The 129346-nt window shown below is 38.2% G+C and overlaps 2 protein-coding genes across 4 annotated transcripts; one reads left to right on the top strand and one right to left on the bottom strand.

Annotated features, from left to right (window-relative positions):
* Window positions 1-45726: 45726 nt before the first annotated feature.
* On the top strand, window positions 45727-71330 carry LOC132267118 (ubiquitin carboxyl-terminal hydrolase 17-like). 3 transcript variants are annotated; one of them, XR_009468871.1, is made up of 12 exons: window positions 45727-46291; window positions 51597-52599; window positions 52692-52780; window positions 54839-54924; window positions 55028-55187; window positions 55304-55418; window positions 55568-55725; window positions 57648-57732; window positions 57814-58026; window positions 58398-58459; window positions 58558-59243; window positions 70853-71330. XR_009468871.1 is itself a non-coding variant. In XM_059768178.1 (12 exons), the coding sequence occupies exons 3-12, from the start codon at window positions 51727-51729 to the stop codon at window positions 58982-58984; spliced, it is 2268 nt and encodes a 755-aa protein (XP_059624161.1). In that variant the 5' UTR covers window positions 46168-46291; window positions 48496-48613; window positions 51597-51726; the 3' UTR covers window positions 58985-59633. The 3 variants fall into 3 exon arrangements, 2 of the variants coding, with proteins under 2 accessions (XP_059624160.1, XP_059624161.1); XM_059768178.1 differs by lacking the exon at window positions 70853-71330 and adding an exon at window positions 48496-48613 and having other exon boundaries at window positions 46168-46291; window positions 58558-59633; XM_059768177.1 differs by lacking the exon at window positions 70853-71330 and having other exon boundaries at window positions 58558-59633.
* Window positions 60320-60670, bottom strand: LOC132316637 (protein PELPK1-like). The gene has a single exon (XM_059815109.1). The coding sequence runs from the start codon at window positions 60668-60670 to the stop codon at window positions 60320-60322; it is 351 nt and encodes a 116-aa protein (XP_059671092.1).
* Window positions 71331-129346: the final 58016 nt, after the last annotated feature.

Genomic DNA, 129346 nt, shown 5'->3' with positions numbered 1-129346 from the left:
TCATGTTCATTGATGATATTTTGGTCTATTCTAAAACAGAGGACGATCATGCTAGACATCTTCGTACAGTGTTGCAGACGCTTTGTGGACACCAGTTATATGCTAAATTCGAGAAGTGTGAATTTTGGCAGCGAGAAGTGAAGTTTATGGGTCATGTAATGTCAGAGAAGAGGATAGTGGTGGATCCGGCCAAGGTTTCAGCAATGGTAGAGTGGGGATAACCTACTTCACCTATAGAGATTCGGAGTTTTCTGGTACTGGCAGGATACTATCGTCGATTCATTCAGGGGTTCTCGAAAATAGCGGGACCACTCACTTATTTGACTAAAAAGGGTGTACGGTTCATATGGGATGAACACTGTCAGAAAGCTTTTGATGAGCTAAAGTATAAGTTGACTTCTGCACTGGTTCTGTCTACTCTATAGAGTAGGATAGAGTATCTTGTCTACACAGATGCTTCTTTGCAAGGTCTCGAGTGTGTTTTGATGCGGGAGGAGCGACCAATTTCGTATGGATCTCGTAAGCTTAAGCCTCATAAGCTTAATTATCCAACTTATGATTTGGAGTTGGTAGCTGTGGTCTTTGCCTTACGTATTTGGAGGCATTATCTGTTGGGAGAATCTTTCAGATTGTTTAGTAATCACAAAAGTCTGTAGTATTTGTTCACTCAGCGGGAGCTGAATATAAGACAGCGCAGATGGTTAGAATTTGTAAAAGACTATCATTTCTCTATACAGTACCATCTAGGGAAAGCGAATATGGTGGCAGATGTACTCAGTCGCCGACCTTCTGGGAGTCTTTCTGCATTATTCGCTACTGAGTGGAATGCTTTGAAGGCTATTGATGAGTTGTCTGATGCTTTTATAGCGTGCATGGTAGTAACACCTTCGGTCATTCAGAAGGTATTGAAGGCACAACTCACAGATCAACAGTGCATTGATAAGGTTGCAGAGATAGCTTCTAGGGATGTTCCATTCTATCAAATTGGGACTGATGGAGGTTGAGGTACAAGGGGAGGTTGGTAGTACCTTATGCTGATGAGTTAAGGAAGGATGTGATGACTGAGACTCACCGTTCTGAGTTTTTTGTTCATCTAGGAGAAGACAAAATGTATCAGGATATGAAGCGGTAGTTTTGGTGTGCAGGTATGAGGAAAGACATTGCTATCTTTGTCTCTACGTGTAGTACTTGTCAGATGGTCAAGATTGATCATCAGAGACCGCCAGGTTCTCTATAACTATAACTTATACCAGAGTGGAAATTGGAAAGAAATTCTATGGATTTTGTTAAGGGATTGCCTAATTCATTTAAGGATCACAATTTCATTTGGGTCATCATTGATAAGTTGACTAAATCAGCTCATTTCTTGCCTATTCGCACTGATTACACTTCAGAATAGTTAGCGAGACTTTACATAACAGAGATTGTGAAGTTGCATGGCATACCGTTATCTATTATATCGGATAGGGATTCGAGCTTTGTATCGGGATTCTGGAAGAGTTTTCAGTAGGCTTTGGGTACCAAATTGCATCTTAGTACTACTTACTATCCTCAGACTGATGGAAAAACCGAAGGTTAATCAGATCATGGAGGATATGCTTCGTTCTTGTGTCCTTGACTTTAAGGGTCATTGGGAGGATTATTTGTCACTTGTGGAGTTTGCATATAACAATAGCTTTCAAAGGACTATTGGTATGGCACCGTTTGAGGCTTTATATGGCCAACCTTGTAGATCTCCTGTTTGTTGGATGGAAGTTGGCGAGAGTATATTTTTAGGTCCTGAGTTCATTAAAGATACCTCTGAAAAGATTGCTCTTATTAGGGATCGCATGCGCACTGCCCAGGGTAGGCAGAAGAGTTATGCAGATCGTCGTACTCATGTATTGGATTTTCAGGTGGGAGATTGGGTTTTACTCAAAGTGTCTCCTATGAAAGGAGTAATGCGCTTTGGGAAAAAAGAGAAGTTGTCACCACGTTTTGTTGGTCCTTTTATGACTACGGATCGACTTGGAGCGGTGGCTTATCACTCAGCACTTCTGGACTATTTAGATCATGTCCACAATGTGTTCCATATTTCCATGTTGCGAAAATTTCTTCGCAATGAAGATAATATGGTGGTTCCATATAGGTTGCATCCGGCTGCAACTCAATCTCACCAACATCAATATGCTGATAAGGTCATTCATTTGGTACGTGTCCAATGGAGTTATCACAATAAAGCTGAATCTACTTGGGAACGGGAGGACGTCATTCACTCAACCTTTCCAGACATAATGGATGAAGGTAAAGGCGAATTCCGAAGACGGAATTCCTTTTGTTAGGGGGGAAGAATGTAATACCCCTAATTTTAAAAGAATAGTCTCGGTATTTTTATTAATTGTTTTAATTGTGTTTTTGATTCTTTAATTGATTTCTTAGCTATTTGTTAATTGTTTATGTGAATTAATTGATTATGTGTTTATTTGAAATACCTGTTTATTGATGTGTATTTATTTACTTAAATGTTAGGTGTTTTCTTTAAAAATAATGTTTAGGAATTAAATGTTTTAAATGGTTATTTTATTTTATTTTATTTTATTTCATTTTATCTTAAGGGTTATGGATAGTAGTCATAGGCCAACCAATTGGGTTCCATGGACTACTTGGATAAGGGGTTTAATAGGTAAAGATAATTACCCATGGATAGTGTGTATGTATATATATATAATTAAATAATATATATATATATATATATATATATATATATATATATATTTAAGGAAAGTCCTTTGGAGATAATCTAATGTATTTATTTTATTTAGTTAAAAATAATTTACATAGATTATACATAACTTATAGTTTTAGTTACTTTTTTTTAGTGTTTTAATTTTATTTTTCTTTATTAATTGAATGTGGATTGGGAAAAGGAAGAGGGTTAATATGTAGCCTATAAACATATAACTATATGGAAAAAGGGGTTAGAAATATATCACGTATATTTTAGAAAGAGAGAGAGAAAGAAGGAGGAAGAAGAAGAAAGAGGTTAGTGTTTTTTTCTATCAAACCCCTAAAGGCAAGTTCTTGTTCTACACTTCTCATTTGATCTGTGGAATTTATATCTCTAGTTTAATCTTAGGATTATTTAAAGATCCATTAAAGCTGGAATTTATAATTTAATTGATCTAGAACGTAGGTTTTATAAATTATATTTTTCATGGTTGTTCTTGGGTATAAATTGTTAAATTCATGATTTGATTTTGATTACTTTATGATTTGTTACATGTTTTACATAATGTATTTTCATATCTGGATATTGATGGAACCTAGAAACATGCCTTAAAATCTTTAAATAATAAATATTTAGGTTCATAGTAGAATTCTGGGTTGAATCGCGTAAACAAGGTTTGAGTCGTCGATACAGTGCTCGAGCCATGGATGAGAAGCTCGAGCTTGTAAAGAAAAGCTCGAGTGTGATGACCTTGTGGGCGAGTATGCCGTGGGCGGGTGCGAGACACTGATAGGCTACCACACTGACGAGTTACGGGTGCACAATCCCACATCGCCTGGGAAAAGGAAAGGTGAAGTGCTTATATGTAGGTGTGTCACTCCAATTGGTATGAGGCTTTTTGGGGTGAACCCTAAGAGCAAAATCGTGGGTGCTCAGGCCCAAAGTAGAGAATATCATACCATATGGTGGAGTGGGTCGTTACAAATGGTATCAGAGCCTGACCTAATCGAAAGTGTGCCGACGGGGACGTCGGGCCTTCAAGGGGGGTGGATTGTGATGACCCTGTGGGCGAGTGTGCCGTGGGCAGGTGCGAGACACTAACAGGCTACCACACTGATGAGTTATGGGTGCATAATCCCACATCGCCTGGGAAAAGGAAAGGTGAAGTGCTTATATGTAGGCGTGTCACTCCAATTGGTATGAGGCCTTTTGGGGTGAAGCCCAAGAGCAAAACCATGCGGGCTTAGGCCCAAAGTGGATATCATACCATATGGTAGAGTGGGTCGTTACATCAAGCAATTGGATGTAAAGCTCGAGCCTAAAAAGGAAAGCTCGAGCAATTAGGTGAAAGGCTCGAGCCTAAAGTAGGATGCTCGAGCCTGAAGCAGGGTGCTCGAGCAATTGGGACAAAAGCTCGAGCTTTACCTGGAGAAGTTTCGGAAACAGCGTTGTATTATTTTTTATTGAATTTGAGGAGTCCTAAACATCAAACAAGGACTAGGAATGAGTTTAAATAAATTTTAAACAAACTTAAATATATTAATGCATGCTATTTAATTCTTTGAGGAATAAATGGATTTAGTCTTTAGTTTGTTCTAACAAATAAGATTAAATATATAGCATGAATGATACATGGAGAATGCTTACATGATTGTATAATAAAATATCAGTCTGTTTAAGATTCAGTATGTGCAGGATGTGTGATGTAGGAAGCTTAAATAATTTTATAAGTCATTCCTATTTTGTGATAACATGATATCATACTATTATATTTATTTTGGATTATTTGATGTACTCTTTTAATTATTAAATCAACTGTTGGATTATGTGGATGTAGTGCACCAGTATGTGATGGTGGCACTCTAGGGATGGATTAACTTATCAGTTAAGTCATACCTATTTTATAAGGGAACGGATTAATTAAAATGTTAAGTTCTACTTATATTTGTGTCAGGTCAACTGAATAAGTTAGATGATACGTAGGGGATTAATTTAGATTAGATGTATATATATAGACATATGCCATGATATGAGCTTGAGTCTCGAGATCATGACTAGGGTGCGTATATTGCCAGGGATGTGTAGTTAGATATAGTGTAGTTGTTCCCTGGTAGGTCTAGGTACTCATGCCCACTATATGTGTGTTTTGCATGTTGCCTACTATTCAGGTTGAGACAACCCTATAGTCTAGTGAGGTTCCTTTAGTGCGTATATATATTATGGATTACTTAGCTATTACATAGGTTAGTTGTAGATATATAGTTTCTCCGGTCTCTGTTTAGGTTGTCATAGAAAGAACTTATTGGTGGGCCTGACCCACTATTATTATTTTTCAGGTGCTCGTTAATTCCAGACATAGAGTTTGTTCATGCTGAGCAGAGACAGTCCACATCATTCTTCTGGTTCTACGTAGGACTCTCTTTATGTTTTGGTTTCGAATTATGTTTATTTTCAGTTGTTTCAGTTGGATTATAATTAGGGGTCCACTAGATGGATTCCCGAGTTGTAAGGATAATTTACGGTTTTGGATAATTCATTTGGAGGAGTTATTATTTAGCTTTCTTTTCTACTATTTTATTTATTCTTAGTTATTTCTTTTGTAATCAAATGCTTGTTTATATACTTAATTATTTAGTATCCCTTGGATCTGTGCTCGGACTTGATCACCCGTGGCTTTAGAATCGAGGGGTATCACAATTACTATGCTATGTAATATTCATAAATAATCTGTCTTATTTTCTAAAAATATGTTTAATTTAAAGGAGTTTGAGTTGTGCACCATGATGGGAATTAATGAGGAATGTTTACAAGAAAGATATTTGGGTATGCCAGTAATAATTGGGTGATCAAAGTGGGATGTCTTTCATATTTTGAAACTGGACGTGAAGTTTTGTTGGTCCCATCTTTGAATTAGGGTTTACCCTTTTAAATGTCAAAAAGTGGTCTCATGTCCATTTCAATGAATTATCATTGTCTCTGGTGTGCTTAGTGCATCACAATGACAAACAGGGGTAGCATGATCATTTTACATTCATGAGATATCATTTAAAATTGCTTGAGGAAGGTACAATGTACTTATAAACCATTTACAGACCACTATGTGATTTATTTATGGTTTAATAAGTGATATTTGGCTACAGATGTCCTTAAGGGCAAATAGTTCTTTTCATAGATATATTAGGTCTTTATACACTTGCTTGGGATACTACATTGTGTTGAAATTCACAAAATTTTAATTTCATCTTACATACACAGTTGCAGCTACAATTTTTTGTATATTGTGACAAGTGTCCTTCAAAAGGGTATTTTAGCCATTGCAAATATTGAGCATCCATGTGGCATGTGTCTTGTGGTCCTAGTGTGAGAAGATAAAGTTTGTTATGCATTGTTTGGTGATTAAGCTTGCTATATATTGTTGATATATATACACATACAAGCTATCAATTAGCTTGCTCACTAGAGGACATGTTTGCAAAGGTGGCGGGGGTATTGTGGTCCATTTACTCCGGGAATGTCTAAACATTCTATGGCTAATGATTGGTGAATTGTGCCAGGTATATTTACTTATTAGGGTAGGTCTACAATCCAATGGACCCTATATATATTGTTATAGAAAGTGAACCTCCTAAGCCTTGTTGAACACCCTTGTGAGCATCCTTGTAAGTTGGATTTGTGACATACACTTGAGACACCAAGAACAATGAACTTTACCTGAGATTTAAGAACAATTTATAAGCTAATTTAATCTCAGAGATCCATATAGTGAGTGTATGTGAAGATGATGTTCAAGGTTACTGTGAGCTGGTTTTCTAGTGCAGAAGGGTGGTTTAGAGGTTCAATCCAGGCTTGAGGCTATTCCAGGGGTTTCCAGAGGTTGAGGCAAGTTTGTTTAGCTATTTTACATCTGTAGAACACATGTTTGTATTTGTTTTATAGATGCAGTAGTTTTTGATGTCTCAAACCTCCATCTGTGCATTCATTTTCTGGTTTAGCATTTTGATATGAGTATATATGATTGATATCTTGATATGAGTTGCATTCCTATCATATGAGCATGTTTATATATCTGATTTGGTCATGTGAACCTTCAAAGCTATGGTTTGAGCTATGTTAAGGTCTTTTAAGTACTTTCATTACTATACCATGCTTGCACCACTGTGATTATTATTTGAGCATGTGTGTATTGAAGATACAAGGTTGTGAGAACCATTTTCTGGTCTGTATTGATACGAATTTCTAGAAATACCCCTTCGTACACAGTTTCAGCAGAATAAAGGTTTTAAGCTGTTGTTTGATACTTTAAGCTGTTCAATCACTCTTATAATGTCTAATAGCTTAAGTATTATTGTTTTATATCTATATATATGTATTTGGTGAGCTGTGAGAGCTCATAGGGTCCAAGAAGGGTTGCTTAAGACAGGGGGAGTGCATATGTGCATTGTTGTCAGCTAAGGTGTGTGCAGAGTGAGAGACAACTGAGTGTGAATCTACTTGCATTATAACTAGTGGAGCTTACATTAGTTATGGCCAAGAACCAAGGTTTTTGATCTGTAGTTGAGAAAGATTTTCCTCGTAAAATTACTGATCACTTGTGGTTGAATGTGTGAGCCTATTTGCATTGAAATTTAACTAAGTGTTTGAAGAAGATTTTGTAAGAAAACTAATTCACCCCCTCTTGGTTCATCAATTTATAATTAAATATGTTTAAGGGCATTACCAACCTATGCCCAAAAAGTTAATGAAATTTTGCAGAGTATTCGTACATTTTGGTGGGGTGAGGTGGGGGGGCGGGGCGGCTAAAGAGAATAAGAACACGATTAATTGGGTAGCATAGACTAATTTATGTGATAAGAAATCAAATGGAGGTATAGGGTTCAAAAGCTTGGAGGAATTTGATGAGCACTGAAAAGTGCGCATTTAAGCCCCTTAAGCTCGAGTATTCTAGGACCTTTATCCATCTTATTTTCCCATTTTAGACTAATTTTATGTTATTGCCCTTTTTAGGCGCTTATTCCCAAAATAAGTCAATTCAACCAAATTAGAGCATAAAATAAGCAATCTCAAGCTGAATGGAAGAAAGGAGCAAAGTGGTGGAAAACAATAAGTTTCGATCGATCAGACATATCCTAGATCGATCTCACAGTGATTGATCCAGCCTCATCAAGATGGATTAAACCCCTTGTCCTTATCCTCAAGAATTTCCATCTTCGATTGATCCAAATTTCCTTCAGATCGATCGAACTTCTTTGATCTTATCCCCACCTATCACTTTTGTCTTTTTCCCAAAATATCCCAAAAATATCTCAGATTTGTCGTGTTCCAAAAAGGAGCCTCCAAGGATTGATCGATCTGGCCAGAGTTTGATCGATCTCATCGGAATTCGATCAATCGAACCTCCTCAAGTCCGAAATAAAACAGAGTCCAGCTCATTAAAAGATAGCTCGTGGTGAAATCATTGAAAGGGCTCTAGTGCATGAGACCTGACCATGGGGTGTGACACTTGAGCAACCTATATAAGGATTTTGAGCCATTTTACACATATGCAATCTTAGACATTTACACAATCTTGGGCAGGAGGCTAGAGATTAGAGAGATACACACCATTTGGGAGTTCTTCCATTCATCTAGGGTTTCTATCAAGAAGAAGATCATTCTTCCCATGGATATGGCCCTTGAGGGTTGGATGACTACATCAATGAGTGGCTAAACATCTTCTTAGGGCTAGAGTTAGCCCTAAGCATGCCTTCTAGATCTTGATGTTTTGTATTTTAAGGGGATTTCTGTTATAATCTTGTCTTGACATTTGATTTATATATGAATCTTGTTTTTACAATGATTTATGTTGTTTAATACTTCCAATTGATCATTTCATTCTATTCATATGTTTATGTATGCTAGAATAGATGTTCATGTGTTTATCTCTTGGTTTTGTGATATTTATGCATGCTATGTGTGTTGATGCTATGAATCTAGAGATTGTCAAGACATAGTGCTTAAATAGAATACTCTTGTGATTTGTTTAATGGTTCATACTCATTTCTTGATGGATTGTACCTCTACACTAGTTTAATTAGTTTAATTTTCATGTCCTTAGCTTAAATGTAGTGTAGTTGCTTTACTTTCGTAGATGTGAGGACAATCCATGCTTGTTGTTTGATGTTCCATGCTTATGAATACAAGTAGTATAATTCTCTAACTTGTTAGTGTGTTGATTGTGAGCTTAAAGGAAGGAATAATGGCTCAGTTTGATATATTGTGCTATTCACTAGGTTGTCTAGACAATGTATACTTAATTAGTCATCCATGCTTGTTGATTCAATCAATCACATCTCTTTGTATTGCAACACATATTTCCCCTCATTCATTACACATTGAGTATCTAGAATGGTGATGTTTAGTAGTGACCTCTAAATCCCAAGATCCCTCTATCTTGTTCTCTACTCTTTATTTACTTAGTTGCTTTGTATTGAATTTATTTATATTGTAGTTTAATTAACCAATCAAACCATCTTTTGATCACTTAACCTACTAATCCAACCTTGTTTCCATTTCAAATATGCAACTAATCCCTTGGGACGATCCCTACTCACCCTAGCTATATTAGTAGTTAGAGGTAGTAGTGGCATTTTATAAATTCAAACTTGGCCACACTTTATTGCAATTTGGTGCATTGGCACAACACACACCCGAATTTAATGATGCTTTAATGGCAAAACACGTGTGGAACTTTCAAATTGAGCGTAAAGGCCTTACTTTTAGATCTTTAAAGCTAAATACTTTCGAAATTGTTCCTTTCTGGAATCTAGAATGGGATCCAACCCATCATAGGCATGGCAAAGTATATGGTCGGTGCAATATTTGATTAATGAGGGCTTGAGATGGGTGGTTGGCAATGGGAAACAAATTGATAGATGGAAAGATAAATGGGTTTCATAAATTTCATTCAAATTGCCAGTTCCTAAAAATTTGGTTAATGGTCCACGAAAGGTAAGGGATCTGATGGATGAAACTGGATAATAGTGGAATATGGAGAAGTTGGAAAACTTGTTTCTGGCTGGTATTGTGGAATATATTTCTTGCTGTTATTTAAGTAGAGCTATTATGGTAGATAAGGTGGCGGTATAGGGCCAGACAGATTGGGTACCTTTACTGTTAAATCTGCGAATAATCTGGCTTATGGAAAGAACAAACAACACTTTAAGGACATTCTAGAAAGCTCAATTTCTAGCATTTTGAGTGATTTTTATAATAGCATTTGGAGTTGTTTAACTAAGAGTAAAATTAGATTTTTCCTTTGGAAGTGTGCCAAGAATGTTGTGCTTAGTAGACAATCATTCAAGTAGAAAGGAGTGCTCATGGATGAGGTATGTCCTATTTGTGGAATAGACAATGAGACATTTGATCACTTTTTGTTAAATTGTTCCAAGGCTAGAGAAGTTTGGAAGTTATCTCTATTACGAATAGAACTAAACAATTTCAGGAAATTATCATTTGTTTCATAGTGGAGAGATGTGGCCCGGCTTTTGGGCCAATTATGGGAATTGTATGAGGCTATTTCACATGTGGAACTGGAGAAGGAGACTAATGGGCTTCAATGGAAATTGCATCCCTGCCAGACTATGGATAAATGGTATTGTAATGTCCTGGATTTTTTTATTTTATTTATTTTTTGTGCCTCATTTTGTGTGCCTAGCAGGCTCCGTGGGCTGTTTTGGTCATTTTCTTGAGCCAAGGATTTTAGAAGTTTATTTTAATCATTTTAATTCAATTAGCGGTGACGGGATTGATTTCAGAATTTTTTGGAAATCGGGACGATTTCCGGGTTTAGGAACTTCTCCTAGCATGGTTTTCTTATTTTAAGTGAGAGGCCTTATTGGCATTTCATATACATATACATATACATGTATCTAATTATTAGGGGAGATATTCATAGGACAAGGATGGTATTGTAGTGGATGAATGAGGGAAAGTTGGTAACTTGAACATAAGTTAGTAATCACTTAGAGATTGACATTTGGTAAAGGAATGACCACACACCAAAAATTAGATTTGCCAAACCATTTCCTCTTCCTCCTCATTCTCGGCAAAAGCTCTCTCTCTCTAACTTTCCTTTTCTCTCTATATATTTATATTTACATATGCTTCAAGCTTCAAGGCCAAATTTGAGGGGTTTAGAGTGAGATTTGAGATAATGACAAGAAGGGAGTTTTGACCTACACAATAAGAGCTTCCATTTGAGACCAACCTTGCTACCATTTGGGGAATTTCAAAAATTGGGTTTGCTTAAGGCTTGTTTGGTTAGCTCCCTTTGAGGTAGGGGTTTTCCTAATATGTTATACTTTGCCTTTTATTAAGAATTTCTACTTTGATCTTCCATAATTTCCAAGTTGAAAGCTATATTGTGAGATTGTTGCGATATGATTTCTAATGATGTGTTTAAGTGTCTAAAACATGGTTATATGGAGTAAGTGTATTATTCTATGTTGAAACTAAGTGCTAGCATGATTGTGTTGAAATTGATTTAATTAAAGAGCATGTTTGTGATTTAATGATAGAGAAATGAAATACTTGCATTTATTTTGTGAAAGAATGCCATGTTGTGATTAATTGATGGAGAAAGTCTTGCTTGTAATCAAATTATAGCAAATGTCATGTTTATGTTCATTGGGTTGAATATGCCATGTTTATGCCACCATTGTTGCATAGATAAATTTGAAGTTAAGTTGATGAAAATGATACATTTGCATGGCATGGTGGGAACGAGAATGAGAAAGGGTTAAAATAAAGTTTTATAAAATTAAACAAGATTTCGCGAGTCCGGTGCTAACTCAACCTAGAGGTAACGCAGTCCGGTGTAGGATGTGAAAAAGTTGTTACTAGGCCCCAAATAATTGTCGGATTTGGAACCAGGGATTACAATCAATCTCGCCTCGGTAAAGTAGGTTAACATTTTTCTTTAAATGTGAGTTTAGGGTCGGTAAAGACCAAGTTTAGGGCCGGAAGATGCCAAGTTTGGGGTCGGTCAGGACCAATGTTGGGACTCACCGAGCATTACATTGCATTCTATATATACTTGTATTGAAAAGCCAAATTACCATTGTTAAGATTGATTTGTAAATTAAATGTTAAGAGATCCCCAAGTATGACCCCAGTTCTTGATGAGCGCTGAAAAGTGCGTATTTAAACCCCTTAAGCATAGGCATTCTAGTACCCTTATCTATCTTACTTTACCGTTTTAGATTGATTTCGTATTATTTCCATTTTCAGGCACTTATCCCGAAAATAAGGTAACTAAGCCAAATAAAAGCTTAATTGAAGCAATTCTGGGATGAATCAAAGAAAGGAACCAAGTGGAAGCAAAAGGAAGAAAAAGGTGAAAATCAACATCTTCTATCGATCTCAGATCAAAGTTCGATCGATCCAACATGATCGATCTCAGCACTTCAAGATGGATCAGAGCCATAATGACATTTTCAGAGATCTCAAAAGTTCGATCGATCCAACATCATTCTTCGATCGATCGAACTGCTTTGTCCTTATCCAAATGATTGATCTTATCTAGTTGCACCACCCTACCAACCACTTTTGTCCTTTTCCCAAAAATATTTTCAAAATATCTCAGATTTTTCTTTATCCAAAAAGTGCCACCAATGAAGATCGATTTATCCTAAGTTCGATGGATCTCAGCAATGTTCGATTGATCCAAGTCCAAGGTTCGATCGATCGAACTTCCTCCAGTGCGAAAAAGTTAAATTTCCAGCTCATTGAAAGTTGTCCTTTATCCAATCATTGAGGAATATTGTGTGCACGACCCCAACTCATTTTTGGGTGTCATTTGACCTACCTATATAAAGATAAGGATTGTTTTTTACAAGGGAGAGCCAATATCATATCATATCATTTCTTGGAGAGCAAGCTTAGAGGAAGATGAGGCTAGAGACACCATTGGAGACTCTTCATCATCCAAGGAACAAATCTCAACCATGGAGTTAGCCCTTGAGGGTTGGAGCAACATCACCATGAGTGGCTCGACATCCTCTTGGGGCTAGAGTTAGCCCCAAGCATGTTTTCTATATCTTAATCTTGTGTATTATTGAGAGATTAGTGTTGTAATTAATGTTTTGACACTTTGATATATATAGATCTTGATTGTTCAATGATTTATGTGGTTAAATGCTTTCAATTGATCATTTCATTCTATCAATATGTCTATGTATGTTAGAATAGATGTTCATGTGCTTGTCTCTAGATTTTGTGTTATTGATGCATGTCTATGTGTATTGATGCTATAAATTTAGAGATTGTCAAAACATAGTGCTTAATGGAATACTCTTGTGATTTTCTTGATGGTTCATACTTATTCCTTCATGAATTGTGCCCCTCCCCTAGTTTATTTTCATGCTAATAGTGTAGATGTAGTGTAGTTGTAGTGTAGTGTTAAATGGGAGGACAATCCATTCTTGTTGTTTGATGATCCATGCTTTTGAATGCAAGTAGCATATATCTTTAACCTTGTGTTGTATTTGGATTGTGAGCTTAATGAAGGGATTAATGACTTGTTTTGATTTATTGTGTCTTTCACATGTTGTTTAGACAATATATGCTTTATTGCTTAGATTAATTGTGCCTTCCACATGATGTTTAGACAATACATGCTTAACTAGTTATCTTTCTTGTTGAATCAACCAAACACACACACACACCAATATTGCAACACACCATTTGCCCTCATTAGTCACTTGTCAATGGTATAGAAATGCATTGCTTGGTGGTGATCTCTAAACCCCAAGACTCTTCTCTCTCTTATTTGCTCTTAGTTGCATTCTTTTGTTATTACTTAGTTTAATTTAGTTGTTATCAAGTCTAATCAACCAACCAACCAATTATTTGATCACTCGACCTACTAGCCCTAATAGCGATTCCACAACCTTGTTCGACCTTCACAATCCCTTGGGATGATACCTACTCGCCCTAGCTATATTTATAGTGAAAGGTAGTAGTGGCTTCTATAAATGTAAAACTTGGCCCTCGCCTTAGTGCACACTCTCTAAGCTTGTGGTGCGGCGACACACCGTAGTTTTTGGCGCCGTTGCTGGGGATCGATTTTATTTGGCAACGTCGGAATTGTGGAATCAATTAGGATCAGTACTCTTTTGATCGTGTCTTTACTTTATTTTTATTTTTCTTTTTAGTTACTTATTGTGTTGTTCTTACTTGACTAGGTGCATTGTTGGAGAGGAAGCAAGCAAAGGAGTAAAACAAAGAAAGTAAAAAGCTAAAAAAAATTTTAAAAAATTTGCTAAGCTAAGCTTTAAATTTGGAGTTGAAGTGCTAAAGGACCTTTGTAAGACTTTCTTTACTCAATCCCTTAGTTAAATCGTCGGCCCGCATGGAGGCTTGTTTTTAATTGTTATTTGCATCATTGTTGTTAAAGCATGCGAGTATGAATTAAGTGTTTGTGGAAGAAGTCTAATTGCATTGTTGTGAAGGCATAGTGTTTGTCATTCTTTGTGCTTGTTGTGTTTTGCATTGTGCATGCATAGACGTCGTTCATTGAGAAAGTTCTAGGGGAAGAGAAAGTTCTAGTTCTACCCGATCCATTACATCAATGGATGACCATAATGATGATCATGTTGAGGACCTTGGTCACATAGACCAACAAGGTATCCTTCATCCAAATGTGCATCATGAAAACATACTAGTACCATTAGGCATGCCTACGCCATACATTCACCAACCACCACAACAATAAGGCCAAGTTCCATATGGAATGCCAAGGCTAATGTATGCTCCACAACCTCCCATCATCAATCAAGGAGTTCAAAACCAAGGTGTTCATGTTGCACCTCAAGTAGCTAATCCACCTCTTGCTTTAAGAGACCATTATGTGCCTAATGAGTATAATGCACCTACATACATCCAATTGCCTCCATTTAGAGCACATCACTATGAAATTAAGCCACAAACCATTCAAATGCTTCCTAACTATCATGGACTTCCAAGTGAAGAACCTTACAAGTATTTGGATGAGTTTCTTGAAGTATGCTCCACCGTAAAATATACGGACATGCCGGAAGAGGTTTTAAGACTCAAACTTTTTACATTCACCTTAAAAGACAAGGCAAAGTATTCGTTTAACAATCTTAGGCCTTTTTTAATCACTTCTTAGGCAAAAATGCAACAAGATTTCTTGAAGAAGTACTATCCGGTTTCAAAAACTAATGCTATGAGAACCTCAATTCGAGAATTTTCACATGGGGATGGAGAAACGTTTCATGAGGCATGGGAACGCTTCAATGAGTTGCTTAGGAAGTGTCCACATCATAACATTCCCAAATGGCAATTAGTTCATTATTTCTTTGAGAGCTTATCAGACAATTGTAAGGGTATGGTTGATGCTTCCATCGGTGGCTCATACATTGATAGCCATGAGGATGACGTGTGGCGTCTTTATGAGAGCATGAGTGAAAATTCTTTGCATAGAACACTATCATCCAAGAATGGTAGAAATTCACAAGGTAGGAAGAGTGTTGGCTTACATCAAGTCGACCATTCAAATGAAATAGCCGCCGAAATGAAGTCTTTATCTCAAAGGTTTGATCAATTTTTGATTAACCAAAACTCGATGAACCAAGTATCTTCCTTCCCTAACCATTCTCATCGTGCATCAAATGAAACATGTATGACTTGTTCTAGTGTTCTTCATTCTACTTCTCATTGTCCTCACGGACAAGTGCAAAATGAACCTAGTGAATAAGTCAATGCAGCTTTAGTGAACCAAGGGAACAATCCTTATGGTATCACGATAATCCAAGTTGGAGGAATTATCCGAATTTCTCTTGGAAAAACCAAGGAGAGGGCTCAAACCCTTCCCAAGGCAGTTTTCAAGGAAAGTACATTCCAACTCCACTCCAAAACCAAGGATCCCAAGGTTATAGACTTTATTAATCACAAGGGAATCAATTTGCTAATTCTCATTTTCCCAACCAATCTTATTCCCAAGGAAATACTAGAAGTCCTGCCTTTGAAGAAAAAGTTTTAAATACTTTGGGCACTTTAGCGGCTAACACACAATTACTCCATTCTCACTCTCAATTTATTGCGAAGCTAAAAACCCAAGTAGGGCAAATAGCAAGCACTCTCAATGCAAGAGAGAAGGGAAAGATGCCTATTAATGCCCCACCTAAGCAACAATGTGTTGTGGAAACCCATTCCTCATCGGAAGGCCACACCATTGAACATGTCAATGCGGTGACTACCTTGCGAAGTGGTAGGGTTGTGGACAATCAAGTAGAAGTGTCCAATGAAGAGAGTGAACCGGCGCAAGCTCAAGTTGTCACCCGTCCCGTTTCACATCCCATTCCTCCTTCATTGCATATATATGATCTTGTGAATGAGAAAGTCTTGAAAAATGTGTTTAAAAAAGATGTTTTGAAAAATGATGTTGAAAAAGTTTTGCTGAAAAATGATTTGAAAACTTCTTGTGTTGAAGAGAGTTCAAAAGAAAATTCTGAAAAAGTTTTTAAAAAAGTTCCATTTTCGGTTGCCTTAAAAGAGTTCATTTTGAAGGAAAAGCAAAAGGCAAAAACCAATGAAATCATGAAAATGTTTAGGCAAGTAAAAGTCAATCTTCCACTTCTGGATGCAATCGAGCAAATTCCGGCTTATGCCAAATTCTTGAAAGACTTGTGCACCCAAAAGTGGAAGAACAAGAGCCCAGCACCAAGAAAAGTGGTTTTGACTGAGCAAGTAAGCTCAATTTTGCAGCATAACACTTTGCCGAAGTTTAAGGACCCCGGTTCACCTACTACTTCATGCATCATTGGTGATCATATCATTAATCAGGCACTTCTTGACTTAGGAGCAAGTGTTAACCTTCTTCCATACTCGGTTTATGTCAAATTGGGCCTAGGTGAATTAAAACCGACGTCGATAGTTTTACAACTTGCCGACCGATCTATCAAGAAGGCTAAGGGTGTCATTGAGGATGTTTTGATAAAGATTGACAAATTCTTCTTTCTCGTTGATTTCGTTGTCATTGACACAGAACCGGTTCCCAATCCTAAGAGCCAAATTCCCATTATCCTTGGCCGTCCTTTCTTGGCAACCGCTAATGCCAACATCAATTGTAGAACGGGGATAATGAGGATCTCATTTGGTCACATGAAGGTGAAGTTGAATATCTTCAATCCCACACCCAATTCATTTGACAAATATGAGTGAGAGGTTAATGTTGTAGATAAATGTCATGATCTTCAATGTCAAGGAAGTGAGCTTTTGTGTAAGACCAAAACTTCCAAAGGATCATCTTCAACCTTGCATTCTAAAAGTCTTGTTTCAAATTCTTGCTTTGAAAGGGCATGGAAGCCCAAAGGTTGTGATTGCATAGACAAAGGATCAAAAGTTTCTTTTGAGCTTAATCTAACAAGTTCTTCAAAGAACCATTTGTTGGGTGGAGTTCAAAGCATCTATCACCCCAACAAGGAGGGGATGCATTATAAGATCTTTGATCTGAGCTAAAAGAGCCCAATGTCTTGCTAGAGACGTTAAAGACTAGCAAAAACATTTCATAGGGTATCAAAACCCTATTCCTCCTTCATTTCTATCTTAAATTTCATTTCTTGCGAAGTTTAGATACTTGTTTTTGGTTCATATGCATTGATAGGAACAGTGATTAGGATTGCATGAAATTTTGTGTTGTGATTGAGGATTTTGCATAAGTTCGATCGATCTCAAATGAGAGTTCAATCGATCGAACTTCCACCTGCATCCAACACTAGAAATTTTTTTGACCTGCATCCACCTACATCCAATTCACCCTCTATCCCATCGTTCGAACTTATTCTTAGATCGATCAGGAGACCTTCGATCGATCCAACTTCAAAGTTTAATCAATCTCATGATCAAACACTTAGAAAAATTTTGAGCCTGCATCAACCTGCATTTTCACCTCTCTGTCTCATCGATCGAAAACATTCCAAGATCGATCTGAACTTTTTCGATCGATCCAACTTCAACGTTTGATCGATCTTCAAGTTCTAACACTTAGCCAAATTTTTGAACCAAAAACCTACATATTTTTGCCCTCTGTCTGATCGATCGAACATTTTGTTCAGATCGATCTCAGTTCTGTACTTCTCTATTTTGACCCTTGTTTGACTTTATTTGACTTTTTAATTTTTAAAAAAAAATCCAGAAATATTTTATTCTATTTTATTTTATTTTATTTTACAATTTTTTTAATTTTAATTCTAATTTTTAATTTTAGTTTTTATTTTTCAAAAATTTTAAAAAATAAAATAAAATAAAATAAATAAATAAAAATACTTTGAGGAGAGTTCATCAAAGTTCGATCGATCTGAAATCTCAGTTCGATTGATCGAACTAATAGGGAAATGTTTTTAAAAATAAAACCGAGAGTTGTGAGATCGATTACAAAGATCGATCCAACAACTCCCTACCCTAACCCTTGCTTCCCTCATTGTTGCCGTGAACCCCAATCGCCCTTTCCATTTTCGGCGAGCCTCGGGCGAGTTCCAACCTTTGATTTTCTCTCTCTCCTCTCGGATTTGCATCACCATCTTCATCTCCTCTTCTCTCACGACTAAAGGTGAGATCCGAATCACACTTTGTCATTTCAAGCTTTAATTTGATAATATATGTTGCCTACATGCTAGATCTAGGATGAATGATGATGAAATCCACCATTGACGAGCTTGAAGCATGTTTGTATATATGTATATATATGTTTTTATATTTTTTATTTTTGAATTGATTATGGGAGTATGGGCTTTGTAATGTGGCTAAAATTGATTGATGTGTTGTGCTGATGGGCCCACGACCTGGTTCGTGTGGCACCCATGCTTCCAAAGTCACAGATCTGTGACTTTTGAGTTTTCACCTTCGCATAGTTCGATCGATCGAACTTCAATCTTAGATCGATCTTGAGAGATCAATCGAACTCATACTTCAGATCGATCGAAGTTTTGAGATCGATCTCAAACCTTTTTATGATCGATCAAACTTCACAGATCTCATACACACACTTCATTCATCATGCATTATGTTCATGCTATCTCATATATGCCCAATGCCTGTGACATTCCATATTGGATGCATTTCATACTTACATTGTTTGGCATGTTTCATATCCTATCACTTGCATAGATTCATGTCATCTATATGATTTGTCAATCTTATTTGACATGCATGTTTCTATTTTGTGCTTTCAATTCTTAATTCTGGTACTAACTCCACTTACAAGTTTTTAAATTATTTTTCAGGCTACGACTAAGCGCAAGACTGTTGCCAAGAGGCAACACGGGCCTCAGAGACATATCAGACCACGGATAGAGGAGCCAGCAGAGCCCTCTCATGCACAGGAGGAGCCAGGACAGCCTACTCCACCTCAATCACCTACTCATGAGGCTGAGGATGATCATATTCCATCCACCTCTATAGCTCAGCCTGTATTTACACCATCACCATCTCCACCACATGCTGGAGCTAAGCATTCACTAGTATCATCTCCACCACGCCAGCTAGCTCAAGAGCGTGATAGGCCCGCGCCTAGATATACGCATATGGCAATAGACCATGAATCGGTGTTCGACACAGCCTTTTTCTCTAGATCGGTGCTGACTCGATTAGCTTACCACGACATTATTCAAAGGGGCCTTGCAGCTATTCTTGCCCCAGTTACAGAGCCAGTCTACCCGCGACTGGTACAGTTGTTCTTCCAGAACCTGCGACCATCCCCGCGTACCACAGCAAAGCTGGTCACTACTATAGATGGCCATCAGATCACTATCACTGTGGACTCGCTAGCCCGCTCTTGCCATTGTCCACACAGATGCCCTCCGGAGCTACAAGAGCTATATCCGAGGCTATACAGGCCTTCTTATGCCGACATGGCGGTATTTCTTACAAGTCACCATGCCGATGGCGAGACTTTCGCCACCCGCACATTCCTTCCAGATGACCTATGGTTCTTCGATTCCGTTCTCTTTTAAAATATATATATGGCTAGGCACAAGATCCAGCGAAGAGGAGACTATCTAATAGCCCTCTACGCATTCTACACAGGCCACTGGGTATCTATTCCCGTGCTCATCTGGAGCGTGATGAGGAAGCTATTTGACGAGTATATCAGCAAGGAGAAGCCCGGACGGGCTAAGTCTCTCCCTTTTGGCCACCTCATCACCCAGATTCTGATCGACCAGCGCTACCCTATTTATCCTCGGGAACACCCTGAGAAAGGTTCCTGTCACTTCTTGAAGAAGGACTGGGATAAGAGCTACAATGCCATCATTACTAAATTGCAGGACCACGCAGCAGTGGCTGTAGAGGAGCTAGAGGCTAAGGAGGCAGAGGCAGCAGCTCAGGCAGCAGCAGCAGATCCCGCAGCGGACGATGTACCAGTAGGTCCAGCTACCGAGCATATAGACATTGAGTTGGAGCAACCTGTAGATGATGTGGAGCAGCACTCTCCAGCCAGGTCGCAAGTATATGAGGAGGAGCAGACTCAGGATCTTTCTTCTGACTCTTCTATACCTGAGGCTCCAGATCGGACCCCCGTCTTTGGAGTACGGCTGCAGACTCTTAAGGATGCTGTTGTTACTATACGAGCTGATCTTATGGCCCACACAGCTGATTTTGCTACCTTCCGTACGGATGTCGCGACTATGTTCCGAGATCTATCCAGAGATATCCACGGGCCTGACCTGCCCGTCCTGCCTCATCTTCCTGAGATTCCAGTTCTTCTATCTTTTTATGATCCTTCTCTACTATTAATACTTTACTTTTGTCACTGTATAGTACTATTATTTTTACAGCCGGTCTGTCAACTTAGATCTTTTTATGTTCCAGTACTTTATTTTCTATTTATGCATGCTTTTATTATGGATATCATATATTGTATTCTCATATCTATATGTTTGACTCCATCAGGTGCATCACAGTGACTTCAGTGAGAGAGTGCTACCCGATTTTCAAGACCACCCTTATACCTCTCTCATCTGTTTATCTATTTATCCCATTTACACTTGCATGTCCACTGTGCATTAATTATCCCATTTTGTTATCTAATGAGTTTATCCAAGTGCCAATTTTCAGGACCACAGTTCATCCCAAGTTTGGGGGGGGCATGCCACCCACTTTGGATACTTCAGTCCCGATCATTCTATGCCTTAGTTGCACTGGTATACTCTTTCCTTAGTTCTCTTGCACATTGAGGACATTGTGCCATTTAAGTTTGGGGGGAATGGTGCTTTGCAGTGTTAGCTTTAAATTTCAAAAATTTGAGCATAACTTGTGTATTTGGGGGATATTTCTATGATTGGTCCATATCTAGTTATGATTTTGATCTTTTGAGGACTATATTGCTTAAAATTTAAAAATTACTTAACTTGAGAGTCCAATACTCTTTGTATGCCTTATGGATGCCATTTAAGAGTAAATTTTTTGAAAGATTGATATATTTCTTGCACTTGTGGTCCACATCATCTTGGTTTTGTGATTGTTTTGAGATTCACTCTAGTATTCTACACTAGCACAGGTGCACGCTAACATTCATTTGTGGGGTACATGCTTTGTTGATTATTGAATTGGTTATATCCCAATTGAGCTAGTAGTGCATTGAAAGCTTTCATTTTTGATAAAGGTGGATAACAACCCCTTTTTACTAAGTAGCCGGGATTCTAACCTCATCAAGCATTGAACTTCTCGTGCCGAAAGGTGGAGGGCCCAAACTCTAGGTTAATAATTGATTGTTCAAAAAAAAAAAAAAAAAAAAGTTGCAAAAGCAATAAAAAAAAGTGAGGACTTCTCCCAAAAGGTGAGAAGTGGGAAATGATTAGATGGTTGTTGTCTTGACTTGTAGCCTAGTTGATTTGAGCTTGTAAGTCCGTAGGGGTATTTGAATGCCTAATGCCCTAAAGCCGTCTGGTTTGGGAGTCATTGACCTAACGCTCGATCTCATGAACACTAGAAAGCTTAATAGATCAACACATTGCACCATGCTTCCATCTTTGATCCTAAAAAAATAAAAAAATAAAAATAAAAAATAAAAAATAAAAAATAAAATCGAGTGAAAAGAATAAACGCACCTAGAACAATAAAACTTTAATAAAAGGTCCACTTTTTGTCTTGATGATCGGTACTAGATTTGTGTTCTAGTTTAAGGGTAAGGATGTGATTAATTCTTTAGTTGGTTAAGATAGCAACACATTTGATGCCGGTCCACTTAAAAGGATTCTAGAGTTGTTTTGATTTGCATGATCATTTTCTTGATGTATGGAGGACCATATTTGTTTGCTTGATGTTGAGATTTTAGGAGATTGATTAAAAATGTTTGAAAAATTGCATACTTGAGGTAGTTTTCTCCCAATGCTTGTTTGCAATATTGGTACCTCTTTTGAAAAGAATGAGCTTAATGTTTGTGGGTACCATTTCTGGAAACCCTCACGAGACTTTACTTGTCCACTAGGGGTAACCTAAGGGTTTAAAAGGCTTGTTGCATGTGCTAAGTGCAATCGTGTTCCCTATGAAAGTGGCGTTATCAATTTATTGTTTTCTAGTTCATACTTGTATAGTTGTTTATTTCATTCCTTTACTTTATACTTCATTGCTAAGGACTAGCAATATTTAAGTTTGGGGGTGTGATGAGCGCTGAAAAGTGCGTATTTAAATCCCTTAAGCATAGGCATTCTAGTACCCTTATCTATCTTACTTTACCGTTTTAGATTGATTTCGTATTATTTCCATTTTCAGGCACTTATCTCAAAAATAAGGTAACTAAGCCAAATAAGAGCTTAATTGAAGCAATTCTGGGATGAATCAAAGAAAGGAACCAAGTGGAAGCAAAAGGAAGAAAAATGTGGAAATCAACATCTTCTATCGATCTCAGATCAAAGTTCGATCGATCCAACATGATCAATCTCAGCACTTCAAGATGGATCAGAGCCATAATGACATTTTCAGAGATTTCAAAAGTTCGATCGATCCAACATCATTCTTCGATCGATCAAACTGCTTTGTCCTTATCCAAATGATTGATCTTATCTAGTTGCACCACCCTACCAACCACTTTTGTCTTTTTCCCAGAAATATCTTCAAAATATCTCAGATTTGTCTTTATCCAAAAAGTGCCACCAATAAAGATCGATCTCTAAGTTCGATGGATCTTAGCAATGTTCGATCGATCCAAGTCCAAGGTTCGATCGATCGAACTTCCTCCAGAGCGAAAAAGTTAAATTTCCAGCTCATTGAAAGTTGTCCTTTATCCAATCATTAGGGAATATTGTGTGCATGACCCCAGCTCATTTTTAGGTGTCATTTGACCTACCTATATAAGGATAAGGATTGCTTTTTATAAGGGAGAGCCAATATCATATCATATCATCTCTTAGAGAGCAAGCTTAGAGGAGGAGGAGGCTAGAGACACCATTGGAGACTCTTCATCATCCAAGGAGCAAATCTCAACCATGGAGTTAGCCCTTGAGAGTTGGAGCAACATCACCATGAGTGGCTAGACATCCTCTTGGGGCTAGAGTTAGCCCCAAGCATACTTTTTATATCTTAATCTTATATATTATTGAGGGATTAGTGTTGTAATTAATGTTTTGACACTTTGATATATATAGATCTTGATTGTTCAATGATTTATGCGGTTAAATGCTTTCAATTGATCATTTCATTCTATCCATATGTCTATGTATGTTAGAATAGATGTTCATGTGCTTGTCTCTAGATTTTGTGTTATTGATACATGTCTATGTGTATTGATGCTATAGATTTAAAGATTGTCAAAATATAGTGCTTAATGGAATGCTCTTGTGATTTTCTTAATGGTTCATACTTATTCCTTGATGGATTGTGCCTCTCCCTTAGTTTATTTTCATACTAGTAGTGTAGATGTAGTGTAGTTGTTGTGTAGTGTTAAATGTGGGAGGACAATTCATGCTTGTTGTTTGATGATCCATGCTTTTGAATGCAAGTAACATATGTCTCTAACCTTGTGTTGTATTTGGATTGTGAGCTTAATGAAGGGATTAATGACTTGTTTTGATCTATTGTGCCTTTCACATGTTGTTTAGACAATATATGCTTCATTGCTTAGATATATTGTGCCTTTCACATGATGTTTAGACAATACATGCTTAACTAGTCATCCTTGGTTGTTGAATCAACCAAACACACACACACACCAATATTGCAACATACCATTTGCCCTCATTAGTCACTTGTCAATGGTATATAAATGCATTGCTTGGTGGTGATCTCTAAACCCCAAGACTCTTCTATCTCTTATTTGCTCGTAGTTGCATTCTTTTGTTATCACTTAGTTTTATTTAGTTGTTCTCTAGTCTAATCAACCAACCAACCAATTGTTTGATCACTCGACCTATTAGCCCTAATAGCGATTCCACAACCTTGTTCGACCCTCACAATCCCTTGGGACGATCCCTACTCGCCCTAGCTATATTTATAGTGAAAGGTAGTAGTGGCTTCTATAAATGTAAAACTTGGCCCTCGCCTTAGTGCACATTATCTAAGCTTGTGGTGCGGCGACACACTAGTTCTCTCTTGTCCCATTATGTGTTGTGTGGCTCAAGGGAGTTCAAAGTTGACGCCTTAGGCAACTTCTACTGAACCTCCGTGCTCACCCCTTCCTTTAACATTTTTTAGGTCACGGTAAGAACGTGGTTGATAACGGACCTTCACAAGTGTAGTCAATGTCGTTAGAATCACCTTTTGTAAACTTTTACAACTAATGTTTTATTTGTAAAGTTTTTAGGTATAAACATGTATATTTTTGTACTTCTTTTCATGAGGATGTAAATTTCATAGTCTTGTCTATGTAATCTAATAACTTATGATTATTTTGAGCATGCATGATGACGGTTGCCTTTAAAAGATTTTTTTTTCAAGAAAGATTACTATTTGGTTGATAATGGAATTTCAATTAAAAAGGGGCGTTTTTAACAAATAATCCATATTTTCAAGTATGCGATGTTTTTATCATTTCATATAAGTTTTAGAACCAGTTTAAAGTTATTTTAATGTTACAAGCGAGCCAAAAGGATGCCGAGTGCTATATGCACTTAAAAGGAACCAGAATCACATGTTTGGGCAAAATCGGATGATGTGTAGGAATTTCATGTCGATCGATTTCCATGAACCGGTCGACGTGTAATCTGCACGTCGACCGATTCCTGTTGTTCCTTTATTTTCTTTTTATTTCCCATTTTGTCCAATGCTGGCCAACGTGCATTATAAAGACTAGTATGATGTATTAATTACATTTGGATCACGAGAATGACTTTAGTGCCCTTGGATGACCTCGAGTTCGAGTAAGCACCCGCTTAATGATTCAGACCCCCGGGTTTAGGTCATTATGGGTATCCATCAGAGAGATGGCATCATTAAATGTAATGTGGATGCTTGCTTTGACACAAGGACACAAATTGGAGGTGGATGAGTGGTTTTTAAAAATTCTGAGGGGTTTATGGTAAGATGTGTGGTGTTAGGAAGGTTTAAGGCTAGTTCTCCAGACAAAGCGAAAGTTGTGTGTGTGACGAAAGCTCTTGATTGGGCATTGGTATTCCACATTAAGGATATATGTGTTGGAGTTGCTCTGCACAATCAACCGGATCCTCTGATACTTGTTGTTGTGGTGGAAATGCAAAATAAACAACGATGTTCGACGAATAAACAAGCAATCATGAAGAATAAAAAATAATCACACATAATAACACAAGATATTCCTGGTTCACCCAAATCTTAGGGCTATGTCCATGGAGCGCACCGAAAAAATTCACTATGAAAAGATGAAGAATTACAATAGAGAATTTTCTCTCAATTTCTTTCAATTGCTCTCTCTTGTATTGGCACAAATTAATCAATCATACAACATGTATGATGATCCTCTCCTTTTTCTTCTAACTTTTCTTCATACCCTAAAATCTTATTAGAGTTCATATATATAGAATCCCAAACTTGTCCTATAAGAACTTGCCTTTTATAAAGTTCAAAACCAATAAGGAAGTTAAAACAAATCATGAAACTAAAGTTACAAAATAACAGACTCCACAAAACCATAACAATCTCCCACTTGGAGGCTGGAGCACTCGTAAACCCATTCCATCTTCTTGTCATGTATGTCCCATGCATTTCGGTGCAATTATCTCTGTCTTCAAGCTAGAAGATGGATTGAAGCTGCACACAGCTTCAGTTTCTCCATGGTCATAATCTTGGTCAACATGTTAGCCGGATTCTTGGTGCCAAGTATTTTTTCAAGTGTCAACACCCCATCTTCTAACAAAGATCTGATGAAGTGATACCAAAGTCCTATATGATTGGTTCTTGAATGAAATGCCAAATTCTTTGCCAAATGTATCGCACTCTGACTATCACTGTGTAAAACATTCTTCACCTATTCGAATCCCAACTCTATCAATAAACCTTGTAACAAAACCATCTCTTTGTTGGCCTCTGTTATCACCACATACTTTACCTCTATAGTAGATAGATAACGCTACAATCCTTTGTATTTGCAAAACCCAACAAACTGCAATTGTACCTACTGTGAACATATACCCGATAGTATTTCTTCTGTGGTCCACCTCACTTGAAAAATCTGAATCTACATAACTATGTAGCTTCACCTTGCCCCTTCTTAAACATAGGCATCTATTTATAGTACCCCGTAGATATCTCAATATCCACTTCACTGCTTCCCAGTGTAGCTTGCCTGGATCCTTCATAAACCTGCTTGCTGCTCCTATTGCATATGCAATGTCTAGTCTTGTGCACACTATGGCATACATCAAACTTCCAATGGCTGAGGCATATATAATTTCAGCCATGAAGTTTTCCTCATCCTTTGTCTTCGGACACTGATCTTGAGATAATCGGAAGTGACTAGCTAAGGGAGTACTCACCGCCTAAGCATTATTTATGTTGAACCTCTTCAGAACCCGTTTAACGTACTTAGCCTCAAACAATTGCAAAATACCTTTCTGCTTGTCTTTACTAACCCTTTATCCCAAGAATTTGCTTCGCTGCACCAAGATTCTTCATCTCGAATTCACTAGACAACTGCTTCTTCAATTTGCTGATTTCTTCAAAATTAGAACCTGCCACTAACATGTCATCAACATAAAGTATAATGATAATAAAATTGGACTTAAACCTCTTAAAGTAGCAATAATGGTTAGCATTGCACTTATTGTAGCCATATCGCTTCATTAAACCATCAAACTTTTTATACCACTGCCTTGGGGCTTGCTTCAAACCATACAAGTTTTTCTTCAACTTGCACACTAGTTTTTCTTTCCCTTTGACTAAGAAACCTCCAGTTGTTGTATGTAAATCTCCTCCTCTAGGTCACTATAGAGGAAAACAATTTTGACATCTAACTGCTCAAGGTGAAACCCCTCTGTTGCAACAATGCTAAGAACTGAGTAAATGGTACTCAGCTTCACAATCGGGGAAAAAATGTCAGTGTAGTCGATTCCCCGCCGATTCGGTACATGAGGACGCTTGGACTTTTTGGGTGCAGGCATAGGAGTTGGAATCCACGGTGAACTATGTTCTGTGAGTTCTAGCAAAAAAACCCTTATCTGTCTGCTCCATAACAATACTCTCTGGCTTATCATCCAACTCAACAAACTTAGGCTTACTCTGTACAAGACTAATTGACTGTGCTGCATCTCTATCATTGTATATCACCTTCTCGTTGAAAACCACATCTCTACTTCTAATGATTTTCTTGTTCTGATTATCCTATAGTCGATAACCAAACTCATCTCCACCATACCCAATGAAGATGCATTTTATTGAGTCAGGGTTGAGCTTTCCTCTACCATAGTCACTAATATACGCATATGCAATACAACAAAAAACTTTTAACCATGAAAGATTTACCTTTTTTTCAGTCCATACCTCTTCCGATATTCGATGTTCCAAAGGCATCGATGGTCCACGATTAATTAGGTACATTGTTGTATTAACTATTTTTGCCCAAAACTGTTTGGCTAGACCCGAATGTATGCGTATTCTTTTGGCTCTCTCTGTCAATGTTCGGCTCATCCATTTTGCCACCCTATTCTGCTGTGGGGTTCCTTGTACAGTCCCCTCTAATCTGATCCCATTATCAAAACAAAACTTCTTGAACCCGGTGTCTTTATACTCACCACCATTGTCTGACCTCAACAGCTTGATCTTCAAACCTGTCTCATTCTCTACCATGGCCTTCCACTTCTTGAACACATCAAATATCTCAGATTTGTGCTTTAAACAATAACCCCATACCTTCCTCATGTGATCATCGATAAAAGTCATAAAGTAGGATTTTCCACCAATGGATGAGATAATGGCTGACCCCAGACATTTGTATGAATTAGATTAAGTTTCTCCTTTTGAGATCTCTGCCACTCTTCTTGAAACTGACCCTCTTCTGCATGCCCATCACGCAACTCTCACAGAAGTCAATATCAATTACCTGTATGCCTGGTAGTTTCCCCTCTGAGTGCATAATCTTGAGCCCCCTTTCATTCATGTGACCTAGTCTCTGGTGCCAAAGGTTGTGATCTTCTCTGTTTTCTGTAATTGTTATAGACTTACAAGCATTGGTAGTTGTGTAGAAAGTGCCAGATTTCCTACCACGTGCAATGGTCATAGCACCTCTAAAAACTTTCCACGAGTCTCCATTGAAGGTTATAACAAAACTTTTATCTAACAATTGTCCCACTAAAATCAGATTCTTCCTTAAGTCAGGGATATGTCTTACATCCTCCAACTTCCAAGCTGACCCATTCAACTCGATTTGCACTTCACATTTGCCAACGACGTTGTAAGTCTAATCATCACAAAGACACACCTTACCAAGGTTACCCGATTCATAATTATTAAATAGCTCTTTGTTTGAGGTGCCATGAAACGATGCACCAGAATCTAAAACCCATGACTTCACCTTGCTCTCCAAAGAGCATATCAATGCATCATCTGATTTTTCTAAGACAACGTTTGCTTCAGTTTTTCTTTCAGTTCCCTTCTTTGGAAGTCTGTAATCAACACGTAAATGTCCCTTCTTTCCACATTCTAACACTTAACGTCACTAAAATCTATGGAATTCCTGAAATTTTGAGACTGTGTCCTTCCATTCTTTGACTTGGATCTGCCTCTGTATTTATTACCGTTGCCCTTCTTTTTGTTTGAACCCTTGTCTCTGCTTCAACATTCAATACTGAACCACTGGTGGAATTTCCTATTGTTTGCCTTCTTATTTCTTCAATCAGAATCATGATCACAACTTCATCAAACTTCAACTTGGTCTTCCCTGTAGAGCTACTAATCGTTGTAACTGTGCTACTCTAACTCTCGGGTAATTACCCTAGAATTAGTAGTGCTAGGACCTTATCTTTGAAGTCGATATCTACAGACTCTAATTGCCCAACTATATCATTAAATGTATTTAGATGTTCGTTGAACTTACCACCTTCGACCATCTTCATGTTGAATAACTTCTTGATCAAGTGCACCTTGTTCACTGCAGAAGGCTGTTCATATATACTAGAAAATGGCTGCCATAAGAGACATCGTCATCTTCTCGTTCTTAATGTTAAAGGTGACTAACTTTGACAACGTCAATCTGACGGTGCCAAGAGCCTTCCTATCAAGTAATTCCCATTCTGCATCCATTGTATCGTCTGGCTTCTCTCCCAAAGGGTGGTATAGATTTTTTTGAAATAAGAGGTCTTCTATTTGCATCTTCCAAAAACTGAAGTTTGTACCATCGAACATTTCGATCACAGATGTGGATATTTTATCTTCTGATGCTATTACTCCTACTCGAACAGACAAATTTGATCGAAAGACTTTTGGAATTTCATCAAACATCAGTGTCCTAGGTTCTCAACTAAAGGCTCTAATACTGATGTGTGTCAATTATAATTAACCCTTGCAATAGCACAAATTATTGTAAAATAGGGCTATCATAGGGGTAAGTCGAACCACAAGGACTACAAGTTTATGGCAACCAAGGTCTTTAAAAATCACTTAGTTTGATAAAAGAGATGTAAGGTTTTGTTTGGTTTGTCACTTGGTACTTGAAATTAAAATGTGCATAAACAATAAATGCAAGGAATTTAAAGGAGAAAGAATTATGTAAAGAGGGCTAGGGAAGTGAATCCACTACCTACCATATAAACATGATAGATTGTGATTAACTTGGGGAAACAACATATATAAGTGGCCATGATATGTAACAACACAAAACTGCTACATTATCTTCAAGAAATTCATGAAATCAATAGGCAAGAATAATTTATCAAAGTTTTACATACTTGAACTACCTAAACTAGAGTGTAGCCTTAGACATGCTCACTAAGCTAGAGATTATCAAACCCTCAATCAAATGATAAAAGCACGTGAAGTTAAAAATCAAGAATAGTCCATCAAAGGAAGGCCCTAAGCTATGGACTATCAAATTTCTTAAACAACATGCCATTAAAACTATTTCACAATCTCATTTCCATTGTCACTATGAAAATGCAAGCCATATGATCATGAGAGAAAACAATCTAAGACAATATAATAAACTCAAAATGATCATTTATAAACATTAATATCCATTACAACATGTGTATAGCTCTAAATTATGAACTTGGCCCATACATATATTTCATTCCCCAAAATAAACCAAAACTAAGGCATGCTTACAAGGAAAGGCTTCATCACCTCCCTAGAAAGGGAGTTACTTACCCATAGAAGTAAAGGAGGAAGGCGAAGAGGTGATCTTACCCTCCATTTTCGCACCTAGAAGCCACAATACACACACACCCTCAAGAACTCAATATTTCTCTCTTTAGAACCCCTTACAATAGGAGATATATTTAATACATGGTTCAAGCCTTCTATTTAGCAACCTTAGCCTTCCAACCACCTTAAATTCGTGGCCCAAAATCCCTAGAGAAGTGCAGAGCAATCCCCTCAATAAAGGGGATAACATTAGGTGAAATAAAGAGGGCCATGCTCTATTGCCTGCAGAATGGTGGGTGCCCGCATGGTGTCATGGCGGCTTGGTGGCAGCACACGATGGGGGTCCGCAATGCTTGGTGGGGCCCCGCATTTTTTGAAAGTTTCTGGGAGTTTTGACGGGCGCCCGCAGGTGCAGCAGCCTTAGTCACCACTTTGCTTCATGAACTGATCTTTGCTCAGCCCGATGACGCAATCATCCTCCTTAGCGCTTTTTGCAGGGATAACCATGAGTTCAATGGATCACTAGCTTGGCTAAATTGAAGGTTCCCGACAACGGCATGCTTTGATTCTTCAAAAACTCATCAAGGCCTCACTTTTAACTATCTTTGGGGAACCAACCTGAAAGTAAACAAAAACATGCAAATGAAGCTAATGTATACAATATGATCAACTAATGGACTTAACTAATGCAAATAAGGGCGCATGAATATGCAATATTCGGCGCTTATCACACCCCCAAACTTACATTTTGCTAGTCCCATAGCAAAACCAAAAATGAAGAACATAACAAAATGACAACATTTGAAATGTTATCAACATACATCAACCATGGTGCAAGAAAATACACACACAGCTCATTTGTAACTTAGAACAGACAAAATATTGGAGACGGAATCATTTTGCAGACTACCTTGTCTATATGAAGCCTTGATATAACACAATGGCTAAACACATTTCAATTCTCATGCATCAACATCATAGTCTATATAAATACTTCAATTGCCATCCCTTAAATAGAAATCAACTCTAACTTCAATGAAAGTGAACCGGATTCCCAATATGCAATTTTTACCTTCTTTTTCCAATTTCAAAACACAAGTCTTCAAATCATTGAATTTCCCTTTTAAATGAGGTCTCTAAGGCATGAATTTATTCAAAATACAACTTTTGTTACTTTTTTTTTTATATTTTTTATATACATATTATGGTCGTGCAATGCCAAAGTCCCTTAAGCTTTCTGACTGACCCATATAGCAAGTGTTAGGCCAACAACTCCCAAACCGGATGGCTTTAGGGTGCTAAGTGTAAAGACACTCCAAGGGCTTAATAACTCGAGTTGGCAAGGTTACGAACTCCAACGAACCATATTTATTTATTTTTTTATTTTTGTGAATGACCATGCAATGCCTAACTCCTTTAAGCTTTCTAACTAACCCATGTAGCAAGTGTTAGGCCAGCAACTCCCAAATCGGATGGCTTTAGGGTGCTAAGTGTAAGGACATTCCAAGGGTTTAATAACTCGAGTTAGTAAGGCTACAAACTTAAACTAGTCATCATCCTTATTCAATTTTTTTTTTTTAAAAAAAAAAAAAAAAGATTCAATGCCAAAGATATCCATTCATTAGGGTCATTAATTCAAATCAACTGAGTTATGGTCAAGGTAAATCAAGTTACATGCCTCACAATTAAGTTTCCGATGTGCATCTGTGAAGTGTGAAGCATAGAAGAGTATGAAATCCGACGAAAATCTAATTGAAGCATTTATACAAACCGATTTGAATCAACATGATCATTTTAGATTTTTCGTTATTTTCAAAACTAAATCAACTGCCTCTATACACAAAGTATTAAACACATGCTTCAATCTCCAATAAGTTCCAAGATTACAGAATCCTTGCTTTCCTAAAACATTATTATTTTTCAATTCACATGAACAATTTAGTATATGCAAACAAAAATGCATACAAAAAATAGACCCCCAAACTTGAATGTCACATTGTCCTCAATGTGAAAAGACAAAGAATGACTAATGAAAAATAGAGAGGGTAATAAGAACAATATTACCAAGTAGAGGAGGAAAATCCATGGTGGTGTGACAATATGCCACCATGTGAATTCCAAAAACCACGCCCCCAAACTTGAATCTAAAAAGAATATGTCAAGAACACATCTATGCACAACAAGCTTCATAAAAAAATAAAAAAAAACTAGACAGAGATAAGACTAAACAACTGCAATTTATTTAACCAAAAAGCGAGTATCCATGCAAAATAGCAAAAAGGATTGCAGTTATAAGTTCAAAATAGGAACTAAAAGTAATGCCAAACGCGGCCCAACATAAAGCAAAAGAGTACTACTGAAAATGAAAATAGAAACTGAAAACAGGAAATCACTCCATCATCGCTGTAGAGGATGAACCACCGGCGCCGCCTGGAGTTTGATCAATCAAAGATTACAGCATGGCCTGTAATACCTGATGTCCCTCCCTAATCTCCTTATGCAGGTATGTAAGGGTGCCCTCTATGGTCTCAACTCGCAGCTGAATGATATCAAGACGGGTGCTAAGAGAGTCGTAGTCAGCATGGGACATAGCAGGTGGTGGTGGTGGTGCAACAGTTGCGGGAGCAGCCGGTGCAGGAGCAACAGGGACAGTGAGACCTCCCCAATCAAACACACCACCAATGCGGGCTTGACGAGAAGTCTTAAGCTGGACAATGTTTGACTTCCATGCACCAAAGGAATACCACAGTGCTCTTTTCTTCTCTTTGGGGGACCTTGAACTTCTTATTCTTAAGCAGCTCGGTGACCAAGTACGGAAAAGGAAGTGCCCAAGTGAGGGCATTGTCCGACTGCATCACAAAAAGATCATTGTAGACCTTAAAAAGCTGGTCCAAGATGAGCTGCGGGGCACAAAATCAATGTCCCTTCTCAGTGGCATAAAGGGTGTGCAGAAAAACCCCTTTACACTCAGAATGCTTAGGAACAGGAAGGACATTCTTGGCAAGGATGGTGTCCAAGAACCACAGCCGACACGGGAGGAATGGCTTATTCGTGCTTGATTTGCGACTGCCGGTATACATGTTGTGGCATATTTCCTCGACAATTTCAGCTCCTCGGGAGGAGCATCGTTTAGAGGCTGATCCTCGTTATCCAAGGGGGATGCCAATGAACACTCCAAAGCCGTAGCAAAGTCATAAATGGTGAATCAAAAGGAGCGCCATCAATGGTGGTCTTAATGACCTTCGGCTCCACACATGAATAAAACATGTTGGAGTAGAATTGGCGGACTATGCACGGATAGAAAGAGCTAGCGCGTGGTTTGAATAGAGCTTTTAGGCCACGGTCCTTCAATTCTTTGACCGCCCATGCCGTTTCTGGATTTTCTTCGAACCCGTCTTTAATGACAAATTTTGCTTCGGTTTCAATGGACTACTCAGCCCAATTTGGCGTGGGAGGTTCCTCGGATGGTCCTTCAGAGGAGCGAGCGCGCTTGGAGGAGGTTTTGGGTGCCATTTGGAAGAAGAAGTTGGCTTAGGTAATTTATCGAACACCTGGTGTGCAAGAACAAATTGCAAAAGGTAAGAATTGATTAAAATGGTGAAAACCCCAAAATTTTTGACCTACAATGGATACTAAACAACACCAAACAAATGCCATACCTCCCCATAATGAATCCTGTCATTCATCAATGTAAGAATTGAAATAAAGAGAGAGATAGAAACTTAACTAACAACGGAGAACAAAAGCCCCCCCCCCCCCCCCTTTTTGTTCTTAGTGTTTTGTGGTGATGTTGATGAGAGATTGATAGGGATGAAAGAGTGAAAGAAAGGAAGGAGAGGAAGAAGAAAAGATGGAATAGGGAGGTTTGGGGTCGGCTAGAGAGATGAGAAGGGTAATAAGAGATTCGAAATGGGCCTTGGTGGGTGTTTTAATTCAGGGCCCGAAGCATGGTGGGCGACCACATCGGAGGGCGGGCGCCCGCAAATTTAGGCAAAATCTGCCTTGGCAGTTTGGCCGAATGAAGGCCGGGCCGGGGTCAAAAAATTCTCCAATTAGAAACTTAAGCTCTTATGGACCCTAGATACCTTGTATAAGCCTCGGAATGGGATTCGGAGCTCATTTGCAAAAGTGCTAATTTTGGGGTCCGACTTTCCCATGATTTTTTGGATTTTTTAGAAAATTACCGAAATAACCTTGAAAAATTCCGAAAATGGTACCGAGACCTTAAAATGACTAAGTAAGCCTAAAGTGACTTTTGGGATGCCATTCGAGACAGTTCTGAAAAAGTTCACATTTTGGCTACACTTAGCTAATTTCTGGAAAATTTTTGCTAAAGCAACTTGGGAGAGGGAAGCTTGGAAATTGAAAGAATTGCTTCACAGGAGTGCTAAATTTAATGTCGATAGCTAGACGAACCATGATGTTGCATCAGTCCTCGTAAATTGGGTTCTTTAATAGGACTTTCTCTACTTTTTGGATCAGGACTATGCCATCAACATAAGGCTTAAGCCGTTGGCCATTAACCTTAAAGAGAGATCCATCGGTAGGATCTTGAAGTTCAATTGCACCATGAGGAAATACAGATGAGATAATATATGTACCATCCCACCGCGAACGGAGTTTACCGGGAAAAAGTCACAACCTAAAATTGAAAAGCCAAATTTTCTAGTCCAGGGGCAAAAGACTTGCTGATAATGTGCTTGTCATGAAATGCTTTATTCTTTGCCTTATAAATTTTGGCACTTTCATACCCATCATTTCGAATTTCCTCAAGCTCATTGAGCTGCAATTTGTGAGTAAAACCGGTTTACTTAAGGTCAAAGTTGAACAGTTTTATGGCACAAAAAGCGCGGTGTTCTAACTCCACTAGGAGATGACAAGCTTTGCCAAAGACAAGTCGATATGGTGACATGCTGTTGGGCGTCTTATACGCTGTTCGGTAGGCCCAAAGTGCATTGTTTAGTCTTAATGACCAATCTTTACGGTCCGGTCGAACCGTTTTTTCCAGAATATACTTGATCTCATGATTAGATACTTCCACTTGACCACTCATTTGAAGGTGGTAAGGTGTGGCAACCTTATGAGTGACAGAGTACTTGAGAAGGACAGATCTAAGATAATGGTTACATAAATGAGAACCTTCGTCATTGATGATGGCCTTAGGCGTACCAAACTGACTGAAGATGTTCGATTGAATGAACTTGACCACAACTTTATGATCATTGGTTTTGGTAGCCTTTTCCTCAACCCATTTAGACATGTAATCCACCGCTACAAGAATATACTCATAGCCATAAAAAGATGGAAACGGTCCCATGAAGTCAATTCCCCACACATTGAAAATTTCTATGATTAAGATGGGGGTAAGGGGTATCATGTGATCCGAGCTTTTGGCAACGCTCACATGACTTGCAGAAATTGTAAGCATCTCGAAACAAATAGGCCAGTAAAATCCACTTTGAAGGACTTTATCAGCAGTTTTCTTGGCACTGAAATGTCCTCCACATGCAAAAGTATGGCAGAAATTTAGGACACTGGAGAATTCGATTTCGGGAATGCATCGCCGAATGATTTGGTCCGGGCAATACTTGAATAATTCCGGATCTTTCCAAAAGAAATTTTTGACTTGGGAGAAGAACCGGTCTTTCTCTTATTTTGACCATTTGGACGGAATTTTTCCTACCGCAAGGTAGTTGACAATATTCGCAAACCAATGAAGATTTGAATGAGAAATCTGAAACAGTTGCTCATCCGGAAAGGAATCACAAACTGCAGCAAATTCAGAAGATTTCTTAATGAGTAAATAAAAGAGATGGTCAGCGACGACATTGTCTGTCCCTTTTTTGTCCTGAATTTCAATGTTAAACTCTTGGAGTAAGAGTATCCATCGAATTAGGCAAGGTTTGATCTCTTTTTTAGCGAGCAAATGCCTTAGAGCGGCATGGTCTGAAAAGATAATGACCTTGGATCCAAGAAGGTAAGAACGAAATTTATTCAAGGCATACACCACAGCTAGCAACTCATTTTCAGTGGTGGTGTAGTTCAATTGAGCATCAAAGAGAGTTTTGCTAGCGTAATATATAGCATGCGGAAGCTTGTCCACACGCTGGCCCAAAACTGCACCCGATACATAATCGGATGCATCACACATGATCTCAAATGAAAGAGACCAGTTAGGCAGTTTCATGATTGGGGCTGAAAAGAGAAGAGTACGGAGCTTCTTAAAAGCTTCCAAACAGGCTTCATCAAAATTGAAGGGAATATTCTTGGCAAGTAGATTACACAAGGGCCGAGCTATTTTGCTAAAATCTTTGATGAAGTGGCGATAAAAGTCGGCATGACCAAGAAAGGAACGGATTTGTCAAACAGAATTTAGAGGAGGAAGATTGGAAATCAATTCAATTTTTGCCTTGTCAACCTCAATTCCCCTTTTAGAATTAACATGTCCCAAGACAATGCCTTCATGGACCATAAAATGACTCTTTTCCCAACTTAGAATCAAATTTGTCTCCTTACATCTTTGAAGCATAAGGGATAGATTTTGGAGACACATGTCAAAGGAAGATCCAAAGACGGAAAAATCATCCATGAATACCTCCAAGAACTTTTCGACCATATCGGAAAATATGGACATCATGCACCTTTGGAAAGTTATCAGTGCATTGCATAGCCCAAAGGACATACGTCTATAGGCAAATGTTCCAAAGGGACATGTGAATATGGTCTTCTATTAATCTTGAGGATCAATTGCCACTTGGTTATGGCCAGAATAACCATCAAGGAAATAATAGTAGCTTTGGCCAGCAAGCCTCTCTAGGATTTGATTAATAAATGGAAGTGGAAAATGATCCTTCCTAGTGGTAGAGTTGAGTTTCCAGTAGTCAATGCACACACGCCACCCGGTGGTGGTGCATTGTAGCATGAGCTCTCCTGTTAAATTTTCAACAACGGTGAGGCTGAATTTCTTGGGAACAACTTGAGTGGGGCTAACCCACTTGCTATCAGAGATAGGGTAGATGATTCCCGGATCTAGCAGCTTGATCACTTCTTTCATGACCACCTCCTTCATGTTTGGATTCAACCAGTGCTGCACCTCTCTAGAAGGTTTAGCGGCGTCCTCTATGTGAATGCGATGTATACAAATAGAAGGGTCGATTCCTTTCAAATCAGCCATTGCCCAGCCAATAGCTTCTTTATGCTCTTGTAACACTGCTAAGAGGCTATTTTCTTGGTCCTTTAAAAGGTCCGATACAATGATGACTGGAAAAGTTTTATTTGCACCAAGAAACATATACTTGAGGTGGATCAGGAGCAGCTTTAACTCAAATTGTGGTGGAGATTTCAAGGAAGGGACCGGAGGAGTAATGGAAAGTTAAGGAAGTGATACTCTTGGCACTTTCCAAGGAGGAAAGTCCATGATAGCACCAATGTCTAGTAAAAAAATTTACTTCTTGGATAGATTGATTGATATCAAAGTTTGCGAAATCAAAGTGAGACATGCAAGTTTCAAGAGGATCTTTGCTTAGAATAAAGGGGAGAAATTCTTCAACCACTTCATCTACCACATCAATAAGAAAACAATCATCCTCTTCAAAAAGGATGTTGAGTTACATGGAAAATGTGGATTTTGACTTGCATATTTCCAAAGGTGATATCCATCACCCCGGTTTGACAATTTATCGAAGCATTAACCGTAGTTAAGAAAGGCTTACCTAGGATCATGGGAATATGTTTCTTTGGATCATAGACCGGTTCTGTGTCAAGAACCACAAAGTCTACCGGGAAGTAGAATTTGTCCACTTTGATGATGACATCTTCAAGAACGCCCCGTGGGTGCTTGACCGATCTATCGGCAAGCTGCAAGACCACGGAGGTTGGCTTAAGATCTCCCAACCCAAGTTGTAAGTAAACTGAATATGGAATCAAGTTTATACTCGCTCTTAAGTCAAGGAGGGCCCTTTCTATCTTGTTGTCACCAATAACACATGAGATTGTCGAGGCACCCGAATCATTATACTTTAGAGGGGTGCTATGCTGAATTATTGCAGTCACTTGTTCAGTTAGCCTTACCTTCTTCAGTAAATGACTTTTGGAAGTGCGTTTTTGAGTGCACAAATCCTTGAGAAATTTGGTGTAGGGAGGAATTTGTTTGATAGCATCCGAGAGAGGTAGGTTGATCTTTACTTGCTTAAAGACCTCCTACATGTCCTGAATTTTACAACTTTTGTTCCCTAAATGTGTCGACTCTTGGAGACGTTGAGGAAACGGAGCAGGCTCATAAGAGGTCTCCACATTTGGGGTGACAAGCTTGGAATTTTTAGTGCCGAACCTTGGATTTTCAGGAGTGAAATTTGGATTAGATGAGATGGGATTGGGATTTTTGGGAGGAAGAAGTTGTTCATCTTTTCCTCCATCAACCTTGTTGTCCACAATTCGACCACTCCAAAGGATGGTGATTGCTTGAACTTGTTTATGAGTAGGCTCACTCGGAGGAGGGGCTTCGTCAATCACATGAATCCATTTGACCGGGAAGTTTTCCTTTATCTCTTTGAAGAAGTTGGTTCATTGAATTAGCTATTTGCCCCACTTGATTCTCAAGTTTAGCTATTGACTGAGTATGTGAATGAACCATTTGGAGAGTGGGCTACAATGATGTCAACAGTTCCTCATTAGATTCTAACATTTGCTTGTTTAGAGATTCCATCATTTGTTTGTTTGCAGCGAGAATTTCATCAGTTAGAAACATAGGAGGTGGAGTAGAGACATTTGGATTATAGGGTGGATGGTAACTCGAAGAGGCCAGAAATTGCCTATTTTGAATTTGAGAAGAGGGCTGATTTTGATGCCCTTAATTTTGAAATGTCGAATTTTATGGGGCGGGTTGCCTCCATGAGAAATACAGATGATCTCTCCATCCCGGATTGTAGGTATTGGAATAAGGATTATTTCCTGGCCTAGAAAGCATAGCATTTGATTGCTCTTGATTGTTACTAGGAAATTGCTCCGGTGTGGGGCAATCTTCCGAGAGATGGAATAGGCTAGTGCATGATGCACACACCACACTTGCTGAATTTTGAGACAAGGAAGGAAAGAGATGTGGTGTCATTAATTGATAGAATTTGTGAGCTATGGTATCTACTTGAGAAGATTCTTCCCTCATTGTCTTTGGTTGACATTGATTGGTGTTCTTTGCATTGGTTGAGGTTGGAGCCCTACGAGAATTATGTTGCAATGAGTTTTCACTCAAATTCTCGAGTAAGGTCCAAGCCTCATCCGCACTTTTAGACATGAACATCCCTCCACATGATGAGTCAACCATGAATCTATGTGGGTCGGTTAAACCAGTATAGAAAGCTTGCACTAATTGCCATTTTGGAATTAGGTGGTGCGGACATTTCCTAAGGAGGTCTTGAAGTCTTTCCCAAGTCTCATAGAGTTGGTCCCCATCGATTTGTGAAAAGCTAAGAATGGAACGCCTCATTTGGTTGGTTTTACTCACAGGATAATATTTTTAAAAAAAATTCTTGTTGCAATTGTGCCCATGTAGTGATGGAATTTGCAGCAAGGTAGTTCAACCAATATTTTGCCCTATCTTTTAAGGCGAATGGGAAGAGATGTAAATAGAGAGCATTTTAAGGGAAGCCCCTCAGCTTGATGGTATAACAGATTTCAAGGAACTCGTCAAGATGCTTATAGGGGTCTTCATTTCCAAAGCCATGAAAGGATGGAAGCATTTGAATTATGCTAGATTTGATCTCATATTGGGCTGCCTCGATGTTTGGCATCACTATGCAAGAAGGAGAGGCATAAGTTGTAGGGATGAAATGGTCCCTAAGAGTTCTAGGTACAACATTTGGAATTTCGGCCCTATCATTATTGATTCCCTCATTCTTGACATTTCCTTTATTTCTGGCCACTCTATTAAATTCAAGTTCAATTTCTCTTATATTTTCAGATTCCCTAACGTTTCTTCTAAGAGTCCTTTCAAATGAATTAATATCAATTGGGGCTTCAAGAGTAGGTAAAGATAATGACCTACGTCCCAACATCAATAACACAACTCACAACAAACACAACACTTTTTCACCATAACATCCACATACAATATTCCCTTTCTCCTTAATTATTAATAAGACAGAAAATAAATGGCCACGACAAGGACCGATGCTTTGTAAAATAGTAAAACAGGTATAGCCTCGACAAGGGCTTCACAAGTTAAATATCACTAAGTTAAACACATGCAAGATATTCACAATTTTGAACTAGAACTTCAAAAAACTTACCTGGAGTCCTCTAGACTTACGAAATTTTCAGTTTTTCCCTCGGCAAGCCTTGAGTCCCTAGAAACTCATGAGAATACTTAAAACACAATATTACTGAAACCAAACAAGAAAATATCCACAAGACACAATATTCACAATCAAACCAAAGTTAATCCTTGAACCTCGGTTACGAAACCGTTTGCAGTCCCCGGCAACGGTGCCAAAAATTGATGGGTGTTAATTATAATCAACCCTTGCAATAGCACAAATCATTGTAAAATAGGGCTATCATAGGGGTAAGTCAAACCACAAAGACTGCAAGTTTATGGCAACAAATTTCTTTAAAAATCACTTAGTTTGATGAAAGAGGTGTAAGGTTTTGTTTGGTTTGTCACTTGGTACTTGGAATTAAAATGTGCATAAACAATAAATGCAAGGAATTTAAAGGAGAAAGATTTATGTCAAGAGGGCTAGGGAAGTGAATCCATTAACTACCATATAAACATGCTAGAATGTGATTAACTTGGGGAAACAACATATATAAGTGGCCATGATACGTAACAATACAAAATTGATACATTATCTTTAAGAAATTCATGAAATCAATATGCAAGAATAATCTATCAAAGTTTTACATGCTTGAACTACCTAAACTAGGGTGTAGCCTTACACATGCTCACTAAGCTAGAGATTATCAAACCCTCAATCAAATGATAAAAGCACATGAAGTTAAAAACCAAGAATAGTCCATCAAAGGAAAGCCCTAAGCTATGGACTATCAAATTTCTTAAACATGCCATTAAAACTATTTCACAATCTCATTTCCATTGTCATTATGAAAATGCAAGCCATATGATCATGAGAGAAAACAATCTAAGACAAGATAATAAACTCAAAATGATCATTTATAAACATTAATATCCATTACAACATGTGTATAGCTCTAAATGATGAACTTGGCCCATACATATATTTCATTCCCCAAAATAAACCAAAACTAAGGCATGCTTACAAGGAAGGGCTTCATCACCTCCCTAGAAATGGAGTTAGTTACTCATAGAAGCAAAGGAGGAAGGCGAAGAGGTGATCTTACCCTCTATTTTAGCACCTAGAAGCCACAATACACACACACCCTCAAGAACACAATATTTCTCTCTTTAGAACCCCTTACAATATGAGATATATTTATTACATGGTTTAAGCCTTCTATTTAGCAACCTTAGCCTTCCAACCACCTTAAATTTGTGGCCCAAAATCCCTAGAGAAGTGCAGAGTAATCCCCTCAATAAAGGGGATAACATTAGGTGAAATAAAGAGGGCCATGATCTCTTGCCTGCAGAATGGCGGGTGCCCGCATGGTGTCATGGCGGCTTGGTGGCGGCCACGACGAGGGCCCGCAATGCTTGGCGGGACCCCGCATTTTTTGAAAGTTTTTGGGAGTTTTGGCAGGCGCCCGCAGGTGCATGACGGACACCCACAATGCAGCAGCCTTGGTTACCACTTTGCTTCATGAACTGATCTTTGCTTGGCCCAATGATGCGATCATCCTCCTTAGCGCTTTTTGTAGGGATAACCATAAGTTTAATGGATCACTGGCTTGGCCAAAATGAAGGTCCGCGGCAACGGCATGCTTTGATTCTTCAAAAACTCATCAAGGCCTCATTTTTAACTATCTTTGGGGAACCAACCTGAAAGTAAACAAAAACATGCAAATGAAACTAATATATACAATATGATCAACTAATGGACTTAACTAATGCAAATAAGGGCGCTTAAATATGCAATATTCGGCGCTTATCAAATACCAGTTGTCGGAGCGAATCCTCTGATACCTGATACCAGCTACTGTGGCGGAAACACAAAATAAACAACGATGTTCAAGGAATAAACAAGTAATCACGAAGAATAAAAAATAATCACACACAAGAACACAAGATATACATGTTTCACCCAAATCTTAGGGCTACGTTCATAGAGTGCATCGAATAAATTAATCTCTCCCAATTGTTATCTCTTGTGTTGGGACAAATTAATCAATCATACAACACGTATGATGATCCTCTCATTTTTCTTCTCACTTTTCTCCACACCCTAAAATCTGATTAGAGTTCATATATATAAAGTCTTAAACTTGTCCTACAAAAACTTGCCTTTTGTAGAATCCAAAACCAATAAGAAAGTTAAAATAGATCAGGAAACTGAAGTTACCAAATAACAAACTCCACAAAACCACAACGATATGGTTAGAATCAGATTCTCCACTTGTTTGTGCTACAATGGTGAGTGAAAACCAATGTCCAGTGGAACTTCAATCAGGGCTATTTGATATTAAGGATGGGCTTAGGAAGTTTTCCTCGGTTCGTATTAGCCATGTATAGCGACATGGCAAAGAGGTTGCTCACAATGTGGCCAACCTTTCCAAATGCATATCTATCAATGATACTGCTTAGAGCATATTCCAAGCCGTATCTTATGTTGTGCTCTCAAGGATATCTCAGGAGATACATATTGAATTGTAATCTGGTGTGGGTCGTCGCGTGTGTACACCAAAGTTGCAATAAAAGTGTGGCCAAGTTTAAATTTATAAAGTGCCACTACTAACTCTAACTACTAATATAGCTAAGGTGAGTAGGGATCGTCCTAAGGGATTGGGTGCGTGCTTGAAATGGAAACAAGGTCGGATTAGTAGGTCGAATGATCAAAAGAAGGTTTGTTTGGTTAATTAAACTACAATGTAAATAAATTCAATACAAAGCAACTAAAATAAAATAAAGGGTAGAGAACAAGATAGAGAGGTCTTGGGATCTAGAGGTCACCACTAAACATCACCATTCTAGATACTTAATGTGTAATGTATGCAGGGAAATATGTGTTGGAATACAAAGAGGTGTGATTGATTGAATCAACAAGCATGGATTGACTAATTAAGTATATATTGTCTAGACAACCTAGTGAATAGCACAATATAACAAACTAAATCATTATTCCTTCTTTTAAGCTCACAATCAACACACTAACAAGTTAGAGAATTATACTACTTGTATTCATAAGTATGAAACATCAAACAATAAGCATGGATTGTCCTCGCATCTAAGAAAATAAGGCAATTACACTACATCTAAGCTAATGACATGAAAATTAAACTAACTAAACTAAGGAAGAGGCACAATCCATCAAGAAATGAGTATGAACCATTAAACAAATCACAAGAGTATTCTATTTAAGCACTATGCCTTGACAATATCTAGATTCATAGCATCAATACAAATAGGCATGCATCAATATCACAAAACCAAGAGATAAACACATGAATATCTATTCTAGCATACATAGACATATGGATAGAATGAAATGATTAATTGGAAGTATTAATCAACACAAATTATAGTAAAAACAAGATTCATATATAAATCAAATGTCAAAACAAGATTACAATACAAATCCCTTCAAAATACAAAACATCAAGGTTTAGAAGGCATACTTAGGGCTAACTCTAGCCCCAAGAAGATGTTTAGCCACTCATTGATGTAGTCATCCAACCCTCAAGGGCCATCTCCATGGTAGGAATGATCTTCTTCTTGAAGGAAACCCTAGAAGAATGGAAGAACTCCCAAATAGTGTATGTCTCTCTAATTTCTAGCCTCCTCTCCAAGATAGATATGATGATATGATATGAGAATTCTTGAAATATGATGTAAAAATGGCTCAAAATCCTCATATAGGTAGCTCAAGTGTCACACCCAATGGTCAGGTCTCGTGCACTAGGGTCCTCTCAATGATTGCACCACCAGCCATCTTTTAATGAGCTGGACTCTGTATTATTTCGGACTTGAGGAGGTTTGTTCGATCGAATTCAGATGAGATCGATCGAACTCTGGCTAGATCCATTGAAGTAAGGCCAGATCGATCAATCCTTGGCGGTGCCTTTTTAGAATAAGACAAATCTGAGATATTTTGGGAAAAAGACAAAAGTGGTAGGTGGGGATAAGATCAAGGAAGTTCGATCGATCTGAAGAAAGTTCGATCGATCGAAAATGGAAATTCTTGAGGATAAGGACAAGGGGTTTTAATCCATCTTGGCAAGGCTAGATCTATCAATGTGAGATTGATCGAAAATATTCTTGATTAATCGAAACTTGTTGATTTCCACCACTTTGCTCCATTCTTCCATTCAGCTTGAGATTGCTTCTTTTATGCTATAATTTGGCTGAATTGACTTATTTTGGGGATAAACGCCTGAAAAGGGCAATAACACGAAATTACTCTAAAACGAGAAAATAAGATAGGTAAATGTCCTACAATACTCGAACTTAAGAGGTTTAAATGCGCACTTTTCAGTGCTCATCATAATCCCTTGTTGGGTATTGGTTTGTTTGTCAAGAAAAAAATAAAAATAAAAATAATTGTCCAAATTTTAAGTGAAAGTGATTTTTACTTATAATTGAATGTTGAACACTTACAATACAAAAAAGATCAAATAAAATTATTAATTTTAATAAAATTGTAGCACTTAAAATATAGTTCTTAAATTTTCAGTACTTAATTTTCAGTTTATCAAGTAACACTATGCAATTCACTTGCATTACGTTTCGGAGCACCAAATCGACCTTGAATTTGAAATTAAAAAAAATGTAGTTAGCGCTAGGGCTTCAGAAAAATTGATTAATCCCTCTCTTGTTTTTTCCATGTAAATTATAATACTTGAGGACACCGAATTGACCACTTAAAATTTGAAATTAGAAAACATTTAATACAAAATTTGAACTAAAATTTATTTAGTTTCAAATCTATTCCACCAATTGGTGCTCCAAACATAACATAATTAATATTTTTTTGATTTTTTTTTTTTAGTTGAAGACATAATTAAATTTTCTTGTGAGCATGTGATAAAAAACTTGCGGCTAAGTGTTTTTCCAAAGCCAGCCAAACACTGAATAATGGTTGGAAAAGTAAAACCACCATTTTGCGATAAAAAGCTTGTATTTATGCTGATCGCTACAAACAGACAAAGACCAGCAAACAAACACTAGTACTACAGTGATGTCCTAACTCCATTCTCTCTCTTCCCCATTCTCTCTCACACACCAAACACACACATCCATAGCCATTTACTGATCTACGCCACCATCGTTGATCAATCAACAGCCAAATTAGGCAATCAATTGCACATTTTATGCAGAAACACAACCACCACCACCACCACCACCACCAGTGTCACTGACCCTATGCATAGCAAAATAAGGATTCTAGGGTTTCTCTGTTCCGGACTCATCCTCGGCCCCGGTTAGATGCTGTTACCCGGCAGTCTAGGGTTTCCGGGCATCGTATTGGTGTTCGTGTTGAGCATCAGCCTCGTAATCCGCCAGAAGTGGAGGAATGCGGTGGCGAGGAAGGAGGAGATAATGAGGCTTGTGGTTATGGCCTCTGAAGATGCGGAAATGGTCGAGCTCGATTCCGTGGTCGAATACGGCTCGATTCCAGTCGCGAAGCCTTATCAGTGCGCCGTGTGCTATTGCCCTACCACTACCCGGTGCTCGCAGTGCAAGGCTGTTCGATACTGGTGCGTTATTTTGGAATTCTTCTAATTTGAATTGATGCACACACATGCATAATTTTATCTTTTATTATTTTGAAATTACAAATGTTACTGTCAGTTGATGTTCATGTGTGTTAGAGTTTTAGCTGAAATAAGAACAATCTCGATAGTCTGTAGATGATTTCAGACAATAGTGGCGAATGTTTGTTGTGGTTCTTTTTGAAATTTGATGGTTGAAGATTATATTATTTTTAAGAAATGATAGGAAGGAAATGGGATATAAAATTGTTTGTTGCTTGCAGCATGAGTTTCGATCGTCTTCTTGAAAAGATGCATTAGTTTCTATCGTCTTCTTGAGTTTAGATGTGTTATCAAATTTAAATTGTGAAACATAGTCGTGAATGTTCAAGAGTTTTGATGGTATTTTATGGTCCACTGTACATCAATTGGTTCATAATATTATGACTTTTGATGCGGGTCCTTTTTCTATTAGTTCCATATGAATTTCATTTCTACTCGGATTCTAAAGCTCCAAACTTCTTTTGAACAACTTTTGATCCTTCATCCTTGGTTTTTCATTCTTTCATGCCATGTCTTTAATTATGTTTGTGCATCTTTATGATGGTAATAAGCTAAATACTGGGGTTTTAAATACTGGGGTTTTAAATTGTCTCCAACAACGAGTCTGGAGGGAGGGAGTCAGCAAGAATAAGTCTCTTCCAATGGCTCAGCCACAAAGCCCTGAAAGTGATTTTGATCGCACAAATTCAGTTCAAAACCAAAGTATAGTAATCCCAGCCAAATTCATTGCCATAGCTGATAGCTTCGAGAAGAAAGAGCATTCATGGTAACAAAACTACAATACACTGTCCTAACAGTTAAAAGAGTGGCAAAACGATTTTTATTGAAAAGTGGCTCAACCTTTGCATTCTAATTCTTGTTTCTTTAACTTGTTCTACCGTTAAGCAAAGTTTCATCCTTGAAGGCTTAGAGGGCTGTTTTTTTGGCTCTGTGTTGTTCTTTTGGGATGCGTTCCCCTTTTGAGTGCTTTCAATGCATTTCTTACATATCAAAAAAAAAAAAAAAAAAAAAAAAAAACTTGGGTTTTAAATATAATTTTCTCATTTATTTTTCTCTTGGAACGGGTTACAATTGCTTCTTTCAGCAGACTTTAAATTTGTTATTGCCATTTACTTTTTTTTCATTGGCAAGAAGCACAATCACACACCCACTTTTGGCCCTATGGAACTTGAACCCTCATCCTTCTACTTTGGAAGGTGAGGAAGTATCATCAAGCTATAAGGTCCTTGGTTATTGCCATGTACTTAACCTTCTCCTTGTGGAGAAATGGGAGAGAAGATAGAGGGATGGGGTTTCTCTCGCTTTTGGTATAGTGGCCTCTAGTGTGAGGCTCGCATGGAGGTCTATTTGCTTAGTTGTAGAGCGCGCCTCTGATAATGGCTTCATTGTGCCTAAACTGTGAGGATTTAACGCCTCATCCAGTGATGTGGATCATCCAAAGCACATTAGGATGACATACTCCGCCTGTTTGAATGGGGTTTGGAACTAAATTTCTCCTCAATCCACTTCTGCATTTGTCGTATTCGGGAGAGCTTGCTTCGTAGCGGAGCATTTACCAATGCTAGTAGCTTGGTGGGTTGGCTGTAACTAGGGATGGCAACGAGGTGGGTATGGCACCGGTTTGCCTAAACTGATACCCTCCCCCATTTAATTAATGAGAATTCCATACCCGGGAAGGGTTGATTTGTCAAAACCCATACCCACCCTGTTGGAAGATAAGTGAACCCATGCCCACCCCGTTTATGCATTTTTTTATTGTGAGCCTAAGCCCAATAACTATTTGTATAACAAAATAAATAGCAACCCCCAAAAAAATTGGAAGATTGACGTGCAACAAAAAGAAAAAAAAAAAAAAAAAAAAAGTAAAAGCCAATTGGTGAGTAAGTTAGGTTACTTTAGTAAAAACTTAAGATATATATATATATATATATATATATATAATAAAAAATTATAAAAAAGATATATATATATAATAATAAAGAAGTTTTTATTATTCGTTAAGCCTCACAACTGTTAGACTTCCTCAAGAAAACTGCAATTGCAGTTTATCAAACATGTGATGTTGTGGTCCGAATTTGGTTTCGGGTCGTGTTGCGACCTGTTTTCGACTTGACGACCCGTTGATTTTGACTTGTTTTTGGTTACAGGTCGTGGACGCTAATTATTACTCTCTTGTAGCCCGATATATAAGGGAGTTTTGGGTTTGGAGTGGGACATGGAGAGAGATTGAAAATCGCAGAAAAGAGAGTTAGAGCGAGAGCAAAGGTTTGGGGTTGAAATTTGTAATTTCTTGTTTTTTGTCATGGTGAAAGCTTTTGTCGGATCTTCACCGTGGACGTAGGTTTTGCCGAACTACACTAAATCTTTGTGTTCTTTGTTTGTGGTATGCTTATCTTTTCTGTCGCGTTTCTTGGGTTTGCTGCGTTGTCATAACAATCACTCACAAGACCACCAAGATCTTAAACATAGCTCCCAAAGAGGAGTGTTGTTATGCATAAAACTCAGTTGTTCAAATCCGATAACACTTTTCTTTTCAGCATGCCGCTCCGCAAGCAGAGCAAATTAACACCGATCAACATATCAACATAATGAATAAATATATGAGAAGAAGCCATTTGAACCACATTCTACTTGTTGTTCTTTTCCTTTCCTTTGTTGTGACAAGGGGGTGTGCTTATGATTCTCCCTTTTCTACTCTCTGAAGCTGGAATAAGACACTTCTCTTTCCACCCATCGGCATTGCTGCTTCTGCATATGCAATCTTTTTCAAAGAAAGAAAGAAAGATATATTTTATAGATTGTGCAGTCCTCTTTTTCATTTTGTGTTCTGTTTGCATTACTGATTACACTTTGACCCAAAAGAATTCTATTCCTCAAGATAACAAGCTCTTGATGCATTTAAGACAAAATTCATGTTATCTATTTTTAATGAAATGTTTATATCACCCATCAAGAGCTTCTCAAGCTGTTAGTTTCTTGGTTAAAAAACCTTTAGAAGCATAAATTAAATAGGTCCTTGGATTGATGAATGATCGAATGAAAGAACGGCTTATTTACTTTTTCTGGCTAAATGAGGTGCTAATTCTTTTTAATTTTTAATTTTTAATTTTTAATTTTTAATTTTTGATAAGGTTTTTATTTTTATTTTTTTAATTATTATTATTATTTTTTGATAAGTAAAAGTATATTAAAAGTAAATGAGGTGCTAATTCATTAATTCTTTTTCTAGGGTAAATATATTATCCATAGGAGCTTGGTGTCTTATTTCTTTTAGTTGGGTTGGTTTTGGCTTCCTATGTGTGAAGGACTCTTCATCCTTATTATATATAGATGCTTAGTTTCTTTTAGGGATAGTTACACAAACCTACCCTAAGATTAAGCTTAATTACACATGCCTCCCTAAGTTTCAAAAAATTACACCGTCCTCCCTTGAGGTGTTCTCCATCATCACACTTTGCCCCTCTGTTAATGGTCAACCCTGGTCAACCACGAATTTTGATGATGTCAGCAAATTTTCAGTTTGTAGTAGTTGCAAAGACATTTGCACCCTCACTTTTTGATTTAAAATTACTTATATACCCTTAATAGGAAGACAAAAAAGCCTTCCAATGTTACATGTCCTATGTATAGAGATATATATGAACCCTACTTTATCCATCTAACTACTTTCTCTCTCTAAAATAAGGTTTGTTTCTCTCTCTAAAACGTCTTCCTCACCAGATCAATTCAATACTAATGACTCTTAATCATCAATAAGGTCATTTTCATGCATCTATTGGCATAGCTATAGAAAAGAATGAATCACAAAGCAGTGAAAAGTACTTCTTTTCCACCCACTTGCTAGTAAATAGACCCTATGGATATTAAAACAAAATTAATAGAGCAATAGGTATCAGCAACACTATCATTTGATAACTTAATTAGAAACTTTTTATGTTTCATGAGTTCATCTACCTTTGAGGCTTTGAACACTTTTTATGTAAACAATTTTTAACATATGGATAAACATCAATAAAATAAAATTGATTTTCCCTAGAAAGTTTTTTCAATAACATTTTCCCATGAAACCAAACAGTGTATTACATAATTGGGTGGAAAAAAGACTGTCTTGCTGAAAACATTAATCAAATACCCCAAAACTAAAAAAGCCAATCAAATTCGAAGCACACAGGGAGAGAGAGAGAGAGATCTGAACAAAAGCTCTCATTGCTAAAATTTCCTTGGACAAACCACAATTTTTCAATCATCATCATTGGCATTGGAAGATTACAATCACATGAATACAAACCCTTAAAAATAAGTTACGATCCAAAACCAGAACATTTTAGAGGAATCAAGCTCTCGCCTCTGATCTCCCTCAGTGCCACTGTTCCCGGCCTGAACCAGCGAGGCTTCTTCACTCCTCCAGTTGCTTCCTCGGTGCCTTAACGCCAGTGGACTTGCAGGCTATTTGCTTGGTTCGTGCCATTCTTTGATTCTAGAAAGAGAGAGAGAGAGATGAAAGCAGTTGGAGTTTGTGAATGGTGTTCAAGTTGAAAAGCGCAGTGTATATGTATATATATGTGAGAAGAGATAGTGGAAGGTGCTTTTTACTGTTCTGTGATTCAATATTCTTGAAATGGGTTGAGAGACGATTGGTTCTCTCTCTCTCTCTCTGAAATGAAAAGGCTCAGAAGAAGTGAATGAGTAGACAACCTGCCATAAGTTTGTTCCCTCATTTGTACATGGGGTATAATGGTCATTTTTTATAACAATGTGATGATTAGAGAAACTAATATAATAATATAGGTTACTTGAGTAATTTCACACAACACTAATATAAGCTGAGTTCTGTCAATGGGAAGGGAGGTTAGTGTGATAAAAGAAAACTGAAGGGAGCCAAGTGTAATTAGGCCTTACCTCTCCCTTTCTTTTGCGATGATATATTTAGTCATTTATATTCAAAATCTTGTGTGATTGAGAAAAATTCACTCTATTATTTAAAATCTTAACAACATAGTGGCAGTTAGTGTGGATATTAAAGGTTTCACATTTCTTGATCATGCAAAAGTTGGGTTGCTTGAAATTTTGTTTGCTTTATATTTACATGTCCGCATGCTCTTGAACAGCATGACCTTGGTATATTTTAGTCAACAGTCTTTTGTGTTTTTGCTAATTCCTTTATGAATAGTAAGCATTGTTGCTGTCATTGTAAATGTCGACTCTCTTCCCTTCTACAGTATTAATTTCTATATTTGCATTGTTGTAGTTCTAGCAAGTGCCAAATAATTCATTGGAGACAAGGTCACAAGGATGAGTGTCGGTCCCCAGTTACAACTGTGTATTCAAATGAGAATGGTGACTTTGGTGAGAAATCAGCGTCACAAAACCAGTGTGAGATGTATGATAATGATTCTCATATAGAAGGAAAATTTAGTCATTCCTTTGAAGCTCCATCAGTGTTGGATACTGATGATAAAGTTAAGCCTTGTGTAGGTGTCAAGAGAGGGCATATTTGTTCTGCATCTTTGAGGACCTCATCTGCTGCCAGAAATGAATCTTCTGTTGATGCTTCTACCAGTGAGGTGTTTGGGCTGAGTATCCCTGACAGTTCAGAGGGGCATCCTTCTGATATTATTTCTTGTTGCATTACTGGAACTATCACTAATGCTAATGGTGCTGAACTGCCTACCTCGTCATCCTCAGAGTCCACTGCTGATTCTGTAAATCGTATGTCTTGGTCCAGTGAATTAAACAAGATGAAGTCCAGTTATAGCAATGAAAAGTTTCAATCTAGATTGAAAGTATCCAAAACCCAAGCTGTTATATCTGATAATGTCCAACCAACAATCTTAGAAAGTAGAACCATTGATGGAGCTGCTTTATCAGAAGACTTGGTTAAGGATGTTCCCAAGCGAAGGACCATGCCATCCTCAAGCTGCTCAGGGTCATATTCTAGGAGTAATGATAGGGGAAATGATTCTCAACCACTCAAGGGTAAAGAAGTCAGATCTGTGTCAGTGAGTAGTTCTAGTGATCATCCATTGGCAGCCACTGGACGGCATTCAGTTTCCAGTGCAGAGTCTGCAAAATCTGGCAGCGTTCATACTTTGCCTTCTAAAATTGGAAGTATTCCAAGCTTGTCACAAAATGCCAAGAAAGGTTTGAGAACATCTGTGCAAAAAGTTGTACAACAATTTAGAGCCTCGAAACAGTCAAAGCCCTACTTGTTAGGTGTTGGGAAGGATGTTGCTGAAAAATATAATTGCAAGGTTTCTTTACGAATTATGACATGTTATTCCTTCAGTACTACATTTTTCCTTTGTGATATTCTTTTCATTTCATTCTGTTTCCGTTTTCACAGACAGTCTTCCCATACAAGCTGTTCATGCAATTGTATTTTCATGACATGGTGGAATTATGTCCCTTTGGCCTTGTGAACTGTGGGAACAGGTAATATGGAGTTTTGTAAGCTTATAATGGCTGCAGATAATAATTTAAGTCAGAAATGGTTATTTTGCTTTCGTGTGTTAGAACTGGTCCATATATCTTCTTCTTGAAAGGCAAAGCAGCTGATTATCCACCTGTTTTGGAGTTATATCTTTTGTAGTTTCTCTGTAAAATAAGTGTTTCTGTCAATCTAGTTTACTTATCTTTTGAACTCTGAAATAAAAAACATTGTTGGTTGGAACTTGGATGATGTTGTCTGTAGTCGTTGGGCACACTCTGTTGGTTCTCCATGTGCCATGTGAAGTATATATATAATATATCTGTTAACTATTTTTCTTGAACTTATAAGAACAAATGAAGAAAGAAAGAAACCAGGAAAAGAAATGAAAGAAGGAAAAAATAATAAGTTCACTTCAGCTCATCTCTCTGTTATTTTTAATTTGTTCTGAATAAAATAAATTACTGCAATGATATGTGATACATCTTAGGAGAGTTTCTCTACAGGTAAATAATACTGCAAGATAATGTAATATGGTATATGGCTATAAGGGTTGTGCTGTTTGCCATAATTGTGAGATCATCATCATGGCAACTTAAGATAAAGTATGAACTGACATTGGGCCGTGGGCACCCAAATCATGGCAAAAGAAAAAAAAAATGATCCTTGTTACATTGCATTTGGCAATGGCTTTGTTGTTCATTGGACATTCCTGTTGAAAAATTCTCTTACCGTATGCATGATACATGTTTCTTGCCACAATTATATATGTTCCATAAGAATTTAACATCAGAGATATTTACTTTTGATCAGCGAGCTGATGTTGATAATTTAAAGGAATAGCGTGGACTTTGAGTACATAACTCTTTATTCAACAGCCTCCCAACCAGTTAGTTACTTGATGATGTTCTTCAATCTATTCAAGTCAGTTGACAATTCTAAGAACTTTGCTATTTCTGCAGGATTTCACAAGTCTCTTGCCCCAAACTTTGCAAGTATATGTGTTTCATATAGTCTTTTTTAGTTGTTTCACCATCTATTCTATGCCTTCGCATGTTTGTTTTTTGTGTATTGTTATCTCTTGTCAACTTGCCTAGTGTGGATAGAGCATCTACATATCTCTCTTATCTGTTTTGTGCATTTAAATTTAAATAATACCCAAATACACTTTGTGAGTCTATTAGTGTAAGAGAGTGTTCATCTGTATGCACATTACACGTGTTCCATGTGCGTATGTGCTGCTTACAGTTGATTTTGAAATGGGTTAGGAGGGCTTGTGTTTAAAAATTTCTTCTTGTAGTTTCATCAAGGTATAGCTGATAACTTTGGCTGTTTTTTATTTTACTAATATTATTATTTTTTTCTGGTTCTAAGATTCTTCCAAATATAGCACAAATTTTCCTTTGCCTTGGCACATATTCCTGATTAGTTAATGAACTTCTACTTTATGCGAAGCTCACACTTGTGAACCATGAATCTAGATCTAGGCTGTTAGAAGCTCATAGTTGCAATGAATCTAGCTCATAGATGTATTGTGTGAGGCTCACACTTGTGAAGCATGAATTTAGCTCTGGGCTGTTAGAAACTTGTAAGTTTTGTGTTTTATATGACTCCATAGTTGATTGTATTGTGATAGAATACCAAAATAATTTGAGTATTTAAGATAGTGAATTCTCGGTATAGAATCCTAATTACGGAAGCTAGTCTAAGTCGTAGCACAGTGGTAGAAGTGTTGGTAACTTGGTATGACATCTAAAAATGAGTGGTGGTGTAGGGGTTCAATTTTTTTCCAATGCTAGTAGAATCTTAAGTATCGGCTATCATAAAAGTTCAACTGAAAGTACTTCTGTGAATTGAAAAAAGTGATCATCCATTACTTTTTCATCACTTATCCCAAATTTACCCTCCTATCTTCTTTTATCTTACTGCTGCTTTGTGATTCCAAAGTTTTTGGTATGTGCTGAAATTTATCCATTTCTATTCTTAATTTATTTTCTGTATAATAAGAACACAGAAACATATTTGTATTATCTATAATGTGACCTTTTTGGAATGTTCTGCAGCTGTTATGCTAATGCTGTGCTTCAATGCCTCACATTCACTCGGCCTCTGGCTTCTTATCTTCTTCAAGGACTCCACTCAAAAAGATGCAAGTTTTTGCTTATGATTCTTTCACCTTTTCAGAACTTGTTCGGTTGTTGGGATTGCGTCTGATGTCCATCTCATGTTACAATTTTCATTTTCTACACCAGGTCAAAAGGAGTGGTGTTTCATCTGTGAATTTGAACATCTAATACTGAAGGGGAAGGAAGGGAAGTTTCCACTATCTCCTATTGGGATAATCTCTCAAATACAGAAGATAGGGAGTCATCTTGGTCCTGGGAGGGAAGAAGATGCCCATGAATTTTTGAGGTGAGGCAGTTCAAAGTACTCTAGAGCTGATTGGTTGAATTTTTATTGCTTTATGTAATTATTTTTATCTTCACAATTCACAAATGTTTATTACGATTCAGTGAATGAGATGGCAGGTGTGTTGTTGATACAATGCAACTTGTTTGCCTTGAGGAAGCAGGGGTGGTGGATCCATTGGCAGAAGAGTCAACTCTAGTGGGCCTGACTTTTGGGGGTTACCTTCGGTCTAAGGTAGTTCTTGGTTTTAATGATTCATTGGTCTTCACGTTTTTATAGAGTTGATCATCTTTTTTAAATATAAAAGTTGTTCAGATGTCAATAATGGCATTCCTCTATGTGAATACTTGTATTAATGATAAGTTTATGATTGAGAATCTTAGATAAAGTGCATGAAGTGCCTAGGCAAATCTGAACGGTTTGAACGGATAATGGATCTAACTGTTGAGATAGATGGGGACATTGAAACTCTTGAAGAGGCTCTTGCACAATTCACTGCTACTGAAACCTTGGATGGAGACAATAAGTACTGGTGCAGCAGGTTGGTTCATTTGCCTTATTGTTTCACGGTTGATAACATTTTGAAGATCTTTTGAATGCATTGGCTTCAAATTTTTTAGGAAGAGTTTAATATCCATCCTCTACTTTTTGTTTATCCAATGCGCTATGAACCACACCTTAACAGGATCCTTTGCACAATTCTTTTTCTTAACATGCCAAGGAAACTATTATGTTGCCTTCTTCGTTTTGTGATTCCTGAAATCAATGGCCAATGCGGACACCTCTCAGGTCCATAATAATACTGCTTCTCTCTCTCTCTATATATATATGTGTGTGTGTGTGTGTGTATGTCTCCTCTATTGAGAGGGGAGAATGGGTCACTCACAGTCACAGCTTACATGAGTCTCAAACTAAAACCTGCATTTGTTTCCTTGTCATTGATTAAGATTTCTTTTCAGAAGCCTTCACAGATTCCATTGCTTTCTTCGAAAATCTATTTTCCACTTATGAATTCACATTAAACGTTAATTCTCCCCATCGGCAAGGGGAAATTGTAAACCTCATAAAAGCTAATTTGTATCTCAACTTTTCATAGAAAACTCATTGTTGTTATTTTGCTTGTAACTGTATCACCCAGGGTTTGTAACAAGAATCCTTCTGAGTCACTGCAGCCCTTACATTGCCATATCCTCAATCTAAGCATTTAATATCCAATGCTATTTATTCTTATTTTTGTCCATTCTGGCTTTTTTCATGATATTATTGTGGGAACTCGTACAAGCTTTCATCTTCTTGTTGGCACTCATGGATAGGTCTATCATTTAAACACATGAACAGTCTTGATTAGCACTTCCTTTTTTTTTTTTTTCATAAGTGATTAGCACTTCCTTATTTCTCCACCCACTTGTTCTACATTGACATTTTATTTGCTTTTTATATCTAATCTTTTTCATTTCTACTATTGAAACACCCTTATGGCCTTATCTTGGCGAAACTTCTGGATGTATCACTGCTTCATTTGAGCATCATTGTCATTGGTATTGCATAAGTCAATTCACAATTGGAGTGTCTTTTAGATGCAGTTGTCAGATCACACCTGAAGCAATCTCTTCATCAAGCATCATAGTGAATTGGTTGAGCTTTTCTATTGACCCATTTAAATTTATAATCAGGTCAAATTAATAGCACTAATAGTCAAGATGGTAATAATTTTCTTCACTTCATGGGTTGTGGATTTTTCACCATGAGACTTAAGTAATCATTCTATAAACTGAAACAAACAAGTCTCTGTATCATTTATAGGATATTCCCTCCTCTCATTCAATCTATTTTATCTATCAAGCAACTGCATGGTTGATATATTGTTGGAACGCTATATTGATAGTATCATAGTGCACATTACTATGCTCATTCTACTATATAAATTACTGTGCAATTGGAGAGATACCTTAATATGGATAGGGGTGTTACAAAGGAGCTCTATAATTGATGCTGTACCCATAAACATGCTTACCCAGTAAAAAGGAGGGAAAAAGAAAAAAAAGAAAAAGAAAAAGAAAAAGAAAAACATAAACTACTTTGATATCTGATTTATAAGGAGTTTTTATTGCAAAGCCTAATAGTTTGTACAAGGCATTAGGAATCGAAATTACAGTGTAGAGACAGTATAGTATGTTTGGGATCCTTCTGGAAAGAATACGAGTGCTAACCAACTATACTGCAGCTTTCATGCTAAAATGACTGATATTTTCCTTCTGTTGTATTGCATTTTAATTTTTATGAGACATATGTAGTGCCTTTGGCTCTGACCTGCGAGTTGCAAAACCTGTGTGCATCTTATCTGCTGCTGGCTGTATCTCTATTGTTCCTGTTTTCTTATTTGGAATAGTCAATTGGCCCATCCTGCCCGTCCGAATTTTTTGGATCTGTGTGGGAAAAATTGACTCACTCCTTATTAACCAGATGTCGTTCTTATGAGAAAGCCAAAAAAACGTTGACAATAATGGAGGCACCTAACATCCTTACAATTGTTCTAAAGCGGTTTCAGGTAATTTTTGATGATAAGGTGGATGTTGTGTTCTTCGTTTATTTTTGGTTTTAATGCTTCCTCTACCATCCATACTTGCAGTCTGGTAACTTCGAGAAGCTGAATAAATTGGTTTGCTTCCCTGAGGTTCTGAATATGGCACCATATATGAGTGAAACGAGTGATAAATATCCTACATACAGCCTTTATGCTGTGGTTGTTCACTTGGATATTATGAATGCTGCATTATCCGGTCACTATGTGTGTTATGTAAAGGATTTCCAGGGGGAGTGGTTCAAAATTGATGATAGCATGGTATGTTCCCTGTTTGTCTCAAATACATATGCACAAATATTTCTCTCTGATAATTTGTGCCCGACTAATTTTGTTTCTTCTGCTTCATTCAGTCTAGGGAGGATTTATTTTATTTTTATTTTTATTTTTTATTTTCTGGCCATTGAACCTCCTTTAGTTTTAGATATTCTTTACATTAACTTGTTAGGTATAAACCACCACTATCTCAAAAGAGACGGACTTTGATGATCTATTGTCTTTATTTATTATTGTACTTTTGTCTTTGGATTGGTTAAAAAAAATTTGTAGAACCTGCTTGAGAGCTAATGTAAAATCGGCTTAGTTTGGATTTTGGACTTGATGATCGAATTGCATTCTATTGTTTTGTTTAGGTAATTCCTGTGGACTTGGAGACTGTTCTACTAGAAAGGGCGTATATGCTCCTCTATGCAAGGTAACAAGTCTTGAATTACAGTTTGATTCAAAATTTTGATTACTCGAGATTTGCTTGGGCATGAATTTTTAATTTTTTTTGGCATATTTACTTCTTAGGCACACTCCTTGGGCCCCATCATTGTCTAGGAACACCAGTGTCTTGTCAGATGGGAAAATCAAGAGGAACTTGGAAGCTGTTCCTTCTTGTAACAGTAGAAAGAAAAATAATTCCAAGGCGAGATCCAACACCGTGGATTCTTCAATGCTACAACCAAGGCTTGAAAATTATCCTTATTGGATGACTCTAGGTGGCCATACCAGCAATCAGTTTCTGGATCCAGAGGATTGGAGATTCCACTTAATGCGTAGAGTTCCTACAGTAGATTTATCTAGTGATAGTTCTTCCATTTTCAGCAGCTCAGATACTGGTTCTTGTAGTACAGAGAGCACCGGGGGTTCTACAAGTGCTGAGGACATCACTGGCTACATTTTTGGTGACGTGTCGCCGAGTTGGTACTTCCCTAGTGAGCCTTCATTGGACTAGAGTGTATATTTATCCGTATGTCCTTGTGGATATCAAAACTTCAGTGCAGATTCTGCAGAGGTAACCGGTGTGGAGGACGCTTTCTTCTTAAGGTAGCAGCGACAGAGACATTTGGAAGGAGAAGTAAAGTCTCCATTGTACACTGACACAACTCAAAATTATGATAAGTTAAGGGTTTGGTTCAGTTTTCTAAAAACAGTTTTCAAGAACTTGGAAAACAGAAATCTGTTTTAAGAAAACTATAAAAGACAAATGGCAGGTATCTGAAAACAAACATTTTTAACTGGGCTTTTAGAAACTGTCAACCAAGCAGGCTTTTTTATTTATTTATTTTTTTTTATATACAGTTATGTGAGAGAAAACTGAACCAAACAAGCCCTAATTTTCCAGTTTGGTGGTAAGTAGCAAGTAGTTGGGAATCGGGGTTTGAGCAGCAAGGCTGGGGTAACCTTTCAGTATGAACTATGGCATATTTTTAAGAAGATCTGACAGAAAAAGACCAGCTCAAGCATTTTATTGAGGTTTGAGTTGGCATATATTATAATAGGATGTTAATTTTTAGGAATTGTTGATAAATGCTTATTTTTTTTAATTTATTATTATTATTATTTTTTATCATTTTTACCTAGTGTGATATTTCATGCTCTGATATCCGTTTCCTCTTTTATTTTCGTTTTTTTTTTAAATGTGAATTCGTGTTGGGTTAGTGTTCTGATTCCAATTCAAGGTCCATTGAGCTCGAGGCCAATTTGGTTTTTAGCCTATTGAGCTAAGCCATTGGGCTCGTGGCCAATTTGGTTTAAGCCCATTGAGCTAAGCTCAGATGATGACGTCGAAGCTTTATTTATTTTTTTTTTTTTTTCTAAGTTGGTATTCAAAAACACATGCTTCCATTGAGACTGGAACTCCTAACTTTCTCTTTTGAGCAGTAGGGGTTTGGTATTGCTAAGTCATTAGCGTGTTGGTAGCTTGATATTATTTCAACCATTGATTTTTGCCAAAAACTAGCATATAAATATCCCACTTGTCAAGGGATTATGTCTTTTTTTATTTTTATTTTTTTTAAACGTTTCGATTTCGATTATGAAATACAGCATGGTGTCTTGAAAAAAATAAAAAATAAAAAAGTAAAAAAATAAAAAAATAGTTTATTTGATCAAAACTTTTCCAATAAAATTCATGTCGAACAAGGAACAACACCTCAAGAAACAATGAAATCTGAGCGATGTGTACATAACAACTCAACTCTCACTCCTTGAGCCAACTATCAACTCACTTTATCTAGAGTACATCCATAACTAACAAGTGATGAAAATGGTAGCATATCAGAGGCTATTAATTGGCGGATGGGGGTGGTGAGAGGAGAGGAATTGTGGGCATGGTGGTCGGAATGGTGGGCAGTGAAGTAGCTGGCAGAGGAGGTAGTGTCACCTTTGGAATGGCAGGCATGGTTGGCAATGTCGGGTTTGGCAGAGATGGAATTTGGGTGCTTGGCAATGTGGTTTTAGGCATGGCCGGCAATGGAGGCAGCACGGCCTTAGGCAGAGGTGGCATGTTAGGCAGTGTAGGTGCTGCGGTTGGGGAGGTTTGCAATAGGTGAAGACGACCTGCCACGCCCATTTGGATATTTGACAGTGACAACACCACAATCAAAGGTAAAATCAAGAAATGCTTAAAAGAGGCCATTGACAGGTGCTGAATTAAATTACTCCAATTTCAGGGAAAATTGTACTTCCAAGTTCTTCTAAGTTGAAGAACTACTTGTATTAGTGGTTATTTATAGAGAACATTAGTGAGAAACTCTGAAGATTTGATATGACGACCAATGTGAGTTTGATGAGATGTGGTTAGAAAAGGTATGGAGGAACACTGGTTTGTTCACCTTCCAAACTTTGACTCATCTTCCAAAACAGATGGACTAGCTCACACAACCCATCGCTTTCAATATTTAAGCTTGATTTGCAGATAGTTTCATGGTTGGGTAGGTAAGTATATTGGGCATTAATCAGTTACCTAATTGGTAGAGCGCCGAACTTCCTTAACAGATGTACTCGTAGTTGAATCCCTCCTCTCTTTGCTAGGATTAAAAAAAAAAAAAAAAAAAAAAAAGGGTTAGATAAGGTATATTTACTTGTGATGGATTGTAATTCTAATTGCATAAAAAAAAACGTAGTTGGTGACTATAGACAGTTCATATAACCCTAAAAAAAAGAGCAAATTTTGGCTTGGTAAGAACTTGAGTTGGTGGCTCTAAAGTATCATATTTATTATTTAAGCCTTCACTTCTTTCCCGGGAGGGTGTGAGAGTTTCAAGTGACCAAAATTTAATTTAAAATTAATATTCAACAAAGTAATTAAATAATTGTAAATTCTAAAATCTCTATGAACATAAAATTGACACTTAAAGAGATAAAAATAACAATTTTCAATTGAACTTTAGGAATTCAATTATTGATAGGTGTATTCAAACTCCTAAAACAATATCAAAATCAAGACTATTTTTTTATTACATTAATAATATTTTATTTATTTATATATTAGAAAATTATTTTTATATTATTTATAAAATTAGAAAAGATGTGGAGACTAAATAGACTAAATTATTTATATTTTTTATATATTTACTTTATATATTTTCTTGTCTAATTAGAATCACTAAATTATTTATTTATTTTTATATATTTTCTTATCTAATTAGATTTACTTTTATTAAAAAAACTCTATTTATTAATTTGAGTTTTATAGAAATTTTTCTAAAACACCTTATATTAATTTTAAAATAAAAACTAAACACAATAATATACTGAAATTCTTTATAAGCCAAATATTTTGTTGATGTTCAACCGATCTGAATATATTTTCTTGTGGATATACATAGGCATTATAAATTTGCCTTTAAATTTCTTTAAAGTATGGAAAAATTGGAAAGTAAGGTTTAATTTTTTTAGACGAGATTCTCATGTAGCTGGAAATATCTCCTTCCATATATGTATATTCTGAGATAATATGGTAAAGATTATTATCTTACCATAATAATTTGTAATTGGGCGGTTTCACTTCTTTGTGATTTAAAGAATTTAAAGACAACGTATGCATTAATTTCCTCCCATATCTTAGGTGTTAACATCTATTTAGCACAATCTCTCATATAAGTAGGATGTAGGATGTGCAGAAAAATGTACAAATAAATGAGCAAAAACACTCAATCTTCATGATTTTGACATTTTACATGCAATTTCTCACTAACTTTCTTGGCATGCAATACTTATTTTGAAAGCCAAGCCAGCATGATTTTGAAGCCCCATTGAAAGATGGACCAATGCTCTCCTTTAGCTTTTAATTTATTATATATATATATATATATATATATATATATATATATATATATATATATATTTAACGATTTTGAGTGAACTAAATTACATGACTTGCTATTGTGATGTAAAGGGAGTAAAAGGAATGGTTCGGACATGTCCAGGGTTCGACTTCCTAAAGCTTAATTATGGTCCTTGACTAATCTGGTGCTGTAACTATGAGGCCAATTACAGTATCCCCAGTTTGTTACCTTGGAGTGGGTCCAAAGGGCCCTGCCCAAGGTCTCAAGTAAATCAGAAGACACGTGGATAACAAACAATTTGCAATTTGTCAAATGCAGCATATAAAATAATATTATGTGGATAAATATACACAATTCAGATGATCTTCAATACTTAATTTCTCTTGTAAATCAAAAACACGCATATATATAATAGAACTTACCTTTGAGGCTTCAAATATATATATATATATAATTTTTGGGATCAAAACTCAAACTATATGCCCCCATCCTGTTGGTTGTGAATGTCTCTATGAGTCATTATCTGGAACTTCTAGCGATGCGTTCACCTTTATCTCACATGCTGCTTCTTCTTCTTCTTCTTCGTTTTTTTTTTTTTTTTTTTTTTTTTTTTTTTTTTTGACTATTCCCCTTGATCAGAAACGTGTGAGAATTTATTCATGTCCAAGTCGGAGAACTTTAACTAATTCCTACGGACCATATGTTAAAAGTGAGCTCAACGAGAAGAGAAATCTGAAAAATAAAATCTATATTTAATTTATTGTAACTTTCAAGTCGACATCCACTTCGGATATGGCCCAGTGAGTAAACGCCCATGTTCTTTGTGGCTAGTGTAACGGGTAGACACTTGTCCATTTATGCTTACCCCATCCAAATCTAATGTGGGACAAATCTCATTTGTAACATTCTCTCCCACCCGAACATGCGCAACTTTGCCTCTGATACCAATTGTAATGGGGGCGCTTGCCCGTTTGCCAAAAAAAACTCAAGCAGTGACTTATTACTAGTATCAATTTATCATAAAATTGGAAAAATTAAATAGAGTTGTAACTACGATTTTCTAAAATAATTGCCTTATTGTTAAAATGTTACTATTTATAATTAAAATTATTATACTCAATTTAAACTTTTTTACAATATATATTTTTATACAATATGTTCATGAAAAATTAATAAATTACTTAAATAAAAAATACCTTCTTATTCATGCAATATTTTCATGAGAATTAAAAAATTACTTAAATTGTTTTGAAATTTTCTACTAAATTTTTTTATGTACACAATTAATTTTAAAAATTAAAGGTTTATGCAAATTTAATAAAAAATATGTCATCAAATAAGTATGATTTTTTTCCATAACTTGTTTTAATAAGAAAAAAAAATTAATTGTAATTCAATAAGAAAAGGGTATTATGAACATTGAATGAAAATTAGTCTAGACATGGAGACATTTTGTAATAAAATGTGATAGTTCAGGAGGTATTATGTATAAAATATACTTTAAGAGGGTTATTTGCAAATTTTAACATAATTCAGAGGGATTTCTTGCAATTTACCCTAATTTATATTCCATTTAGTACGTACCATGGTTGATCTGTCCATTTCTTCCGTCGTTTTCTTTTTCTTTCTTCAGTCATTTTCTTTCTCGATAATTCTTCAATGGAAATGAATATTTCTAAAGAGATTAGTTCAATAACCAAGACCAAAAAAAAAATGAATTTCATTCATATATATCACACAGAACAACAATATTACACAACATTCTTAAAGAGAATACAGTAATACTAAAATGACTCCACAAACCTATGAAAATGAAACCTCACACACCTTGTAACTACAAAAACATAAATGGATGGACTCACTCAGGCTACGAAAATATACTTTTTGGCATGCTCTACAGCTCAAGAGCTAGTTGTGGGATGGAGGTGGTGAGAGGAATGGGATTGTTGGGATTGTTGTTGGAATGGTTGGGATTGAAGGAATTGTGGTTGGAATGGTCGGAATAGTGGGCAATGAAGTGGCTGGCAATGGAGGCAGTGACACCTTTGGAACTGTGGGCATGGTTGGCAATGTTGGCAGCGCGGCGCTTGGTAGTGGTGGCAATGTGGTCTTAGGCAGTGTTGGTAGCGCGTTACTTGGTAATGGTGGCAATGTGGTCTTAGGCAGTGTCGGCATGGCAGGCAATGGAGGCAATGTAGCTTTAGGTAGAGGTGGGATTGTTGGCATTGTAGGCAGTGTGGGTGCTGCAACTGGAGATGTTTGGAAGAGGAGGCGAGTTGCCAGGCTCATATGGATGCTTGAAAGTGATAGTACCGCGATCAAAGATAGAGCGAAGAAATTCTTGAAACAGGCCATTGTTTGATATTAGCTGAAGGTTTAAGGAGTTGGGTTATCGTTAATTTCAGAGATAAATGAACTATGCTTTAGGGTTGTTTCTGTTGAAGAATGTTCACAGTTGAAGAACTACTTGCATTAATTAGTGGTTATTTATAGAGAACATAAGTCTGAAAATTTGATATGACCAATGTGAGTTTGATGAGATGTGGTTAGGAAAAGTGTGGAGGCGCACTGGTTTGTTCACCTTCCTAACTTTGACTCATTTTCCAAAACAGATAGAACTAACTCACACAACCAACCCATCCCATTCAATTGGTATGCTTGGATTTGCAATTAGTTTCATGGTGGGGTATATTTACTGCGTGATGGATTTTAATTCTACGCGCATAAAAAACACTAATGTTATATTTGGAAGCATCGAATTAGTGTATTGAACTTAAAATTGGAGGAAGTTTAGTTCAAATTTTGTGCTAAATTTTTTCGAATCTAAAATAACGATTCGGTGCTGTCAACCATAGCATAAGTAGTACTTTTTTTTGCTGTACATGTAGAGTTACATTCAAACTCCATTCATTGAACAGGCCTCATAGCCTCAGTAATTATTTTTCATGGAAGGTGCCATTTATAAGTAAATGATTATGCCATTTATTTATTTATTTATCTTCAAAATTCTTGCTAATTAAGAATAAGGAACAACATTTAGTTTGGAATCTTAAGGGTGCTTAAGAATCCTGCAAAAGAACAATTAGCATTTAAATTCAAATGGATTTTCTGTGTTCGCAATCAATATTCTAATAGAAATTAAGAATGGTAAGGGTCAAATTTTCATTTATTTATTACTATCTTGATAAATAACACGTCCACCTAATTGCCTCTACGTGGACTTATTATCGACTTTTTACTTTGAAAGGAGAGAAAGTACTATTAAATTACACCCTTTGATGATAAGGATCGATTTAGATCGGTTACTTTTGTAACCGGAGTACTGCGATATTATTTCTCTTACAAAATATTTGTCTACCGTATCTTGTAAGGCAAATATGTAATGGGCAGGAAATCAGAAGAAAAGAAAAAAAATATTTAATAAAAAAATATGTAAAAATTGCTTTTCCGATGCCATTTTCAAATTTGAGTTTTTAGTTTTTATTTTTTTGAAATTTTGACCTCACAGTGACCTCACACAGCTGATGTGGCGCATTTTATTGATCTAATGTCATTTAGAGCATGCTGGGCTAAATTGAAACAAGTTTTTATGGACTACCAACACTCTATTGTGCATTAATAGCACTTTTGAGTCCATTGTTTTTCTGCTAGGACTTGAAACGAATCTATTTTTTTCTTTATACACTTATGCTGCATTTGGTGTGCAGGAATGGAATGGAATGCAAGTGGGAATGGAATGAGAATGGAAATGGAATGGAATGGTCATTCTCATTCTAGTGTTTGGTTGGACCAATTTAAAATTTAGAATGGAATAAATTTCTAATTGAATTCTCCAAAATATCCCTCTTAGTAACAAATAAATTAAATTAAATTAACAAAATGATATTCTCTAATAATTTTTAAAAAATAAATGGTGGCAGTGGCGGTGGTGGATGGTGGAAAGCGGTAGTAGTGTAGGTGGTGGTGTTGGAGGCGGCGGTGGTAGCAATGGTGGAAATTGGTGGTGGTAGTGGTAGTAGAAGGTGGCAGTGGTGTTGGTGGAAGGCGATGGCAGTAGTGTGGTGGTTGTGATAGAATGAGATAGTGGTGTAACTATAGTGGTGGTGGAAGGTGGTGGTGGTGGTGGTGGTGGCGAAAGGTGGTGGTGTTGGCGATGGCGGAAGGTAGTGGCGGAAGGTGGTGGTGGTGGCGATGGTGAAAGGTGGTGGCGGAAGGTGGTGGTGGTGGAAGGTGGTGGCGGTGGTGGAAGATGGTGGCAGAAGGTGGTGGGCGATGGCGAAAGGTGGTGGCGGAAGGTGGTAGTGGAGGAAGGTAGTGGCGGCAGTGGTGGAAGGTGGTGGTGGTGGCGGTGGTGGAAGGTAGTGGTGGCGGTGGTGGTGATGGAAAGTGGTAGAAGGTGATGGTGGTGGTAAAAGGCGATGGCGGCGACGTTGGTGGTTGTTGAAGGCAACGGCAATGGCAATGGTGGCGAAAGGTGATGGCGGCGGCGGTGGTGGTGTAAGGTTATGGCGTGGCGGTGGTGGAAGGTGGTAGTGGTAGTGAAAGGCGGTAGCAGTGGTGGTGGTAGAAGGTGGTGGCAGTAGTGAAAGGCGATGGCGGCCGTGGTGGTGGAAGGTGGTGAAAGGCAATGGCAGTGGTGGTGGCAGTAACGGTGGTGAAAGGCGGCGGTGGTGGTTGTGGCAAACGGTGGCGGTAGCGGTGGTGAAAAGCGGTGGCGGTGGTGGTGGTGGAAAGTGGTGGGCGATGGCGAAAGTCGGTGGTGTTGGAAGGCAGTGGTAGTGGTGGTGTGATGGAAGGTAATAGTGGTTTTTAGACTTGGAATATGAGAGTGTTTTGGGAAATCAATTTTTTTAAATAAATTACTTGGGAATGGAATGACCATTCCATAGGTTCAGTTGTGGAATGGATTTTCATTCCCAGGAATGAATTTTCATTCCAATTGAATGGCCATTCCAACTTTAAGTAGCATACCAAACAAAGGAATGGTTGGAATGGACATTTCATTCCATTCCATTCCTGCACACCAAATGTAGCATTACAGAAAATAATAGAATGATAAATTGCATTATGGAGTGAGAAAAATTAATTAAATCTAGTATGAGAAAGTAGTTCCCTCTTCAACTGAACCTAATCTTATTGTATGAACCATATCCATATGGATAGAAAAGTGAATTATTGGATTAAGGGTTCTACTATTTATTTATTTATTTATTTTTTTGATACATCCCAAACTTTTTATGGCTTTATTTACACCTTATATCACATGAATCATAAGAACTGAAAGGAAGCAAATTAGATTACATTGAATGACAAGAATTCAAGTTCATTGCTGATTGGTTCCATGTTTATGAAATGAAATGAAACTTGACCCACACTCTTTTTTAATGGAGTATTCTTTCGATTAATTCATAAAACTTATGTTGTCAAAAAATTTCAAAATCGACGTCCATACTCAATTTTATATGGTATAAAAGAGAAATGGTCCACAATTAATTATTATTATTATTATTATTATTATTTTTTTTTTGGGTACAAAAATTCTTTAATTCATGAACTTGAGAAGATTACTTTGAGTCGCCAATACAAAACTCTCAAGTTGGACATCGGATTATTGATTTAATAGACAAAATAATTTATGTTTTGAAGAAAATTCTACTGGAAATTGAAGCCCTTCATGATAAGCTTTAGAGTTCAGGCTGATTACTAGACTGTTAAGGAATAGACATTTCCATATAATTGAAGTTGTTTTTTTTTTTTTTTTCCGGAATGTTTATTCTTGATAGATCTTTGAACTTTTCAAGACAATTCTCAACCACACACATGATACATGTACACATTTGATACATGTACAATAACAGATACATGAATAAACCCAAAATGCATAATGAACATGGCATTAATTTAATTTTAACACACCCCCCTTAATGCCATGTTGTGACACCCAACAATTCTCTAAAGTATTCAAACTTATCTCTTGGAAGTGCTTTGGTGAAGATGTCCGCATCTTGGTCTTCGGTCTTGCAATACTTGAGCTGAATCTCATCCTCTTCTTTTTCTTCTTGAATTTCTTCCTTACCACTTCTTTAATTTCATTTTCAAACCTCTTTGGCTCAACAACACAAAAATTGCAACTTGCATACACATCACGAAGACTTTTCATTCTTCTTGGAGTTGAACTTGGAGATGAGGAATTTGAACTTGATGGTGAAGTTGAGACTAATTGTGAGTTACCAATTTGGAGACATTTCTTGTGGATCTTTAAGAACATCTTCATTTTCATTTTCTTGATTTTCTGATTCTTCATTGAAAGTGATGATTTGAACTTGAACTTTCTTCTCTTTCCAATCCCAAGCAGCCTTTTCATTAAAGAGATCATCTTCACAAATAATCAATTTATTCTTCTTCAAATTAAAGAGTTTATAGCCCTTTGATTTTGAGCTATAACTCACAAAGATGCATTTTTCACTAGCTTCATCAAGTTTGTGCATCATTTCTCTTGAAACAAAAACAAATACACCCAAAAACTTTCAAGTGATTCAATGATGGCTTCCTTCCACTCCATTTTTCAAAAGGAGTTTTATTCTCCACTGCTTTTACTGGACTCCTATTTATCAAGTAAACAGCCGTATACACGGCTTCACCCCAAAATGATTTGGGTAGCCCCTTCTCATGAAGCATTGATTTTCCCATCGCAACAATTGTTATATATTTTCTTTCTGCCACTCTATTTTGTTGTGGAGTGTACCCAACCATTAATTGCCTCTCCAAGCCAATATCTTCACAAACTTTTCAAACTCATTTGAGTTGTACTCTCCACCTTTATCACTTCTTAACACTTTGATAAGATGGTCACTTTGCCTTTCAACAAGCTTTTGAATTTTTTTAAAAATAGAGAACACATCTTATTTTTCTCTTATGAAATAAATCCATTTCATTCTTGAAAAATCATCAATGAAAATAATAAAATACTTGTTACTCACATGAGTTGGTGTTGTCACTGGTCCACACACATCGGTATGAACAAGCTCCAATGGTGCTTTAGCCCTCCATGTCTTCTCTTTCGGAAATGACTCTCGATGATGCTTACTAAGAGCACAACCTTCACAAACTTCTTTAACTTCTTGTATTGTTGGCAGCCCATACATCATGCTATTTTGTTGTAAATTTTTTAAGCTTTGGAAATTCAAATGCCCAAGTCTTCTATGCCAAAGCCATGACTCATCAAGAACATCCATTTTCAAGGCTATATTTTTTTAACATGAAAAAGTGAGAGGAAAGCTTCTATTTTTCCCCATCTTGATTTTTGCCACAATATGATTTTGTTCCCTTTGTCAAGAATTTTGCAAAAGTCCTCATTAAAATGAATGGAGTACCCATCCTTTACAAGTTGCCCAACACTTACCAAATTTTGCTCCAAATCCGGAATAAGTAACACATCTCATATATGCTTTCTTCCTTTCTTTGTCTTTATGGCAATGGTACCTTTTTCCTTTGCTTGGACCAAGGCACCGTTTCTCATCCTCACTTGAGAATTTGATGAAGAATCATCTCCAAGAATATTTTTTTATCTCCAGTCATGTGGTTACTACACCCACTATCAAGAAACCACCCATTATCCTTTTGTTCCAATACCGTGTGACAAGCATAAAACATGCTTGCTTCACCTTCTTGCCTTTGGAAAAATTAGCTTGTTGATTTGTTTTCAACTGGCAATCTTTTTGAACATGTCCAAATTTTTTGCAATTGAAACATTGAGGTTTTTTCTGAAACTAACAATCTTTGTCAACATGGCTACTTCTCTTGCAAATTCTACATTTTTGTTGAGTGGACTCTATATTTCCACTTTTCTCAAAAATATTTCTTCATCTTCACATACTAAAAATCATAATTTTCCCTATAAAAAAGGGGAAGTGCTAATTAATGAGCACATTGGTTTTGATTATTTGTAGTCGTCATCACGATCGATCTTCTTCGGGGTTTGTTTTCCCATTAATAAGTTTCACGCCCAGTTTGCTCTTGATTGAAATCAAGCTCTTGATTGAAATCAAGCTCTGATAGCACTTATGTTGGCTGTAGTTTCAACTAACTAAATAATTTCTAAGTGAAGAGAGGAGAAGAATGAATGGATCAACAAATATTATTCTATATTGTATTGAATTCTTTGTTGTGTTGATATATCTTAATAACAAATCCCTCACACTATATATACTATTCTCTAATATACACATGATACATGCACTCACTTGATACACGTACACATTTGATACATGTACAATAATAGATATATGAATAAACCCAAAATGCATAATGAACAAGGCAATTATTTAATTTTAACAAAGGTCTACTAAAATTTAATTTTTTTTTGGGTTCTCTCAATTTTATGTAGAGATTCTTATAAAACGCGTAATCACCAACTATTGTTATATATGAATGTGGATTCTATTTTTGTATATAAATGTTGGATTGAATTTTTATGCAGCCATCAGTGTGAAGTATGAAGTGCCCAAATTTTAAGAAAAGACAAATGGTAGGTATCTGAAAACAAACATTTTTTAACTGGGCTTTTAGAAATTGTCAACCAAGCAGGCTTTTTTTTTTTTTTTTTTTTTTTTTTTGGTATATACAGTTTTGTGAGAGAAAACTGAACCAAACAGAAATCTGTTTTAAGAAAACTATAAAAGACAAATGGTAGGTATCTGAAAACAAACATTTTTTAACTGGGCTTTTAGAAACTGTCAACCAAGTAGGCTTATTTTTTTTATTTTTATTTTTTTTTTTTGTATATACAGTTTTGTGAGAGAAAACTGAACCAAACAAGCCCTAATTTTCCAGTTTGGCGGTAAGTAGCAAGTAGTTGGGAATCGGGGTTTGAGCAGCAAGGCTGGGGTAACCTTTCAGTGTAAACTATGGCATATTGTTAAGAAGATCTGACAGAAAAAGACCAGCTCAAGCATTTTATTGAGGTTTGAGTTGGCATATATTATAATAGGATGTTAATTTTTAGGAATTGTTGATAAATGCTTATTTTTTTTAATTTATTATTATTAGTATTTTTTATCATTTTTACCTAGGGTGATATTTCATGCTCTGATATCCGTTTCCTCTTTTATTTTCCTTTATTTTTTGAATGTGAATTCATGTTGGGTTAGTGTTCTGATTCCAATTCAAGGTCCATTGAGCTGAGGCCAATTTGGTTTTTAGCCTATTGAGCTAAGCCATTGGGCTCGTGGCCAATTTGGTTTAAGCCCATTGAGCTAAGCTCAGATGATGTTGTCGAAGCTTGATTTTTTTATTTATTTATTTTTTCTTAGTTGGTATTCAAAAACACATGCTTCCACTGAGACTGGAACTCCTAACTTTCTCTTTTGAGCAGTAGGGGTTTGGTACTACTAAGTCATTACCATGTTGGTAGCTTGATATAATTTCAACCATTGATTTTTGCCAAAAACTAGAATATAAATATCCCACTTGTCAAGGGATTATGTCTTTTTTTTATTTTTATTTTTTTTAAACGTTTCGATTTCGATTATGAAATACAGCATGGTGTCTTGAAAAAAAAAAAAAAAAAAAAAAAATAGTTTACTTGATCAAAACTTTTCCAATAAAATTCATGTCGAACAAGGAACATCACCTCAAGAAACAATGAAATCTGAGCGATGTGTACATAACAACTCAACTCTCACTCCTTAAGCCAACTATCAACTCACTATATCTAGAGTACATCCATAACTCACAAGTGATGAAAATGGTAGCATATCAGAGGCGATTAATTGGCGGATGGGGGTGGTGAGAGGAGAGGAATTGTGGGCATGGTGGTCGGAATGGTCGGCAGTGAAGTAGCTGGCAGAGGAGGTAGTGTCACCTTTGGAATGGCAGGCATGGTTGGCAATGTCGGGTTTGGCAGAGATGGAATTTGGGTGCTTGGCAATGTGGTTTTAGGCATGGCCGGCAGTGGAGGCAGCACGGCCTTAGGCAGAGGTAGCATGTTAGGCAGTGTAGGTGCTGCGGTTGGAGAGGTTTGCAGTAGGTGAAGACGCCCTGCCATGCCCATTTGGATATTTGACAGTGACAACACCACAATCAAAGGTAAAATCAAGAAATGCTTAAAAGAGGCCATTGACAGGAGCTGAATTAAATTACTCCAATTTCAGGGAAAATTGTACTTCCAAGTTCTTCTAAGTTGAAGAACTACTTGTATTAGTGGTTATTTATAGAGAAAATTAGTGAAAAACTCTGAAGATTTGATATGACGACCAATGTGAGTTTGATGAGATGTGGTTAGAAAAGGTATGGAGGAACACTGGTCTGTTCACCTTCCAAACTTTGACTCATCTTCCAAAACAGATGGACTAGCTCACACAACCCATCGCTTTCAATATGTAAGCTTGATTTGCAGTTAGTTTCATGGTTGGGTAGGCAAGTATATTAGGCATTACTCAGTTACCTAATTGGTAGAGCGCCGAACTTCCTTAACAGATGTACTCGTATTTGAATCCCTCCTCTCTTAGCTAGGATTAAAAAAAAAAAAAAAAAGAAAAGAAAAAAGAAAAGGGGTAGATAAGGTATATTTACTTGTGATGGATTCTAATTCTAATTGCATAAAAAAAAACGTAGTTGGTGACTAGATAGTTCTTATAACCCTAAAAAAAAGAGCAAATTTTGGCTTGGTAAGAACTTGAGTTGGTGGCTCTTAAGTATCATATTTATTATTTAAGCCAAAAGTTTTGCTAAAATATGAAGTATCAAGAGACTAAAATTTAATTTAAAATTAATATTCAACAAAGTAATTAAATAATTGTAAATTCTAAAATATCTATGAACATAAAATTGACACAAAGTAAAAGAGATAAAAATAAAAATTTTCAATTGAACTTTAGGAATTCAATTATTGATAGGTGTATTCCAACTCCTAAAACAATATCAAAATCAAGACTATTTTTTTATTACATTAATAATATTTTATTTATTTATATATTAGAAAATTATTTTTATATTATTTATAAAATTAGAAAAGATGTGGAGACTAAATAGACTAAATTATTTATATTTTTTTTATATATTTACTTTATATATTTTCTTGTCTAATTAGAATCACTAAATTATTTATTTATTTTTATATATTTTCTTATCTAATTAGATTTACTTTCATTAAAAAAACTCTATTTATTAATTTGAGTTTTATAGAAATTTTTCTAGACACCTTATATTAATTTTAAAATAAAAACTAAACACAATAATATACTGAAATTCTTTATAAGCCAAATATTTTGTTGATGTTCAACCGATCTATATATATTTTCTTGTGGATATACATATGCATTACAAATTTGCCTTTAAATTTCTTTAAAGTATGGAAAAATTGGAAAGTAAGGTATAATTTTTTAGACGAGATTCTCATGTACCTGGAAATATCTCCTTCCATATATGTATATTCTGAGATAATATTGTCTCACCATAATAATTTGTAATTGGGTGGTGTCACTTCTTTGTGATTTAAAGAATTTAAAGACAACGTATGCATTAATTTCCTCCCATATCTTAGGTGTTAACATCTATTTAGCACAATCTCTCATATAAGTAGGATGTAGGATGTGCAGAAAAATGTACAAATAAATGAGCAAAAACAACTCAATCTTCATGATTTTGACATTTTACATGCAATTTCTCACTAACTTTCTTGGCATGCAATACTTATTTTGAAAGCCAAGCCAGCATGATTTTGAAGCCCCATTGAAAGATGGACCAATGCTCTCCTTTAGCTTTTAATTTATTATATATATATATATATATATATTTAACGATTTTGAGTGAACTAAATTACATGACTTGCTATTGTGATGTGAAGAGAGTAAAAGGAATGGTTCTGACATGAGCAGGGTTTGACTTCCTAAAGCTTCATTATGGTCCCTGACTAACCTGGTGCTGTAACTGTGGGGCCAGTTACAGTATCCCCAGTTTGTTACCTTGGAGTGGGTCCAAAGGGCCCTGCCCAAGGTCTCAAGTAAATCAGAAGACACGTGGATAACAAACAACTTGCAATTTGTCAAACGCAGCATATAAAATAATATTCTGTGGATAAATACACACATTTCAGTTGATCGTCAATACTTAATTTCTCTTGTAAATCAAAACACGCATATATATAACAGAACTTACCTTTGAGGCTTCAAATATATATATATATATATAATTTTTGGGATCAAAACTCAAACTATATGCCCCCGTCCTGATGGTTGTGAATGTCTCTATGAGGCATTATCTGGAACTTCTAGCGATGCGTTCACCATTATCTCATATGCTGCTGCTTCTTCTTCTTCGTTGTTTTTTTTTTTTTTTTTTTTTTTTGACTATTCCCCTTGATCAGAAACGTGTGAGAATTTATTCATGTCCAAGTCGGAGAACTTTAACTAATCAATTCCTACAGACCATATGTTAAAAGTGAGCTCAACGAGAAGAGAAATCTGAAAAATAAAATCTATATTTAATTTATTGTAACTTTCAAGTCGACATCCACTTCGGATTTGGCCCAGCGAGTAAATGCCTGTGTTCTTTGTGGCTAGTGTAATGAGTGGGCACTTGTCCATTTATGCTTACCCCATCCAAATCCGATGTGGGACATATCTCATTTGTAACATTCTCCCCCACCCAAACATGCGCAACTTTGCCTCTGATACCAATTGTAATGGGGGCGCTTGCCCATTTACCAAAAAAAACTCAAGCAGTGACTTATTACTAATATCAATTTATCATAAAATTGGAAAAATTAAATAGAGTTGTAACTACGATTTTCTAAAATAGTTGCCTTATTATTAAAATGTTACTATTTATAATTAAAATTATTCTACTCAGTTTAAACTTTTTTACAATATATATTTTTATACAATATGTTCATTAAAAATTAATAAATTACTTAAATAAAAAATACCTTCTTATGCATGCAATATTTTCATGAGAATTAAAAAATTACTTAAATTGTTTTGAAATTTTCTACTAAATTTTTTTATGCACACAATTAATTTTAAAAATTAAAGGTTTATGCAAATTTAATAAAAAATATGTCATCAAATAAGTATGATTTTTTTCCATAACTTGTTTTAATAAGAAAAAAAGATTAATTGTAATTCAATAAGAAAAGGGTATTATGAACATTTAATGAAAATTAGTCTAGACATGGAGACATTTTGTAATAAAATGTGATAGTTCAGGAGGTATTATGCATAAAATATACTTTAAGAGGGTTATTTGCAAATTTTAACATAATTCAGAGGGATTTCTTGCAATTTACCCTAATTTATATTCCATTTAGTACGTACCATGGTTGATCTGTCCATTTCTTCAATCGTTTTCTTTTTCTTTCTTCAGTCATATTCTTTCTCGATAATTCTTCAATGGAGATGAATATTTCTAAAGAGATTAGTTCAATAACCAAGACAAAAAAAAAAAAAAAAAAAATGAATTTCATTCATATATATCACACAGAACAACAATATTACACAACATTCTTAACGAGAATACAGTAATACTAAAATGACTCCACAAACCTACGAAAATAAAACCTCACACACCTTGTAACTACAAAAACATAAATGGATGGACTCACTCAGGCTACGAAAATATACTTTTTGGCATGCTCTACAGCTCAAGAGCTAGTTGTGGGATGGAGGTGGTGAGAGGAATGGGATTGTTGGGATTGTTGTTGGAATGGTTGGGATTGAAGGAATTGTGGTTGGAATGGTTGGAATAGTGGGCAATGAAGTGGCTGGCAATGGAGGCAGTGACACCTTTGGAACTGTGGGCATGGTTGGCAATGTTGGCAGCGCGATGCTTGGTAGTGGTGGCAATGTGGTCTTTTGCAGTGTTAGTAGCGCGTTACTTGGTAATGGTGGTGTTCGGCTCACGGAGAAGCGCTAGTTCCGCTTTCTAGGTGAGTGGAAAGTAGGAGTGGATGTCTGGCGTGCCAGGAACTGTTGTCGTTCCAAAGTGAGTATCCGAACAACTATCTAGTAGGAAATTGCAGGGATCAGGCGATTGAATGAAGGACTGGAATTACCACCTTCAAGGGTTATTTTTGCCTTGAAAAAGGACTTTTGGACTGAACTATGGCTAGTGGAAAAGAAAGCGGTATTGAAAGTGCAGGACTTCAAAGTAAAGGAATTGAGGTGCAGGACTTGGAAAGTAAGAAAGATAAGTGCAGGACTTGAATTAAACATAATGAAATTGCATTACATGAATGTAAGGAATTGAAGTGCTATTTTGCTGTGTGATTTGAACAGGGTTTGCAAGTGAAGCCTAAGTGTTCTATTTATAGAATTCTCCATGCATGCAGCAACTTGGTGTGGCAGCTTCAGCAGTTTCCACGTGGACTGACTTCGGATTGCTACGTGTCCCATGATCTTTCAGCTTTCTCTAAATGTTACCAAGTGTAAACCCATGTTCTCCCATGATCTACAACTGCCATATAGTGGTCTTTAGCGGTTGAATGCATGATTGCAAACCTTCTCCCACGTTCTGGAACTGCCCAGATAGAAAGTCGACAGTTCCAGCAGCAGTTGAGAACTTCCACCTGGAAGGTCCGGATCTTGCCACGTGTCCCATGTTTTCTTTATTCTTCTTATAATGTTGACACGTGTAAGAACATGATGTCCCATGAATTTCAGTTTTGAATGAGTGGTTTTGGTGGTTCAGTTCCAATTAAAATCTTCTAGCCACATTCTGGAACTACCAAATGGAATGGGCCACGATCTCCTAACTGCCCCTAATTTGTAGGCAAGCCTGCCACGTGTCCACTTGGAAAGTCATGTCTTTCCAACTACATGTAACTGCCTCCTTCTCTGCTTGCCACGTGTCCACTTGGAAATTCATGTCTTTCCAATTGCATGTAATTGCTTACCTCTTTGGCTGACACGTGTCCCATATCTTCCTCATTTTTCTCTGGCAAATGCATCATGTTTTCAGCCCACTTTGCTGATTTTATCAACCTCCTCACTTAAATAAGGCAAATGGTTGCCTTATTCTTGGAGTGACTCCTACAAACTAGGAGATATTATAGGAGTGGGGAAGTTGTCATTCTTGATGACTAGGTCAAAGGTACACATGGCTTTCTATATGTTTGCCACGTGTCCACTTGGAAAGTCCACATCTTTCCAACTATAGATCTTGTACCAAATGGCTTCATTTGATGAAGCCACGTGTTGCTTCATGATTGCACTTTTGCATACCACCTTTCCAATTGGAATTGGCTACGACAACCTTTCTAACTGAAAAATATTTATGGTGTAATCATATGCCCCCCAAATTCCATGCCTTGTGGAACAATTTGATGATAAGGCATGGGATTTGAATTCCGCCATCATGAAGAAGAAGAAAAAAAATTGAAGAGGAAGAACTAGAAGTACTGGACCATGTAATGTAGCCTCTTCTCAATGAAATGTTCCATACTTAGGAAATCAGCTGATCTTGGAAATTCAGCTAAGTCTGCTTCATAACTTTAGCCAATGTACTTTTCCAAGTACTTAGCTTTTCCTTCTTGGAATGGCCGAAGTATGGCCATTACGTTTCCTTTCCAGCTTTCCGGTTTACTTGGAAAGGAAGATACCAGCCATTCTACACGGCCGGTTGAATGTTTGTGGACTTTCAGTTTTCATAGATGGAAGGGTGATACTCTTTCAAGTATACCCCATTCACAGGATGGTTGTGGGATCCTCCATCAATCAGAATGTAATATGGCGCCAAAAGCTGAACCCTCTTGTTCACATTGGTATTAAGCTCTTGTAAGAATTGGATAATTGGTATTCTCCAATCTTCCAAGTCTAATCCATTTATATCAACATTAAAAATCTCCCATGTCTTTTTGGCAGGTTTGATTATTTCTGGCTCGTTAGCTTGGAAATGGCGTGCCATCTCATGCCATGACTCTATAGAAGGGAGAGTCCTTCTTTTGATTGTGATCAAAGTTTCTTCTACACCCAATGGGACTTTCACTCGAGAGGCTAATTGTGCTAGATCATCAGCCTCCATATTTAAATGTTTAGGCCAATATTTGAGTTGAAAATCATCAAACTGGCAAAGTAATTCCAAGACCAAAGACTCGAAAGGCCTCAAATGCCAGTTGCAAGTAAATTCACCTGGAAGGCTCCCAAAACAGATCTTCTTGCTGCTGCTGAAACTGTTGGATCTTTCCATGTCTGTTTTATCTTTTGTAGGGAGGACGTTTACCAACAAGGAATTTCTAACTTCTGACTCAAGATCTAGCAAGTCATCAGGATCTCTAACTCCACCTTTAGCTGGAAGTTCTGACAAGTCAGATGGTTTGTCTATCTTCTTTGAACAGTTAGTCCAACCATGATCTTTCTCCCTAATTTTCTTTTGTCAGCCCTCTTCCTTTGCTGCCTTCGCCTTTGTATGCAAGTTAAATAGGAATCAGCATGAATTAGAAACTTGGGATGATTAAGCCTCTTCCACCTATCATTTTGTAAAGTGGGAGGCTTAACCATTCTTGAACGGATATGTTCACTCTCCTTTTTGACCCATACTTTCGAGGCCAATTTTGGTCTGGAACCTCTGTCTTGCCATCTACTCCTTTCAAACTTTCTGTTATGAGGACGAGAACCTGGCTGATAGGAAATTCTACTCCTTTCCAAACTCTTTGGAAGGATTTCAGATTTCCTCTCTGCTGCCTTTCTTTCTGGATGAACCCGGCTTTCCTTCTCTGGAATGGTTACAGTAACTGTGTTTTTCACTTTTTGGAAAGTTAGCAGGTCATGGACTTTTCTTTTTTGACCCTGGTCACTATTGGAGGGCTTTTCATTCTCTCTCGGAGTTGCCTCTCCAACTAAGCTACTGTTTTCTCCATAGATGTTGCCGCCTTTGGAATTTCCAACTTTCCACTGGTCACTGGATTTACCAAGTCCACCTCTTTTTTGGAATGCTCCGGAATCATGGAAGCAACGTTTATTGCAACAACCTTGGGGAAAGGATTTCCATCAACACCTATGACTTCTGATTTTTCTGGAAACTTCAAACGGCCATCTTCAATTGCCTTTTACACAATGTTGCGGAAGATAACACAATTATTAATGGAATGCTTCCACGAATTGTGGAATTTGCAATACTCCTTCTCGGCCATTTTTGAAGCCGACGGCATCTTGTGGCCTGTTGTGAAAATTAGTTGCTTGTCAGCCATGAGCAAATCAAAGATTTGCTCGGCTTTAGAAATGTCAAAAGAGTAACTTCTGGAAGAGTCTGCCCCCTTCCACTTGGAACCAGAGGCAGATTGCAAGTTGGCCGTGGCTGATTTTGGCTTTGTCAAGGCCTCACAAGTGTAAGCCTTTTTTATGTTGAGCTCGGCTACGTTAACTTCAAACTCCCCTTCAATTTCAGTGGTATACACCTCATAGTTAGGATCACGATAGTAGGTGCCTTTGGAAGAGTTTTTCCTATCTTGTTCCTCACGAAGGAGCTCTTCATACTTAGCCACTTTGCTAGCCAAATCGAATAAGTCATGGAACTGTACACCTTCAAACTTCTTGCGAAGTTCAAATTCTAGGCCGTTCACAGCCATCTTCACATATTCTTCTGGCGGCAAAGACAAATTACATTTAAACTTGGCCCACCTGAATCTGGAAAGGAAGCTCATCACAAACTCTCCAGGTAGTTAATGAAGTCTAGAAAGGTCTGCCATAAACACTTCAAGCTCAGCTCTGTAGAACTGAGTGTGGAATAAATCCTCAAATTGTTGCCAACTTTGAATGGAGTTGGCTGGCAAGTTGGAATACCACCTGAAAGCATACCCAGTCAGTGTGTTTGGAAACAAGTGTACCTTCAGCCATGGATTGGCTGCTGCTTCTCCATACTGAACAGTGAACCGACTGATATGTTCCAAGGTAGACTGTTCGCCCTCTCCATTGAACGTTGCAAACTCTGGAATTCTGAAATTCCTTGGAAATTCAACTTCATCAATGAACTCTGGATAGGGCTTTCTATAAGTTGGCCTTCCACCCCTTCGAGTTAAGCCAAATTCCTGTTGAAGGAATTCTATAAATTGGCCTCTATCAAGCGCCATAGGTTGTGGAGGGATGTTGTCTGGCCAACCTTGAGGTTGATTGACCACTTGATGCCCCCCGCCCACCATAAGCAACGGGTTGGTATCTGCATAGTTGTTGCTACCACGGTTCCTTCCTCCTTGGTCAAGAAGTGGCTCCCTTGGAAAAAGTTGCCCCCCAACCGCCATTGGAATGACCATAGGTGGTGGCCTTACTGGAGCAGGTGCGGCTGGCTAAATGTTCACATGTGGAACATTCTACTGTGCTTGAGGATTGTGGTATGGCCATGGTAGGCCAGGCTGATCATGCCAAGTCTGCTGTGGAAACGCCACAGGTGGAGGATTCTGAACTTGCTGAGTGGTTGGCATGGGTGATGCTTGTGGAACAGTCATCTGTGCCACTGGAGTAGTCACAGGTGCAGCTGGAATATAAGTCTGTGCCATTGGAAGGGACTGCACCTGCTGCTGAGTTGGAAGGAGTGGCCCTGCATGTTGCTGAGAGGAACTCCCTTCAACAAATGTGGCCGGCCTACTAGCTTGGAAGGCCGACTGTTGAGACCCTTCAGAGTTGTTTGGCCGAGGGGCCAAACCTTGGTTTAAGCTTCCAAGGGTCCGTTCCAAAATGGACTCAAACCTTCGAGAGATTTGGTCCACCATTTCTGCTAAATTCCGTTCATTAGCAAGAGCGGCTTTTGCATGGTCTTGACTAGCTTTGGATTGATCTTGCGCAACTCTGGCTAAGTCTTGGGCGACTCTAACTTGGTCTTGCACAAACCTATCTTGTTGCATTGCCATCATGCGGATGTTGTCCATGATGGGTCCATTTGCCATTGTTTGAGCAAAATTTTCCACCATATCACTTTCATCGGGTGCGAATCGTGAACTTTCCACTGGAAGTTCACTGACTTGCATCTCTTCTAGTTCGGCAGGGTCTTGGACAGACTTGCCTTGCCTTCTTCCACCGGCCATTGAACAATCTGTTAAGAGGTCCCAACGGGCGTGCCAAGAAATGTTCGGCTGGCGGAGAAGCACTAATTTTGCTTTCCAGGTGAGTGAAAAGTAGGAGTGGATGTCGGGCGTGCCAGGAACTGCTGTCGTTCTAAAGTGAGTATCCTAACAACTATCCAGTAGGAAATTACAGGGATCAGACGATTGAATGAAGGACTGGAATTACCACCTTTAAGGGTTCTTTTTGCCTTGAAAAAGGACTTTTGGACTGAACTATGGCTAGTGGAAAAAAAAACGGTATTGAAAGTGCAGGACTTCAAAGTAAAGGAACTGAAGTGCAGGACTTGGAAAGTAAGAAAGATAAGTGCAGGACTTGAATTAAACATAATGAATGCATTACATGAATGTAAGGAATTGAAGTGCTATTTTGCTGTGTGATTTGAACAGGGTTTGCAAGTGAAGCCTAAGTGTTCTATTTATAGAATTCTCCATGCATGTAGCAACTTGGTGTGGCAGCTTCAGCAGCTTCCACATGGACTGACTTCAAACTGCCACAAGTCCCATGATCTTTTAGCCTTCTCTAAATGTTGCCAAGTGTAAACCCATGTTCTCCCATGATCTATAACTGCTATATAGTGGTCTTTGGCGGTTGAATGCATGATTGCAAACCTTCTCCCACGTTCTGGAACTGCCCAGATATAAAGTCGACAGTTCCAGCAGCAGTTGAGAACTTCCATCTGGAAGGTCCGGATCTTGCCACGTGTCCCATGTCTTCCTTATTCTTCTCATAATGTTGACACGTGTAAGAACATGATGTCCCATGAATTTCAGTTTTGAATGAGTGGTTTTGGTGGTTCAGTTCCAATTAAAATCTTCTAGCTACGTTCTGGAACTGCCAAATGGAATGGGCCACGATCTCCTAACTGCCCCTAATTTGTAGGTAAGCCTGCCACGTGTTCACTTGGAAAGTCATGTCTTTCCAACTGCATGTAACTGCTTCCTTCTCTGCTTGCCATGTGTCCACTTGGAAATTCATGTCTTTCCAATTGCATGTAATTGCTTACCTCTTTGGCTGACACGTGTCCCACGTTTTCCTCATTTTTCTCTGGCAAATGCATCATGTTTTCAGCCCACTTTGCTGATTTTATCAACCTCCTCACTTAAATAAGGCAAATGGTTGCCTTATTCTTGGAGTGACTCCTACAAACTAGGAGATATTATAAGAGTGGGGAAGTTTTCATTCTTGATGACTAGGTCAAAGGTACACATGGCTTTCTATATGTTTGCCACGTGTCCACTTGGAAAGTCCACATCTTTCCAACTATAGATCTTGTACCAAATGGCTTCATTTGATGAAGCCACGTGTTGCTTCATGATTACACTTTTGCATACCACCTTTCCAATTGGAATTGGCTACGACAACCTTTCCAACTGAAAAATATTTATGGTGTAATCAGGTGGCAATGTGGTCTTAGGCAGTGTCGGCATGGTAGGCAATGGAGGCAATGGAGCTTTAGGCAGAGGTAGGATTGTTGGCAATGTAGGCAGTGTAGGTGCTGTAACTGGAGATGTTTGGAAGAGGAGGCGAGCTGCCAGGCTCATATGGATGCTCGAAAGTGATAGTACCGCGATTAAAGATAGAGCGAAGAAATTCTTGAAACAGGCCGTTGTTTGATATTAGCTGAAGGTTTAAGGAGTTGGGTTATCGTTAATTTCAGAGATAAATGAACTATGCTTTAGGGTTATTTCTTTCAAAGAATGTTCACAGTTGAAGAACTATTTGCATTAATTAGTGGTTATTTATAGAGAACATAAGTCTAAAAATTTGATATGACCAATGTGAGTTTGATGAGATGTGGTTAGGAAAAGTGTGGAGGCACATTGGTTTGTTCACCTTCCTAACTTTGACTCATTTTCCAAAACAGATAGGACTAACTCACACAACCAACCCATCCCATTCAATTGGTATGCTTGGATTTGCAATTAGTTTCATGGTGGGGTATATTTACTGTGTGATGGATTTTAATTCTACGCGCATAAAAAACACTAATGTTATATTTGAAAGCATCGAATTAGTATACTGAACTTAAAATTGGAGGAAGTTTAGTTCAAATTTTGTGCTAAATTTTTTCAAATCTCAAATACTGATTCGGTGCTGTTAACCATAGCATAAGTAGTACTTTTTTTTTCTGTACATGTAGAGTGTAGGGGTTCTTTTTTATTAGGTAATAAAATAGCAGTAAAATAAAGATATCAGTAATACAAATACGAAGGAAAACAGATGAGATGCTTAGTGTAGGAGGAGGAGAAGAAGACTAACTATTAAGATCAAGATGGTGGTAGGGCGAGTATACAGTATTTCATGACAGCTTTTCTTCCGTTCGGGAGGTTGGTTCTTTCTTCATAGGACAGTGCCATTTATAGATCTAGATTCCATTGGTCATTATCCAATGGTCCCTTCTATGCATGGTTCCTCGCATACATCACCCCCAATCCGGATTACGTGAGTAATCCTGAAGATTTAGGGGTCTGAAGGGTCTAATCCTTTGCTCGAGCCTTATCCCATGTTGCCATGTCACTTCTTCCCTAATCAGGGGCATTAAATGTTGCTTGGCCATCGGTTGGTCAAGCCTGACACAGCATTAATTATGATTTTAAGGTTTGCTGTCATGACGTGTATAATCCCATCATCTTGTTAATTGGGCCTTGCCTAGAGCGAAGCACCTCTTGACTTCTCATCCACCAATCCAAGATCCTTCTTAGTGGATTCCTATAACACGAAGATCCTACCTTCATCTCGTGCTAAGGAGCTTCTATCTTTCAAGACAACATCGTCTGGCGTAACACCAGGATTCGGGATATTCGAGAGTCGGTCTCTCGAGACTTGAGGGCCTGGTGTGGCGCTAGGACTTGGAATGCTCGAAGATCAGCTTCTCGAGGCTTATTGGGCCTGGGGCGATGCCAGGGCTTAGAGTGCTCGAGATTTGATCTTTCAAGGCTTGATGGGCCTGGAGCGATGCCAGGGTTTAAAGTGCTCGAGATTTGATCTTTCAAGGCTTGAGGGCCTGGAGCGATGCCAGGGCTTAAAGTGCTCGAGATTTGATCTTTCGAGGCTTAAGGGCCTGGAGCGATGCCAGGGCTTAGAGTGCTTGAGATTTGATCTTTCGAGGCTTGGGGGCCTGGGGCGATGCTAGGGCTTAAAGTGCTCAAGATTTGATATTTTGAGGCTTGACGGCCTGGAGCGATGCCAGAGCTTAAAGTGCTCAAGATTTGATCTTTCGAGCCTTGAGGGCCTGGAGCGATGCCAGGGCTTAGAGTGCTAGAGATTTGATCTTTTGAAGTTTTTGACTTTTCAACTTACCACGGAGGATTTAGCTAGGGTTGTATTGACTTGTCAACGTGCCACATCAGCGTCTGATAAGTGACACCCACATTTTGCCCCCCTGCATGTGCAACGATTCAAAATGAATTATTGCGCGTGCAAGACTAGGTTTCTAGGTCATTTATTGTTTCGAGGAGGCTGAAGAAACGCGAGCATGAAATGTCGCCTCCAATTATTAATGCGCCGTCTGTTGCCGATTTGATTTTTGGGGGTTCTCGAGGTAAGAGGGCTATTAAAAGGGAACAGTGACAGAGTAAAGGGTTATTTGTGAAAAGGACTTAGAAAGTACAGAGATTACTTGAACTTCCATCATCATCGGAGAAGAGATCTCACGAAAGTTTAGAGTTCTTTGGTTCATTGTTTCCTTAGTGGAAGGGACTACCACTATGGTTAGCAAGAAACAAGAGTTATGCAAGAAGGATTGCCCTCCGCTAAAGGTGCCAGCAGATTCGGAATGGCGACGGGCACCATTTTTTTAAAAAAGTGACCTGTTTTAGCGCCGAGCGAGTACGGCTATGGTCGCCGGCAAACCACTTGAAGTGGTTGAATTAATGGAGGAGGAAGTTGAAATGAACCTGGCTCCTCGCATCCCTGGGGATACGATCCTGTGATTTGGGGGCGAGCAAGGGCAATATCCTTGGACCATGTGAACTTCAATAATCACATAAGTCCAACCCATAGTTGGGAAAAATGGACAGACGCGATCCTCGCAAACCCGAAGTACGAAGCAATCTTGGACGCAGCGAGTTTAACACCGTGTATTAAGCTATTTCGCTAAATACACATTCCTCGCGACACTGCAGGTTTATGGGAATTAACCTCGCGATGGAGCTCAAGCTCACACACTTTCATTACTGCGTGGGGAGAGTTCACTCCCACGATTGAAGATGTGAGCCAGTTGCTAGGCCTACCTTTTCAAGGGGTAGAAAATCCTGGCTCTTGGGAGTTCGTGCAAGCTGAAGAGACTTTGGCTCATGATTTCGAGACGGCACTGGAGAAAACCAAAGATTTTAGGTTGTTGTGGGTCGCATAGGGTGTTCGCCATGGCGAGCAAGGCAAGGGAACACGCAAGGCCACTCTTGGGGTGTTGGTGCGATACTATTTTAAGGACTTCCCCATGACAAAAAAGAATCTCTCAGAGGAAGGAAGAAAAGGGATTCCAGGTCCCTGGGCTAATCATTCTTCCAATCTTGCGGCCTACTTACTATGTTGGCTATTGAGATACCTGTTAGAGGGGACTCCGGAGGATGCTCCACAGCCACGACTTGTGGATCTGGCGGTGAAGCTGGCGAGTAATGTGAAAGTGGCCCTCGCACCTCTCTTTTTGGGAACATTATACCATCGACTCGATATGGTGTGGGAAGACATGGGACGGTCTGTAGGGCGCTATGTCCATTGCTCTTACGCATCTACCATCTTTCTACAAATGTTCCTGTATGAGAGGTTCCAATCTTATGCTCCCATCCTAGCAGACTTGGCTGTAGAGGATGAGGTGGTACGAGGCATGAGATGGCATGGTCGGTCACCACGAGGACGGCTAGGATATGCCTTGGACCAAAGCTTCCAATTCATTAGTTGCCCTTATGCGGTGGACCTGCCTGGGGCTAAAACTCTGCCCATGTATTTTGATGATAATGAGCATATTCCAGCGGGTGCTCATCGCTTGAATGCGAGTGAAGTGTTGGTGTTCTTGTTGATGAGCACCCCTGGCTACTTGCCCAAGATATGGGAAGGGGGCCAAATAAAAAAGACATATAACCCTCGCAGTGTCCCTCTGTAATTTGGCTACGATAGGGGGGTATCCTCACAATACATCTTTGTGGAGGGCGAGGACTCTTACGAGAGTAGCTTCGCGAGATTTGTAGCGGCTCACATTGGGCTACTTCGCGAAGGAATTGGCGGTGTCTTCCTGCCAGGAAGAGGCAGGGTCCTGAGATATACAGAAATGGTTCGCTCACTATGGGCAATAGAGTTAGCGAGCTGGAAAGATTTTTGTCAGAGTCCTGCCCATCGTGCAAAGGCATTGGTGATCTATTCGGGGGACCATTCACTGAGGCCTCCAATAGAATTTGACAGGGGGGACCTCTGCAGCTTTGCGCCTGACCTTGCACCCACTGCAACGCAACAAGGGGAATCCTCTCAACCCGTCGCGGCAACCACTAATCCTGCTGTCGAGGCAGCCCCAGTGCCTGTCCGTAGGCTCAAAACGTGGGCAACTTCCCCCCCCGGCAAACGCGCAGCTATAAGTGCTGTAGAGCCAACCTTTGCTAGCGTGAGGGAAGAAAGGGTAAGGCCTCCTGCGCCAAGTACATCTCGACCCATGGCCTTCGCGAGTAGAATCCCACTCGTGGATGAACCAACTGAGAATGAGGTTACGACTACTTCTGAAGATGATAGCGAACAACCTCTCGTTGGAGAGCATGGCTCGATGGTTGCAGCCTTTAGGCCAGGGCAAGGGGGGTCGCGTAGGCTTCATCGGGTGTGAGATGGTGGAATTAACGCCACTGTCCATGATATAAGCTCAGGCGAGGTACTAGCTTCTGAAAGTGAATTTCCAAATTTACCTACTTTTGATTTTATGAAAGCCTTAGGTGAGAGTGCCCTGTATTGTTATGGTCAGGAGGACACTTCAACAGGGGTGAGAAAGGAAGAAATGGAAGAGCTCGCACTGGATGTCTCGCCTCTCATCACCATTTGAGACGTACCTGTGCGCACCCATGCGCTAAGGTGGCAGAAATGATGCGAGGGCATGTAAGTGCTACAGCGCCACCTCAAGCGAGCACTGACATTACCGAGGACACAGTACTTCCCTAAGAGGGGGAGGATATGTCTCGAGACGATGACCAAGTGAGGGCTAAGAATGGGTCAGAATCCCTAAACCTTGAGGTGACAAGTCATTCAGGCAATGCTGCAGCTAGGTTACCCAGGGGCGAAAATGTAGAGGTGGCCCCGTGAGGTAATACAGATAGAATTTCGAGCTCGCTCATGGAGATGCAAGAACCCTTACAACCGAGAGATGAATAGATGGGAGATCACGTCTCTTCCGAAAGGGGCGAGGCCTCTGAGCGAGACCCCCAAGCCTCGCCTTTAGAGACACAGGAGATAGAACAGGCCTCTTTAGTAAGCGAGGAGGCATTGCAAGAGGAGAGGGTTCAAACCTCTCCTTTGACGGAGTTGCAACCTTCACTAGTCCTCCTGGTGCCACAAGCGGAGACTATTGTGGTGAATGCCACGGCTACCCCGGCGAGGCGGTCCACAGTTCCCACTGTTGAGCAAACTACAGCAGAAAGGAGTCTTCGCCCTTTTGGCGAGCCAACCTTGGGGGCTGAGCAACATGCTGTGAATGGCACAGGGCCACAAGTTGCTAGCGCGGAGGTAGAGTGGATGGGTATGCCATTCCCTCGCGCCTATGTACAACTCCTAGAGGCAGCCCTTGCACATCATCCCGAGGTTGTGCAATTTCTATCATCGCACCATGCATATGTGCGGCACTCAATGTACCTATGTCTTGGCAAAATTTTGGAGGTTTCTGCAAAAATTGAGCAGGGCGCGAGCAATGAAAACCTCATCTAGGAGGCTACACTCCTATTAGATGATGTTCAGAGGCTTGAGGTTTCGGTTTCATGGCTGCGAAGACGATTATTTGTGGTTAAGAAGTGTTTGCAGTAGCGACTGCTGGGACCACGCCTTCAAGAAGTATGGGCTCGTATTAGCAAATTGGAGGGGGAGCTCGCACATGAGCGAGAAAGCTTGGAAGTATTGACAGCGTACTCACGGGAGCTCGATGATGATTACTCACTGCTGTCATCATATAAGGATTAGACTTGTAGGTTGCTCTTTTGATTATTGATGTAAACATGAGTCAAGGACTCCACAATTGTAATCGAACAACCTTGAATGAAAAGGAAGAAAATTTGTGATTATTCTACTCTTGGTTTTTTTTTTTTTTTAAGAACTCGAGTCATGCATCAAGCTGAATAAAACTAGTAACTTTCATTCAGGATAGCCAACTTTAACAAAAGTAAGGCTTGAGCCAGACATTATTAATGGGGTTATGATCAGAGCCCTCGAGTATGCAATAACCACTATCACTAGATGTCTTGACAGTATAGGGGCCCTCCCAATTAGGTGAGAACTTGGGAGCTGAGAGGCTGCGCATAATGTGTGGAGCAGCTTTAAGAACGAGCTGGCCTAGTTAGAACTGTTGAGGTTGGACATACTTGTTATATGCTCGCGCTATGTTGCGCTGGTACTGTTGGAGGTGCTGCAGGGCTACCTCGTGCCGCTCATCGAGGGCTTCCAACTCAATATCTCGTGATATGGGAACCCCGCTGCGTGAGGCGAGTTGTATCGCTGGGATTGCAATATCAATGGGTAAAACAGCTTCGGTTCCATAGACAAGAGAGAACGGAGTTTAACTTGTGAAGCGCTTGGCGGAAGTGCGATAAGCCCAGAGTGCTAGAGGCAATTGCTCTACCCATGTGCTAGGCTTTTCTTCGAGCGTTCGACTTAAGATTCGAATGAGATTCTTGTTTGAAGCCTCTGCTTGGCCATTACCCTACGGGTAATATGGCGATGAATGCTTATGCTATACATTGTACTGCCTGAGCAATCGCTTGACTTTATGATTAATGAAAGGAGTACCATTGTCGGTGAGAAGGTAGTGAAGGATTCCGAAGTGGCAAATGATATTCTCTTGTATGAAAGCCACGACGGCCCCGCCGGTGGCATGCTTAAGGGGGATCGCCTCGATCCATTTAGTGAAGTACTCTGTTGCAAAAAGAATCCACATGTGACCTCACACCGGTGGATGGATTGGCCTGATAAGATCCAGCCCCCATGTGTGGAATGGCCAAGGTTCTTCGATAGGATGGAGGGGTGTAGCTGGTGTATGGATCTGGTGATGATGATGTTGACAAGGTCGACATTTTTGTACATGAGACTTGGCATCGCGCTCCATAGTAGGCCAATAAATTCCCTTTTTTAACAAATATGCGAAAAGCTTGCGTGAGCCTTGATGCTTCAACTAGTGAGCCTCCTTGAGAGCTTCCATGGCGTCATTATGAGATAAACATTGCAGATACGTACCATTGAGGGTTCGACAAAAGAGTTCACCTTCCCGAATCTCGAATCGTGCGGACTTCCTCTTGAGCTTTGCAGCGAGTTGTTTATCATTTGGAAGGGTACCATGTGCAAGGAAATCAATGAACGGGTGACGCCAATCAACCATCTCAAGAATACAAGATTCGGTCTCATCCATTACAGCCTGACATCACAGGCAGGTGCATTGCAAGGTATTGGCCTGAGCTGCCATATCTGGCCAAAAAATAACCCTAACGCTGGAGTCGCTGGTACAACGCCAAAAGTGTAGCATAGTGCTGCTCGTGAGTTGCCATGAGAGCTGCCTCAGCATCGCGAGGGCCCAAACATCTGGCTAACATTTCGCATGGCAGGCGAAAGTAGAGCAGTCCCTGTAAGAGCTGGAATGATTTCAATTGTGTGAGAAGTAGTGACCCTGTCTGCTGTTTGAGCTAACTAATGATTGGGGCTCGCCAATCATTGTCCAGAACAGTTTGGGCCAGGAAAAGCTCAGCGATAGTAGCTGGACCAATGCGTTTTGTGATGCGGATCTCAGTCATGTCATCTGTAATGGTCAGCTTCGAAGCTAACGTGGCGAGGGCATTTGGGTACCTGTTATTGGAACGAGGTACATACAAGAAACGAACGAAGGAGAATCTCGCGAGGAGCTTTTGAATAATGGTACGATAAGATACGAGCGAAGGCTCGCGTATAGCATACTCACCCATTACCTGTTTAACAACCAACTTGGAATCCCCGCACACATATAAGCACAAGATGCCTTTGTCGAGGGCTGCGAGGAGGCCAAGAATGAGTGCTTCATACTTAGCTTCATTGTTAGAACAATGAAAGGCCAGCTTGAAAGCCACAGTGACCTGCTGAGTTGGGAAGGTGAGAACAATGCCTGCCCCTCCACCCGTGCTAGTGGAAGACCTATCAAAAGCTAGTTTCCATTCGCCGTGATTGTCTGCAATGGCAGCCACCTGGAGCTCGTCAAGGGGCAATGCTTTATCGAGGGGCTCATGCCTCTGTTCGGGGAACTACGCGAGCAAATCTGCTAAAGCTTGGCTCTTAATACCCTGCGGTGCATAGCAGGTAATGTCAAACTCCGAAAGAGCTAAAAGCCATCGTGACGCCTTCCTTGAGATGATTGGCTTAGAGAGGAAGTGTCGATGCGGGTCGCACTTTGTGATCAAATGGATGCGATGAGCCATGAAGTAATGTCTAAACTTCTGTGCAGCGAAAACAAGGGCGAGACAGTGACGCTCGATAGCTGAATAGTGAGCCTCAGCCTCGCGTACAAGGCGACTGAGATAATAGACTGGTCGTTTTTGCCCATAGACTGTTTGCACGAGAAGGGCCCCAATAGACTTGTCAGTTGAAGTGAGATAGAGAAGCAAAGGCTACTCCCTAATAAGTGGGTGCATGGTGGTCGAGGAGGCAAGAATGGTCTTGATCTTCTCAAAGGCTGCTTGATGAGCCGCTGTCCAAAGGAATTTGGCATTGCCTTTGATCAAAGTGCTAAAAGGATGAGAGACTTCGGCGAGAGCTGGTATGAACCTACACAAATACGAAACTTTGCCCAAAAAACTTTTGAGCTGTTTGAAGGAGCAAGGGCGGGGCATATCTGTAATTGCACGAGCTTTGGTAGGGTCGAGGTCGATTCCCTGACGATACACCGAAAAGCCCAAAAAATTGCCGCGACGTACCCCAAACGCGCACTTAAGGGGATTCATGCGTAGATTGTACATACGGTATCGCTAAAAAACGCGACGCAAATCGTGGAGATGATCCTCTTGCCGTTTGGATTTCATGACCAAGTCATTGACATAATCTTCCACCGTGTGATGCAACACATCGTGAAAGATGACAGTCATGGCTTTTTGATATGTGGCTCCAGCATTCTTTAACCCGAAGGGCATGACAGTGTAGTGGAAATTGCCAAGTGGTGTCCGGAACGCAGTCTTGTAGGCATCTCCTTCAGCCATTTGTATCTAATTATAGCCGCTGTACCCATCCATGAAGGAGAAAAGTGAATGCCCGGCCGTTGCATCAACCAGCGTGTCAATGATAGGAAGAGGAAAATCGTCCTTTAGGCATGCCTTGTTGAGATCGCGAAAATCGACGCAGATCCGAATTTGTCCGTTTTTCTTCTTCACAGGAACAATATTTTCCAGCCAAGTTGGATGTAAGATTGGCCTAATGAATCCTGCAAGGAGTAAATTTTCGACCTCTGTCTTAATCTGAAGCTCGAGCTCAGGTCTATAGACGTGAGGTGCTTGTTTAACAGGGCGCGAGCCTGTGATGGTACTGAGATGATGTGTCTTGAGCTGGGGGTCAAGTCCTAGCATCTCGCTATAGGTCCATGCGAAGATGTCCGAGAATTCCTTCAAGAGGCAAATAAGGCCATCTCGTAATGAAGGGTCCAATTGAATTGCGAGGAAATGAAAGTTGTCCGTGGTTCTCGTCCTGCAGGGACGAGATTGACTTCCTCGAGATCTGGCAGTTGCAGTGGCTCCTCCTTTACACTTGTAGGCTCAACAACTGGGCTCACCAAGGCGAAGCCCGCACACCGTCATAAGCGATAGACATATCGCCCATCCGACAGCCTCACTCGTTTACACTCCCGCGGGGTAGTGACTGCTGCGCCTCGATGAGGAACATATGGCTGCGGAGGGTAAAAGATGCCCTGCTATACCTCCTCCCATTTGGGTAGCGGAGTACGAATTATATGCGCCTCTGGTTTTTCATCCTCATCATCCAACTCATCAAAGAAGAGAGCCTCAGTAAAGTGTGCCTCATGCTTGGCAAAAGGCTTATCAGAGCACGGAACTGTGACGACCTTGTTACCCAAGATGCCCTTGAAACATTGATGGTAGGTAAAAGCTACTATGCCGAAACGGTGCTTCCATGCCCGCCCGAGGAGCACATAGTAGGATGTATCAACCTTGATGACATGGAATTTGGTGGGAGCTCGAAATCTATCAACCGCGAGATCAACATTTACATAGCCGAGTGTCTGGTGAGATTCATTGCCGAAACCATAAACCTCGATGGTTTCTTTGACAAGGCGATCTTGGGGCAAACCAGCTTTTTAAAAGGTGGCCCATGGCATGATGTTGATGGAAGACCCGTTATCTAGAAAAGCGCACCGAAACTCCCTACCATTGAGTTGCGCAGTGACATAGAGTGGACGATTCTGAGGGGTAGAGACCCTTTTGTCAGATTCAGAGAAAGAAATGGTCAATGGAGCCTGGTGAGAGGAGGGTTGACTTAACGAAGTGGTTGCACAACACTTTTCCTCGCCGTTTTCTGCTTGAACCTTTGATTGCGTGGGATTAGTTTCTTCTAACTCGTCATAATACGTGACCACAGTCACACCGCGATGACGAGGGTACAGATTGTACCGCACATCCTTTAGCGCGGTCAACTCGAGATCACCACCCTCTAGCCGTTGTTGAAAAATTCACCTCAGAGTCTTGCATGCACTTGTTGGATGTGTAGTGGCTTAGTGGAAGATACAGAAATTTGGACTCGCACGATCCTGCACGGTCGGCTCTTTGTGAGGGACAGGTAGCACGACTACACCGTGCTTAACCCACTATTCGAGAGTACTTGCAACTTCTTCCATACATACCGGGAATGTGGGAAGATCATTTATTTGCTCAGCTCGAGATCCCTTGGCCCTAACATCTGCCTCACGACGCTTTTTTACCCTATCATTGCGAGGAGCAATCGGTGTGTCCTTGCGAGTGACCTGTCCAGCGACCTTTGCCTTGGGAGGTGCGAGATTTTTACAAATGTTCCGTACAGCTGTGGTGAGATCGCTGAAGCTGTTGAGACCCAGATTGACCAAGTGTATCCTGTAGGTCTTAGTCATGCTTTGTATGCAAATATCAACCAGATCCCTTTCACTGCTACCCTCGAAGCATTCCCTCGTACGGGTCTGGAAATGAGAAATGAACTTGAGGGGCTCCCCATGAGATTGTTGCATTTCTTTGGTGAGAGAGAGAGTAAAACATAATACTTCCTCTCAGTGTATCTTGTTCCTCTATGGAACCTTGGGTCATTGGTTTAGACTACTTCTGCACTATTGTCGCAATATAGCTCAATAGGCAGGCTAGTATGCTCCATAACCTCTAAATCAGTGAGATCAAACCAAAAAGGCTTCCATTGCCGCCTTTAAGGCTGCAATGTACTTCACCTACAGGTTTAAGTCAGCAGTTGAAATCTGCTTAACAATCTACTAACTGATTTCCCTTCCATTGAGTGAACATACACTAACTCATGAACCTCATAGTATCTACTTCTGATTGAAAATTAGAACTAGCATACCTAACTAGGACCATATCATCACACCCATAATTTGGGTAAACGTTTTTAAAAGTGTTTGTGAAAACTAGATGCCTAGGAGGCGTCTAGTGGTCCGTGGTGTTAGTGTGGTATAGAAGGGAGTCTGGTTTAGCTAACTAGGCCGGATGCGATGCCTTGGAGGTGCCTTGTGGTCGTGGATAGTTAGTCAACCCTCCATTAGTGATGCCTTGGAGGTGCCTTGGGTCGGATTACACTAACGGTTTGGAAATTGAAACGACATTGTTTCGGAAATGGGGAGTGACATTGCATGGCATGGCATTGCATTGGCATACATTGTATATTTGGTGGTTAAACGACTTGCGTACGTATATATTAATTATTTTTGGTACTTTGCTTGTTTTTCCTGAGATATGATTCCGTTATCTTGTATCCTATTCATTGTATGGATTCATGGGGTCGTAAGAGGTGTGTCTTAGATGCTTCCTACTGAGCTTTATGCTCACCCCATCATTTTAACATTTTTCAGGTCATGGGAAGGAAGTGGCGGATGACGTTCCTCCATAGGTTTGAATGGGTTAGTGGATTGTTTTATTATCTTTTATATTTGTGATTTCATTTGTTTTATATAAGTTTAGGGATGACACGTACATTATGTATCAGCCTTAGAACTTACCATAGTGCCCATAGACGACCTCGGGTTCGGGTAAGAACCCAATTAGTGATTTGAACCCTCGGGTTCAGGTCGTTACAAATTTGGTATCGGAGCAATGGTTTGAAAACTAGTAAGACAACGGGTAGAGGCCTACCTAGGGTTGTGTGGAAGGTCGATTGCATTGTTTACGTGTTTATGTGTTAAAGAAGTTTGGCCCTTGGCCTCATGTCATATACATAAAATGAGAATCAAAAAGTGTGATTAGGTACACATTACAAGTTTAGAATTAAATATACACATTTGACAAATAAGGCTATAAATGGCATTCCTAGCCAACCTTCACAAGAATGGAAACCTCCAAGTCCACAAATCATCCAAGAATAATGAGAATCTCAAACCTTGATTCCTGTACCTGAAAAATGTCCCCACTACGTAGCTGAGTAACATAAAGCTACTTGTAGGAAACGAGCATGCATCGACCTAGCATATTATAATTTTATCACCTTAAGGTGAAACATGCTAAAGTGGCTCATGCCACCTAACGTCTATGTCAAGATGAGACTCAAGGAGCATCCTAAACTACCCTAGATCATTTCTAGCATAAATCACATCATCTATGCAATTCAAACTACATAAAAGCATGCTATACAAAGCAACAAGATATAGATTCTCAAAGTCATCAACTTGAAATCTAAAATGTGAAAATAACTAAAGTAGGTTATGCCACCTAACGTCTATGTTCCAAATGAATCTATAGGATCATTCCTAAGTCACATTTGAACAACAAAACATGAATCACAATATCTACGCAATTTAACCAACATAGAAGCATGGTATACAAAGCAACAAAATATAGATTCTCAAAGTTATCAACTTAAAATCTAAAAGTGCAAAAATAACTAAATATAGCAATTTAGTGTAATTAGAATTTCTAATACCACACATCAAGATATAGATTCTCTAGGTTATCAACTAGAAATCTAAAAGTGCAAAATCAGCAAAAGCGGAATACTTGGACATTAGACGGATCAGACTGACACAGGACTTCTTTTAGGCTACTAACCCCTGGGCAATCTACCCAACATGCGTACTTTTGACTTAGAGAACTCTTCTTCCCGCACTAGAGCCAAACCCTAGCCATCAAGTAATGTCCCAAGCGGTTCCAAAATAAATAAGTTAACAACTTATATAAGTATTAAATAGTACACGAAACTACCTTCATGCACAAGTAGGTTGGAACCACACAATACATGTTCTAAATCCACAACTACTATAGGATGACAATGTCGAATCTTCAGAGTGCGATTCGTTACATGCTATAATAGCATCACATGTCGAATCTTCAGTGTGCGATTCGTTACACGTTATAACAATATAATTCAATATTGGAAACATAATCTCATAAATCCATTACAAGTTTAAAATCATGCTTCAAACATAATACCAATGTCAAACACATGATTTAAATTAATAATGCAATAGAAACGAAAATTAATCAAGTAAACTAATTAATTTCTCTAAGTTTCAAATCTCAACCATATGGTCCCGAATTAATACATGTTATACAACATAGCTTGATCATTACATATATCAATTCAAAAACTTGATTAGGCCATTTTAACAATAAAAATGGAATTTAATTAAATCATGATAATCAAATCCCTAAATTCTAAAACAATATCAAATGGTCCCAAATTAACATATGCTAGTATGCAAATCCTAGTCATCACCAATATCAAGTCAAAAACTTAATTAAGCCAATGGAACCTATAAAATAGATTTTAATTAATCATTTTAATTAAAAACTCGAGATTTTCGTATTCATCCAAATTCTCTCAAATTAAAGTATGTTAAGGAACATGATAAGACTTAATTTAAAAGCATATCACAAGTTAATTTCATGCAAGGTACATCCATGAGAATTAGACTTTCATAAAAGATACTTATTAAATAAAAAGTGCAATTCTTATTCAAATAATTTTAATTTAATATATATTAACAAACATATCAAAGCATAATTTATCATTATGCCACAATTCAATTCTAAGTTATATACATCATTGTAAATTTAATCTTATACAAAGAATTAAATATTACTAATTTTCTAGATTTGATACAAGACATGCAAACAAGTTGTACAATCATGGAAAATACTCAATACAACACATACAAAATCCTAAAACATCCCCTACCTCAATTTGAGATGAAAATCTCAAAAGCCACCAAAATGAATCCGCTCCGAATCCGACGAAATTTCTAGGTTTTGTCGGGGACAACACAATGACCAAGAACCCCAAGGAAGCCCCATAAAAATCATAACTTGACTTTAGACCTGAAGTCAAGAAATAGCCAAAACGAGATTCCAATCGGTGGAATCGTAGGCTTCGCCAAGGCGAACATAAAACACTGAGGCATTATGGTGTTTCACTGAAGGGAAGAAGCTCAAAAGAGGAGAGAGAAAGTGGTAGCCATGGCTGCCATGGAATCTGGCCAAGAGAGAGGAGAGAGAGAGAAAAATCTAATTTTTCTTTCTAAGATCCCCTATTTATAGAAAAACCCTAAAAGTGCCTCGAACGGGCCCCGCGAGTCCGGTAAAGTGGAATTTGAGCAGACGCACTCAAACGGAAAAACTCCGTGAATGAAAAAGAACCAAAATGAGAAAATATGAATAACAAAAGAAACGGTGTCGTAAACCAAGTCCCGAGCAGAGAGATATACCCCGAACAAGTTCGGTAGCAATCGGGGCCAGAAACCCCGAAACTGGAGAAAAACAACCAGAAGGAAATTCTAAGAGTACACGACTCGATGAAAAGTGAAAATAAATCATGTACAAGGATCCAAGCTCAAAACAAGGCATTTGGCAAAAACTTTCATTAATTGCACAATGGCCCCTCCAATAAGTGAAAATTGCATAACTAGCCCAAAAGAAAAATATCTCCCAAAAATACTTTCTTAGAAACTGCTGAAATAAAATATCTTCAAAAGATATTTATAGAAAACATCTCAAGAAAAGAAAAAGTTTCTGAAGAACTGTGCGTCCATGCCCCTATGGACACCGAGAGCAACCAGAATACTTTTTTGCAAAAGTAAAGATACATATTTCATGAAAATAACTTAGAATGAAGATACGTGAAGTCAAAAACAAACTCCGAACACAAAAAGTGAGGTTGTGCCAAAAAGTGACAAACGGGGAAAAGACAGAGTAGGGAAAAAGACGAAAAATGAATAGTGTTTGAAAAATGAAAATGTGAAAATGATGCGGTCCTCAAAGGAAGTTGTTAATCCAAGGAAAAGAGTCTCGAAAATCATTCCAGAGCACTCAAGATGACACTAAGTGACAAGAAATTGAACTCAGAAAAGAAAAGATCAACGGAAAAAAAAATATCCGTGAAAATCTGAGAAAAAGGAAATGAAGGAAAATGTCCGGGTCATTACAGTGTTCATATGTGGTACATCTGGTACTCATACCATATTTTTTAACATTCTTCTACTAGGTATGTGATTCATAACATGATCCTCCTATAGATAAATAGTGAGTGCAAACAATCAACTTTTATTATTGAGATCATAAAATAATCCATCTTAGTGCCTTTAGAGTAGCTTTTAAATTTATCATGCATATGATCTGCTTCCAACTTACTTGTCTATATCAAGCGCACATGTGCAAGACTACCCTATTTGTGCATGTGATTCAAACTAAGATTTAGTCAAAAACACAGCTCAAAAGGTATCCTTGAGACAAACTAAGATGAAATGCAGTTCATAATGTGCATCAATATTATTAAGGCTAAACTCTAGAATAAAAGAGATAATGTAGCATAACTGATCATAGATCTAACCATGTTACGCAAAATTCTGTTATTCCTATTTGACACCTCAATTCATTGAGAGTCAATTGTAGAAAAACTAGTACACAACACCCTTATTAACTATATAGTCTTTGCACTATCCCAAGAAATACTCATATCCACGATCAGATCGAATTGTTTTGATAAGTTTACCTAATCTGTGCTCCACATTAGTCTTGACACTTTCGAAATATAGTAAAAGTTTAAGACTTGTGTCATATCAGGTAAATGTATCCAAAACGTGAATAATCTTGCTTGGATGTTCATAAGATCACATGTGCCAGTGTGTACCGACTCTAATTGTTCTTTATGTTTATTTCATTTGGCTGATTAAAGCCCTTAGGATTATTTATCATTCAATACAGGATTCACAAGTTGGTTTAGGCTCCCTTGCCTCACTAGGTAATAAATCTTCATTAACCAATCTTTGAATCTTATTTTGACTGATTATAACCCAATAATAAACACTAAAAATACAATGAGTCAGGAAAAACAAATTTTCTCTTAACATTCAATCAAGAAAATGCAACACTAGTTTCTACATCATGCAAATATTAAGAGCTTGTGATTATAGTATGATGAGAACTGAAAAGTGCGTATTTAAACCCCTTAAGCTTAGGCATTTTAGTACTTTTATCTATCTTACTTTACCGTTTTAGATTGATTTCGTATTATTTCCATTTTCAGGGACTTATCCTGAAAATAAGCTAACTCAGCCAAATAAGAGCTTAATTGAAGCAATTCTGAAATTAAACAAAGGAAGGAGCAAAGTGGAGAAAGAAAGAAGCAAAATGAAACAAAGTAGCAAGTTCGATCGATCGTTGCATAGGCTAAATGTAACTGTGATTCCCACAAAAGCGGCTTTTTAGTTCTGTATTGCTAAGGGACTAGTAATATGTAAGTTTGGGGGTGTGATGAGCGTTGAATATATGCATATTTGAGCCCCTAAATACGTATATGTTAAGACCTAAAGTGATACTTCTATCCATAATTAGACTAATTTATGTTTAATGTGTGTTTGTAGGTAATTTACCAAAAAAAATGGTTAAAACTGGGACTTTATGATGATATCGAAGCTTAAAGAGTTGTTGCCAGTCATTCAGAGCAAGCCGAGAGCTTAAATGGTGAAGTTTGAAGGAATTCAAGCCTTAGAGCTTGAGCCCAAGTGTTAAGGCTCGATCATCACAATAAAGAAAAAAGGAAAAGTCAACAAGGCCCAAAAGCTTGAGCCTTATACCTTGGTGCTCGAGCTTTACCATAGGGTGCTCGAGCCTTAACTAAGGGTGCTCGAGCCTTGACCCTCAAGCTCGAGCATGAGGCGTCGAAAATAAAAGAGTTGATTTAATTGAAAGGTTATGCTCCCAGGTCTCGTGCCTCAACTCTAGGATCGAGCACTATCCACTAATGCTCGAGCCTTGAGCCCCAAATGCTCGAGCCTGGTACCTAGTGCTCGAGCCCATGAAGCTTAGATCGAGCAATGTTAAAAGAGTTCAACCCCAAAAATATTCTAAGTGTTGAAGAAAAAGACGCTTCAAAAAATAGTTGAAGAAAATTGGTTAAGTGTCAAAGTGAAGATCGAGCACCATTTATTAAAGCTCGAGCATCCATCTAGAGAAGCTTGAGCCTTGTTCCTTAAGCTGGAGCCTGAACCTTAAAGCTGGAGCCTTTGTTCCTAATGCTTGAGCCTTCCATGACATGTCAGATTAATATTGCGGGATTGCTCTCTTTACCAGCCATATCTCATCCCAGTTGGGCCAGAAGACCTAAAAGCCCACCAAATACTTATTTTCTTCTATAAAAGAAGGCGTAATTTCAATCTCTTTTGACGATGTTATTCAGAAGGCTGAAGGTGTGGTGGCTTTTAGGGTTCCTACAACCTTGAAAGTGAAGATCCTGAGAAGAGAATTGTCGTCTGTGACGATGGAGATGAACTCAACACAGATGATATCCAGCTTTGTCATGAGTAGCTAATTCCTCTCTTAGGGTGCTGATGTAACCCAACCTAATATTATGGTTTGATTGTTTTAACTTTGGGATTATTTTAATGTATCATTATATTTCTTGATTATATTACTATGAGCAATTGAGACAACTCAAATGGTTTTCACCCTTTAGTAGAATATAAATTGTTATTCCCTTGTCTTAAATATAATAGTTTATGTTCTATTCTCAACCTATTTTGTTGTGCGGTATCTAGTGGAGCTCTACCGGACACAAGAGAAGAGGTCATATAAAGGTACTTTCATGTTTTTTACAAAAGAATGTTTTCATAATCTATGCTTAGGAAAGGTGGTTCATACGCAAAGTAGTTAAAATAGGTAGAGCAGTTAGGCGGATAGTCCACGCTAACCACATATAGGTTATAGTTAGCTAATCTTGTAAAAAATCTTTCTTTAAAACCTGAATTGAACGAATGTTATTGAGTTCAATTCTTTTGAAAAATATCATTGTTAAATTCCCAGAGTTAGTATAATTAACCATAATATGATGGTTGTGGTAAAGTCAAAGCCCTAAGACTCTCTCTCTCTGATCATTTAAATTAGTTTCATTCGCTCTAGTTAAATATTTTGCTATAATTTTAGTTTGTTAAATCGTGACAACCAACAAACTTTCCAACCAAGTTACCTGTAAACCATAAAACAAAATTAAAGATTAATGTAAATCTAATCTCCTTGTGGGTTCGACATCCTCTTTACATAGAGCTATCCTACACGGAATCGTTCTATTGCGAGCAGTTAATTTATAATTCCAAGACACACAACACCGCCCCTTGTACCTCAAGCCTTCATCAGTCCCAACATAGTAAAATGGAACCTCTCCAGAAGCTATCTCTGCAACTTTGTCAATGCACTACTGATTTGTGAGTTGTGCCTTCAATATCTTGTGAATGATCGAAGGTGTAACTACCATGCAAGCCAAAAAAGCATTGGGCAACTCATCAATGGTCTTCAAAGCATTCCATTCAGTAGCGAATAATACAGAAAGACTCGCAGAAGGTCGGCGACTGAGTGCATCTGCCACCACATTCGCTTTCCCTGGATGGTACTATATAGAGAAATGATAGTCTTTCACAAATTCTAACCATCGATGCTATCTCATATTCAGCCCCCGCTGAGTGAATAAATACTGCAGACTCTTATAATCACTAAATAATCGGAAAGATTCTCCTAACAGATAATGCCTCCAAATACGTAAGGCAAAGACCACAGCTGGCAACTCCAAATCGTGTGTTGGATAATTAAGCTCATGAGACTTAAGCTTACGAGATCCATACGAAATTGGTCGTTCCTTCTACATCAAAACACACCCAAGACCTTGTAAAGAAGAATCTGTGTAGTTAAGATACTCTATCCTGCTCTATGGAGTAGACAGAATTGGTGCAAAAGTCAACTTATTCTTTAGCTCATCAAAAGTTTTCTGACAGTGTTCATCCCATACAAACCGTACACCCTTTTTAGTCAAATGACGAGGCCGCTTGTATACGCCAAAATAATGTAGTGAATATGCGGTTCAAGAAAAGCCTTTTAGGTCAAGTTTAAATTTATAAAAACCACTACCAATAACGTAGCAAGAGTGAGTAGGAATCGTCCCAAAGGATTATATGTGTTGGAATTTAACTTCGACTCTAGTGGATCACAAGATTGCAAAGGAGAGATTGATTGTTTGATTACACTAAAATTCAATTAATTAAAATGTAATTAAAATAAACTAAGTTGAGTTAGGGATTTGAGAGATGAGAAGTGAGGACTTGGGGTGTATTGGAATCGCCACCAAGCTCGTTCACCAAACCACACACTTTAAACTAATTTCCGATGCAATTCTGATCGATTAAAATTATTTTTGATCGATTAAGACCATTTTCGATCGATCGGAATAAGCGTTGATTGATCGAGAAAGTCTTCGATTGATCAAACAAGGTGCTGCCTAGGCACAAAATGCTTATTTTTGAAAAAATTATCAAAGGTAGAAATTTTTCTAAGGGCCCAAAATGCATGAATATGGTCTAAAAACCTGATTTTTGACAATGAAGTGCAATGGAACATATCTAGACAACGTAAGAAATGAAAAATAAATAGAAATATGGAAGTAATAGAGTTGTGAAACTCTACGAATACTAGTGTTTAACGTCTCAAGTAAGACGTTGGGTCGACTCACTAGTTGAACGAATAAAAAATGGGATATGAAACATCCTTATTGACCCTATTTTCCATTTTCTCATTTAATGCTTCACTTACAACAGACACATCCTCCAAAAGAATGACTTGAAAAGAAATTATGAAAAATGCAATTTGTTTCTTTTCATCCACGATCTTGAAAATAAAATCAATGATGAACGGCCTTGCACTTGGCAAGGCAAAGTCTTTTAAAGGCTCAATTGGATTAATAGGAATTACACTCTCTTCATCCTTTTTCTCTTCCTCAATAATCACCATCTCTTCACCTTCCAAGTTAGCTAAGGAATCCATTAGAAAGTTCACTTCATTTTTAGAGTTTTCAAGGTCAAAACCACAATTTTTATATATTTCAAAAAGGCATGTCTCAAGAGGGTCTTTGGAGATCATAGAAGGAAGGTTCTCTTCAACAAGTTCCTCCTCCTCGTCTCCTACCTCTATAGTGGTCAACATCTCCTCACTCTATAAAGTATCAAAGGCCAGAATCAAATCATGATCAAAATAAGGAAAATCCTTATAAGTCATGTCGTGCTCTATCGGACTAGCCATTAGTGGACTCACTAATTCCTCAATTTGCTCACTTGTTACTTATAATACCCCTAATTTTAAAAGGATAATCTCAGCATTTTAATTATGGTTTTATTACATTTTTGTTTGATTAATTTCTTATTTGCTAAATTATTTAATTATTTAATTATTTATTTTATTTAGTTGTTTAATTGTGTATTTAATTACATTATTTAGTTAATTGGTTGTTTAATTGATTAATTGTATTTTTATTTTTCTTTATTAGAAATTACTTATTTTAATTGGTTATATGGTTTATTAGTTTAGTTAATTGGTTTAAATTGAGTAAAATATAATTAGGGTTTTTAGATTCTTTGAGGTAATCATGTATAGGCTGATTAGGGTTTAGTTAGGGTTTTAATTGGACTTACATTTTGTAATTGCCTATAAATATATGTCATACGTCTGCCTAGGGTTTTAGAACCCTATTCACGGCACAATGAAGGCAGAACGACATAACAGAGACTTGTGAGAAAACAGAGCAAGTTCGGTGAGGGTTTCGGCTATGGCTTAAAGGTCAAACCTAGGAGGAGGGAAGGTTGAGCAGTAGGAAGTTGAGTTGATAGTAAACGGACGTCGTCGGAAAGCTTAGGAAGACGGCGACAAGGTTTTGATTCCAAAACCACATAGACAAGTTTTATTCTGTCTCTCTTCCCTTGGCCTGTGTTCTTTGCATACCTAGATGGTCTCTAGGGTTTCAATTAAACATTAACTAAATCTTTCATGCTTAGTTTATGTTAAATTAATCGACTGTATGTGTTTTAATTTAATCTGTAACTGTTCTTGCAAGTTGGAGTTCGTTGTTTGTTTTAAAGTATAATGAATCGGTGGCTTTTTCTAATTGTTGTTATTAATTCCTGCTGTTGTAAACAAATGAGTGGGATGCTACTGGGTATAAATTAGACTCTTAGGTTTAGTATTAATGAAGAACAGAGGGGTTGGAAGTGGCCGGAGATGAAGCAGACGGTCAGAAACGGATCAGAAACGGATCAGGGCTCTCAGAGAGGGAGAGAGCCAGCTCCATGGAAGAGGGAGCCGGCTCCCTCAAGTGCAGAGCTGGCTTTGGGGGGTTTAGAGCTGGCTTCCACCCCTCTAAAGCTGGCTCCAAGAAGCATGGAGCCGGCTCCATGCTAGGTTGAAGCCTGCTCTCAAGTTTTGAGATCAGGCACTCTTACGTTGATGTATGTTAGACTTTTCTGGGCACTGTTTGGACGATTTTAATTTTTTTGAACTGTGTTATGAGTGTACTGGGTCTTAATTTATATTTCAAGTGTTATTAAAAACTCTTATTGCATAATTTGTACCATTATGCTAAAGTATTGAACAGTAGGAAAGTAAACAACTTTGCATACTGTTTACGGAAGGAAGGAAATTAATTGCTTAATTTTAATTTGGCGATTTAATGGTTTATAGCATGATTATAAATCTTGTTTTGGATGCACACTAAGGTCATTTATTTATCAGATTTGTTCTATGCATACTCTAGTTTTAATTGTTGAAATATTAAACTCTTTTCTGCAATTACATGGATTAAGGGTTAGATTTTCATTACTGAAATATTAAACAATATTCTGCTGTAACGACTCGGGTTTTTCAACCCTGGTGCGTCAGTGATGAACCGAAAATTGACCCAATAATGGATCCAGATGCGGAAGCAAAAGGAACAAGACAACGGTTTCTCGAGGCATAACACACCTCTAAGACCCTAGATGACCTTCCATTAGGTCATGGAACCCAAAGGAATAACCGAAAGCGAAAGATAGATTGAATAGGTCACTTGGTACCCTATGGCACCGATGACAACCAAAGGAGCAAGATCTAGTTCAAACTATACCATGTACGCCATTAAATGGCTCAAGCAAGATCAACAAGGTCAAGTGGAAGTAAATCAATTGGTACAAGCTTGAAGGAGCAACGACCAAACAAAATCAACAAAGCAGCTGAAAGTGGGTAATTTCGGCCGACCGAAATAGAGGTAGGGTGAGTTTCGGTCGACCAAAACTCACATAAACAATTCTAAAGGCAGGTTTTTGAGGGTTGCTTGGTTCGATAGGCCGTTTTGGGCCATCGGTCGACCGAATTGGAGTTTCGGTCGACCGAAACTCCTCGAAATGGTGCTGAAACTCCTGTTATGAGCAAGAATTGTCGAAGCTTCACCCATACCTCAAACTCTAACATGAAATTGGTCTAAAAACATGATCTTAAGCTATAAAAGCATGCTCGCAAGTGTACTTTATATATGGAAACATGTTACAATGGCCCATGGCCTTATTACACAACATTTACAAAATTTGATATGCCAAACCTCCGAAGTTGGTAAAAATACATTCTAAAGCAAAAGTTTGATACCAAGTGAATACAAGTATAAGAATAAACATGCTTGGCCCTTGGCCTCTTGTCATACATATCAAATACATAAAAGAGAGTGTGCTTATGTACACATTACATGTTTAGAATCAAATATACACATTTTGACATATAAGGCTACACAAGAATTGAACCCTTCAAGTCCTTAAACCATCCAAGCAATATGAGAATCTTGAACCTTAATTCCTGTACCTGAAAAATGTCCCCACTACATGGGTGAGTAACATAAAGCTACTCGTAGGAGATGACCATGCATCGACTTAGTATTTTACAATTATATCACCTTAAGGTGAAACATGTTAAAGGGGCTCATGCCACCTAACGTCTATGTCAAAGTGAGACTCAGGGATCATCCTAACCTACTCATGCAATTTAAAGTGAACAACGGCATATAAGTATACATGCTCAAGTATACTAAGCAATATTAAAACATGTTATACAACATACAAGCATACATTTCCAAGTATACTAAACCATATTAAAACATCATATATGACATTTAAGTACACATGCTTACAAGTATACTAAATGATGTTAAACGGGATAAGCAATATCTAACATACATACACAAGCATAAGATATATGTATAGAGTACTCATAAATAAAGTATACAACCACAAGTATACTAAGCTAAACACGTACACACAAGACAAGTATACATGGCACAAGTATACTAAAATGAAATCCGCACACACAAGACAAGCATACTAAGCGTAAGTACACTAGATAGAGTTTAGATACACCAACAAGGATACAAGTTCAAGTATACAGTTTTATATCTACTAAATGAGATCAAAAAACATAAGCAACCACCAATTCTTAAGCTACAAGTAATCCATGATTAATAACTTGAAATTGAATGCGAAAACAAAGTAGAAAAACTAGGACATGTGATCACTAGACCAAGCAAGTTATTCCGGGCAATTACGACCCACAAGGCACTACCTAGTGCGCATATACATAAGTTATTCCGGGCAATTACGACCCACAAGGTACTACCTAGTGCGCACATGCATAAGTTATTCTGGGCAATTACGACCCACAAGGTACTACCTAGTGCGCACTTATGACTTAGAAGACTCTTATCTCCGTAGTAGAGCCAAACCCTAGCCATCACGTGAAATATGTCCTTACAAGCTTTCCAAAAACAATAAGTTCAAAACTTATGCAAAATTAATAAGTTAAACCAAACTTATACATCTCAAATAATATCTACGAATCAATTTACATGCACAAGTAAGGTTGAATCCACGCAAACCATGTCCTAGAGTTCAAGTCTAGATAGCATATGACATGTCAAGCCTCCAATATGCAATTTATATACCAAAACAAGAATATTTTACAACAATTGAGCCACATTACCACACTAACCCACAAGTACTAAATAAGTCCCAAATTAGGAACTAGCTTCCAAGGTAAACAATTGTAATATTCTAACAAGCTATATACCTACACAAAATATATCTAAACAAGCTATGCAAGACAATGATATCACATATCATGCTAAATCAAATCACTATCTTTAGAGCCCACAAGTACTAATTCTACAACAAGTTAGTAGCATGCTCACAAGGTAATTAAACGGACTACATTTCAAGGAATTATCAACCTATCACATCCAATATCAATTTAAGTGACTAACACACTTAAAATAAAATTAATTAAGCTAATTAATTAACTTTTCTCTAGATTTTCAGACATATCCAAATAACCTCAATTTAACACGTGTTAAAGAACTCACCAAGGCCTACTTTAATATCACATTACAAGTTGATTTTATACTTGATACAACTATGTGAATTAATCTTTTACAAAAGATAAATATTAAATAAGTTTTACAATTCTTATTCAAATGCCCCAAATTTAATATATGTTACACAACTCACCAGGGCCTAATTTACTAGCATGCCACAATTTAATTCTAAACTATATACCATCATTAGAATTAAATCCTAAACAAAGAAAATAAATAACTTAAATTATAAAAACTTGAACAAGGCATGCTTACAAGTTGTATATGCTTATAAAACAATCAATACAACAATATTATAAACCTAAGACATCCCCTACCTCAATTTGAGATGAAAATCTCAAAAGCCCACCGAAATAAAAGTGCTCCGAATCCGACGATACCGAAGGGTTTTGTCGGGGACAACACGATCTACATGGATCCCCAAGAAGCCCCATCAAAATCATAACTTGACTTCAAACCCGAACTCAAGAAATGGTCAGAAATGAATTATAATAAGGGGGAAAGGTAGAGCACGTCGAGGGGAACGATAAACGTTAAGGCCGAAGAGTTTCCACTAAGGAAATCAAATGGAGGAGAAGAAGAAAAGGTGCCAGCCCCATGGGCATCCATGGCTACCAGCCAAGAGAGGAAGAAGAAGAAGAAAATCCAATTTTTCTTCTTTAAGTCCCCTATTTATAGAAAATTTCAAAAAGTACCCCAAAAGGGTCCCGCCGGGTCCGAAAAAGTGGATTTTGAGCAAACGCGCTCAAATTACAAAACTCTGTGAATGAAAAAGATTCTAAATGAGAAAATATGAATAGCAGAAGAAGCGGCGTCAAAAAACCAAGTTCCGATCAGAGAGATATGCCCCGAACAAGTTCGGCGGCAACCGGGGCCAGAAACCCTAAAACTGGAGAAAAATGACCAGAAGGAAATTCTATGAGTACACGACTCGACGAAATGTGAAAATGAATCCCATATGAGGATCCCGACTCCAGACAAGATATTTTGCAATAACTTTCGTTAATTGCATAATGGTCCCTACAAAAAGTAAAAACTGCACTAATAACCCAAAATGAAAATATCTTCCAAAAATATTTTCTTAAAAACCCCTGAAATAAAATATTTTCAAAAGATATTTACAAAAATCACCCCAAGAAAGGAAAAAGATTCTGAAAAACTATGCATCCATGCCCCTATGGACACCGGGAGCAACCAAAGTACTTTTCTGTAAAAGTAAAGATATGTATTTCGTGGAAACCACTTAGAATGAAGATACGTGAAGTCAAAAACCAACTCCGAACACAAGGAGTGAGGTTATGCCAATAAAGTGACAAACGGGGAAAAGACAAAATAGGAAAAAGCACAAAACAGGGAAAAGGACGAAAAGTGAATAGTGTCGAAAAATGAAAAATGTGGAAATGACTCGGTCCCCAAAGGAAGTTGTCAATCCAAAGGAAAGAGTCTGAAAAACCATTTCCGAGCACTCAAGACGACACCAAACGAAGAGAAACTGAACTCAGAAAAGAAATTTCAACGAAAAAAAAAATTCATCCGTAAAATCCTAAGGAAAAAGGAAAGGAAGTAAATGACCGGGTCATTATAACCTACCCTCCTTAAAGAGATTTTGTCCCCTAAATCAGGAACATTCCCAGAAGAACCGAAGAAGGACCGTACACAAGGTCACACCAAGGAACAGATCATAAAGTACCTAAGGACAACTCCAAAGGTCTCAAGATCAACGAAAGGACACAAAATCACGAACCCTGAGACACCTTTCCATCGAATTAACATACTAACCCAATGTCAACCACCCAAAGGAGATCAAGGTAACTATATAACTAAACAAGGAATACAACCAGAAGCAACATAGCAGCACGAATACTGACTAGAACCCGCCCACAACGTACCCAAGGTGTGGTAGCATCCACAGTGTCAAATGCCCGCCCACACTCACATTACTAGCTAGGTAATGCAAGGTAGCATCGACGGCAACCAGCACTCGCCCACACACAACCTGTATGGTAGCATGACAGTATAAAACCCTAATTCATCACCTACCCCCAACAAGCTTACCCGTGAGACCTATCGATACAAATGACATCAATGTCAAACAATCATTACCAAAAGTACCACGGACACCAAGCACTTTGTGAGAGTTGAGATATGGTCCGAAGATGTCCGGCTGGACCATTCTGGCCAATCCCAAAACTCTGACAACAATACCATAGGTACCGCTATGCTTAAGGCCTCAAATCCTCAATACCAGAAAATTGACAATCCCAAGTCTCAAAACATCGTTGTCAACCACATCAGTCACGAATCTAAAGCCTGACAAGTCTATGCCCTCAAGCCAATGGATCGGACTTTACAAACCAAACAATATCATCATCACCCTAGTCACAATGACTTCCAACAAGACAATGCACCCAAGAACCTCCACGTCATCCTAAAGCTGACCTATTACAAGGCTACGCCTAGGAATCCAGACATCGGATCAAGCTCACAACCACAATCCCGACAACCAAGGTCATACAACCCCAAGCACAGTACGGAATAATAAAAAAGAATAAACTAATAAAGCAATTAGTCATGAAACATGTATACATATGAAAGCATACATTTACAAGTATACTAAGAAATATCGAAATGGAAATACAATGCATGTGTACAAGTATAAATCTATAGGTATACGAAGCAGTACTAAATCCATGGTAGACAAGTATATAGGCTCAAGTATACTAAACCAAAATGAACTGAAATAAATGACGTTCAAGCATACTAGGTACAAGTATACTAAACATAACTGAAAATTTACGCACCGAACAACTAAACACATAGTGTACAAGGGCAATCAAATATGCTACCTATCACATAAGGGTCAAGCATCAGACACGTTACACATCACCTATGATGCTAGCATAACAAACCGATATAGTATATGAAAAACACATCATCTATATCATTACATAACTGCCAAATAGTCACATCTTCCAACATATTTCTAAGGCATGCTCAAAGCAACAAGGTATATAAACATGTAGGAATGACTATGCAAATAATAATCCCACAAAATCAAAAGCAAGAAGGGATGGAATGCCTCTCAGAAGGACAACTCACAAAAAGGAATCTGAAAACCAGGATGAGTCCGATCTCTCTTCGTGAAGGAAGGAATCATCTCCCCAGAATGAACACGAAGGTTCCTAAAACAAAGAGTCTACAAGTCTTTCCCAAGACTGGCTCAACCATAAGGTGGAATTTTCATGCCACACAAACAAACAACGATGTAATGGATAGTCCCTATACTAACCATTACGAGACGCTAACAGAAGAAATCAACTCAGGATGTCAATGAGTTCAATGAAAACTCTATAGGATTATATCAGAACCCTAAACACAAAATCCTAAGTCTTTAGGGACAAGGGAGAGTAATTAATTGCACCAATGCAATTAATTACACAGGAACAATCACACCCCAACCTAAGCTCGTAAGAGCTGTCCAAGGCAAGATAAGAAGAATTCTAGGTCAACACACCTATTAAATCCCTAACCATCACTCTAAGAAGAAAAGACACGAGAACCCCGCCGTTGAGGCTCAAGAAAACAAACCTCCCAATCCCCAAGGAAGGACTCGAGTCAATTCGACTCATCATCCTATGACGCTAGAAACAAGACCCCAATGACGTCATCACATCAAGGTCACTACGAAACCCCAAAAGATGACCCCCTAGCATCAATCTCAAGCTACAAGTAATCCATGATTAATAACTTGAAATTGAATGCGAAAACAAAGTAGAAAGACTAGGACATGCGGTCACTAGACCAAGCAAGTTATTCCGGGCAATTACGACCCACAAGGCACTACCTAGTGCGCATATGCATAAGTTATTCCGGGCAATTACGACCCATAAGGTACTACCAAGTGCGCACATGCATAAGTTATTCTGGGCAATTACGACCCACAAGGTACTACCTAGTGCGCACTTATGACTTAGAAGAGTATTGTCTCCGTAGTAGAGCCAAACCCTAGCCATCACGTGAAATATGTCCTTACAAGCTTTTCAAAAATAATAACTTCAAAACTTATGCAAAATCAATAAGTTAAACCAAACTTATACATCTCAAATAATATCTAGGAATCAATTTATATGCACAAGTAATGTTGAATCCACACAAACCATGTCCTAGAGTTCAAGTCTAGATACCACATGACATGTCAAGCCTCTAATATGCAATTTATATACCAAAACAAGAATATTTTACAACAATTGAGCCACATTACCACACTAAGCCACAAGTACTAAATAAGTCCCAATTTAGTAACTAGCTTCCAAGATAAACAATTGTAATATTCTAACAAGCTATATACCTATACAAGATATATCTAAACAAGCTATGCAAGACAATGATATCACATATCATGCTAAATCAAATCACTATCTTTAGAGCCCACAAGTACTAATTCTACAACAAGTTAGTAGCATGCTCACAAGGTAATTAAACTGACTACATTTCAAGGAATTATCAACCTATCACATCCAATATCAATTTAAGTGACTAACACACTTAAAATAAAATTAATTAAGCTAATTAATTAATTTTTCTCTAGATTTTCAAACATATCCAAATAACCTCAATTTAACATATGTTAAAGAACTCACCAAGGCCTACTTTAATATTACATTACAAGTTGATTTCATGCTTGATACAACTATGTGAATTAATCTTTTACAAAAGATAAATATGAAATAAGTTTTGCAATTTTTATTCAAATGCCCCAAATTTAATATATGTTACACAACTCACCAAGGCTTAATTTACTAGCATGCCATAATTTAATTCTAAACTATATACCATCATTAGAATTAAATCCTAAACAAAGAAAATAAATAAATTAAATTATAAAAACTTGAACAAGGCATGCTCACAAGTTGTATATGCTTATAAAACAATCAATACAACAATATTATAAACCTAAGACATCCCCTACCTCAATTTGAGATGAAAATCTCAAAAGCCCACTGAAATAAAAGTGCTCCGAATCCGACGATACCAAAGGGTTTTGTCGGGGACAACACGATCTACATGGATCCCTAAGAAGCCCATCAAAATCACAACTTGACTTCAAACCCGAACTCAAGAAATGGTCAGAAATGAATTCTAATAAGGGGGAAAGGTAGAGCACGTCGAGGGGAACGATAAACGTTAAGGCCGAAGAGTTTCCACTAAGGAAATCAAGTGGAGGAGAAGAAGAAAAGGTGGCAGCCCCATGGGCATCCATGGCTGCTAGCCAAGAGAGGAAGAAGAAGAAGAAAATCTGATTTTTCTTCTTCACGTCCCCTATTTATAGAAAATCTCAAAAAGTGCCCCGAAAAGGTCCCGCTGGGTCCGAAAAAGTGGATTTTGAGTAAACGTGCTCAAATGACAAAACTCTATGAACGAAAAAGATTCTAACTGAGAAAATATGAACAACGGAAGGAATAGTGTCAAAAACTGAGTTCCGAGCAGAGAGATATGCCCCGAACATGCGGCGGCAACTAGGGCCAGAAACCCTAAAACTGGAGAAAAATGACCAGAAGGAAATTCTACGAGTACACAACTCGAAGAAATGTGAAAATGAATCCCGTACGAGGATCCAGGCCCCAGACAAGATATTTTGCAATAACTTTCGTTAATTGCACAATGGCCCCTACAAAAAATGAAAACTGCACTAATGACCCAGAATGAAAATATCTTCCAAAAATATTTTCTTAAAAACCCCTGAAATAAAATATCTTCAAAACATATTTACGAAAAACAACCCAAGAAAAGAAAAAGATTCTGAAAAACTGTGCATCCATGCCCCTATGGACACCGAGACCAACCAAAGTACTTTTATGCAAAAGCAAAGATACGTATTTCGTTGAAACCACTTAGAATGAAGATACGTGAAGTCAAAAACCAAATCCGAACTCAAGAAGTGAGGTTATGCCAACAAAGTGACAAACGGTGAAAAAACAAAATAGGGAAAAGTACAAAACATGGAAAAGGACGAAAAGTGAATAGTGTCAAAAAATGAAAAATGTGAAAATGACTCGATCCCCAAAGGAAGTCGTTAATCCAAAGGAAAGAGTCTCAGAAGCCATTTTCGAGCACTCAAGACGACACTAAACAATGAGAAACTGAACTTAGAAAATAAATTTCAACGAAAAAAAATTCATGCATAAAATCCTAAGGAAAAAGGAAAGGAAGGAAATGACCGGGTCATTACATCTGCAATTACCTGGATTATGGTTTTGGACTTTAAATTGTTGAACTGTTATTTATGTTCTGTAATTTACATGGTTTTAGACTTTAATTGTTGAACTGTTATTTATGTGCTGTAATTTACATGGATGTTGTGGATTGTATGCACCAGTATGGGACGGTGGCATACTAGAGATGGTTTAGCTCAGAACGCTAAGACTTACCCTATTGGAATAAGGGAATGGATAGTAAAAATTGAATCCTATTTATATTTAGGTTAGATCAACTGAGTAAGTTGGGTGACCACTTGGATTAATTGTTGTTTGTAGTTAAGTTAGATCAACTCTGTAAGTTGAGTGACTAACGGGATTATAAATCTTATGTCAGATCAACAAAGAATTACTCTGGCTTTGGACAGACTTTAAATATATGAATATGGTACCACGATATGAGCTTGAGTCTCAGAGTCTATGGTTAGGGCGCGTAGATGCAGTGGATGCGTAGCTGGCTATGATAAGTTGAGGTATACCCTGTTAGGCTTAGGTACTCATGCCCACTCAGGTGCATTTTTCTTGTTGCCTTCTATTTAGGTTGAGACCCCCTTTGTAGTCTAGTGAATGTCCTTTAGTGTAGATATATATATATATTTATGGACTAGATAGATATTATGAGATATCTAAGATGTATCTGCGTATCGGGTCACTATATGGATTGCAGTTTGAATAAAACTTGTTTGTGGGCCTGACCTACTCTTATATTTTTTCAGTTACAAGACGGATCCAGTCTTAGGGCTTATTTGGGCTAAGCAGAGACGGTCTTTCACTCTCCCGACGATGTAGGATTTTATTCCATATTTTGGATTTGGATTTTATTTCTAGTTGTTTATGTTCAGTTGGGTTTTTGTTTAGGGGTCCACTAGATGGATTCCTGAGTTGTACTCTTGAAGGTTTTGGAGTGCTGGATTATATTAATCTTTATTATTTGAGGATTTTATATTTAATAATTCTTTCAGCTCTATTATTTATTTCTTAAATCTTTTCATATTCCTGCTTGTTTATATATTAATTGTTTGATATTCCCTCGGGTTTGAGCTTGGGCCTGATCAACCCATGTCTTGAAGTCGAGGGGTATCACAGTTGGTATTAGAGCATTCAACGTTCAAGTGTCCCTAGGGTATTTTGTATTAAGACTTCCGCGTAGCGTTTTCTCTTGATTAAAGCTTAAGTTTAGGATTTATTGTATTCCTTTACGGTTCACTTAGAACGTACTGATGTCAATCTTATTATATAATTTCATAATGTTTGGCACTAGGAAAAGGATGTGATCCGCGATGAAAGCAAAGAAGGACCCAAGGAAGAAGAAGGTTACTCCGACGATTCCCCTGAGAAGGCCAACCAAGAAGACGAAATTGGAGACCAAGGAATTGGTTCCAATAGGTGTTGCTTCAGAGTATAAGTCAAGGAAGGTTTCTGGTATGCGAGATTGGCCACCATACTGTGTACCCAACACAACTTCGGTGGTGCTCGAAGCTGAGCCAAGTGGAGAGGAAGACCCAGAAGAAGATATAGATGGAAAAGATACTGGAGCATCCAAGTTGGAGGGCACCGGAGTTCAAGAATAAATGCTCTTTTAGGAGTAATATGATTTTCATTTCTAGTAGTAGTGGAGGTATTAGTAAAAGTGTAGTACGAATTTAATCACATACGCTAGTAGCATATTAAAGAATATTTTATAATTATTTTTTTGACAGTTTATGGTTTAAAGAAGTTCTTAATAAAGTGAACTAGTAGTTTTGGTATCTCTATTGTGTTTTATGAGAACATTTTAGTGATGATTACACAAATGGTTTTATTAGACTATATTGGAATGTGATTGTTGCAATAGTAAATGATTATCACAGTGGAGTGATTTGTAATTTGAGCAAGCAAACAAAGCTTTGCTTATAAGTTCGTTGTCTTGAGATGGAACGGTTACCAATGAGTTTATAAAAGAAATTTGTGAGAATCAATCCTGTAAGATGGATTGTAAAAGAGACAGTTTAGCACCTTTAAGGTAGTTGCTACACTTATGGAGAGTATGATCGTACTTCCAGGCAGTGTCCTAAAGTAGGACAGGGACAGGGACAACATGTGCAACAGGGACAGAGGGCACGGGTATGATGACTGAGACTCATCATTCTGAGTTTTCTGTTTATCTAGGAGGAGACAGGATATAAAGCGGTAGTTTGGTAGGTAGGTATGAAAAAGGATATTACTATTTTTCTCTCTCGATATAGTACTTGTCAGATGGTCAAGATTTATCATCAGTGGCCGCCAGGAGCTCTACAACCACTATCGATACTGGAGTGGAAATGGGAGAGCATTTCTAAGGATTTTATAGATGGATTGCCTATTTACTTTAAGGATCACAATTCCATTTGGGTCATCATGGATAGGTTAACTAAATCAGCTCATTTCTTACTTATTCGCACTAACTTCACTTCGGAGTAGTTGGCGAGACTTTACATTACAGATATTGTGAAGTTGCATGGCATTCCATTATCTATTATATATGACAGGGATTCGAGCTTTGTGTTAGGGTTTTGGAAGAGTTTTCAGCAGGCTTTGGGTACAGAGTTACATCTTAGTACTGCTTATCATCCTCAGACTGATGGACAGACCGAGAGATTTAATCAGATCATGGAGGATATGCTACGTTTGTGCGTTCTTGATTTCAAGGGCTATTGGGAAGATTATTTGCCACTGGTGGAGTTTGCATATAACAATAGTTTCCAGAAGACTATTGATATGGCACCATTTGAGGCATTATACAACCGACCGTGCCGATTGCCTGTTTGTTGGATGGAGGTTGGCGAGAGCAGATTTTTAGGTCTTGAGTTCATTAAGGATACTTTTGAGAAGATTGCTCTTATTAGGGATCGCATGCGCACTGCTCAGAGTCAGCAGAAGAGTTATGCCGATCGTCGCACTCATGCTTTGGAGTTTCAGGTTGGGGATTAGGTTTTGCTCAAAGTGTCTCCTATGAAAGGAGTAATGCGCTTTGGGAAGAAAGGGAAGTTGTCACCACGGTTTGTTGGTTCATTCATGATTACGGATTGAGTTGGAGTTGTCGCTTATCAGTTGGCACTTCCGGATAATTTGGATCGCGTATACAATGTGTTCTATGTTTCCATGTTGCGAAAATTTCTGCGAGATAAGGATCGGTATCAGCATATCGATGTTTAGGAGATTGAGTTACAGCCAGATGCAATGTATTTAGAGCCACCGTGTCGTATTATCGACTGTCGGGATCAAATTCTTCGTAATAAGGTTATCCCTTTGGTGCGAGTTCAGTGGAGTTACCACAATGAGGCTGAGCCTACTTGGGAATGGAAGGATGTCATTCGCTTGCAGTTTCCTGAAATATTGGAAGAAGGTAAGAGCGAATTCCGAGGACGGAATTCCTTTTGTTAGGGGGAAAGAATGTGCTACCCCTAATTTTAAAAGGATAGTCTCGGCATTTTAATTATGGTTTTATTGCGTTTTTATTTGATTAATTTCTTATTTGCTAAATTGTTTAATTGTTTAATTATTTATTTTATTTAGTTTAATTGTGTATTTAATTACATTATTTGGTTAATTGGTTGTATAATTGATTCATTGTATTTTTATTTTTTTTATTGTAAATTACTTGTTTTAATTGGTTATACGGTTTATTAGTTTAATTAATTGGTTTAAATTGAGTAAAATATAATTAGGGTTTTTAGATTCTTTAAGGTAATCACGTATGGGCCGATTTGGGTTTAGTTAGGGTTTTAATTGGACTTAGGTTTTGTAATTCTCTATAAATATATGTCATACGTCTGCCTAGGGTTTTAGAACCCTATTCATGAGACAGTGAAGGCAGAGCGACATAACAAAGACTTGTGAGAAAACAGAACAAGTTCGGTGAGGGGGCTGTGGCTTAAAGGTCGGACCTAGGTGGAGGGAAGGTTGAGTAGTAGGAGGTTGAGTTGACAGTAAACGGACGTCGTCGGAAAGCTTAGGAAGACGACGACAAGGTTTTGATTCCAAAACCACACAGGCAAGTTCTATTCTGTCCCTTTCCCCTTGGCCTGTGTTCTGTGCATACCTAGATGGTCTCTAGGGTTTTAATTAAACGTTAACTGAATCTTGCATGCTTAGTTTATGTTAAATTAATCGACTGTATGTGTTTTAATTTAATTGATCAGTTGATCAACTATACATCAACCTTCGCAATAGCACGAATCATTGTAAAATAGGGCTATTGATCGGGTAAGTCGAACCACTGGGACTGCGCTAGTCTTAAGGCAACCTAAGTGTCTAGAGTCATTTTAGAGTGACAAGGGGTATTCATAGAGGGTTTGTTTTATTTGTCACTAAACTACAAATTCAGAATGCATACAACAATAAATTGAAGGAGATTAAAAGAGAAGATTTAGAGAAGGAAGTCTAGGGAAGTGAATCCACTCCAAACCTCTACACAAGCTAATTATATGATTGATTTGGGGAACTAATGTAGAAATGACCTTGATGAATAGCAATTCATGAATACTATATCATCTTCAAGAAATTCAATTAATTAAAATGTAAGAACAACCTATCAAAGCTCCACATGCTTAAATTACCTAAACTGTGGTGCAATCCTCAACATGCTCACTAAGCTAGAGATTGTCAAACAAGTAATCAATTGATGAGAGCACATGATAAAAAGTCACAAGGTTAATCCATCAAAAGAAATTCTTAAGCAATGAATTAACAAGCTACTCAAAATCATGCCATTAAAACCATTCCATAGTCTTAGCTCCATTGTCACTATGAAACTACAAGCCATACAACCATGAGATTAAATCATCTAAGCCAAGAGTATTTAATGCAACATGATCTTTAGAACATTAAAACATCCATTACATTATGTAACATGCTCTAGATTATGGAACTAGTCAAATACACATTTCATTCCCCAAAATAAATCAAAAACTAGACATGCTTACAAGGAGGAGTTTCATCACCTCCCTAGATAGAGGTTTAGTTATCCATGGATACAAAAATGGAAGAAGAAGAAGAAGACTCCATCTCCATTTTCGAGCTTCCTTCTTGAAGCTTCAAGAACTCCTCCTCCTTGCTCTCTTCTCTCTCCTCTATCTTCCCAAAATGAAGCTTAATGTATTGTGTGGCTCTTATCCCTCTTATCTACCACCAAAAGGCCACCAACCAACATCTCCAACCACTTCATTAAAGAGGAAAACAAAATGAAGAAACCAAGGTGCAAGTGAGCTGAAATGAGCCATTTCCGAAGGGCATTCTGCCCAAAATTCGAGCACTCTAAGCAAGGCCTCGAGCACTCGAATTTAGTGTAAAAAGCTCCATGCTTCACTTGCTCCGCCCAGACCTACTTTGGTTAAACAGCCATAACTTTGTGCTCCGAACTCCGAATGATGAACCGTTTGAAGATTTAGAAAGGTAATTCAGAGCTATAAATATTTTATGTTTTGGTGGAGATCCAATTTTCAAGGATGTTTGGTCGAAAATGAAGATCAAGGCAGAATTTCATTGCTGCCAGGCAGTTCTGCGCACCTCTGGTAACAAGGCCATAACTCTCTGCTCCAAGCTCCGAATGACAAACTGTTTGACGATTTAGAAAGCTAATTCAGAGCTCTAAATCTTTCATGTTATGAGGGAAGTCCAGTTCTCGAGTTTGGAAGGTCAAAATGGCGAGGAAAGTCCAGGTTCTACTGCTGCCAGAATTCAGCATTGGCACCTTTTGTTGCTCAAGATTCCACAAGGCCTTATTCTTGTTCCATTTTGGCCAATGAACCTGAAAATGCATAAAAACATAGAAATGAAGATAATCTACATAAATTAACATACAACGGACTTTACTAATGCAATTTAGGGCGCTTGAATATACAATATTCGGCGCTTATCACACCCCCAAACTTACATTTTGCTAGTCCCTTAGCAAAACTACAATGAAAAACTTAATGAAAAGACAACCATGGGCTTGCTACTACAAAAATATCATCCATGGTAAAATAAGATATATACATTGCTCAAAAATAACTTGAAATAGAAAAAGAGCTGGAGATGGGGTCATTGGGAAGACTACCTTGCATATATGAAGCATTGATACAAAAATTGGCTAAATACATTTCCACATACATGCATCAACATCAAAGTCTATATAAATAACTCAATTATCATCTCTTGAATAGAAATCAACTCTAGCTTCAGTGAAAGTGAATTGGATTCTCAACATGCGGCTTTTACTTTCTTTTCCAATTCCAAAGCACAGGTTTTCAAATCATTGAATTCCCCTTTAAATGAGGTCCCTAAGGCATGATTTTATTTACAAGACAACTTTTGTTGCTTGTTGACAATTTTTTGTAACTCATAAGCGAAACATAGAATGGTTGTGCAATGCTGAAGTCCCTTAAGCTTTCTAACCAACCTATGTAGCAAGCGTTAGGCCAACAACTCCCAAACCAGATGGCTTTAGGGTGTTAAGTGTAGAGACACTCCATAGGGCTTAATAGCTCAAGTTGGAAATGCTACGAACTCCAACGAACCATGTTTATTACCAGTTTATTTTTTTGAATGACCGTGCAATGTTTAAGTCCCTTAAGCTTTCTAACCAACCCTTGTAGCAAGCGTTAGGCCAACAACTCCCAAACCAGACGGTTTTAGGGTGCTAAGTGTAGAGACACTCGTAGGGCTTAATAACTCGAGTTGGAAAGGCTACGAACGTCAACTGATCATTATTTTCTTTCTTTCTCAGTTTTTTTTTTTTTTTTTTTTTTTTTTTTTTTTTTTTTTTTTTTTTTAGATTCATGCCAAAAGTATTCATCCATTAGGTTCATCAAATCAGATTAACTAGGGCAAGGTCAAGGTCAATCAAGTTGCATGCCTCACAGTTAAGTTTCCAATGTGCATCTGTGCATTGTGAAGCTTAAAAGAGTGTCAAATCCAGCGAGAATTTAATTGAGACATTTATACAGACTAATTTGAATCTGCATGATCATTTCAACTCAAATTTTCTTTATTTTCAAAAATATCAGCTGCTTCTATGCACAAAGTTTTAAACATATGCTTTCATCTCCAACAGGTTTCAAATTCCATTATCATTGCTTAGCAAAAATGTAAAACCAAAAATACATAAATGCACCCCCAAACTTGAATGTTACAGTGTCCTCAATGTGAGAAGACAAGTAAATGAAAATAAGAACAGAGAGGGTTAAAGAACAATAATACCAAGCGGAGTGAGGAAGGCAAAGGTTTCCATCTATGTGAATATGCAAGTGCTTCCCCCAAACTTGGACATGAAGACCTAGCAAAACACAACTAATATACACATGTAAAAGCATAGGCTCTTAAGAAAAATTAAAACAGAATTAAAAACACTAACCTGAATTGTAGTGCAAGATAAAAATCCAAACAAAACACAAATGCAGACATTAGCCACAAGTGTAAAATGGATAGCAAAAGAATGCCAAAAGTGTGCCAATTTTTTTTTTTTTTTTTTTTTTTTTTTTTTTTTTTTTGAATGGCATGCATGAGGGTGTTGTGGAGAAATTGAGGATGGGGTTGATTGAGTGTGAAGGGTGGTAGGTGGTTAGGGAGTGAAGGTGCCGAGAGAGAGAAGGCTGGTGTGAGGGTTGGTTGGTGAATGAGAGAAGGGTGAAGGTTGGGGTGGTGGTCGGTTTGGTTGGTGTGTGCATGGTGTTGATGTGAATGGTTGGGATTGTGTTGGGAGGGTGGCCGTGGAAGACATGCATGGTTGAGGATGATGAGGGGTTGCCGAGAGGTTAGTTTGTGGGTTGAGGTGGTGGAAGTTGAGGGAAATGAGGTGTGGGTTGCTTGGGTTGCCTAAGGATTGCATGGTGGAGAGGGAAGTTGGTGCGAGCACTAGGCATGGTGGTTTGGAGGTGGAAAGTGATGCCGAGGGGTTTGTTTGTGGGTTGGTGCATGGATAGAAGTGAGGTTGGGTTGATGATTTGCCGAGAGGGGTGGTGTGGTATGTTGCCGAGAGAGAGGGAGTTTAGGGGTGAGTTGGTGGGTTTGTGCTGCATGGGGGTGGTATGCAGGTGAAGTTGTTTGGTTGGAGCCTAAGGAGAGGGTAGGTTGGTTTTGATGCAGGTCGTGGAGTGTTGCATGAGAGGTTGGTTGCGGTTTGCATGGAAATAAGCCGAGAGTGATTGAGGCTAGGTTGGTGAGGAGGTTGATTCGAGTGCTCGAACTGAGCCTGCGAGCACTCGAATTGAAGGCAGCCGAGATAGGTTGTAAGATGGATGCAGGTTGGTGGGTTGTGGAAGTTGGTCTGTAGAGATGCCGAGAGGGGGTTGTTGTGAGCATGGTGGTGATGCTGTTGGAGAGAGAGGAGTTTGGTGGTGAGGTTGAGCAATCTCGAGCACTCCAAATAAGAGCTTGGGGTGCTCGAAATTTTGGCAGAGGGCTCGGCTGTTGAGTGAGAGAGCTTGGGTGAGGTTGAGAGGGGATTCGAGCACTCGAAGTTGGACTTCGAGTGCTCGAAAAACTGGCAGTGGCTGCGGAAGGAGAGGGAGATGCCGAGAGTTGGGTTGTGGGGATGGTGGCATTATTGCATGCATGGGGAAAGGTTTGTGGGTTGGAGTTGAGGTGGTTGTGTGGTTTCTGGGTTGATGGTGGTTGGGTTTACATGGTAGTTGAGTGTTGCAGAGAGGTTGGTTGCGGTTTGCATGGAGATAAGCCGAGAGTGATTGAGGCTGGGTTGGTGAGGAGGTTGATTCGAGTGCTCGAACTGAGCCTGCAAGCACTCGAATTGAAGGCAGCCGAGATAGGTTGTAAGATGGATGCAGGTTGGTGGGTTGTGGAAGTTGGTCTGTAGAGATGCCGAGAGGGGGTTGTTGTGAGCATGGTGGTGATGCTATTGGAGAGAGAGGAGTTTGGTGGTGAGGTTGAGCAATCTCGAGCACTCCAAATAAGAGCTTGGGGTGCTCGAAATTTTGGCAGAGGGCTCGGCTATTGAGTGAGAGAGCTTGGGTGAGGTTGAGAGGAGGTTCGAGCACTCGAAGTTGGACTTCGAGTGCTCGAAAAACTGGCAGTGGCTGCGGAAGGAGAGGGAGATGCCGAGAGTTGGGTTGTGGGGATGGTGTCATGCAAGGGGAGTAAGGTGGTTGTTGGGATGGTTGGTTAATGCTTGTTTTGTTGCAGGAGGTTGGTTTGGTTAGTCGAGCAGGTTTCGAGCACTCGAAATGCCTGCTTCGAGTGCTCGAAATACAGGCAGAGAGGAGAATGGTTGCATGGTTGTGTGGGATTGGCGAGCACTCGAAATGAAAGCTAGAGAGCTCGAAGGGAGGGCAGTGAGCTTGGGATGAGATTGGTTCACATTTCGAGCACTCGAAAATGGACTTAGAGCGCTCGAAATACAAGCAGTAGCCTCAGAATGGTTTTGTGCAAGCTTCATAGAGCTTTCGAGCACTCCAAAGAGGAAATAGAGTGCTCGAAATGAAGGCAGTAGCATTGAGGTTGAGAGATGAATTTTTTTGCATGCATTGTAACATTATGCAGTGAGGTTGAGAGATGAACTTTGCATGTCATTCCATTAGGTGCCTCATTCTTATGCATTGTGAATGTATACATGATCAACTGAGAGCTGAAGAATTGATAAAACCTTGCAACATGCTTCCAAATCAATGCATGGATGGATTATTTTCACCTTGCATGCATGGAAAATAATGAAACTTTGCATATTAATACAATCCAATGCATGGATGGATAATTGTCAAACTCTACACTTCATTGCAATGCAAGGAAAATTTTGAAAATTTTTCATATTGTGCAATTTTCCTCTAATGAACTTCATTCCATTCCATGGAAAATTTTGAAAATTTTGTTTTTAAACTTTGCAATTTTTTTTCAAACTTTGCAATCATCTCAAATGCATGGAAATATATATATATATATATATTTTTAAAACTTTGCAACTCCATTTTAATTCAATGCATAGAAAATTTTAAACTTTGCACTTTCATTCCAATGTAATGCATGGATGGAAAATTTTGAAAACTTTTCAACTTCTTTCTAATGCATGGACAATTTGGAAATTTTTTCAAAATGTAGCACCTTTCCAACGCATGGATGATTTTGAGAAACCATGATCCAACAATGCATTGAAGATGAGAGGCTATGCATGTGAGTGCCATGTCGAAAGTCCGAGAAAATTGCCTGATAGAGCCAGAAACTTCCGGGAATGAAAACAAGAGTTGAGAAGGTCTAAGAAGTCAGTCTAAAAATGTGGAACACAACTTAAGATAGTTCCAGAGCAAGTTAAATTTTGGCATTTCTTAACCATTTCCCATAAAATTTCATGGCTCAGGCAATTGAACATTAGGGAGGCATTGAAGTCGAAAGAATTGGTCCCCATGGGTGCTAAATTTAACGTCGATAGCTAGACACACCGAGATCAGGTTAGTCCTCCTTACCCTATACCATGTCTCTCTAGAGAGTCATAGGTCCCCAAATAGGATAATTCTTTTAAAAGTGGAGGAGGAAGACTTTGAAGACAAAAGTGGAAAAGAGGTAACGGAAAGACCTCAACCCACTCTTCTTTCTCAATGAAGAACTTTGGACTATGGGGATGATTTGGATTATAGGAAGATGGATTAGGTGAGGGTGCACCAAGCAACGACTTATGAAGGGTCATATTGAGTACGGGAATGCTCAACAAGTTATCCTTCAGAATTTCAACATCCTCCCCACACTTATCCGGTGGTTCGGGCTCAACAGTTTGAGATAACTCAAGTGAGGGAATGGGATGAGATGCAAGCTCCCAAGAAAGAGATACATTTAATGTTGACAAAGGAAGAGAATGAATAGGAGGAATATCAAGCAAAGAATTGATCTCGCAAACAGAATTGGCAACATCAAAATCCTCATAATTAAAATGAGCTAAGTATGTTTTTAGAGGATCCTCCATTAAAGGAGGTGCATCAAGCAAGGGATTATGTAGGGGCTGTTTTGGAGTAGGGTAGACAATCTCTACATCATTATTTTTCCCATTTTGAGCCACAATTGCTTCATTTTGATGTGAGGCAACAATTTGATCTTCAACCACCATTTCATCATACCACTTGATCATTCTCATGATGAAAGTTACTAGGAGTAATCTCATCATTCATAGAATTTTCTTTTGGATTGGCCATAAATTCAAATGAAAATGTTTCCTCCTCTTCATGATTTTTAGCATTAATCCTTTGTTGAATTTGAGATATTTGGTCATCTATCATTGCACTAACTTGGGACTGGTGATATGGTACCACTTGATTGATAGACTCTACTGTGGATTGCATGCTAGCAAGGGAAGCCAATAGTTGATTGTTGGAGTCCATCATTTGCGTGTGCATAGACTCCATCATTTGTTTGTTAGCAACAATTAGCTCATCCAATGGAGACGGTGGAAAAGGAGAAGAGGGCGGGAAAGAATGATCATTGGGTTGAAAAGGTTGCATATGAGATTGTGGGGTTGAATTTCCTATGTCATGCCACAAGAAGTTTTGTTGGTCTCCCCAACCCGAGTTGTAACCATTGAAGTATGGATTACTACCCGGTTCAAAGAAATTTTCATTTGGTTGCTCTAGATAAAAATCCAAGAATTGTCTCGTTGGAAGACAATCTCTTGTATGATGTGAATTACTAGAGCAAAAAGCACAAAACGTATGTGGTGTGTAGAATTGAGTTGGGAGATAATTATCCTCCATCTAGGAGTAATTCAACAACACACAAAGCAATCAATACAACACTTCATCACCATAACCTCCACATATGATATTCCCTTTCTCCTTAATTATCAAGACAAAAATTAAATTGGCCACGACAAGGACCGATGCTTGAACACGAAATTTAAACAGGATAAGAGCCTCAACAAGGGCTTCACAACTAAACTAAAACTAAATTTAACACAAGCACAATATTCACAACTCGAAACTAGAAGTCACGAGACTTACCTGGGGTCCTCTAAACTTACAATTTGCTAGCATTACCACGGCGAGCTTCGAGTCCCTAGAATCTTACAACACTTAAAACACAAAGATAGTCAAAACACACAAGGAATATTCACAAGACACAATATTCACAATCAAACTAAAATTAACCCTAAACTTTGGTTGCTAAACCGTTTGCAGTCCCCGGCAACGGCGCCAAAAATTGATCAGTTGATCAACTATACATCAACCTTCGCAATAGCACGAATCATTGTAAAATAGGGCTATTGATCGGGTAAGTCGAACCACTGGGACTGCGCTAGTCTTAAGGCAACCTAAGTGTCTAGAGTCATTTTAGAGTGACAAGGGGTATTCATAGAGGGTTTGTTTTGTTTGTCACTAAACTACAAATTCAGAATGCATACAACAATAGATTGAAGGAGATTAAAAGAGAAGATTTAGAGAAGGAAGTCTAGGGAAGTGAATCCACTCCAAACTTCTACACAAGCTAATTATATGATTGATTTGGGGAATTAATGTAGAAATGACCTTGATGAATAGCAATTCATGACTACTATATCATCTTCAAGAAATTCAATTAATTAAAATGTAAGAACAACCTATCAAAGCTCTACATGCTTAAATTACCTAAACTATGGTGCAATCCTCAACATGCTCACTAAGCTAGAGATTGTCAAACAAGTAATCAATTGATGAGAGCACATGATAACAAGTCACAAGGTTAATCCATCAAAAGAAATTCTTAAGCAATGAATTAACAAGCTACTCAAAATCATGCCATTAAAACCATTCCATAGTCTTAGCTCCATTGTCACTATGAAACTACAAGCCATACAACCATGAGATTAAATCATCTAAGACAAGAGTATTTAATTCAACATGATCTTTAGAACATTAAAACATCCATTACATTATGTAACATGCTCTAGATTATGGAACTAGTCAAATACACATTTCATTCCCCAAAATAAATCAAAAGCTAGACATGCTTACAAGGAGGAGTTTCATCACCTCCCTAGATGGAGGTTTAGTTATCCATGGATACAAAAATGGAAGAAGAAGAAGAAGACTCCATCTCCATTTTTGAGCTTCCTTCTTGAAGCTTCAAGAACTCCTCCTCCTTGCTCTCTTCTCTCTCCTCTATCTTCCCAAAATGAAGCTTAATGTATTGTGTGGCTCTTATCCCTCTTATCTACTACCAAACGGCCACCAACCAACATCTCCAACCACTTCATTAAAGAGGAAAACAAAATGAAGAAACCAAGGTGCAAGTGGGCTGAAACGAGCCATTTCTGAAGGGCATTCTGCCCAAAATTCGAGCACTCTAAGCAAGGCCTCGAGCACTCGAATTTAGTGTAAAAAGCTCCATGCTTCACTTGCTCCGCCCAGACCTACTTTGGTTAAACAGCCATAACTTTGCGCTCTGAACTCCGAATGATGAACCGTTTGAAGATTTAGAAAGCTAATTCAGAGCTCTAAATATTTAATGTTTTGGTGGAGATCCAATTCTCAAGGATGGTTGGTAGAAAATGAAGATCAAGGCAGAATTTCATTGCTGCCAGGCAGTTCTGCGCACCTCTGGTAACAAGGCCATAACTCTCTGCTCCAAGCTCCGAATGACAAACCGTTTGAAGATTTAGAAAGCTAATTCAGAGCTCTAAATCTTTCATGTTATGAGGGAAGTCCAGTTCTCGATTTTGGAAGGTCAAAATGGTGAGCAAAGTCCAGGTTCTACTGCTGCCAGAATTCAGCATTGGCACCTTTTGTTGCTCAAGATTCCACAAGGCCTTATTCTTGTTCCATTTTGGCCAATGAACCTGAAAATGCATAAAAACATAGAAATGAAGATAATCTACATAAATTAACATACAACGGACTTTACTAATGCAATTTAGGGCGCTTGAATATACAATATTCGGCGCTTATCATTAATCTAGAACTATTTTTACAAGTTGGAGTTCGTTGTCTGTTTTATAGTATAATGAATCGGTGGTTTTTTCTAATTGTTGTTATTAATTCCTGCTGTTGTGAAAAAATGAGTGGGATGCTACTGGGTATAAATTAGACTCTTACGTTCAGTATTAATGAAGAACAGAAGGGTTGGAAGTGGCTGGAGACGAAGCAGACGGTCAGAAACGTATCAGAAACGGATCAGGGCTCTCAGAGAGGGAGAGAGCCTTCAACATGGAAGAAAGAGCTAGCTCTGGGGGGTTTAGAGCTGGCTCCAAGAAGCATGGAGCCGGTTCCATGCTAGGTTGGAGCCTGCTCTCAAGTTTTGAGAGCAGGCTCTCTTACGTTGATGTATTTTGGACTTTTCTGGGCACCGTTTGGACGATTTTAATTTTTCCGAACTATGTTATGAGTGTACTGGGTCTTAATTTAAATTTCAAGTGTTATTAAAACCTTCATTGCATAATTTTTACCATTATGCTAAAGTATTAAACAGTAGGAAAGTAAACAACTTTGCATGCTGTTAACATATGGAAGGAAATTAATTGCTTCATTTTAATTTTTCGATTTAACGGTTTATAGCATGATTATAAATCTTGTTTTGGATGCACACTAGGGTCATTTATTTATCAAATTTGGTCTATGCATACTTTGGTTTTAATTGCTGAAATATTAAACTCTTTTCTGCAATTACATGGATTATGGGTTGGATTTTAATTGCTGAAATATTAAACACTATTCTGCAATTACCTAGATTATGGTTTTGTACTTGAAATTGCTTAACTGTTATTTATGTTATGTAATTTACATGGATGTTGTGGATTATATGCACCGGTATGGGACGGTGGCATATTAGGGATGGTTTAGCTCAGAACACTAAGACCTACCCTATTGGAATAAAGGAATGGATTGTAAAAATTGAATCCTACTTATATTTAGGTCAGATCAACTAAGTAAGTTGAGTAACCACATAGATTAATTGTTGGTTGTAGTTAAGTCAGATCAACTGAATAAGTTGAGTGACTAACGGGATTATAAATCTTATGTCAAATCAACAAAGAATTGAATGACAAACTCTATTTTTGGATGGACTTTAAATATATGAATATGGTACCACAATATGAGTTTGAGTCTTAGAGTAGATGGTTAGGGTGCGTATATGCAGTGGATGCGTAGCTAGCTATGATAGGTTGAGGTGTACCCTGTTAGACTTAGGTATTCATGCCCACTCAGGTGCATTTTGCATGTTGCCTTCTATTCAAGTAACGAATCATGGAATTTGCAATAATAAGTCATGGAATATCAAATCAAGTAAAGATTTTCTACCTACCTACAAGCATGAATTAAATTGTAGAACAACCCATCAAGTATAAGAATAATCCATTAAATTAATTGACAAACCTATTCAGTGAATACCATGCATACCCATCACTAGATCCTTAATTAATCACACATATACATGCAACAAACATAGAGAAACTAGTGTAGAGATCAATTACCAAATAATCGCACATAAAACAACATGCAATCACAAAGAGAATCAATAGGAAGAATTAAACCATATGAATAATGTAAGACATAATTCTAAATTTAATCACACAGACATGTAAATAAACTAGAGAATTAATAGGATGAATTAAAGCATAAAAATCATAGAAATATACTAAGATTCATTTTATTCACCAGGCTATAGCACTAATCACAAGATAAATTCCCCAAAAAGTCAAGAGAAATGGTTTAATTTACAAGCTTGGGGTTCATCCAAACCCCAA

Source organism: Cornus florida, unplaced genomic scaffold (assembly GCF_030987335.1).
Source record: "Cornus florida cultivar Cherokee Brave unplaced genomic scaffold, ASM3098733v1 CherokeeBrave_3.0.0_Hap2_Chr07, whole genome shotgun sequence".
In the NCBI taxonomy this organism is placed as follows: Eukaryota; Viridiplantae; Streptophyta; class Magnoliopsida; order Cornales; family Cornaceae; genus Cornus; species Cornus florida.
Note: the sequence above shows the minus strand (reverse complement) of the source record. Positions and strands in the feature narration are given on the sequence as shown.

Coding starts and splice junctions, on each gene's coding strand:
- LOC132316637 (XM_059815109.1), bottom strand. CDS start 60,670: ATGGCCTCTTTTAAGCATTTCTTGATTTTACCTTTGATTGTGGTGTTG.
- LOC132267118 (XM_059768177.1), top strand. CDS start 46,020: ATGCTGTTACCCGGCAGTCTAGGGTTTCCGGGCATCGTATTGGTGTTC. Junction 57,733..57,813: donor TTGTTCTAAAGCGGTTTCAG/GTAATTTTTGAT, acceptor CCATACTTGCAG/TCTGGTAACTTCGAGAAGCT. Junction 58,460..58,557: donor TATATGCTCCTCTATGCAAG/GTAACAAGTCTT, acceptor TTTACTTCTTAG/GCACACTCCTTGGGCCCCAT.